Source organism: Balaenoptera musculus, chromosome 8 (genome assembly GCF_009873245.2).
Source record: "Balaenoptera musculus isolate JJ_BM4_2016_0621 chromosome 8, mBalMus1.pri.v3, whole genome shotgun sequence".
NCBI lineage: Eukaryota > Metazoa > Chordata > Mammalia > Artiodactyla > Balaenopteridae > Balaenoptera > Balaenoptera musculus.
In genome coordinates, this window is record NC_045792.1 from 102,769,764 (window position 1) to 102,877,129 (window position 107,366).

General features: G+C 50.6%; 8 protein-coding genes across 15 annotated transcripts; 4 read left to right on the plus strand and 4 right to left on the minus strand.

Annotated features, from left to right (window-relative positions):
• The first annotated feature begins 619 nt into the window (after positions 1 to 619).
• PPP2R5B (protein phosphatase 2 regulatory subunit B'beta) lies at positions 620 to 9,421 on the plus strand. 4 transcript variants are annotated; one of them, XM_036861924.1, is made up of 15 exons: positions 620 to 1,021; positions 1,480 to 1,936; positions 2,704 to 2,900; positions 3,516 to 3,617; positions 3,778 to 3,870; positions 3,997 to 4,127; positions 5,595 to 5,654; positions 5,755 to 5,863; positions 6,412 to 6,465; positions 6,540 to 6,590; positions 6,715 to 6,834; positions 7,720 to 7,847; positions 8,115 to 8,216; positions 8,360 to 8,425; positions 8,625 to 9,409. In XM_036861924.1, exons 2-15 carry the CDS (start codon positions 1,738 to 1,740, stop codon positions 8,770 to 8,772), a joined length of 1,560 nt encoding a protein of 519 aa, XP_036717819.1. In that variant the 5' UTR covers positions 620 to 1,021; positions 1,480 to 1,737; the 3' UTR covers positions 8,773 to 9,409. The 4 variants fall into 4 exon arrangements, with proteins under 4 accessions (XP_036717819.1, XP_036717818.1, XP_036717821.1 ...); XM_036861923.1 differs by having other exon boundaries at positions 1,521 to 1,936; XM_036861926.1 differs by having other exon boundaries at positions 1,851 to 1,936.
• Positions 9,422 to 9,555: 134 nt separating this feature from the next.
• Positions 9,556 to 10,286, minus strand: GPHA2 (glycoprotein hormone subunit alpha 2). Its single transcript, XM_036862579.1, has 3 exons — positions 10,184 to 10,286; positions 9,839 to 10,023; positions 9,556 to 9,727 (listed from the first exon to the last, which is right to left on the minus strand). The coding sequence occupies exons 1-3, from the start codon at positions 10,284 to 10,286 to the stop codon at positions 9,626 to 9,628; spliced, it is 390 nt and encodes a 129-aa protein (XP_036718474.1). The 3' UTR covers positions 9,556 to 9,625.
• Positions 10,287 to 12,984: 2,698 nt separating this feature from the next.
• MAJIN (membrane anchored junction protein) lies at positions 12,985 to 37,873 on the minus strand. The gene is made up of 11 exons (XM_036861836.1): positions 37,712 to 37,873; positions 28,371 to 28,488; positions 25,855 to 25,900; positions 22,587 to 22,662; positions 22,282 to 22,407; positions 21,405 to 21,436; positions 21,015 to 21,106; positions 19,587 to 19,650; positions 15,500 to 15,572; positions 13,860 to 13,977; positions 12,985 to 13,242 (listed from the first exon to the last, which is right to left on the minus strand). Exons 2-11 carry the CDS (start codon positions 28,469 to 28,471, stop codon positions 13,197 to 13,199), a joined length of 774 nt encoding a protein of 257 aa, XP_036717731.1. The 5' UTR covers positions 28,472 to 28,488; positions 37,712 to 37,873; the 3' UTR covers positions 12,985 to 13,196.
• A 6,798-nt stretch (positions 37,874 to 44,671) lies between these two features.
• BATF2 (basic leucine zipper ATF-like transcription factor 2) lies at positions 44,672 to 50,982 on the minus strand. The gene is given in 5 exon segments (XM_036860943.1): positions 44,672 to 45,731; positions 45,734 to 45,773; positions 45,775 to 46,353; positions 49,392 to 49,496; positions 50,840 to 50,982. Coding segments are annotated over 5 exon segments (807 nt in total). The 5' UTR covers positions 50,879 to 50,982; the 3' UTR covers positions 44,672 to 45,687.
• An 11,659-nt stretch (positions 50,983 to 62,641) lies between these two features.
• On the plus strand, positions 62,642 to 69,267 carry ARL2 (ADP ribosylation factor like GTPase 2). Its single transcript, XM_036862049.1, has 5 exons — positions 62,642 to 63,002; positions 66,035 to 66,145; positions 66,242 to 66,404; positions 67,876 to 67,956; positions 68,816 to 69,267. Exons 1-5 carry the CDS (start codon positions 62,938 to 62,940, stop codon positions 68,948 to 68,950), a joined length of 555 nt encoding a protein of 184 aa, XP_036717944.1. The 5' UTR covers positions 62,642 to 62,937; the 3' UTR covers positions 68,951 to 69,267.
• Positions 69,268 to 69,823: 556 nt separating this feature from the next.
• On the plus strand, positions 69,824 to 81,497 carry SNX15 (sorting nexin 15). 5 transcript variants are annotated; one of them, XM_036862491.1, is made up of 9 exons: positions 69,825 to 69,945; positions 73,277 to 73,363; positions 75,619 to 75,654; positions 75,874 to 75,994; positions 77,317 to 77,432; positions 77,535 to 77,703; positions 78,021 to 78,164; positions 80,384 to 80,641; positions 80,932 to 81,169. In XM_036862491.1, exons 1-9 carry the CDS (start codon positions 69,892 to 69,894, stop codon positions 81,036 to 81,038), a joined length of 1,092 nt encoding a protein of 363 aa, XP_036718386.1. In that variant the 5' UTR covers positions 69,825 to 69,891; the 3' UTR covers positions 81,039 to 81,169. The 5 variants fall into 5 exon arrangements, with proteins under 5 accessions (XP_036718387.1, XP_036718386.1, XP_036718390.1 ...); XM_036862492.1 differs by lacking the exon at positions 78,021 to 78,164 and having other exon boundaries at positions 69,824 to 69,945; XM_036862493.1 differs by lacking the exon at positions 69,825 to 69,945 and having other exon boundaries at positions 73,154 to 73,363; positions 80,932 to 81,497.
• Positions 81,498 to 81,899: 402 nt separating this feature from the next.
• SAC3D1 (SAC3 domain containing 1) lies at positions 81,900 to 84,592 on the plus strand. The gene is made up of 2 exons (XM_036859144.1): positions 81,900 to 82,792; positions 83,863 to 84,592. The coding sequence occupies exons 1-2, from the start codon at positions 82,060 to 82,062 to the stop codon at positions 84,363 to 84,365; spliced, it is 1,236 nt and encodes a 411-aa protein (XP_036715039.1). The 5' UTR covers positions 81,900 to 82,059; the 3' UTR covers positions 84,366 to 84,592.
• Positions 84,593 to 84,847: 255 nt separating this feature from the next.
• NAALADL1 (N-acetylated alpha-linked acidic dipeptidase like 1) lies at positions 84,848 to 95,723 on the minus strand. The gene is made up of 18 exons (XM_036859125.1): positions 95,524 to 95,723; positions 95,265 to 95,437; positions 95,061 to 95,182; positions 94,552 to 94,674; positions 92,427 to 92,710; positions 92,221 to 92,325; positions 91,432 to 91,517; positions 91,169 to 91,288; positions 88,092 to 88,177; positions 87,945 to 88,008; positions 87,792 to 87,859; positions 87,446 to 87,537; positions 87,274 to 87,364; positions 86,450 to 86,531; positions 86,192 to 86,365; positions 86,030 to 86,117; positions 85,827 to 85,919; positions 84,848 to 85,512 (listed from the first exon to the last, which is right to left on the minus strand). Exons 1-18 carry the CDS (start codon positions 95,721 to 95,723, stop codon positions 85,326 to 85,328), a joined length of 2,238 nt encoding a protein of 745 aa, XP_036715020.1. The 3' UTR covers positions 84,848 to 85,325.
• Positions 95,724 to 107,366: the final 11,643 nt, after the last annotated feature.

The following is a 107,366-nucleotide window of genomic DNA, read 5'->3' on the forward strand; positions in this document are numbered from 1 at the left end:
GGGGCTGGGAGTTCCATCCAGGGAGGCTAGCTTGCCTGGGGTGGGGTGGCAGCACCAGGGAGAACCCCCTGCTCTGATGCTTTGCCACTCCTAGGCTGGCCCTTTAAACCCAGATCATGATGTCACCTTAGACAGCAAGGGACGGGAGGGGGACTGCAGGCCTGAGGAAGGACTGCATTTCCCAGCAGCCTTGGGTGCACCACACCCCTCCCAGCAGGCACTGGCTCACTGCAGACTATTAACCAGTCCAGTGCCAGTTTCTACTGGGGTTTTGAAGCGTCCAGCCATTCTGGAGTGAGGGTGGGATTCCCTTGGGGGTGGAATGCCTGGGGCACAGATGGAGCAGGCCAAATCTTTGGGCCTGACATAGGATTGGGCCTCTTTCCTGCCGGAGTCTTGGCATCGCCCCCAGCTTCCTGGTGCAGACTCCTGAGTCTTCCTCTCTCCCTATGCAGTCTCCCTTGCAGAAAGCAGGAACCCAGCGCCAGCTGGACCCCTTCCCGCTCAGCTTCAGTCTTGTCCCTGGGTGCCCGCAGGGATTACCCCTTTGGTCAGGCAGCCGCTTTAATTGGTGAGGGGACTACATCTCCCAGCTGCCCCGGGCGGGAACTTCCTGACGCAGCACCCCCCCCCCGCCCCCGCCCCCGGCCCCCAAACCCGCGGGGATGTGCGGGCCGACTGGGGGAGGTGACTTGATGTCATCGTGAGCAGCTGGGCGGCGGGTGCCGGTGCTCACAGAGCCGGGGCTCCTGTGGTGCTACGCGGGTCGGGTCCCACGACTTGAGGAGAGGTCTGCGCGCTGCCCCGGGCAGCCCAGAGCCCGTCGGGCGCCCGCGCCCCGACCCGGGGCTGAGTTGGGTGCACGCTCCGGCCCCCCCGGAGCCAGAGAGAGAACCCAGGAGCGCCGCCTCCCAGCGCCAGCGCCCTGAACCGGACCGCGGCTCGGGAGCCCTGAACAGCTGCTCCCCTCCCCACCGGCAGCCCCTGGAGGGTCGGCGACCAAAGTCTGGGCATCTGAGAAGTGAGTGGCCCCCCCTTCGAGAAGCAGATGAGATCTGGGGGCGAGGAAGGAGAAACTGAGGTGGGGGAGGCTGCGGGTCGTGGGGGGGCAGGGGGATGGGACCCTCATTCTTGGGGAAGTCCCTGGTGACCGGATTAGTGGAGCAGAAACGGGGGCCCCGTTCTTTTAGGGGCCAGGGATGAGGAACGAGGTCCCCGTTCCAGGTAGGGGCTGGCTGGCGGGAGAGGCCCTGTTTCGAGAGGGGTTGTTTTGGAGTCTGGGGCCTTTCAGCCCGGGAGAAGGGAGGGCCCTGTCTCCTGTGGGAGAGGGCTGCGCCTCTCTTTAGGGTCTGGGCCAGGGTAGGAGGGAAAGAAGACTTGGGCGCTCCGCCGCAGCCCCACACGCTGTCCTGAAAGAACTGACAGGCTCTCTCTGTCTGTTTCTTGCTGACCTCTCTGCCCTGACTTCTTTTTTAAAAGAGCCAGGGTGGGAACCCTAACTGGACTCTTCCGACCCTCAGGAAGGACCTGAGACCTGAGCCATCCTCCTCTCTACCGTGCTTGCCCCCCAGGACTGGGCAGTTGCCAGAGGCCCTGGGGGGGGGGCCAGGACTGTGGCTGTGCGCCTCCCCACCGCACAGGATGGGCCCGAGTTAGTCAGCCCAGCCTCACGCAGCGTCCTGCAGGCCCAGAGGGAAGCTCAGGGGCTCTGAAGGCTTGGCCCACCGCCTGACCGCCATGGAGACAAAGCTGCCCCCCGCGAGCACCCCCGGCAGCCCCTCGTCCCCAGGGCTGTCCCCGGTGCCCCCACCCGACAAGGTGGACGGCTTCTCCCGCCGTTCCCTCCGCAGGGCCCGGCCCCGGCGGTCCCACAGCTCCTCTCAGTTCCGCTATCAGAGCAACCAGCAGGAACTCATCCCACTGCCCCTGCTCAAAGGTGAGCCCGGCTCTTGGCTCCGGGGCTACCTGAGTCCTGGAGTGGGCAAGTGAGGTTTGGGGGTGGGGTGGTGGGAAGCAGCTGGCAGCTCCCATCGGAGGGAGTCTGGACGGCCCCTTCCAGGCCAGGGACTCCACCACCTGACCGCCACCCCCCAGCCCTCTACCCTCTCTGCTGACGCATGGCCTGACTGGCCTGTCATCCTTGGAGGTGGGGCATCTGGAGGTGGCGCCACCCTGGGGGGCAGACCAGGGCCAAGGGTGGGGCCTACAGCTTGGGTTCCAGCAGCCCAGCTGCTGCCGGGGTCCTGGGGCAGGTGCTTAGCATGCCTCCCTGCAGTCACCATGAAGTCCCCCCAACTCTGGGCTACAGGGCCCAACTGGCTGAGGCAGAGGGCACCCGAGAGGTCCTCGGTGCTGGCTCTTCTCCCCACTTCTGGCTCTTAGAACAGAGTGCCGCCTATGAGAGGGAGGCAGTGGCTGTTTGGGCACCTGTGGAAAGCCCAGGCAGCCAGGGTCTGTTACCACGCTTGAAAATCAGGCTATCATGTTCACTGAGCCTAGGTTAGGATGAAGAGATGAAGCTCCTTTACTTCTCAAGAATGGAGGATGGGACAGAAGTTGTTTGCTTTCTGCAAGGAGTGGGAGATGGCACAAAAGCATGGGGTCTGGGGGGCAGAGGAGCCTGCCTTAGGGATTAGGAGGGCCCGCCCCTGCCCAGAGCTGTGGCAGCTGGGGCCCAGGCTCAGCCCCCTCCTTCCTCCCCAGATGTGCCAGCCTCTGAGCTGCATGAGCTGCTGAGCCGGAAGCTGGCCCAGTGTGGGGTGATGTTTGACTTCTTGGACTGTGTGGCCGACCTGAAGGGGAAGGAGGTGAAGCGGGCGGCGCTCAATGAGCTGGTGGAGTGTGTGGGGAGCACTCGGGGGGTCCTCATTGAGCCTGTCTACCCAGACATCATCCGCATGGTGAGCACCTGGCACCTGGCCTCTGGGGGAGGGCTTGGTGCCCATGGGAACCCTAAGCCTGCCTGCGGAGCCCCCGTGCGGAGAATAAACCCACACTCTTTGGCTTGGCCTCAAGGCCCACATCTTCCTCCCGCGCAACCCCTGTCCCAGCCCCACTGCTGCCCAGCACCCAGCCAGTGTAGGTCACTCAGTGCCTCCTGGGCTTGTCCCACCCTGCGCTTTTGCTTATGCTCTCCTGAGGCCTGGCGTGCACTCCCACCACGTTCCTTATCGCCATGGCCTGTCTCAGGTGCTGCCTCTTCCATGAAGCCTCTCTCAATGCCCAAGCTAGAAATCTCCCTTTTGCTGCTTAGAATGTCCTTAGACCTTACCACTTGCCATCTCGTCTTCCCTGCTGGACTGCACCTGATAGAGGGCAGAGATGTATCTCATCCACCCCTGGGTCCCCAACCCTGGGCCCAGGTCTTCCATGAACTAGATGTTCAGGTGATGATTGCCAAGGAGTGAACTGGTTGCTTGGGCAGGTGCTGAGGCCCATTAAACTTTGGATGAGGGATGTCCTGGCTTCCGCCTTCAAGGGTTCTTCCGTAAAGAACCCTGACTCTGTCCCCTCAGATCTCAGTGAATATCTTCCGGACGCTGCCACCCAGTGAGAACCCTGAATTTGACCCTGAAGAGGATGAGCCCAACCTTGAGCCTTCATGGCCACATCTTCAGGTATGAGGGCTGGAGAAGACAGGGATCTGAGTTTCAGAAGAGATCCGAGGAGAGGGTAGAGGGTCTCCTTAGGCCCCGGACTGTTGGATGAGGGCCACAGGGCAGGATGAGGGGGGAGGCTGCTCCTGAACTCACCTTTCCGTCTGTTCCCCTCCTCCAGCTGGTATATGAGTTTTTCCTGCGTTTCTTGGAGAGCCCAGACTTCCAGCCCTCCGTGGCCAAGAGATATGTGGATCAAAAGTTTGTCCTGATGGTGAAGTGGGGAGCCCAGGCCGGGTGGTGTCATGGGGCAGGGGCAGGCTCTCTGCGTGGCGTGGGGATAGGATGGAAGCAACCTGGCTTGGCCTCTTTTCCTAACCCCTGATCCTGTGTCCCACAGCTCCTGGAGCTATTTGATAGTGAGGACCCTCGGGAGCGTGAGTACCTCAAGACCATCTTGCACAGGGTCTACGGCAAGTTCCTGGGGCTCCGGGCCTACATCCGCAAACAGTGCAGCCATATCTTCCTCCGGTGGGTGCCTGCGGCCTGCCCCGCTGAGACCTGGGGAGGGAGGGAGAGAGCTATGGGGAGAAGACAGAGGCAAAAGCTTCTGGGCTGGGGGGCCCAGTTTTTTCTTGGCAACGTATTGTATAATTTTTGCTTATACAAATCCTGTGAGATCAGTAGAGAAAGGGTATTTATTTCCATTTTACAGATGAGGAAATTGAGGCTGAGAGATGAAGTGGTTTGCAGGGACTAGGTCAGTTCAGGGGGCCTAGGATCTAAATCTTTTGATCCTTGTCATACCAGGCCTTAAGGACCCAAAGAAAGAGATTCTTTCTGCAAATATGTATTGAGCACCAATGCCCACTGGGCATCAGGTACCCACATTGCCTTGTAGTTGAGACTGGCTCTTGAGCTAGATGGCTTGTATTTGAGATTGGTTCAAATATTTGGGTGAACTTGGGCAAATTATTTAAGCTCTCTCCTAGTTTGCTCATCTCTAGAATGGGAATGATAACTATACTACACAGAGATAATCATCAAGATGAAATGAGGCAGTGCCTTCAAAACACTCAGTATAGCTCCTGGACCAAGAACGGAACTCTGAAACATTAGCTTTTATCGTTATTAGCTACAAAATAGGTGAGGCATGATCCCTCTCCTCCAGGAGCTCAGTGGTGTATTAGGTCCCTTGCTTATTAACTTTGCGGCAAGTTTCATTGAACTGCTGAGCCTTGATTTCTTCATCTGTATAATGGATCTAATAAGGTCTACCTCCTGGGATAATTTTGAGAAAAGTACGTAGCACAGAATAGACACTGTGAGTGTTTGTCATTCTTTTGGTTGATTGGCATGAAGAGCGAAGGACTCAGGCTAGGTGCCTGTGGACTGGATGGGGACCAGGTAATGAGGGTTAGGGTCTCGGGGAGGAAGAGACGAGTTGGAATGCTTCATAGAAGAGAGGTTTGAATACCAGAGGGGAAAGGGTGGGTGGGATGAATTGGGAGATTGGGATTGACATATATACACTATTGATACTATGTATAAAGTGGATAGCTAATGAGAACTTACTGTATAGCACAGGGAACTCTACTCAGTGCTCTGTGGTGACCTAAATGGGACGGAAATCCAAAAAAGAGGGGATATATGTATACGTATAGCTGATTCACTTTGCTGTACAGTAGAAACTAACACAACATTATAAAGCAACCATACTCCAATAAAAATTAAAAAAAAAAAAAAAAGAAGAAGAAGAAAGGTTTGAGCTGGGACCCAGAGTGGCACTGGTGGCTGGGCTGAGAAGGGTAATAAAGAGGTGGGTGTGGATCTCAGTGGGGCCCGGTTTGGGGTTTTGGGAAGGGAGCACAGCCTCTGGGTGGGGAGAGAGTTGGATTGATGTGCAGGCTGGGGGTGGGCAGGCAGGATGACAGAGAGGAGGGCTGGGCCTGCTCCAACTGCCTTGAGCCCTTCTGCATCCTTCTCTTCCTCTCAAAGGTTCATCTATGAACTCGAGCACTTCAATGGCGTGGCTGAGCTGCTGGAGATCTTAGGAAGGTGACTCTCTCTGGGCATCAGCTGGGGCATCAGGATTCTGGGAGGAGGGACTGAGGCCCAGTCATCCCAACCCTCCTCATCTCTCCTGCCCCCTCCTCAGCATCATCAACGGCTTTGCGCTGCCCCTGAAGACCGAGCACAAGCAGTTTCTGGTTCGAGTCCTGATTCCCCTGCACTCTGTCAAGTCGCTGTCTGTCTTTCACGCCCAGGTAAGGGCCAGGCCTGGTCCTGCCACGGCAGAGAGGTCCTGACAGAGTCAGGGCAGCCACGTGGGCCTGCAGAGCCAGCCTGACACTCTGATTTCAGCCACACTAAAGCGTGAACTCACGGGATCCTCTCTCACCTTTTTCTTGACTAATTCTGTTCCGTCTACGTTAGAGAATCCCCATGACCGTTTAAGGCCGATCTCAGACATTGGCCTCCGAAGACTTCCCAGCCCCCTCCCGCTCGACCTGCCTGGGCAGGATTGAGCTCTCCTACTTCTGTATTCCCATAGATCATGATACAGATTCCGGTTAAGGAAACTTTTGTAAAATTTGTAAGGACTAGTTTGCTGAATGTTTCCCCTGTGAGGTCGTTATTGTGTCCCCGCACACCAAGCATGGTGCCTGGTGTATCCTAGGTGGTCAGTAAATGATTGGTGAGTAAGAGGATAGACATAGGAAATGAGCAAATGTCTAGCGTCCTGTCCTGGTCCCCTCCTGACCCCTGTCCTCCTTCTCTCTGCCTACTCCTCCCCCGCCGCGCCCCGCTGCAGCTGGCATACTGTGTGGTACAGTTCCTGGAGAAGGATGCCACTTTGACAGAGCATGTGAGTACCTCTGGGGGGGAAGGGCAAGCCCCCACCCCCGCAGGTCTGACTCTTTTCTGCCTCAACTCCCACAGGTGATCCGGGGGCTGCTCAAATACTGGCCAAAAACCTGTACCCAGAAGGAGGTATGAAGAAGGGCTTTGACGTCCACCACAGGGAGGTTGGGAGGGCTCAGCTTCCAGAGGGCAGTCCGGTGTGTGTCAGGGGAGATGGGAACTGCTGCTCCCTGTGTCCCTACCCCCACCCCAGGTGATGTTTCTGGGGGAGATGGAAGAGATTCTGGATGTCATTGAGCCCTCCCAGTTCGTGAAGATCCAGGAGCCCCTCTTCAAGCAGGTGGCTCGCTGTGTGTCCAGCCCCCATTTCCAGGTATGGGGCCGGAATGGGTGGGGGTGAGAGCCAGGGTATGGACTGGTAAGGTTGGCAAGTTGACCTAACACAGCTTCCTCTGCCCTCAGTTTCTCCTCTGGACCTTCCTGGGTCTAATAATGGGGAGATGCTGGACTTAGGGTCAGGAGACCTAGGGTCAAGCCTCAGATCCACCTCCCACTGGCTGAGGAGCCTTGAGCAAATCACTTCGCCACTCTGAGTCAGATTAGGCTTCCTTATCTGTAGAATGGGCCAACAGGTGGTGATGAGAACCGAAGAGATGGTAGCATAAACACGTTTTGTAAACTGAAATGATGTTTAGCAAACGTCCATGAATGGGGTGGATGGTTGTCATGACTTTTCCACTTTCTTAGTGGCCTTAGATTTCATTAGCCCCACTTCAGAGCCCAGCGAGGCTTCTCCACACCATCCAGCCTGGCTGTAACCGGTGTTCTCCTACACGTGTGTGCAGACTTTCTCTCATTTTTATGAGCCATACCTGGTGGTTGTCAATTTTTCCTCACAGTGACTCTGGCACTTCAGTTTACTGAATACCTCATTTGATTCTTACAACAGCCATATGGAGGTAGCTATTATTAGCCCCACTTTACAGATTTGAAAACAGAGGCTGAGGGGTTAAATACCCTGTCCAAAGTCACGTGGCCAGCGTGTAGTGGAGCCAGGATTCACCTCTGAGCGTTGGACTCCTAATCCAGTGTTCTTTTCACCTCACCATGTTGCTTCCTCCCGTGGGTCAGATGAGCCCTGAAGACGGGGTGTGTGGAGGGGAGGGTGCCCTGGGTTTTGGGTTGGGGATGGATACCAGGCCTTGCATGTGCAGGGAAGCCACTGCCAGGCGCTTACTCTGCCATCTCGCTGCCCCAGGTTGCAGAGCGGGCTCTGTATTTCTGGAACAATGAGTATATCCTGAGCCTCATTGAGGACAACTGCCATACTGTGCTGCCTGCTGTGTTTGGGACCCTCTACCAGGTCTCCAAGGAGCACTGGAATCAGTGAGTACCCAGGCCTTGACCTAACCCACAGAACCTGGGGCAGGGCCAGCCGGTCCAGAACTGGGGTTCCTGCTAGCTGGAGAGGATCAGGGAAGGCATCCGAAGATGGCAGAGGGGTGGTGAAAGGGGCAGGCAGAGGGCAGTGCTTGTGGTGTTCAGGGCTGCATGCTGTATTTGGGACACAGGGACAGGCAGAATGCCAGACAGGGAGGTGGGACCCAACTGAAATTGCTCTCATCTCTCACCCCCTCCCTTGACCCTGCCAAGAACCATTGTGTCTCTGATCTACAATGTGCTCAAGACCTTCATGGAGATGAATGGGAAGCTGTTTGATGAGCTCACAGCCTCCTACAAGCTGGAAAAGCAGCAGTGAGTGCTGGGAGGCTGGACATGGAGGGAGAGGGGAGAAAAGCAGAAAAGAACCAGTTCCTAATGGTTGGAGGGAACCGAAGAGGACAACCCACATCCCATCTGATCAGATGTTTAAAGTCTCTCCCTATGTTTTTGCCAAGTGCTGGGGCATCCAAGCCCAGTTGTCCCCTGCATCCTCCAATTATCCTCCCAAGTACTTCTTCCAGGTACGGAGCACCCTGTACTTCAGCTGGGGCCTCTCAGGGCCAGGCTGATCCATTTACTCCACGAGCACAGGCTGGGACCAGTCTCTCCTCAGTGCCTTCTCCCCTAAGTGGAGTCTCTTTGCAGGTGGGGTGGCGGTGAGGGAGGCTGGATTGCAGGTGGGGCCCCAGGTAAGGGAACTGCCTCCCCCTCTCTCCCCAGGGAACAGCAGAAGGCCCAGGAACGTCAGGAGCTGTGGCAAGGCCTGGAGGAGCTACGGCTACGCCGGCTACAGGGGACCCAGGGGGCCAAAGAGGCCCCGCTCCAGCGGCTTACACCCCAGGTGGCCACCGGTGGAGGTCAGAGCTAAAGATCCCCAGAAGGGGAGGAGCTAAACCCAGAGCTGTCAGTCCCTCCATCCTCCCTCCTGCCCAGGGGTCCAGAGAGATACACACCTACTCCTGGCCTTGCCAGAGGGGGCTCGGAGGGCTTCCTGCCTGGCCCAGCATGGGCAGTTTCCACTGGGGGGGAGAGGAGGAGAGATGGGGGTCCTGGCAACAGAACTCTCAGGCCCTCCTGGCAGGACTTGACCAGGGCAAGCTTGACCAGGAAGCTGCCATGGGGGATCTGCCTCTGCCCCACAAAGCTGGGCTACAGACTGCAGGCAGGTTCCCACCCCCTGCTCCCAGCCTAGGGCAAGGGGACTCGGCCCCTCACCTGCCCCACCTTGTGCCAGCGGGAGGTCCTTCCTCACCCCACCATGGGATCCATGGTCTATTTATTCTCCCCCAGCTCACCTGAAACACAGACATTATCCTGGGCCTGGGGCACCCTCCTTCCTTCCCTCCCCTCCCTTGCCCTGTACATCCTTGTCCCCTTTTTATTTATTGGGCAGGGGGAGGGGTGAGGGCACAGGCAGAAGATTCCCTGTGTCCTGGGGCAAGGGGGGGTGGTCACAGTAACCATGGTCTGTTCCCCTTTCCTTGGCTGGGGGTAGATTTAATAAAGAGAGAAACTCATGATCTGCTTGCTTTATTTAGGACAAAGAGGGAGATGAAATGATGAAGGACTGGTTAGGAAGCCAGGCAGAGGTGGGGAAGAGGCAGAAACGCCCCTCTTCTCACAGGGTTGGAGCTGTTGTCCTTGCTGAGGTTCAGGATATGTAGGATATACTCCAACATTAAACCCTCTGACCAAGGGGAGGGTGGCGGGAGAAGGATGGGCTAGTAGCGCGAGAGGCGACACATGTCACACTGGCAGGCCCTGGCCGTGAAGATCTCCAGCTCCTCCCTCCGGTCCCCCCCACAATGCAGCTGCACCTTCACCTGTGGGAGAGGTGGGTGTCTGTTCCAGTCCCCTTCCTCAGGCCATCTTAGGTCCCCGTCTCCTCCGTCTCCCCTACCCGCAACGAGCACCACCGAGCTGGGCCCCCTCACCTTCCTCAGGCTGCTGATGGTGCAGCACTGAGAGATGGAGGTGATGTTATGTCGATAGCCACTGGCCACCAGCACCGAGTAACGGGAAGGGAAGGCGCTGGACTCGCAGTGGCCCACGCAGGCCTGTGCCACGTGGGAGCCCTGGCAGGTGCCTTGGCGGTCACTTCGCACTGTCACATTGAAGGCTGGAAGAAGACAGGCGAGCGGTAGATGGTGCCTTGGCGGAGGCTCGCCCAGCTCCTGCTGCCTGAGCCTCACTGGGTCCCTCGAGGGTGCTGCCTGCCCCTCTGTCCAGTCCATCAGCTCTTTGCTCCCGCCCAGCGCTCTGCTCCCAGGGTTACTTACGGTGCAAGTAGCAGCCTGGGATGGCTGCCTGTTGACCCTGGCCTTCAGTGACCGCCAGGATCAGCAGGCAGAGGAGCAGGGTTTGGGGGGACGCCATGGGCATCTGAAACACAGTGGGTAGAAAGATGTCTCTAGATGGGTGTGCAGGTGGGAGGGGGTGTTCTTTCAATACTGCATGCCTCCAGGTGAATGAGGCGGGGCTAGGTTGGTCTGTCTGACTGGGGTGAGGCCTGCCTGTGAGGGGCTGTCTTTTCCTTGTATCTGCCTTTGGGTGCGTGTGCATGTGGATGTGCGTGTCTGCCCGTGTCTCTCTGGATGCGTGTGAGTGTGCGCAGCTGTCCCAGTGTGACTTGTGTGTCAGCCCACTGCCGTGATTCTCCCCCAGAACCTCCTCCACCATCTGGACCACAAACCTCTGCCTCCCTCCATCTGCCCCATCTATCTGCCCGTAGGACCCTTATCTGCAGTCCCCAGGCCCTCCCAGGGCTCTTCCTGCCTCAGTGAGCTCACCACTTCCAAGGCCCAGGAGCTGAGTGGCTTGTTGAGTGGCTCCTCTGGCCTCCTGCTGGTCTCCAGGCGGTGCTGGCTCTCCGGGTTTTTATTTGCCATCATTCTGGAGCCACGCCTTCTTGGAGGTCGGCTTTCAGGCCTGCCTTCTCTGCCTGAAGCCTCACAGCAAAACCACCTGGGAGATCCTGCTCTTCTCTGAGGTGTGGTCCTCTAGGGTGGTTTCTGCTTCCCCTATGTCCAAAAGCTGCTGGTGGCCCAGGGCTGGGAAGTAAGGTGTAGAGAAAAGCCCAGGAGCTGGTGGAGTAGGCAGCGTGTGTGCAGCTGGGGAGAGAGGGCTCTCACTGGGCTGAGTTGTGGCCACCTGGGTTCTCTTCTTTGCTGTGTGACCTTGGGCAGGACACTTCTGTTTAGGGCCTTGCCAGCCCATCCTTAAAACTATTAAACTCAGCCCTGCCTGTCTCTTTTACCCACTGCAAAGGAAAGGGTGGAGAGGAGATTCTTATGGACAACGGAAATGCTATCAGTGGGGGGTCTCCTGAGAGACGCTTGGTGGCAGAGCCAGGGAGAGTCAGGGGGCTGGTTCTAAGTCTGTTTCAGAGCTTCACTTTCACTGTCAAGTGGATGACTTCTCATTCCGGGGGTCAGCTACAGAGTGGGGCTTCCCCTAGTTTCTGGACTAACAGGGACCTGACTCCTGGAAGTGCCTGAAGCTATCAACCCCTGCAAATCGATCATTTAGTCCAGCCCTGGCTCTGGTTTTACAGGTGAGGCAACTAAGGCTCAAGAGAAGGAAAGTTACTAAAGGTCACACAGCTAGTTCATGTCAGGGCTGTTTTGGAACCCAGATCTCCTGCTGTTCATGCCTGGTGCTAAATTACACTTGGGGCAAGAATGTGGCAAGTTAGAAAAAGACCTCTAGTCAGCAGGAGCCACAGGGGCCGGGGCAGGGTAGCGACCAGAAGGAAGCCTGTGGTGGTTCTGTCCCCACACACCCCAGGGCTACTGGCTCAGTGACCTGCTCCGAGAGGCAGAGCCAGCCACAGACTGCCAGAGCTGGAAGGCACTGAGAGCTCATCAGATCCTACCCTTTCATTTTCCAGATGAGAAAAACAAGAACCAGAAAGGAAAGTGACTTTGCCAAGCCTTCATTATAAGCTTGTAAGTCAGAATGGCGCGCAGATCTCCAGATTCTGGAGCTGTGCCTTTGAAGAGCTTTGTAAAGCGGGCTGCGTTGGGGACGGCAGGGCAATGGCTGTACACACAACCTGTGCCTAGTCCTCCAGTCCTCACACATGACGACCTCCCCTCTGGCCCTCCTCCCTCCAGTCCTCACACATGACGACCTCCCCTCTGGCCCTCCTCCCTCCAGTCCTCACACATGACGACCTCCCCTCTGGCCCTCCTCCCTCCAGTCCTCACACATGACGACCTCCCCTCTGGCCCTCCTCCCTCCAGTCCTCACACATGACGGCCTCCCCTCTGGCCCTCCTCCCTCCAGTCCTCACACATGACGACCTCCCCTCTGGCCCTCCTCCCTCCAGTCCTCACACATGACGACCTCCCCTCTGGCCCTCCTCCCTCCAGTCCTCACACATGACGACCTCCCCTCTGGCCCCCGGCCCTTCAGCAACCCACCTCTTCTCTCCTCCCCAGCCAAGGGAAAGGCGTCAGAACAAGGGGTCTCTGAGGGACTTCAGCAGTCCAGCCCCAGCGTTCCCATCCACCGAGAGTAGCGTCTGACAGATAATCAGCTCTGTTTAGAGACTAGGGTTGACAAAGGCGTGTTACCTTACGAGGTGGCCCATTCTAATATTGGACAGCTCTACGGTTACAAAATGATTCCTTTGGCCCTAACCTACACTGACTTCCAGTTGATCCAATAAACTAATCTGCATTACTGTCAAAAGCCAAAGGGGTAGCTAGGTGAGAAGCATTTACCTACTAAGAGACTGCACTTTGGGGCCAAACTGGGTGAACTGAGGAGACATGATTTCTTGAGGGTCAGCAGGGCTCAGGACATTGAGTCTTGCAAAACCCCATTCTCTAACCCGGCCAGGGGAGTTTAAGGTTTGAGGTCAGGTACAGACCCCACCTACCCAAACTGTTCTGTCAACAACAACCAGGGAGACCCAGGGGAGGTTTCAGGCATTGGTTCCCTATATCTTGAGGAAAGAGTTTGCTCTCTCGCGCTCTCTCTCTCTACTCCACTAAAATTCAGTCAATAACTCTTCATAAATAATTTATTTTCATTAGAAATCTAAGTGCTGCAGATGAAAGACCTAACTGGCATTTTAGAAAGTTACATTCTCAGTGTTTTAAATTGGGGAAGGACATTCCATTGTAAAGAGGCAAATGGACATGCCATTGTAAAGGACAAACCCACAAGAGGACTCAGGGAGTTTGGGGCTCTCATTCCCCATGACTGGAATGTCATAAGCAGAGAGTGGAGTGGGAGGAGTCGCTGCAGGAGATAATGCTCTTCCCACCGCTGCATTTAGGAGGCTCACTGGCTGCTCTTTCTGAAGAAATACCGAAACGGGAAGAGGGAGCTGCAGGAAGAAGAGCAGAGCAGGTTGAGACTCTAGAGGTCCACTTCCCTTCTCCCAGGTCCCATTAGGGCTCCATTATTAGCTAGGGCAGTTTTGCTCTGAGACCACTGAATGGAAATTCAAGTCTGAAACAGCATTTGAAAAGGTACCCAAGTCAGAGTATACTCAGGAGGTGGAAATAAAGAAGAACAATTGCAATGGTATGGCTGAGCTCTAGATAAAGGGATTTGCTAACTGTACTCTGCAAAAAGGACTCTGAAGACAGCCTAGATTCAGAGGGGAGAATGGAAACATTTTGGTAACGAAATCATCTGAATAACCCAAGCACGATCAGAATAGATTCTGTCCAAGCAGCATTTGTGGAATCAGGTCCAATGCTGGGCACATCGGGGTGGGGTAGATTGTGTAAAAATGAACAAGACACAGTCTTTGTTAAATTCACAGTTAGGGCCCTCATGCTCACTTCATTTCCATCATTTATCCCGCACAAAATAGAGATTATGCAGGTAATCTGCTTTCTTTTGTATTCTAATTTCCCTGAGAGACTCAGTGGGGCAGGCTCTGGAGCTGGACTGCCCTGGGTCTCAGTTTGATGGCAGGAGAGAAGTCTATCCTACCTTAGAAACCCAAAGAAGCCACTGGTTCCCAGCTCCGTGCGTCCTTCAGGTGGAGGTGGATCGTTTTGCTGCAATGGTGGGGTAATCTTCTCTGCTCGGCTGTCCCCCGACTTAGAATCTGCAAGGAAAACACTCAGGCAGGGAAAAGGTGTCAGTCCTCAGGCTACTTTTATGTGAGCAGGAGAAGGCAGGACACCGAGCATGAGCCCAGGGCAGCCTCAAACCAGGATTATTCGAAGCCAGGTGAATTGCTTGTTCTGACATCCCAATTTCATCTCAGCTCAGTAAGGTGCTATTCTGACCTTGGAGTATTTTCAAAGTCAGGCCCCTGAGATTTGTTTTTTTTAAATAAATTTATTTATTTTATTTATTTATTTTTGGCTGCGTTGGGTCTTCGTTGCTGCGTGGGCTTTTCTCCAGTTGCGGGGAGCAGGGGCTACTCTTCGTTGCGGTGTGCAGGCTTCTCTTGTTGCAGAGCATGGGCTCTAGGCGCGTGGGCTTCAGTAGTTGTGGCTCATGGGCTCTAGAGCACAGGCTTAGCAGTTGTGGTGCACGGGCTTAGGTGCTCCGCGGCATGTGGGATCTTCCTGGACCAGGGCTTGAACCCGTGTCCCCTGCACTGGCAGGCGGATTATTAACCACTGCGCCACCAGGGAAGCCCTGCCCCTGAGATTTTTACACTGCTCAAATCCTAGACACCTACCATGGCTGGTGTGTCTACACATGGAATGACAACTTACTGAAGAACTCACTTGCTCACAGGACTGCATCTGTGATAACTGCATCCATACCGAATCCTCATGCTGAGTGAAAGATCAGCAAGTTGAAAGAGCGATACCTCAACATGCATTCCCAGCCCTTGCCAAGCATCCACCTGCACCTTCAATATTAATACTAGTGCCCCAAAGGGGAGAGGAGGAGAGACAGCTTCCCAGAGATTGTTCTCCAGGATAGAAAAGTGAAACATATCCCTCCCAACTCTTCTGTAAAACTTACCACACAATATGGAAATGTTCTGAAACTGTGGGAGCATCAGTTTCGCTATCAGAAGCACAAGAAGGACATGCATTGCCTCCTTCACTCCTTCTGGGAACTGCGGGGGCTTCTATTACTCAAGAGCCTGCCCCCAGACTGGAGGATGGCCAACAAGCACCTCCACGGGAGCGAGGTACATCACCCACTGAGCGTGTCCAGACAGAGCTCTGTGCTGCTCTGCTCATCAGATGACTAAAGAGGACAGGGGGGCTTCCCTGGTGGCGCAGTGGTTGAGAATCTGCCTGCCAATGCAGGGGACACGGGTTCGAGCCCTGGTCTGGGAAGATCCCACATGCCGCGGAGCGACTAAGCCCGTGAGCCACAACTACTGAGCCTGCGCGTCTGGAGCCTGTGCTCCGCAACGGGAGAGGCCGTGACAGTGAGAGGCCCGCGCACCGCGATGAAGAGTGGCCCCCGCTCGCCGCAACTGGAGAAAGCCCTCGCACAGAAACGAAGACCCAACACAGCCAAAAATAAATATAAATAAATTTAAATAAATAAATTTGTTAAAAATAAATAAATAAATAAATAAATTTGTTAAAAAAAAAAAAAAGAGGACAGGATGATTATTAGAGGAGAATACATATTAATTTCCCAGAACCTACCCTGGTCCTGAACGTCAGTGATATCAAATGCTGAGGTCTCCTGCCATTCCTGCTGGGTTTTTCTTTCTCTCTTCTGATAAAAAGACCAAGAAAAGTCTTAAATTTTACTCCTTTACAGCTTGGTGGTCTGAATGCTATTTGCTGGTAAGGTGATGTCACATCAGTGCTGGGGACTGTCTTCTGACTGTCCAGGCAGGTTCTATTTTTCCTTCTATAGGACTGTCCTTTTTCCATATCAGCTTCCCAAACACTGTCTCTCTAAAATCATAATATTTAACAGCCAAGAACAAACCAAGCTGGGTATACCTTATCATTCCATGTTTCTGAGTGCCAACTATTGCCAAGGACAGAATATTGAGGTTTCAGATATCAGGAGGACCTTTACTTTACCTTGGAGAAAAGTATAATCTATGTGGTAAAACTGATGTATAAACTAAGTATTATAAGTCAGTGTGATAAGACTACTCCATCAGTCTACATAGAGTGCCCTGGTTACTGAGGAGGACATGAATAGAGTGGGTAGTGGTTAATCAAGGAAGACTTCACAGGGAAAGTGTTATTTAAATGGGGCCTTGGTGGATGGCATCAAGGGGTCAGAGAGAGCAGGGCATTCCAGAAAGGGACATGACATACAAGGGCACATCGCCGTTAATATGTAAATATGATCAACGTGGCTAGAGCCAGGGCAGCAGAAACATGACTATGGCATAAGCAATCTTATTATTTCTGTCTACTGCTCTATAGACCTTCCTTTGTACTTTGAAGGGGACATCCTACAACCTGGTTCCAAGCCTATAATATTCTAGGAGACACCCTGGTAGCCAGAAACATGGTTGATATAGTTCCTTTGAGAATCTGCCAACTGGCCACTTCCCTCACCCAGGCACAACCTGAGGGCTTGACTGCCCAGCAGTGCTGGGGAGTTCCTTGAGCCATTTTGCTGGTGAAGAATTCTCTCTCTTTTTTCTTTTGCCACGCCGCGCGGTATGCGGGATCTTAGTTCCCCAACAAGGGATTGAACCCATGCCCGCTGAAGTGGAAGCACAGGTTCTCAACCACTAGACCGCCAGGGAAGTCCCGCTGGTGAAGAATTCTATAGCAAGGGTGTATCTAGGAGGCAGAGGCACAGCAATCCCAGGAAAATTAGGACAGATCCCCCATCCTAAGCATAAGCTGATATTTCTGTTAAGCTTTTCCACAAACCCCTCAAATCCCAGACCACATGGGCAGCCACCTAAGTCATACTCCTATAAAAGTGAAAGGGAACTCTGGGGAGAAGGAGACTCTCTCTTCCAGACAGGGTGGAGATGAAATTTAGAGGGCCCAGATCTGATTTCTAGCTTGAGGGAATGATTCTCACAAACTTACTATGGTAAGGTATGGAAACTATGGTTTGGGGTTTAAATACTGCTTCATTGGCCCTAATGGAAGCATCTACTAAGGTTGGTAGTGGGGACCAGAAGGGCAAAGGCCCTGGGGCAGAGGTATAGCCTACCTCTGAACCAGGGGAAATTTCCCTCATAAGGCAGCCTTTGTGCTCTCCTGAAATCTTGATAGAGGTTTCCTCAGGCAAACGTTGTTAAGAGAGGAAAACCATTATAGCCTGACTAAGACTGAGGGTACCATCTAGGACATCCAACAACACATAATACCCTGAAAACCTGATGCAAGGTTGTCCCCTGTATGTTCAGGGTCAGATCTGCTTAGAAGTGCAGTTCAAGCAAAGGCTTGAAAAAAAAGCTACGTGCATGGCAGTCTGTTTCACTTCTGGTCCATTCATCTGCTCTCTCCCATTTTTTATCTTTTTAAAGTCTGGATCTCTAGATCTGGGAGCTAAAGTAACAAAGGGAATGAGTCTGTCCTTCCGTCCCATTCTCCTCAAAACACCTCTTATGAAACAGAGACCTTATTCAGGTATATGTTGTATTCTTCTAAGCTTTCCCTGCACAGCCTCCCTATGTGTACAGATGTGCACAATCCACACTGTGTTTCTACACCTTAACTTCCCCCAAAGGGAAGAGAAGATATTAGGCATTGGACCATAGGAGTAAATTCAATTCTTCCGGCTCAAGTGACTTACACTAAGAGTCCCTGTGATCACTTTAATTTAGGAGAAGTCTGCTCTCTGGGAACAGGGTCTACAATGGAGACCGCTTGGGCTTTGAGTCAAAATCAATAAACATGTTCCTTTTTTTTTTTTTTTTTTTTTTGCTCAGAGTTTTTTCTAAACCCAGTATCAGGTTGAAAAGGTAATTATGTTGAGTAAGAAACTGTGGGTTCTTAAGGGAGATGATGTGTCAAACTAAGAATAGGAAGATACATAGGGTAGAGAGTGAGGGAAATGTTCCTTTAATAGTAATTATCTTGGTTGTATAAAGTGTCTTTGTTCTCCAGAGCTTCATGTACTCTTCTTGTACTTTCTAATTTCTTCTTCTTCCCTCTCTGAAGGATGAGAGTATAGAAGAGGGAAACCATCTGCTTTAAATCACTCCATGGGCCAGCTGGCCATGGGCACAACAGGGCTCTGTACAGTGCCCCCGCCCACAGAGGCAGAGGTCTTCATCTTTAAGGGTTCACTCTACTCCCAACTAAATGCTAATAAGCTCCTGGAAAAAAACTAGGTTTTATATGTTTGGGTGCACCCCAGCACCTAACACAATGCCTTGCTAACAGGAGACAGAATTGTTTAGAAATGAAAATCACTTCACTTTTCTACTTTAAAATGTTTTAGGGAATTCCTATGATCTTGAAGGTGGCTTTAAAGCCTTTTAGGATCCAGCCCGTGCTGACCTCTCCAGTGACATTTCTCAGCACTGTCCTCTAAGCGCCAGGTGCACTGGCTTCCAGCCACCAAAAGCACTGTACTCTTTCCTCTTAGCCTTAGTTCTTTGAGCTACTCTGAGCTACTCTGGGAACTCTCTTTCACATCCACTTGGTCTGAATGAGGTTCTCCTTTGTGGTCCCTTTGTACCCTGTGCTTTCTTCATTCCTGCACGTAGCACATTTATCAGTAATGTCTGCCCAGCTTTACACTTTTGGCATTTTTCGGGGAGAGTGTGTGTGATAGCTCTAGTACTTGGCACATAGGAGTCACTCAGTAAATGTTTGTGGAATGAATGCATATGTAAATGTTTGTTCAATAACTGATCATGTTATAGATCCTGGGAAGGTGAGGGAGGTGAGTTGGGAATGTTTGGATACCTAAGGTCAGAGCTGCTTTGGAGCGATGGCAGAGAAGTAAGAAAAGTCACAAATAACAGCTATTTCAAGAAAAAGGGCACTATTTTAGAGACTACTATGGAAAAGGAGTCCTGAAATGGAGGAGTAGCAGTTGTATGAATATCTAAATGGAGAGCAGACCTCACAAAATGAAATCATATATTATTAGGGCCGGACCATCACTGCTCTAAATGAAGTTTTCTCTTACCAGTATCCTGTGCTGATATATACCTATTTTGTCTGTAAAAACTAGATGTTCCCATACAGATTAACTGGTTTGCTGGGCAGAAATAGAGACACAGATGTAGAGAACAAACGTATGGACACCAAGGGGGGAAAGTGGTGGTGGGGGGTTGGTGGGATGAACTGGGAGATTGGGATTGGCATATATACACTAATATGTATAAAATAGATAACTAATAAGAACCTGTTGTATAAAAAATAAATAAAATAAAATTCAAAATTTCAAAAAAAAAAAACAAAACCAAAAAACTAGATGTTCCCAGACTCAGAGTCCAGTGCAGATGAAGGCAAAAAGTTTTCTAAAAAAAATTCTAAGCTGGATCCCACCTCAATTCAACAGATCTATTTTCTTTTTCAACTGCAGAGTATAAGAAAGCAGCTTTTTAAGCTAAGAGAAGACCTTTTAACAAAAGGATTCATCAATGTGTGTATTATGCAGCTACATTTAGGACAGGTTGTGGCGAGGGTGGAATGGTTGAAAGTTGTTCTGCAGATGGTGAAACGTGAGAATGAGTCCAGTGAATTCAGTCTGTACTAAGGATCAAGATGTGCTGGTAACAGGAATCCTGACTTGTAATTGAGCAGAAATAGCCAAGAGTCTCGAAGTCTCCATTTTGGTGCTTACCCTCCTGGTTTCCATAGGGGCCTTCTTTTTGCTGAGCTCTTGGCTGGAAGTCCCCTTCTTGGGCCTGAGGTGGGAGAAAAAAGCCCAGGAAGTGTTACTGGCAGCAGCAACATCACCACATTCAAGCAAATGTGGCCCAAATGAATATTTCAGCAGGTTGGCTATTTTTATGCCACTCCTGGCCTGCAGAATAAATTGTGTGGCCAAACTCTCTTTGGGTGCTGCTTTAATTCACAGTAGAATCACAATTTGAGACATTTTGGGATCTAGGGGTTGAGAAAGGGAAAATGTGATTGACAGCAGGTATCAGATTTTGAAATACTTGGTTGTGCATCAAAACACAGAGAAAGGGAAGATGTGAGGCCTCATCTCCATGGATAATTCAGTCAAATGGAACTGACCAAAGCTTCATACCTCCAAGTACCCTCACATCCCACCTGGCTGGGAAAGGAATTTCCTAACTCTTCACCGATGTGTGCATTTGGAGGGTGTAGGGGTCAGCTCCTTCATGGTCTACCCTCACTGCTCCTGTATGTCTTGGGGCCCATACAGTACCAGGAAAAGAACAGCTGCTTTCTGTGAACCTGGGCTGAAAGCACTTTGGGCTGGGAGCAAACCACACCTTGGATTATTCCATCATCCCTCTCTGGGTGCTAACATGAACAACTGAATTGTCTTACTGACTCATTCTGTCCCTGACAGAGAATCAAAAGAAGAAAATAAGTAGCCTCTACAACAGCAACTTCAATATGTTAAGGGTTGTGCTTAACACTCCCCCTAATTCGCAGCACCTCACCCAGTAATTGATGCATATCCTGTTGCAGACATTTATGTTTCAGTCTGTACTACCTCTTAAGGTAGAGTTCCAAAAGTTTACTGCTAACTGGATAAAATAAGATTATATTTTATTCATTCTCACTCTTTTGAGGGTTTCTCTATGTTCTTGGATAATATTTTGGGACTTCATATCTTGTGCCTTCTGTGTTTTGCTACAGTATGACCATAGTAAGTACTCACTGAATATTTGTTGGATTCAATTGTACAGATATGTTTACATTTCCTCTCAGTCTTCATCTTTTTTTTCTGGCCGTGCCATGCGGCTTGTGGGATCTTAGTTCCCCAACCAGGGATCGAACCCGTGCCCCCTGCAGTGGAAGCGCAGTCTTAATCACTGGACTGCTAGGGAATTCCCTCAGTCTTCATCTTGATGAACAGAAGAATTCTACTTTGCTGAGGAAGGGACCGTGTTCCAATTACACTGCAAACATCAACTTGCTTCCTTCTCTTAGTCCACCCACTAGAATAGGCAGGTATGAATGAAGCCCTGAGACAGAGAGTGACACGCCCAAGGACAAGATCAACCAGCAGCAACAGCTGGCAAAGCCTAACTAGGATGCAGGATTTAGCCCCTCTGCCAAAACCACTGACCTGTCCAGCCCTGGCCTGGTTGGGGAGCCGGGCGCTTCTGCGTGTTTTCGTTTCCTCATCGTGGCTCCTGCTGCTTTCCTCTCTGCCAGGACCTTTAGAAAGGAACCACACTTCCTGTGACTCTTCCTTTTCCAGAGTTGCTCACATGAGGGCACAGTGACGAGAACTCCCCATCTTTAAATTGCCAAAGGCAACTTTTAACACCAGCTTTGCAAGTAAGGATAGACATAGTCTCAGAAATCTAGCCAAGGGGAAAAAGAATGTCTCACGTATACAATTCTGATTGGACTCAGGCAACAACCAAGGGGCATAAAAGACAAGAGCAGGACTTTTGGGACAACAGAAGGCAATAAAGGCAATTTTCATTTCTCACAGAAAAGGTAAACTTACCAACCCAAGAGGACTGCTGTTTACTGGTTTTCCTGCAACAGAAAATTTGAATGTCATAATGGATCGAGACTTTCTGGCTATCATTGACGTCTTAGACCTGGTCCTAGACAAAACTTTGGTGTGTGCCCTTTTCCCTACCGCCCGGTACCACTTTTCCTACAAATACTGTGTCCTCAAACTTTCTTCCTCCCTTATTTTAGAACTACTGTCATCTACAAGCTAAAAATAGTTCGATTCCTACTATATTCTAACTATATGTCACTTAAAAGGGGATGATCCCTATTACGAAAGAAAAAAAGTGGAACTTTCAGCGGAGTGACAAATGAATTGAGGAGATATTTTGAGGTAAGGCCTTTGTACCTTTTTTCAAATCAAACTGGCAGGTGTCTCCTTATCCCTCTATTTGTAAAAATAGCGGTGGCCCCCAGAGATTAAAAATTGGGAGATATCTTTAAGATACTACTAAGGTGAAAGTCATTAAATACTCTAAAATGGAGGAATTATTTATATAATAAGTATCTTTCATTGAATGATTATTCTAAGTCACACTGTACTTTCCATCTTCCAGTATTTATACATTTAATCTTTTTAACAACTTAATGAGATAGGTACTATTATTATTTTTCATCATTTCACAAAGGTGGCATAGAAAGACTGAGTAATTTATCTAAGGTCACAGAGCTATTAAGTGGCAAAGCCACCAAGACTTGAAGCGGGCAGTCTAGTTTGGAGCACATGCTCCTGACTTCCGCACTGCCAGTGTTGGCGCCCAATCTGGCCGACTGCTTCACCATATTCAGCTTGCACTGCTAACCCATGGATGTTCAACCTTCCCTTTTTTCTTCTCCACCACCTACACTTCTATCATTCTACTTACCAGTTGACAGGTTTTCATGAAACCATTTCATCTCCACGTACAGAGTGAAAACAAATGGATAAGGGACCAAGACAATCTCTCCGTGTTTGAATTTCAGGTGGGACACTCTCTCCCATTTGCTTTTATCTGGGAAATGTGCTAAGGAGTGAGGAAAGAAGCCAGTACGAATCCCTGAGTACTATTTTAGGGAAAAGACTCCCTCTGGTTTCCCTGACCTACCCTCCAAACTGCCTATGTGTTTGTTGCTTCCATTTGAATCTATAGTGTGAATTGTAGTTCATTTCCACCCAGTAAAGAAAGGATACAGGGAAATACAATGAAGTGTTCTGTAGCAAACGGCTGCAGATTATCCAGGTTTCCCAAGACCACACGAATAGAATCCTGAAAAAAAAAATTTGAAATGACGTTAATACTGTCTAATCTCAGCCAATCTATCAATTTATCCTTATCACTGCTCTTCACATACTCTATATGCTTTTAAAGTTGAACTACTTGCTGTTCCCTGAATATGCCTTCTGCTTCTCTATTTCTATGCTCTTGCCTGAAATACCCTTTCAACCCATCAGTATATGACCAAATTCAACCTATCCTTTTATGATACAGCTCAAAAGCCATCTCCTCCAGAAAGTTTTCCCTGATTTCCCGAGTTTTATTAACTATTAGTCTCAAATTTCACAGTAGTTAGCCTTGGGCCTTTACTATATTCCATGTACTTTTTTTTTTTTTTTTCTGTCATGCCCCGTGGCTTGCAGGACCTTAGTTCCCTGATTAGGGAGTGAACCCTGGCCCCGGCAGTGAAAGGGCTGAGTCCTAACCACTGGACTGCCAGGGAATTCCCTACATTTTTTTTTTTTAATTTTATTTATTTATTTATTTATTTATTTATTTATTTATGGCTGTGTTGGGTCTTCGTTTCTGTCCGAGGGCTTTCTCTAGTTGCAGCAAGTGGGGGCCACTCTTCATCGCGGTGCGCGGGCCTCTCACTATCGCGGCCTCTCTTGTTGTGGAGCACAGGCCCCAGACGCGCAGGCTCAGCAATTGTGGCTCACGGGCCTAGTCGCTCCGCGGCATGTGGGATCTTCCCAGACCAGGGCTCGAACCCGTGTCTCCTGCATTGGCAGGCAGATTCTCAACCACTGCGCCACCAGGGAAGCCCATCCCTACATATTTTTATGTAGGGAATATTTTTATTGTACATATTTTTATTTTGTACATACTTTTATTTTCCTTACTGAGAAATCTTCTTGAAGTAGAATATACACCTGATTTATCTTAGCATCCCTTCTATGGTGTCTACCATTAGTGGATGAAGCATAACAGGTCCTCAACAAATATATACTGGATTAGTGAATAATACTGGTATTTATCTACATGTACTTATTTTGCTTTTGCTTAAGTCAAATCTTTTCTTCTACTCTCTTTAAATCTGAATTGATTAGTCTCTAATTAACCTATGCTTATTAGTATATACTAATTAAACAATTGGTATCATGAAAAGACTACTAAATTTCTATGGGAAAAAAATCTGAATTTCAGTCTCAGTTTTGTCATTTCATCTCTCTAAGCCTCATTTTCCTCATATTTGGGCTCAGAGAAAACGGAAACTGTCATGTTCATCTTGTGTGATCTCTATTAGAATAGTATCTAGCTTATAATTTTAATAGCTAGTATTTATTGAGTAATCACTATGGCAAATATTTTTGTTTTTATACATATTAATGAATTTAACACTCATAAAACTCTATAACATAAACACTTCTATTATCCCCATTTTACCCATGAGGAAACTAAGACAAAGAGGTAAAATGACTCATGGAAGGCTACACAGGTAGTAATGATGGAGTTAAGATATTAACCCAGGCAGTGGGGCTTCGGAGCTTACACTCCTAACCATTAGACTAAACTGCCTATCAATAAATGTTTTCGGGCTTCCCTGGTGGCGCAGTGGTTAAGAATCCACCTGCCAATGCAGGGGACACGGGTTTGAGCCCTGGTCCGGGAAGATCCCACATGCCGCGGAGCAACTAATCCTGTGCACCACAACTACTGAGCCTGCGCTCTAGAGCCCGTGCTCCACTACAAGAGAAGCCTCAGCAATGAGAAGCCCATGCACCACAATGAAGACAACAGCAACTAGAGAAAAGTCCACGCGCAGCAAAGAAGACCCAACGCAGCCAAAAATAAATTTAAAAATAAATAAATAAATGTTTTCAAAATGAGTGGAAAAGGATAACATCTGCCTCAAAACTAATGAGAGTAAGAAAAAGAACATATAAAAAGCATTTCAAAAACTTTAAATATGATTATAAATGGATATAAGTGCTCTCTAGCTACTCTTAGTTGAACTACTGTGTGGCAGGCATTGCATACATCTATTTCTAATCCTCACCACAACCTTGAAAACTGATATTATTTATCAATCTCACTGACAGGTAAGGAAACAGACTCAGAGAAGGCAGACAAATTTCCCAAAGTCACACTGTAAAGGCAAAACTAGAGTTCAAATACAGGTTTCACTGGCTCTAAAGTCTAAGCTCTCTCCACTCTACTATGCTGCCTTGAGCTTTTCTCTGCCCATATTAAGTGAAGCAAAGTGAAATAAATTCTGCGCTACTCATAAATAAAATAAGCAGAAAATTGTCATGGTCCTATATTAAAATAATTGTTATTTATAATGATGCCTCTGAAGTCCTCAAAGATCTTAATGTATCTTACAACACACAGCTGAAGAGCCACAGGTACCTTTAAGACTTTGGTTTCACAGAGTTTTGTTTGTGTATGTAATTATATTCAAATTCTTTGTAATGTGGCAACATATGTCTTCATAAGTCACAACAGTCATAGATCACTCAGTTGTGAAGTTAGAAGAGAATACGCTAGTTTAAAGCTCTCATTTTATGAATGAGGCAATTAAGACCCAGAGAGATAAATGATTTGCCAAGGCTCACACAGCTAATTAGTGGTTCAGCCAGGACTGGAATCCAGGGCCATCCCCCAGAACTCTAATTTCTTTTCCAATGCTTTCACCAATCTGCGAATTTGCCCACCTTCTCTGTCTTCTTCCTGTGGGAGGATCTAAAGCTAGAGGAGCTGGGTAGCAAAGGAATGAAAATGAAGTGGGAATAAAGCAATTGCAAATGTTTCCAATTAAAATGAACACACAGCAGCCTTGTCTGTGTATTTACAGTTGAGTTTCCTGAACGTCAAGTACAAGACAGTGGTTGGGATGGTGAGGTTTCCCAGAGCCCTGGAAGGCTGCAGTCCTCCGGAAACTTTCTCTACGCCAGCTGCCACAAAAGAGAGCTGCCCATGGCTGGGAACTCTAGTGGAAACAAAATAACTCTTAGCCTCAAAGGTGCTGACACTTCAACTAGGAGAACTGAGAAAGAGTATAGGATTTAATTTCCCTGGAAAAACAGTAAAGTTTCTTTGCAGAGGAAATGTGGCAGGGAGAAGCCAAGTAATCAAGTGGAGGTTGTGACTCAGTTTGCTGGAAATAACTAAAATCTGAATATGGACGCATCCTCAGCTCAAAGAATAACATTCCCAGAAGTTGTCTGCTTCTTTCCCTACCTCTAGCTCCTGGACGATGACTTCCTTGTTTTCTACCTCTTCTCCTCTAGAAGGTAAACAGACAAGAGATAAGTAAGCCAAGAAGGAAAGCTCTGGAGACAACAGACTCTAGTAGAGCAAAAAATGAAACTTCCATTGAGCTAAGGAAACACAGCTAAATAACAATTGTGTGTGCTGACCCAGTGCTCAAGGGAAGAAGTGATCACCTAGGTGGTGTGGTCTGAGAATTGGTACAAGGCTGTACCAAAATATCTTCTCCATTAACCCGCCAAGACCTGAAATTTCCACTGTGAAAGTTAATAATTTGTTAGACCAGTTGTACAAGTGCAGTCTGTGGACCTTTAGGGGTCCTCAAGACCCTTTCAAGGAGTCTCCAAGGGCAAAACTAGTTTCATAATAATATTAAGATGTTATTTGCCTTTCTCACTATGTTAACATTTGTAATCTGTAGTGCAAAATCAATGGTGGGCAAAATTGCTGGTGCCTTAGCACAAATCTAGCCAGTTGCACTAAACTGTACTAGCAGTTGTAGTCATCTTTACCACCACACAGGAAAAAAAATCCAGTTTCATTTAATATCCTAGAGGAAGCAGTGAAAAATTAATAATTCTATAAATCTCAACCCTTGAATACATGTCTTTTTAATATTATGTGATAAAACAGGAAGTATGCATAAAGCATTTCTGCTGCATACCAGAAGATGATGGTTGTCTTGAGAAAAAGCACCTGTACAACTATTTAAGTTGCAAACTGAACCACTTGCTTTTTCATGATATTTTACTTGAATGATCAGCTGACAGATAAACTATGATTGTTATTCAGACTTGGGAATGTGACAGACCTTTTCTCAAAAATGAACAGTGAGCTTATCAATTTAAGGAAAACAATTGACAGTATTTGTTGTTAAGGATAAATTTTGGGATTTCAAGCAAAATTTTGAATTTTGGAAAACTTCTATCCACCACTGTGGGGTTGACAGCTTCCAAATACTTAGACATTTTTCTGACAAGTTTAGTAGTGATATTAGCAAATGTGATTTTTTGATATTATATAATGAAATGTGTTGACATTTGAACAATCTGCATAAGCCAGTGAACCAATATTTTTCAAATGACCAATGAAATACTTCAGGTTACAAAATCAAGTGGCCTCGCTGTGCAGCTTGTGGGATCTTAGTTCCCTGACCAGGGATTAGACCCGGCCCCGGCAGGAAACTGCTGAGTCCTATCCACTCAGGGAATTCCCACAGATACATTTCTATTTAGGTCTCCTTTAATTTCACTCAGAAATATATTTTTTTTGTAGTTTTCAGTGTGCAAGTCTTACACCTCATTGGTTAAATTTATTGCTAAGTACTTTTTCTTTTTGATATTATTGTAAACAAAATTGTTTTCTTAATTTTCTTTGCAGAGTGTTTGTTGCTAGTATATATAAATCAACTGATGTTGATTTAGTATCCCGTAACTTTGCTGAATTCGTTGATAAGGTCTAACAGTTTTTTGTTAGTTTGTGTGGATTCTTTAGGTTTTTCCACATATAAGATCATGTCGGGAATTCCCTGGTGGTCCAGTGGTTAGGATTCTGTGCTTTCACTGCTGAGGGCGTGGGTTCAATCTCTAGTCACAGAACTAAGATCCCGCAAAGCCACATAGCACAGCCAAAAAAGAAAAAAAAAAAAAGACCATGTCATCTGCAAACATAGAAGTTTCACTTCTTCCTTTCCAATTTGTATGCATTTTATTTCTTTTTCTTGACTAATTGCTCTGGCTAGAACTCCAGTCCTATGTTCAATAGAAGTGACGAAAGTGAGCACCCTTATCTTGTTCCTGATCTTAAGGAAAAAGTTTAAGTTTTTCACCACTGAGTATGATGTTAGCTGTGGGTTTTTCATATATGGCCTTTATGTTGGGGAAGTTCCCTTCTATTCCTAGTTTGAGTATTTTTATCATGAAAGGGTGCTGGATTTGGTCAAATGCCTTTTCTGCGTCAATTGAGATGATCATGTGGTTTTTTTTCTCTTTTTTCTAATAATGTGGTATATTATGTTAATTGATTTTTGTATGTTGAACTATCCTTGCATTCCTGGGGTAAGTCCTGGGAATATAAACAATGTCAATCCTCTCATTAATTTTTCAAAAATATAGTTACTTTAATAAAATGTTATATTATTTTAAAATTAATAAGTAATTATTTTAGTTTTTCTGTTTCAATTTTATATGATGAATATTGACAGGTATAACCCTCTTAATCAAAAACTCTTTGGGATCCTCAATCTTAAGAGTGCAAAGGGGTCCTGAGATAAAAAAGTTTGAGAACCACCACCCCAAAGGTATGCCATTGCTAATTTAAAAACTTATATGAATAATAAATATATAGAACACAAAATACCTGGGAAAGAGTCCTACAAGGTGCTGCTTCAGCCAGTCTCCTGGACTGGGTGAAGGCAGAGAAGGAATGACCTGTGGGAAGGTACTAATCTGTGTTTGCAAAGACTACCCTCCTGGTTTTAAAATTACCTCATGTTGTTCCCATATCTAATTTTGAATTTATACACATTGGGTCCTGCATGAAGAAACCTCGTCTCCGGAAATGGGTAGGTGAAAGGTTTTAAACTCATTGCTTCCAAACGATAACCTAAATAAAATAGAAATATTAGAGAATTATTAAAAAGCTAAATATGGTTCCTTATGTACAGGAAAGAAAGCCTGCCTAATCTGTAGCATCTCTTCATCAGTATAATGTCCAGTTCTCAGTGTCACTGCCTATGTTCCAGGCTCAGTTCTGATATTAATTACCTGGACCATTTCCCCACCTGCATGGGGAGGATACATGATATTCTGGGACAATCTCTATACTTGAAGTCAAAAGACCTGAGTTGAAGTTTTGCTGTTTACCTTATGACCTTGTGCAAATTACTTCTCTTCCATGAGACTAATGATACTAACATCTGATGACTAACAGGGTTTTTGTTAGGATTAAATCTATCTCCCAAATATCTCTTGAATCTGTTCTTGTCCCTTGCCCCCACTTTCCCTGGAACCTATGTCAAGGTGAAGAGGGCTCAAATCAAATAATGAAACAAAGGATGCACCAATAAGAGGCACAATTGGGAACACCTCTGCTATTAATTTAAGATGAAGTTTAGGAATTAGCACACCTCCCTGCTACAGCCAATGCAGTAAATAAGGATGTATACTAATGTTTTCCAGTGTTGCCAAGGAATGCCTTATCTTCCCTACCTCTCAACTACTCTTCTTCCTCACCACTTATGAGAGTGCCCTGTGCCATAAGAGTGTCCACTCTTCTCCTAGCACTTACTAGTTTTACTTTTCCTATTCCAGAATCTCTGCTCACTTAAGGTCCTCTCTGCTGGAAACTCAGGAGAGGAAGAAATGGAAAAAGAAGTATGGCATGTCTCTTCTACTCCAAGAGAGCATTTGATATGCACTCAGAAGTAAGAATCAAGCACACTGTGATTTTCTAAGTCACTAGGACTTTTCTACGCCTCTTTTTATTTGTAGAGATAATAAACCCTGTACTTTCTGTCTCTTCATATGGAAGTTTAAATAATAAACAATGAGAGTAAAATGTCCAGAGTTCCTAGGATCAAATCTACCTATATACAATGCAAGGTATTGATTTCAGAGGCGGCTGAGATGGGGTAGATAGAACAGGCACAAAGTAAGAATAATTTGTGTTTTAATCTCAGCTCCATTGTCCCTACCTAGTTTCTCTGGGCCTTGGTTTTCTTGTTGATATTTATACAATAATAACAACTTATTTACACAACAACTAACAACAACAACTTTTTGTAATACCCTATTCTAAGTGCCTTATAAATATATCTCACTTAATCCTCACAAAAAGCCTATGAAATAAGTAGTCTAAATTTGATAGATTAGGAAATTGAGGCACTGAGAGATTGAAGTTAGTTTCCCATGGCTATGAATGTTGGAATTGGGATTCAAACTGAGGCAGTGTAAGTCCAGACTTGATGGTCTTAATCACTTTTCCTGGGATTATTAGGAAGAAAAAAATGAGATAACGAATATAAAATCATTTTGTAAGTACTAAAATATTATACACACATAAAGGATTATTTTCATTATTCTTTCCTTCATATTACCCTGATTCCATGTCTACTCAGCAGGGAGAACTCTAGTATGGTAGAATCAGAAGATCTATGCGCCAAAGAATGAAATTTCCCACAATTTCCAAAGCTTAAGTCTGGGGCTGCCAGTAAAGAGATATCCCAGTGTCTGATCTTGGCTGCTCGGGATTAGAATCACAGGAGGCTGGAGCCAGAACCCGAGACTATTTAGACTAGAACTGCAGTCAAAAGTGAAAAGAAATAGTTGGTGCCAACTGCAAAGTTACCAGAGAGGAAATACCGTTCACATCCTGAGAAAAACTTGCAGATCCCCCATGCCCTAGGCATGGCAGGAACCTACGCCAGATTTGATGGTGTTTTTGGTCCTAGATGACTTTACTAAGTAAGCGGGGAGTCCACTTGGTAAAACTTAGGGTGCTGTCACAAAAATTGAGCTCTTAATTATTCAGAGGGTTCTTCAAAAATGCAGTCACCTTCCCCCACAGACTGAGGACTGGGGGCATCAGAGCAAAGGAAATGAAGAACATTTGCTGGAAATGACGGTCCAGAGAGGAAACTTCATGTGCTGTGCCACAGCTGGATGGCTGAAAGAAGTAAAAACAACCCTCTTCTAGCTGGGGCCTGTTCCTGTTAATTGCTGGCTGCCTGCTTCAGAAACAAACACCCCACACTAATTACCCTATTTGAAAATAAAGATTAGACAGCACAATCCCAAACAACCACATAGTAGTAGTGGTTCAAAGATTTCACAAGGTTATTTTCCAACATGAGTACTGCAGTCATGGTGACACTGTCCCAGGGACTATCATTAAGTTGATGAGATCTTGCAGATGAAGGGTTAGACTCTCAACCAATTTTAGGTGATCATAAAACATGATGCCTTTAAAACAAAAGAAGAGAAGTTATAAGCAATATGGTATAGTGGGAAAGACACAGGATTTGGAATTGGAGGACCAAGGCTTGAGTCTTAGCTCTGCATCTTATCAGTCATTAGACCCTGATCAAGTCACTTAGCCTTTTCATTTCTCAGTTTCTACATCTATAAATGGGGATTACACCTACCCCTGGAATTGTTGTGAGGATTAAACGAGATAAAGCTGTAAAAAGCACTTCGTAAACTCTGGATTATTATATTAACATTAGCCGTTTTGATAGATTTGAAGTGTTTCTTAATGCTTTACTAGAAAAGCAAATTCAAGAGAAGAAAACTGATTAGCTTTAATAGCAGTACAAATCTGACAAATCTCAATTAAGAATCTTTCCTTGAAAATCCCCAGTAACAGAGTTAAATGACACATAGGCACTGATGTTAGAAAGGGAAAGATTTTTTAAGGTTTTAGTAATTTGTCTCACATAAAGAAACATCTGGGTCAATGCATAGCACCTGAAGCAAAGCTGAATGTGATATGAGGATAATGATATTGACTATTGAAGCTGAAGGAGAAGATACAGAAGTACTGTCACTAAATATATCTGGTGATATTTGATGGGAAAACCCTCCACAGTGTTAAAGAATAAAAGAGCTTTCATAAGCATTTAATAAAAATACATTTACTGAGCAGATCTAACATGTCAGGCTCTCTGACCACTAATAAGTGTGGGGAACAAAATAGGGAAATCCCACTGATGCTATGAATCCAACACCCAAGTTTTAGAACTGAGTTTGAGGACAGATGCTCAGCTTCTCCTTCTACCTTCAAAAGTCCCTGGCTAGTTTCAGAGGTCTGTCTGCCTTTGCTGAAGTAGATCCAGACTCTCTGAAAATCTATATTCCTAACGAGATTCACGCTTGCCTATGGCTGGAAGTGCCTTTCACTTTAGAGGGGACGAAAAGGAAGTGAATTCATCAAAGAAGGAAATGACTCCTATAGGTCACATAACTCAGTATGGAACCAGGATTAGCACCCCTGAGATTGCTGACTCCTTTGGCCCATACATTTTCCATTATAACACATCAACTGGACATTTTATTAAACTGTATCCCTGGTCACTCTCATAACTCTGGATGACTCAAGGCAAACTCAATTTAGGTACAAAGGCATCAAGCCAAAATGGAAGATTTCCTGATTAAAGCTTCTTAGGGTTATATTTTGGGGTGCAGGGGTTACAGTCACATGTTTGTCTTCAAACTCTATTTTCAAAAGGAACTATTCTCAGTTTCCTCACTTGCAGGGTGATTAGGATGATTAATGAAATAATGCATGTATAATTGCTTATTGTAGTGCTCTATGCATAGGTTACTCAATAAAGAATAGCCTTTTTGGACTTCCCTGGTGGCGCAGTGGTTAAGAATCCGCCTGCCAACGCAGGGGACGCAGGTTCGAGCCCTGCTCCTGGAAGATCCCACATGCTGCGGAGCAACTAAGCCCGTGCGCCACAACTACTGAGCCTGCGCTCTAGAGCCCGCAAGCCACAACTACTGAGCCCATGTGCCACAACTACTGAAGCCCGCGCGCCTAGAGCCCACGCTCCGCAACAAGAGATGCCACCGCAATGAGAAACCCACGCACAACAAAAAGTAGCCCCCGCTCGCCACAACTAGAGAAAGCCCACGCACAGCAACGAAGACCCAATGCAACCAAAAATAAATAAAATAAAATATTTTTTAAAAATAGCTTTTTTTAAAAAACATCTTTATTGGAGTATAATTGTTTTACAGTGTTGTGTTAGCTTCTGCTGTATAACAAAGTGAATCAGGTATATGCATACGTATATCCCCATATCCCCTCCTTCTTGCGTCTCCCTCCCACCCTCATCCCACAAGAATAGCATTTTTTTTAATGTGTCAATATTTTCTCACATTGATAAGCAACTACTATTTTCTATTACTTTTTTTAAAAATTTTTAATTTATTTTTGGCTGTGTTGGGTCTTCGTTGCTACGCGCAGGCTTTCTCTAGTTGCGGCGAGCGGGGGCTACTCTTTGTTGCAGTGCGCGGGCTTCTCATTGAAGAGGCTTCTCTTGTTGCGGAGCATGGGCTCTACGCGTGCAGGCTTCAGTAGTTGTGGTGCACGGGCTCAGTAGTTGTGGCTCGCGGGCTCTAGAGCATAGGCTCGGTAGTTGTGGCGCACGGGCTTAGTTGTTCCACAGCGTGTGGGATCTTCTCAGACCAGGGCTCGAACCCGTGTCCCCTGCATTGGCAGGCAGATTCTTAACCACTGCACCACCAGGGAAGTCCCAAGAATAGCGTTTTTAAAAGCAAAACAAATCCAAGTGTTAAGATACAGGACAAGAAGAGGCTGATCTAAGACTACCCAAGATACTCCCATGCTTATTGATATCATTCTCTTTCTCATTAGATTTCTACCTACTCTTTCTGGTAAGATACAATCTTTAAAACACCACTGGCATTTATTCAGAAATGTATTTGCAATTGGAACTGTGTCAGATTTTGTTTTGTTTTGTTTGGGAGGGGAGGAATAACTAAATCTTCTAACAGAGGGGTAGGAAGATGCCCTGAAATGAAATCAAAAGGCCTTAGTGAACAACTCAACAGGCCAGAAAGGAGATTACACCTAAATGGCTTTACACATAAATGGCTCTTCCACTTCCATTTTAACCATCCTAAAAGTTAATAGCTAAACTATCTTTGGTCAGTAGGTCCAGGACTGTACTCCTTATTCTAGAAAAGCAACAGAATGGTATCTCATCTCACCACCTGCCCATTAGTTGTGGCTTGTTACATGATGATCAACCTATTAGCATTCACATCACACTGAATTCACTGCAGCACTCTAAAAATCCTACTAATCCCAGGAACCCTAAAAGCATTTGGATGTAAAATTGCAGGCAATGAGGGACATTTTATTTTTTGGTTACACCACTGGATGAATTGCCCTGAAGCAGTAAATGTAAGGAAGAAGATTAAAAATGATGAAAAAGCATCAGTAGTTTCAGAAGGGCAAATGGTGGAGAGAATATCCTTAGCTAGAGAGAAAGGAACATCTTTTACAATTTTGAGCTATAAACTCTGAGTCCTTGATGTACATATCTCAAGGGTCTTAGTGACAGAAGACAGATATAGGAAAGTGTGAAAAGAAAGCTTCTAAAATATAGCTTTGTTCTCGGCATGAAACAATGGCAGATTCTGAAGAAACTGAGTTAATAAAAAACTATATTACTTTTTATATAAAGAGAGCAAATTTCACACAGGAAATATGCAACATTTTACTGACTTTAATCTAACTCTGGTGAGATATTGGGGAGATAAGAATTGTATTCACTAGGTTTACAAAGATTAAACGTGACTTGAGGATATCATCTAATTTGACCAAGGTCACACATCAAGGGCAAGACTAAAACTCAGACGTATTGCTAAAGCAAGATAGTCCAGCTGAATTAAGGATGTCAAGAATATAGTTACCTTATGAATTAGCCTAGACTCAATATTAGCCTCAATTCTTTATATTTTACCACCTAAGCATAGCTCTAAAATAACAGAATCAGGCATTATTGTTAAGAAACATAAAGCTTTGTACTTTGAAAGACCATCAGACCATAGGGATCTGATGAAAAAAAATCTTATATTTATAAAAGCACTCTCAGTTTATACAATGCTTTCCTATCCCTACCTCACAAGATTCAAAAACATCTACTGAAGTAGGCAGGGCAGATTCAGCTAACTTACACTCCAGGCTAACTGCTCTCCTAATTTCTACCTGATTTGATCCTCTCAATCTTATGTTCACTCAATATTCATTCATTCAGTTCACAAATATCTGCATGCCTCCTATGTTCCAGAAACTTAAGTGCTGGAGATAAAGGGCAGAAGAATAAGAACTTGGTCACTGCCTATAAAGAGCTTACAAATAATTTTAAGTGTGATGACTGCTACAAAAAAGGATAGGATGATATAGGAACATGACAGAGAATCCTAACCTAGAATGGAGGTCAGGGAACTCTAAGTAAGTGACTCATATCTGAAGGATGAGTATGAGTTGGGGAGACACAAATGGAGAGTGGGTGTGGGGTCTGATGTGGGTACAGGAGATAGCAGATACAAGAGTCCTCAGTTGAAAGAGAGCGTGGTAATTTCAAGAGAGAGAAGTATAGTACTTCAGAACACAGTCGGCAAGAAGGACAGTGCTACGAACTAAGACTACAAAGATAAGCAGTGAGTCAGCACACATTTGAGAGCCTACTATGTATCAGGCATTGTTCTGAGTACTGATAAGAGTGGGTAACAAGAAAGACATGTTTCCTTGTCTTTAAGAGCTTAGATTTCAGGAGGTTTGGGGAGCAGTAATAAACATATAAATAAATAAATGTAATTTGAAGTACTGTAAGTATTATGAAGAAAATAAAACAGGGTTTTGTAGTAGAAAGTGACTGGGAGGCTGCTTTAGCTAGCGTGGCCAGCGAAGGCCTTTCAGAAGATATCACAACTGAGTTAAGGTCTTAATGGAAAGTGAAACAACAAAGTCGAGGGGAAAAGCATTCCAAGCAGGAAAAAACAGCAGGCACAGACGTCCTGTGATGATGGGTAGTTTAACGCAGCAGTCTCAAACCTTTTTGGCACCAGGGACCGGTTTCGTGGAAGACAATTTTTCTTTGGGGGTGGGGGAGAATGGTTTCAGGGTGATTCAAGCACATCAAATTTATTGTGCACTTTATTTCTATTATCATTACATTGTAATATATAATGAAATAATTATATAACTCACCATCATGCTGATAGGAGGCGGAGCTCAGGCAGTAATGTGAGCGATCGGGAGCGGCTGTAAATACAGATGAAGCTTCGCTCACACGCCTGCTGCTCACCTCCTACTGTGCGGCCCGGTTCCTAACAGGCCACGGACCACACTACCAGTCCGCGGCCTGGGGGTTGGGGACCCCCGGTTGAATGGACAGAAAGGTCAGTGTGACTGGATCACAGAGAAGGAAGACAGAGTAGAAGGAAATGAAGTCACAGAGATAGGCAGGAGCCAGATCATATAAGGCCTGTAGGTCATTGTAAAGAGTTCAGATTTTATGCTAAGGGTTTTATAAAAAGAAGTGAAATTTTTTTGATTTATGCTTTAGAAATAGCACTCTGACTGACAAGAAGATGAACTGTAATTAAGAGTACAAGAGTAGAAGCAGGGAGACTAGTTAGGACGATTTGTGGTAGTCCAGCAGAAAGATGCTTCTGATTTGGACTTTAAGGTCTTAGTAGTTAGTGACTAGTTAGATTTGGGGTATATTTTAGACTGATGGACTAGATGTGGGGATCAAGGATGGCTCTTGATTTTGGCCTCTGCTATTAGAAGGGAATGGTACACACCCTTTGCTGAGATGGAGAAGGATTCTGGAGAAAAAAGATTTGCCATTCTCTTTCTGTTCTGTTTTGGTTAAGCGTGAGAGGCCTATTAGACATCCTAATGGATGTTTCCAGGGGGTGGTCTCCTACTATGCAAGGAATGGAAATCAGGATAGAAATATAAATGAGTCATCAGTGTTTAGATAGTTATTTGAAGCTATTGGAATGGATGAGATCATCCAGGGAGAAAATACAGATAGAGAAGGGATGAGGGCCTTCCTTATAGGCCAGGTTACGGACTGCGAAGTCTATCCTAAGAGAAACAGGACTGCACTGAAGGGCATAATAGAGAGATGACATGACCACATGTCTTTGAGTTTTAAAAAACGAACAAAACAAAAAACCAAAACAAACCCTCTGACTGTAATGTGGGAAATAACCCAGAACCAGAACAAATGAAAGAGGATCAGCCAGGAGACTCCTGTGGTTCCAGGCAGAAGCTGATAACAGCATGGTCTACAGTGATGAGTGGAGATGAAGACAAGTGGACTGGTTTGGAAGACGTCTAGTCATGATTTGGTGACTTTATGGGGTAAGGGAGAAGGACGGATAAGGATAATTGTGAGTTGCTTGAACAAATAATTGAAAAAGTACAAGTGCCACTTCCCAAAAAAAGGAGCCTTAGAAAGTAAGTTTTTGAGGGGAAGATGTTGAGTCTGTTTTCGGACATGCTCAATTTTAAGGCACCCACGAGATATCCAAAGAGAGATTCTAGGTAGACTGCTGGCTATTGTGGTAGATTTACTATCTGCAGATGAAGGAACTAAAGTTCAGAAAAGTCCAGGATGTACGGCCGAGTATACCTTTCCCAGATGCCAACATTCAAGGACCTGAGTAGCTGAACAGAGAGAGATCTGAGTGCCCTGACTCAGATTCAGTCAGGCATCTGAAAGCCAGAAACTCATTCAAACCATTAAGACATGATGTGACAAGATGTGTTGCGATGGAAGACTTGTTTTCAGGACAACTGCTAAGCCTGGGTTACAGGACGGTAGGGACAGAATGATCATTTTTGTGGGTGGTTTTTTTTAAGTCGCTTTTTTCTTTTTTCAAGAGGGTGCGGTGAGCGGAGCTGGGGGCCTAAGAAGACTGGATCTCTGCCAGAGGCAGCTTTCCGTGCTGGGTGCGGTGTGGCGGCAAGAACAGCCCCCGGACAGGGATCTTCGCCTCGGCGCTGCTCACTCGCCCGTGGAAGGGGATGTGGACGCAGCTCGCGGCGCCCGCCCGGCTCCCCTCCCTGCCCGCCCGGCTCCCCCCTCGCACCTCCACAGCCTGCGACCTGTGCGCCAGGCCTACAGCCCAGGCGTCGTGTGCACTGGGCTTCCAAAAGGGCCCGGAGCTGCGAAGGCTGCCTCAGGGGGCGGCTGTGGAGTGGGGCTGGGGCCTGAAATCTCCCTCAGAGTAAGGCGCCAACCCTACCAGAGCACCAGGCCGGTGCCGGCCGTTACCTCAGACCCAAGGACCTCCCAGGCTCGGCCAGGCTCTTTCTCATAAGGGTTCTTCGCGCCTCATCAAAGTGGCCTCGGCCGGGGTACCCACTAAGAACTTCTCTCTGAAAAAGGCAGGCGCCGACCTCTCACGAAGCCTGGCTGGCTGACTCAACGACTCGCCCGGCCGCCTGCCCGCGCCTCAGTTCGAGCCGCGCTCCGCACAGGCCCTTGGCGCACGCGCAGCTGCGCTCCAGGGTCGCCTGGTGGGCGGGCGCTCCGAGGCCTGGCCGCGGTCTGCGCGTGTGCGCCTCTGCGACCGCGTCCAGGGGTCGCGCGAGGCCGAGACCCAGAGCGGCCCGCGGCCCCACGCGCCCCACCCGCTGGAGCACGGAAGTTCAGCGCCTTTCCGTGGTTCCCGGGCTTGTCCGACCATTGGTCTTTTCGCGGCCACTGCGCGCCTGGCGTGGGCGGGTCCGGTGCAGTGGACCGCGGAGCCCCTACTGTGTGTGGAGCGTCGTGGGAGCACTTTTCGTACACGCTCTCCTTTAATCCTCACCCCGGTGCTGTACAGCAGTTACTAATATCCCAATTCTAAAGAGGCTCCAAAACGGGAGCGACTTGTGGACATTCAAAAACACTGGGCTTCCCTGGTGGCGCAGTGGTTAAGAATCTGCCTGCCAATGCAGGGGATACGGGTTCCAGCCCTGGTCCCGGAAGATCCCACATAACGCGGAGCAACTAAGCCCGTGCACCACAACTACTGAGCCTGCGCTCTAGAGCCCCCCAGCCACAATTACTGAAGCCCGCGCGCCTAGAGCCTGTGCTCCGCAACAAGAGAAGCCACTGCAACGAGAAGCCCACGCACCGCAACAAAGAGTACCCCCGCTTGCCACAGCTAGAGAAAGCCCGCGCGCAGCAACGAAGACCCAACGCAGCCAAAAATAAATAAATAAATTTATATATATATATAAAAGAACTGGAACACTCAGATGGGTATGGGTCTTTGTGATTCCAAAGCCCAGCACATTCCCATCCACTTCCTGCTGATCAAATTCTGATGGTGTTGTGAATTATTAAGGCATTTCGTTGCAGGAAAGTGGACCCCTTCCAGGGCCCGAGAGTGGGCTCTTGTCTAACACTCAGAAATGAATTGTCTGAGGAGACACACGTGCTGACAAAGCAAGAGACTTTATTAGGAAGGGGTGCCTGGGTGAAGAACAAGAGGGTAAGAGAACCCAGGAGGACTGCTCTGTGCCACGTGGCTCGCAGTCTGGGGTGTTATGGTGATGGGATTAGTTTTGCCACCACTAATCTGTTCTCCATCTCCATAATGTTGTCATTTTGAGAATGTTACATAGTGGAATCTTACAGTAGGTGGCCTTTTGAAATTGTCTTTTTCCACTCAGCATAATGCCCTTGAGATCCATCCAAGTTGGTACGCGTCTCTGTAATTCACTCCTTTTTATTGCTGAGTAGTATTCAATGTTATAGATAATTTTCCCCTGGCTTTTCAAATTTCCTACTGAGCATGAAATATTTTAAGTCTTAGGGAAAAGGAAACATACTTGTGAGAGGAGCAGTGCAGAGAGAAGCAGTTCATGTGTTCAAGGAAATTTTGTGTTGAATTAAATAATAGAATTTTAGTCTTGGCATGCCCTCAGCATTCACCTGGGTAAGTTCTTCATGTTGTAGGAGTCCCCCTTGCAGTATCCTGGCAGGTTTTTGTGCAGCCTCTGTGTGGATGCTCCCAGTAACAGGGAAATCACTACCAGATGAAGCAGCTCATTAAATTGATACAAAATATGCCTTCCTTCCTGAAGCCTGCGCTTGACTGAGAAATCTTCTGTCATAGGTTATTTTTACCCTGCCTGGGGTCCTTCCCTCTCCCCACTAACTAGATAAACACAAGCCCAAGATTGTGAGCAAAGCCTGCAAGAACCTGAGCAAGATGGGGATGTCCTGGATCCAGGATTGGCCTCTCTAGGGAGATTTCAGCATTCACTGGCTTAGAAAAACAAGGGGCTGCAGACCTTTTAAAATGGAATGAAATTCTGCATGAACACACACACGGATACCCATGGTCCCCTAGGAATGTTCTCCTTTCTGCATGATAGGAGTGCCCCTCAGAAGGAACTGAACTGCTAATCTCAGAGGAAAGGTCTTAGATTCTCTCCTGCCTCGAGTCCCCTGTATCAGACCAGAGATCTCTTCCTCTTCCTCCAGCCATCCTTGAATGCAGATTCTGATCTGTCCATGGTTCTGATTGTTAAGGGCTTCACTTGGGGCCAAGGCATGTGTTCTTTCATTCATTCCTTTGCAGTAGCTTATATTTATTGCTCACTTGCTATATGCCAGGGTCTGTGATGTACTCCTTACATCCACCCTCTTTCTACTGAAGTATATAAGACATAACAGGAAAGAGCACATATCATAAACATACAGCTCTGTGAATTTTCGTACAGTGAATATATTCATGTAACCACCACAAAGATCAAGAAACAGAACATTATCAGCACCCCAGAAGGCCCCTCCTGTCCCCTCCGAGGTTCTATCCTCCAACTGTAACCATAACCCTGACTTTTAACAGCATAGATTAGCTTTTTTCTACTTTTAAACTTTATATAAGTGGATCATACAAATTGTCTCCACTTTTGTGTCTGGCTTCTATGGCCCGACATTTTGTTTGTGAAGTTTATTCACACTATTCCATATAGTTGCAGTTTGTTCATTCTTGTTACTGTGTAGCATTACCTAGTGTAAAATATTCCACAAGTTATTCGTTATACTTTTTTAAAATAAATTTATTTATTTAATTTATTTATTTTTGGCTGCATTGGGTCTTCATTGCAGCTTTCTCTAGTTGTGGCGAGCGAGGGCTACTCTTCATTGCAGTGCACGGGCTTCTCGTTGCGGTGGCTTCTCTTGTTGAGGAGCACCAGCTGTAGGTGCGCAGGCTTCAGTAGTTGTGGCTCGCGGGCTCTAGAGTGCAGGCTCAGTAGTTGTGGTGCACGGGCTTAGTTGCTCCACAGCATGTGGGATCTTCCTGGACCAAGGCTCGAACTCATGTCCCCTGCATTGGCAGGTGGATTCTTAACCACTGCGCCACCAGGGAAGTTCCTATTCCTTATACTCTTGATGGGGCATTTGGGTTGTTTCCAATTTTCTACCCTTATCCATATTCCTGATATAAAAATTCTGTTCATGTCTTTTGGTGAACATATGCTTTTCTATTATATATATAATATATATTATATTTACATGTATATATGGATATGTATACACATACACACATATACATAGGGTAAATTGTGGGTGGGTACATTTTTCAGTTCCCATTTTTCAGATAAGAAATCTGAGGCTTGAAGAAGTTGAGCCAGGAAGTAGTGGAGCTGGGACATGAACCCAATCCTATCTGGCCCTGGAGCTCAAGCTCTCTCACCATCATGCTTTCCTGCCTCCCAATGAATGAGCTGTTTAAAAGTACTCATGGAGCACTTGACTGGTTGCTGCCATTGAGGGAGATGGAAAGATAAAAGCCACAGTCACACAAGAAGGAAAATGATAGATGCTGGGGAAAGGCACATGGGTGTGATGAGGAGCCTGAGGGGGTCATTTTTATCTTGGAGGGTCATAGGAGGCTTCCTGGAGGAAGAAGCATTTGATGAGAAAGGATGGGGGCAGATTCTGGGCATGCAGGAGGGAAGGAGTGCCAGGCTGAGAGAGCTCTGGGGCACAAGAAGAGGAGGCCCACATGGAGACACAGCTGCAAGGACCTTCACAGATCATTTTATCTGGTCCCCAGTGTCCACCCACCCATCTGTACACTGCTGGCTTCCAAATTTATATACCCAGTCTTGACCATTCCCCTAATTGCCAAACTCTTTTCTATTCAGTTAGATGGCAAATAGGCATCTCAAACTTGACATGGCCAAAACAGGCCTCCTGATCTCCCCTCCCCCACACACACCCACTCCAAGCTGCTCCTCTCCCAATCTTTCTTGGTCTTTGGCACTACCAACCACCAGTTGCTCAGGCCCCAAGTTGCAACATCATCCTTCCTTCCTCCCTTTCCCCACGTCCAATCCGTGAGCTCATCCCATCAGCTCTATCTATAAAGCACACCCTGAATCGGACCTCATCTTACCACCTCCCTGCCACCCCCTGGTCATGGCCACCACCATTACTCACCTGGATGAGTGCAACGGCTTCCTCACGGCTCTCCCTGCTCCTTCTGAAGTTCCATAGGGGAGAAGCCTTCCTTGCCTCTTCCAGCTTCTGGTGGCTCCAGATGTTCTTTGGTTTGAGACTGCCTAACTCCAATCTCCGCTTCTGTCTTCACATGACCTTCTTCTTTGTGTCTTCTCTTCCCATTACTAGCGATTTCCTCTTATTGGTCATTGGACTTAGGGCCCACCTGGACAATCCAGCATGATTTCATCTTGAGATTCTTAACTTTGTTACATCGGCAAGACCCTTTTTCCAAATAAGAGCACATTCACAGGCTATGGGTGGACTTATCTTTTAGGGAGCTACCATTTAACCCACTATAGAGGTGAATACCAGAAAAGAAAATAACAGCTCAAAGAGTTTAAATTGAATTTAAACTTTAGTCCTCCAGTGAGTGATTACTTTTCAAAGCATAGAAGACTCTTGGCCTACACCTACCTGCTATTTCAGCACTGACTGTTCATGCATCACTTCAAAGGTCATTCATTCTGAGGAGTGAGCGTCTGCATTGTGCTTACTGCAAGGCTGACTTGAGGCTGTGGATCTCTAGCCTTGCTGCAGCCTCAAACCTCCCAGATCCTCTCTGACCACTGTAGGGGCATTGCCACTGCTGCCAAAGGGTCAAAATTGTTTCCTTCTAAAGAAATGGTCTCCCCAGAGAAAGCCAGCTGCTAGTGCTGATGATAAAAGGGAAAAGAAGGGATCCAAGAAAGTGCTGGTTCTCACCCAGTGTGATGGGCAGCCTCCAAGATGTCCCCCAGTGATCCTGCCTCCTGGGTTTTATGCCCTTGTGTAATCTTTTCTTCTTGAGCATGGGCTGGATCTAGTGAGTTGCCTCTACTCAACAGAATACAGTAAAAGTGACAGGATGTCATGTCTGAAATTAGGTTACAAAAAGACTGTGGCTTCTGTATCGCTCACCTTTTTTCACTCTCTAGCTTACTTGCTCTGAGAGAAGCAGCTGCCATGTTGAGCGGCCCTGTGGAGAGGCCCAAGTGGCAAGGAAATAATATCTCCAGCCAACAGCCTATAAGAACCTGAGGGGGACTTCCCTGGTGGTCCAGCAGTTAAGACTCTGTGCTCCCAATGCTGGGGGCCCAGGTTTGATCCCTGGTTAGGGAACTAGATCCCGCGTGCCGCAACTAAAGACCCTGCACAGCCAAATAAATAAATAAATACTAAAAATAAAAGAAAAAGAACCTGAGGTCCTCAGTCCAACAGCCCTCCAGGAACCCAATCCTGCCAACAACCTTGTGAATAAGCTTGGGGGTGGACCTTCCGAGGCCCGCAGACAGCCACACAAGTGAGCTTGGAGGTGGATCCTCCCAGTCGAGCCTTCAGATGATTGCAGCCCTGGCCAACACTTAGATTGGAGCCCGTGAGACACCCTGAGCCAGGGGTACCTGCTAAGCTGTGCCCAGATTCCCACTCCACAGGGACTGAGATGATAAATGTTTGTTGATTAAGCCACTGAGGTTTGGAATAATTTGTTATGCAGCAATAGATACATCCAGATACAGATTTTCTAGGATATATTCAACCATGTGGAAGGCTTCTGCTACAGTGGTAATTGTGTTTACAGTTTGGGGATTCACAGATATTAGCTCATCTCCCTCAAGAATCTACAACACCTCCTTGCACTCCTTTGATTCTGTCTATATTTTTAAACAAACATAATATCACACTATAGTGACAGTTGCACATTCTATTTTTTCTGCTTCATATGTCATAAGCATTTTCTCACCTCATTAAATATTCTTCAAAGCATTCTTTGTTCTTACCATCTCTTCAGGGTATGAGTGTACCAACGTTAATTAAGTCACTCCCTTCTCTTACTTGTTTTGAGCTTAAAGTAGGGTTTTACCTTGTTGGGTCACATCTATGGGCATGTTTCGGCCCCTCCATTCAGGGCCTACAGGGAAAGTTCCGGGAAGGTAGAAGGCAGGATCACCTGTGGTTAAGTGCTCCTAAAGTTACATTGACCCTATACCATTTCCTAGCTATGTGACCTTAACACCTCTGGGCTTCACTTTCCCCTTCCAAACAGAGGGGTAATAACTATATCTACCTTGCAGAGTTATTAGAGGCATCATTGAGTTAACCCGAGTTAAACACAGAGTGCCTGACAAATTTTAGGGTATATAGACATAAGCCAGGCCACAGTATCCTCATCTCCCTGTGAGTCCTGGAGCACTGTACATCATATCGACTCTTGTCCCAGACCTCCAACCAACAGCATCTTGGCTTCCCTCCCACCAATCTGTTCTCCCTGAACCTACTGGTGACCCCAGCTCTGCAGCCAGCCACAATCCTGTGGCCATGACACCTCCTCTTACTGCATGAGTCCAAGCACGTCCATCCCATCTCGAGGCCTCAGTTTCCTCATCTGCAATATGGGGGGGGGGGGGGTTGGATTAGGAGGTCTATGAGGGATCACCCGCCTCTGAGATTCTAGACTATTCCCTCTTCTTGCAAAGGCCCTTTGGTTTCAATAGTACAAAATACAGCCAGAGCTTTAAACAACTAACCAAAGCAAAAAGAATTGGACAACATTTTATTTACCATAAAGTCTAGGTACCAAGACTTGTGCTCAGCATCCTGGAGTGTGTGAAATACTAGCATAGTGTCTGTTTACATGTGTGTGAAAATCTGGGTGAAGAGCTGGAGTTTCTCATCTCAGGCCCCTTACAGTGTTTGTCCTGAGTCTGAATGAGAACCCGCCACCCCCCACCCCACCCCCATCCCCGAGCAGGCGCTACAGCTGAGCTCCCACCTAGCCCCAAGCCCCTTCAGCTGCTGTCAGGCCAAAGAGCAATGAGGGGCACTGCTCAGAGGGGCCTGAGGGTAATGAGGGTCTGAGGGCTGCACAGGGATGAGGGTGATACCGGAGAAGACACAGTTCTCACCGCGGCCAGGTTCAAGTCCAGCACTTGCTTAAACATAACTTTGCACCTGGTCCTTCCCTCATTCTTTCCACCTGCCTTTTGTGCATCACATGAATGCTCTCAGAAGTCCACCCACCATGGCCCTGGGAGAAGGGGGGAGGCAGGGGGTTATTGGGGAATAGCCTGACCCTTCGCAATCTCCCCAAGGTCACGGTATGGCTATGGGTACTCAGCATGTAGAAATCCCAGGGGGGACCGCTCCAGGCTTGTCCCCAACTCCAACCCACAGGTTCAGTTCTTTGGCACTGAAAAGAACAGAAAGAATTCACTTCTGGGCTCCTGCCTGGCCCCTCCCCACCCAGGCTTGGACTCTGGACCAGCCCCAGCGAGGGCAAGGTTTCAGAGACTGCAGGGCTCTGTGGCCCTGGGAATCACAAAGCAGAAGGGAGAGCCCCTCCCCACTCCCAGCACTTAAACCTCTCACACCAGTTCTCAGTTTCTAGGACTTCAGCCCCTAGGGTGCCTGGGCCATGATTCCACTAGGAGAAGGAGGATTAGATCGTGGTGTTTCAGGTCCCAAGAAAGGCTGTGTGACCTTAGACAAGTCATTTGGCTTCTCTGAGCCTGTCCCCTTCCCACTCCTGAAAAATAGACTGACAATCTGGATTCTGCAGGATGACCGTGAGGTTGAAATAAGAAAGGAGCGGTGACAGGACCTGGCAGAGTGGTGGGCACACAGTGACGGCTTCCTTTCCCTGGTGAAATCCTGGTTCAGCTGGTCAGCCAATAAAGGCAGCTTCCAGTGGCAACAGAGGAGATGCCCATGTGCTGAGGCTGCTTCCTGAGTCCAAGGAAGGGGCCAGCCCAGCTCTGGGGGCCGGGTTAGAAGTGGACTTGAGCAGAGGAGAGCAGGGGGAAGGCCAGAGGGGGTGGGGCCCTTGCCGATCTGTTGCTGAGGAAGCAGGCTTTATTCTCCCTGCCCTGCAGAAAGCCCAGCCCCAGAGCAGCTGAGGGGCTGTGGGTTGAGGACGCCAGCTTCCCCCTGGTGGGGTGCTCCAGCCCGAGGGACTGTAGAGGGGGAGGTTGGGCTGGGGGGCTGGGCAGGAGGGTGCTGAGCTTGGAGGAAGACCTCAGCAGGCCGGAGCCAGTGGGCGAGGCAGATTGGACAGGGCTAGGGGACGGCTGGCTAGAGGATGCAGTGACAGGGGCGGGACCAAGGGACAGTGAGGGCAGAGGGGACAAGAGGAGGCCAAGGGAACCATGAGGCTGTGGATCTGGAGAGAGCTGCAGAGCCATCGGAGAGGAGACCGGGGTCCAGAACGGGCCTGGCTGTTCCTGGCAGCCATGTGGTCCAGGGCGCACGGGGCCTGGGGGCCACTCAGCCTGGCCCCAGCGGCCAGGGGGCACTGGAGCCAAGCAGGAGGCACAGTCCATGGGGCACAGGCGCTCGTGCATGTGCAGGGTCCGGCTCCACCACGCCAGCTCAGCCTGAAGGGCCTGGATCTCCTTCCGCAGGGTGTGGTTGCGTTTCTCCAGTGACTCATGCTGCTGGGGGGAGAAGCAGATGGGTGGGGAGGGTTATGTCAGCCAGAATCAGGGGCCCAGCAAGAGCCCTATTTCCCAATCCCCCAGGGTCCTCGATATAGGAGGAAGGATACCACCGCCGTCTGAATGCCCTTTGGCTACTCTCTGGCCAGCCTTCCGTAACACCAGCAAGTCTCCCCAACTCAACCTCCTGCTAGGGCTCAGACCTGGCTGCTCTCCGTCCCTGCTGCCAGGCCCCTGAGCTAGTCAGCCTGGGATCGCCACTCACCTGGGAGCTCCACCAGCCTCCTAACTGGTGTGCCCCCCAAACCACCCAGATCTCTTGGCCCAGAGGAGACATTCAGTGATTGTGTCGTTAATCGAACATTAAAGCCCTTTAAAGTCTCTAATGACTCCCTGTGCATGGTGGCCCCAGTTCACACCTCCAGTTTTATCTCTCCGACTTCTCTTGATTCTCCTACTTCCTGTTCCCCATATGGACTCTGCTTCCTTGCCACATTTCCGTTCTCCCCTGCCTGGACACTTCCAGCACCCCCATCCTCCGGCTAATCCTGACATGGCCTTCTTGTGACAACTTAGATGTCCTCTGTCCTGGACACCTCTAGGCGGCTTAGTGCCACTGCCAGACCTCCCCAGTGCCCAGAACTTTCCCACTGAGGCACCGTGGCTGGAGTCCAGGGTCATGTTTTACAGGTTGGCAGCACAGGTGTGTTCTGTTCCGCGTTTAGGTTCTGTTCTGCTGAACCCTGGGTTCTGAGAACCCAGTGGGACAGTAATCGACGTGCAGTTCTAAACAACCATTTATGATGACAACAATGGTGGAAAACGCAGAAGGAACTTTACTTCCACAGCTCATCAGGCTCAGTGACTTCCTTTGGCCCTCTCCCCGACCTACCCCCCTTTATGATCACTTTTTAAAAGAAGAAGCTGCAAGGGTGTTTTGCGTTAAAATGTTGCTTAAGCCATAGACTCAAAGTTCTAACAGGCCTCAAAGCCACCTGCAGCCCCACTCCCAAGCTGGTTTCTGCCATGGAATGTGGAAAGACATTTAAAAAACATGTCATTAGGTCACCCTTCACCTAAATTCTGCAAAGGCTTCAATTCACCTCCAGAAATTGAGTCACTGGCTCCTCACTCATTCGTTCACTCATTCATTCATTCGCCACCTTCAGGCTGCTCAAATGTCACCTCCTCCGGGACGGCTTCCCTAGTTAGGTTTCTATCACCCCACATGCCCCAGTCCCTTCCCTCTTCCCTGCTTTAATTTTTCCCAGAGCACGTATCAGCATCTGATATCCCAAATACCTCATGGGTCATTTATTTGTCCGGCTCCCCCATGAAAATATGAGCCCTGGGGAGGGTGAGCTGGGCATTTGTCTGCTGAAGTCACAGCTGTATCTCCAATGCTTAGAATTGTGCTTGCCACACAGGAGATACTTAATAGGCATTTCTGGAAGGAAGGAATAAACGAATGCATGAAGTCTCTACCGCTGCCAGGGAGGCGCCATCCTGGGCATCAGTCCTCATTCTCGTGCATTCTACAGGGTGCTACTCTCTTATGGCCATGCCAGCCCTATTTTACTTGCCTGAAATGCCTTTTCTTACCTTCATCCATTTGGAAAACTCCTATTCATCCTTGAAAACCAGTTCAGGCTTCATCTCTAAATAACCTTGACCCAACTACCTGTGTGTTGCTCCCACCTATGTGTTCCCAAAGCACTTTATCCTGACTCTATCATTCACTCCACAGGGAATTATTGAGTCCCTTCTATTTGTCAGGCACTGGTCCAGGTGATGGGGAAACAGCAGGGAACAGAACAATTCCCTGCCCTCAGAGTGCTTACAGTCTGGTGAGGAAGACAAGCAATGATCAACATCTAAATATGTGATAGAAGGTCAGTACTAACCAGAAAAATAAAGCAGAGTAATAGGAGAGGTCTCTTTAGATCAGATGTTTAGAAAGACCACCTCCTTCTGAGGAGGTGACATTTGAACCAACAGCCAGAAAGAAGTGAGGATCTAGCTAGGCTGCTGTCTGAAGGTACACGGAGAAGCCAGGGGGCACCCCTGAGGCTGGATGTGCTTGGCCAGTGAAGGAACAGAGAGAACAGGGTGTAGGATGTTAGGAGAGGACGGTGGACAGGTGGGGGCGGGGTTACAGAGAGTGTAGGGCCTTTGGGTGTGGAGGGCTCTGAATTTGACTCATTGCTCTAAGGACTAACATGTATACAGCCCTCCCAAAAGCCAGGTCCTGAACCCAGCCTAATCATCCCCCTGGGATGGAACTGGTGGTGTCCTTTCTCTCTGCACAGAGGTAGAAGGGAAGCTCCAAGGTCAGGTTACCATCCAAGGTCAGGTTACCATCCAAGGTCAGGTTACCATCCAAGGTCAGGTTACCATGCAAGGTGAAGAGGCAAGTGTGAGTGGAGCCCTCCCCCTTCCCACCGGGCTCCTTTGTCTTCTTTAGTCTCCACAAGGGTCCTGCCAGTGCACAGCGATTATTGTCCCCGTTTTCGGATGAGGACAGTGAAGCTCAGTGAGGGAAGTGACTTGCAGCTAATGAGTGCCACAGCTGGGACTCTAAAGCCAGCCCATCTTAACCCTGAACCGGTTTCTCACAGTGTCGTCTTGGCCACCCCCATCAGAACCTGTCCACCAGAGCGCAGCACCTCCTGAGGTGGGTCCTGGGTGGGGAGGGGCCAGGAGCTGCATTTTAACCGGTGCCTCGGCTGGTCACTGAGCCAGGTTTTCCCTGTTTGCCTCCCTCCTTGTCTCCTCCCCCTAAATTGGGGGTGCCTTGAGGGTAGGCCCGGGCTGAGGATGCACCGTCATGTCCCTGCAGCCCAGCGTGTGTCTGGCACACGGTTTCCACTCAACACCCAGGAATTTCCAAATCTCAGTTGCAAAGCCCTTCCCTCCTCCCAAACTCAGGCCCCCTGGCACATACGGCAGTGCAGGGGGAACTGCTCATAGGCGGGACAGAGAAGAGGTGGCCGGGCCAGGTAAGTGACATCAGGAATGGGAAGGGAGGCATCCCCCACCTGGTGCAGGGCATCCGCCTTGTTCGTGTGCTTCTGCCGGCTTCTCTGGGCGGCTGCACGGTTATTCTGTTTCTTCTTCAGCTGCCTCTGATGTTCCTCAGGGTCCTGTAGGGAGAGAGGCCAAAGGCTCAGGAGTCCTGGCAGGGGCTGGCTAGCTGTAAAGCCATACCCTTCTTAAATCAAGTCCCCGAGGGTCCCCTTTCTCCTCGAAGCCCTCTCTGGCTCCCTCGGTGTCCACACACCCCATCGCAGACACAGCACTCCTCGGTGGATTGCCAGCCTCACCCACGTGTCCTGCTCACAGCTCACGATGGGGCAGCACAAGCGAGGATTCAAACCCAGACAGGACCGACTTCACACCCACCGTCTCCTTATCAGCCGTGTTGCTCTGGGCAGATCACTCACTTCTGTGTGCCCAGCTACCTGAGCCGTACAGTGGAGGCACCAGCGCCTTCCTCACAGGACATAAAGCAGGCAGGGGTTAATAAAAGTCAGCCGCTGTTGTTCTGATCGCTATTACTTCCACGGTCAAGGTGTTGATTTCTCTAGCCATGAGCTCTGTCTGTAAGGGCAGGGCGGGGGTTCTGACTTCACTCCATATTCCCATGCCCAGCTCGGGCCCAAAGCTGATATTCACTTACACAACAAATATTTTTTGTGCACCTACTATGTGCCACACACTGAGCTATGGGGACACAGCAGCAAACAAAAGAGGTGAAACTTCCTGCCCTCAAGTTGCTCGCATTCTAGAGGGACAGCAGCCTAGAATGGGTGAATCGAGTCCCTTCTAATAGAAGAGTGGACCCAAAGGTTGACAGCTGTGACCCTCCTCCTACACTGGGGTTCATGAAACTTAGATGAAATGTTTAACCCAAATGCCCAGGGCTCTGGAAGGTCAGACAAGAGGGGACATTGGAGACTCCACAGCCCAACCCGCCCTCCCACAGGTCACTCTGGGAGGTGTGTTCTGAGTGTAGGGACCTCAGGCAAGACCCTGGCCTCCCTGGTGGAGGACTCTGTGCTCCTAGGTTCATGGCCATAGCAGGCCCCTTCCCGGTGATGTGGGGACTGAGAGACTGGAGCCTGGGGGAAAGACCTGCAGAGAGAGAAGTGGGTGGACCTCTGGTACCTGGGTCCTGGGAGAGAGGCAAGGTTCCAAGGGAACCATGGCCAGAGAACTTGGGGGAGGAAAGAGAAGGCTCCTGTAATGGCAGTGAGCGAACAGGTAGGTTAGGAGAGAGCAGTAGTCAGAGGCTAAGTTCTAAACTGGAGGCTGGATCTCCAATGTGAGAGCAGGAAAGCCCTTGATCCAATCCCCTGAAGAAACTGAGGCCCAGAGAGAGGGTGTGTGAGCCCTCGGCCACACAGCCCATGTGAACAGAGCTGGCACCGGGCACCCTGGGGCGTATTCCCCTTCTCATCCCCTGAACCTGGCCCCCTGTACTCACCATCCTGGTCAGCGGCCCATCGTCCCCGCAGAGGTGCATGGTGGGGCAGGAGAAGAGAGGCTCACACCCGGTTCAGGGCGTCCCTCCGCCGCTGTGACCTCCCAGTACCCTCTGGGAACCCAAGGAAGTGGCAGCTCTTTAAATTCCCCGTGACCACTCCACCCACAGCAAGCCAAGTTTCAGTTTCTCCTAAAGCCACCGGCTGCTCAGAATCCCAGGCCTGGGTTGGCTCACGTGGCTGGAATTTCCTAACACGAACTGGCCTTCCGGTTGGGCTCCTTCTCTGAAAGGAGGACGGTGGAGGGTGGCGAGAGGAGGTAGCCTGGATGCCAGGTGTGGGGAGGGGTGTTCTGGGAGAGGGAGGGCAGGCTGCCATGGACAGAGCCAAGAGGAAGCCAGTGGGGGACCGAGGGCTCACATGGGATACGGGAGAACCCCTGGGCTCTACAGTTGCAGGAGCCCAGGTTCACGGTCCACCTCTGGTTTGCTGGAGCTGTGCAGCTTTGAGAAGGTGATTTACCCTCTCTGAGCCTTAGTTTCCTCATCTGTAAAGGGAGATGATACAGACATCCACTCACAGGCTTGATGTAGGAACTAAACAAGATAATACAACCGCCCCCAAACCCTGTGAGACTAAAGTTGAGGCGTGTCGGCAAAAATAAGCAACGGCCCTTAAATAGGAGAACAGATGGCTACTGACTGTGTTTTCAGACAACAGACCACGCAGCAGTAGAGAGAGTGACGTCTAGCAATTAAGAGCACAGCTTCCAAGCTATGTGACTCGGGTACATAATTTCACCTTTCTGTGCCTCTGTTTCTAAATCTGTAAAGTGGGGATAAAAATAATTTTATCGGGAAGGTTAAATGAGTTAAGGCAGGTAAGGCACCTAAAAGCATGCCTGGTGTAGAATGAGGGCTCAACAAATATTCACAATTATGATACGGTGGAAGATCAAAGCTGCACTTATCATCATGCCTAAAAGTTCATAACATCCAACTGTATGAAAATGACAAGTGGCAACAAGATCTGAACAAAAATAATTTCTGTAATGTTGAATAATATGGATATGTAATTATGTGAGAAAAGTATAAAAATATGTATGAGAATGAGAAACACAAAATTCAGAGAGTGGTGGCCTGGCGGGGGTGGAGGTAGAGATGGACTGAAGGGGACACACAGCGATTTCGGTTGTGTCAGGGATGTTCTGTTGCTTCAACTGTGGGAACACAAGTGTCTGTGATAATATTATTAACTACACTTTGGGGTATACCTGAATGTTTCATAATAAAAACTTCTGTTAAAGACCTAACAAAACCTGAAGCCCCAAGCAAACCTGTATGGTTGTTGTGTCTCTAAGAGAGACCATGCGTAGAAGGGACAACAGTTCAGGGGATGGTGGAGCCATTAATCCCTCTCCAAGAACAACACAGCAACTGATGTACAGTGAAGAGTCCTGTGCCCTGCTGACTAGAGCATCTAGGGGTTGTGCCTGAGTCCTGAGGACTCAAGGCTGATGGTGTGGGCTCACCGGAATGGCAAATACTGTGGATTTGATCTTCTGATAGGAAATGGTGTCCTGGAGTACTGCGTTTAGGAGTTCACAGCTGCCTCTGAGCTTATTAGAAAAGAACACTGCAATTGATTAGCAATGTCTGCCATGCCATGATTGATTAGTGATGTCTGTCATGAGCAGGGCATTAAGAGTAATAGTCTCCTGCTATGCTATGAAGTGGGTATGAAACCAGTTTGGGCTTTAGAGTCAGACTTGACTCTGACACCTGGCACTCTACTCACCAGGTCTATCACCTGGAGCCTCAGTGTCCTCGTATGTATGCTGTGGATGACCAAGAAATTATACCTATTTATAAAGTTGATTTGAAGACGGAAAAGAATGAGATGAGGGCTTCCCTGGTGGCGCAATGGTTGAGAGTCTGCCTGCCAATGCAGGACACACGGGTTCGAGCCCTGGTCTGGGCTCCCGCATACCGCGGAGCGGCTGGGCCCGTGAGCCACAATTGCTGAGCCTGCGCGTCTGGAGCCTGTGCTCCGCAACAAGAGAGGCCGCGATGGTGAGAGGCCCGCACACCGCGATGAAAAGTGGCCCCCGCTCGCCGCAACTCGAGAAAGCCGTCGCACAGAAACGAAGACCCAACACAGCCAAAAATAAAATAAATTAATTAATTAATTTAAAAAAAAAAGAATGAGATGAGAAGAGAGCTCTTTGCATATTGGCTAGGATCCATTGCCACTCCTGTGATTTATGGGTACACAGGATTAATTATGCAGCCTCATAATTTAAAACGCCTGGGTGGGTGGGGCTGGGCATGACAGCTGGGCCTGGCCCTCCTTGCTTGTGAGGGGCATGGGAGAGGAGCCTCTCTGAGTTATTTTTGTTTCCCAGAAACCAGGAGGGCTGAGGCATCTTGCCTGAGGAGGGCACCTGAGGGGCTCATTAAGCCATGAGCTCCTCAGGGAAGGATCCGGGGGAGCCGTGCATGATGTAACCGAGAAAAAAACATCTGGAGGCAGGTGGGGTGGGGGAGGCTAGGGCCCAAGTATCCCCACTCTAAGCCCCCAGCCCCAGACCTGGACCACCAGTCTTCCCCTCTCAAGACCCTGGCTTCAGGTGGAGAGGAGACAGTCAGCAAGTATGCCTGTGGCCCCTCTCAGAGGCCCACAGCCCTGGAGGAAGATGGAAGAAGGCAGCGTTTATGGCTTGATCTCCCTGAGGAGTGGCAGGGAGGGAGGGACAGAGAGTGGGTAGTGTTTAACCATGAATGGCCACGCAAGGCTGGCAGAGCAGGCTTCAGGGCCAACCAGTCCAACCTCTCACTTAGAAGGTGAGGAGCTAATGCCCAGAGAGGCAAGGTCACCTGGCAGAAGGGGGCAGAGCTGGTGGGAGGACACACTTCTCTCCTCCAAGCCCTCAGTCTTCCTCCACACCCAGCATGGAAGGGCCTGGTCCATTAGTCCCAAGCCTGCTGCCCCCCGTGGGTGGAGGCTCAGAGGCCTCCCCAAACCAGAGCTGCAGCGTGAGCTCCTGGGCAGCCGGATCGTTGCCCATCTTACTCCCTGAAGCACTCCCAGTGCCTCAGACACTGCCACCACATAATAGGCGTTCCATTAATGAATACATGAGTGAAAGTCCAGCAGGCAGCTTGCCATCCGGGAACCCCAGAAGCTTCCTGGATGAGTAAAAAAACTTCTGCTTTACTCATTCCCACAGGAACTTTCCTAGGTTCCTGGGGCACTCTCCCTAACCATCCTCCTCATTTTACCAGTGGGGAAACTGAGGCACCGGGAGGTGACAGTCACACAGCTGGTTTGGGAGAGGCCAGGATGCATTGATACCCTGTCCCAATTCCTTCCCACGCCTCCTGGGGTTGGAGAGATGCCTGCGGCTTCAGCTGCCCAGGGATGAGGACCCCTCTCTCTAGGTCCCCCACCATGAGCACCCCTCATTTGAGGCCTGGCCTCCTCAGGGCACCTCGAGGGAGCTTCGGATGATGGAGAGCAGAGAAAGAGGCCAGGTGACTGCTGGTGGGGCTGAGGCTGGCTGTCGACTTCCTGCCCACAACCATGGATGGGCCTGTGTGGAAGCTAAGCCTCAGCTGGGAGGGGTTCACAACCAGATGGGGTGTAGGACGCATGCCCAGCACATTGACTTGCAGGGCAGGGCAGGAGGGTGACAGCCTGCCTCTGTGAGGGCATCTGTGGCAGCCAGGGGCCACTTCCTGTTGGGGAGATCAGAAAAGGCTTTGCAGAGAAAGAGCTCTTTGGGAAGGACATTGAAGAATGGGTGGAGGGGCTTGATCCCAGGGCCTGGAACTTGATCTTGAGCAAGTCATTTAACTAACCTCTTTATGTCTCACTGTAATAATATAAGTATTTAATGAAGTAATATATGTAAAGGGCTTAGAACAGTGCTTGGCACACAGTAAGTCCCATAAACATCTGTTAAACTTTTAACAAATGCACTTAATAAATGACTGATGAAGTTTTTGCTCACATACAGCAGGCTTGTATTTTATTATTATTATTCTAAGAAAAAACGGCAGAGTGCAAGAACAGGGATGAGATTTTTTTTCTAATGAAATACATTTAATGAAAAGAGGGTTAATGATTGTGTCCATATGTAAGAAGCAGCACTTAATATTTGACAAAATCTGCTAAAAATTTCTCATGCTTTCAAAGGAGTCTCAATAAGAGATGGGAAATTAGTTATCTCTGGATCCTTAGCTTCATAAATGATCTAACTAAGCTTAAGTTACTGACAAGTCTCGAGTATAACAGCTTCAGGTACAGCTAGATCATGATGCCCAAGCAATGTCATCAGGAGTCATTGTCTCACCCTATCTGCTCTCCCCCCGCTGGATACATTCTCAGGCAGGTCCGGCTCAAGGTGGTAAGCTGGCCACCTGAAACACCAGCTTAGCTGCCCCAGGAGGGTGCATCCCTCCATCCCCTGCCACGTTCCCAATACTTCCAACAAAGGTCCCAGACCTGGCTCTGCTTGGTCTGGCTTGAGTCCTGTGGCTATTCCTGACATCACTCACTGTGGCCAGGAGATAAGGTGAAATAGTTAAAGCTGGGGTCCCATAGGGACTAGGGGTGAGGGAGGGGAAACTTCCAGAGGGTACTGGGGTGCTGTTGGCAGGAGAAGGGGGAATTAATGCTGGGCTGACACCACCACCTTGGTTCAGATTCAGATATGAGGAAGCTGCCGCTCAGCGGTACATCCCCTGGCCAGGTCACATCCCCAGGTGGGATGGACTCAATCCCCACGTGTCTCTGACACCAAGCCCAGCCCTCTCTCTTTTTATTGTTTCACAGAGACCCATAAGTGGGAAAGGAAAGGCTTGCTAAGGGGACGACTCCAGATGAACTGAATGCTGAGCAAGGACTGGGGCAGCGACATCGTGGGGACAACCCAGGGCATAGAGAGGAAAGGACTGACTCTCACTTCAGCACAGCACCTTGACCTTGGGGGCTCTCATTAAAGCTGGAATCTGCCAATAGCTGGACCTCCCAGGAACTGGGTGACTTCACGGGGGCTCTATGATGCCATCACCGCCCAGTCCTAGGTGGAAGCTGGTGCACGTTCCCACCCCCGCAGTCCTGCTGGGCCCCCTGCTGCCTCCAAAACCTTGTGCTTCTGATTCTCTGCTACTCCGTGAACGTACACATCTTTCTGGGAAGCTGACTTAAACTTCTGGAAGAGGGCAGGGACTATAAATTATAAACAACTGAGCACTGAAGAGTCAGCGAGCCTCCCAGGATTTCACAGGATGTGGCAGTAGTGACCACAGCACGTGGATTTTCCCCGGTTGTCCAAGTCCCAAACAGGCTTGAGTTCAAATCCCTGCTCTGCCTCTTTTTTTTTAAGAAATAGGTCATTTCAAATTTCCTTTTTATTTATTTATTTATTTATTATTTTTGGCTGTGCTGGGTCTTCGTTTCTGTGCGAGGGCCTCCCTCAGTTGCGGCAAGGGGGGGCCACTCTTCATCGTGGTGCGCGGGCCTCTCACTATCGCGGCCTCTCTTGTTGCGGAGCACAGGCTCCAGACGCGCAGGCTCAGTAGTTGTGGCTCACGGGCCCAGCTGCTCTGCGGCACGTGGGATCCTCCCGGACCAGGGCTCGAACCCATGTCCCCTGCATTGGCAGGCAGATTCTTAACCACTGCGCCACCAGGGAAGTCTCTTGCTCTGCCTCTTTTAACCATGTGACCTTGGACAGGGCCCTTGGTTTCTCTGGGCCTCAGTTTCCTTGTCTGTATAATAGGCTGTCATGATAACTGAAACCATGCATGGAAAGCAGTCACCAGGGAGCTCCTTCTTGTCCCAGTGTCCCTGGCTGTACCTCCCTTGTGATGTCACATTCCCACTGTCCACTTCGGATGGTGGAGAAGGCCACGCTGGGCACCCTGCTGAGATCCTGGACACTGGAGAGAAAGGACAACCACCCCGGCCCTGGAGGGAGCCTTTCCACTCCTCAAACAGCTCTCTCCCTTCTTAGCTTCTGTGTCGGTTCCCACAAGAGCTCTGAGAGACAGGAAGGCCTCACTCAGAGGCTGGTTTGGGGAAGTGGCCAGCCAGGGTCACGAGCAAGGGCCTGGAGGGCTGGGGTGGGATGGGGGATAAAGCCCAAGCCTGTGTGGCCAGTGACCCACAAGCACAGACAAGAGAGGGCTTGCCTTGGCTGACCCAGCCCAGGACTTGTACCAAGGGTGCTAAGAGCTTTGGCAAGGTGGATTGGCAGTCGGTCTGGTGAGAAGATTCTAGAGATTGTCGTCCAGTGTCCTCGCTTTATAGCTGGGGAAACAGGCTCAGTGAGAGGAGGGTACTTGGCCCAGGGCGGGGAGGAGGCAGAGCCAGGCAGACGGGGTTCTGCTGCAGCTCGCGTATGCTCTTCCCATCTTACTCCTCGCCGATGCAGCTAACGTCTCCCAGCTCTGGAGTGGAAATAACAGGGACACAGGGCACCCTCAGAAGAGCAGGGAGCATTCGCACCTGTGGCAGAAACCTGCCATGGGTCAGAGGGGGCAGGACTGCTGAACTTCACTGAAGCACCATTGAGGAAGGGGCCTCCCACGGGTCCTGGGCCAGGGTTCCTGAAGCCGGGAGGGGGCCCCAGCCAGAAGGCGGCTAGGAAGTTGTCCCAGGAGAACTGGGTTCACCTGCAGCTCAGGTGCTACCAAGTGCAAGGCCTCAGGCAGCCTTGTGTCCTCTCTGGGGCCCAGTTTCCTCTATGGAAAATGATGGAATGTGACAACTGACCTTGGAAGGCCCCTTTCCTGTGGCTGGAGGTTGGGATTAGCCTGAGGCCTCTTGGGAGGTGGACACCTACAAGGCTGAGGGGGGGTTGTGCCATTTGAGAGAACAGAGTGGGCATTTTACCGAACCAGGGGCTGAGCATTGAACTGAGGGTGGACACGTGGGCACAGGAGACCTGGCACTTCCCTGCCTTCCACTCCAGGCCCCAGCTCCCACTCCGGACACCTGCAGGAGGGCTGCCTATGAGATGCCCGCCTCGGTTTGGGCCTGGTCTAGAAGTTACCCTCTGTGGGATCTCACAGGAGACGGTGGGGGCCAGGCCTGCCTTGGTCTGGGGACTGAGAAGCCTGGTGGTTAGGAACAAGGCTGATGAGGTCCTGCTGCTTTCTGGCTGGGTGAGTAGCTGGAAAGCAGTTAACGAACCCTCTGCCCCGTTCCTTTTACTCAACAGATATTTATTGAGCATCTACTATGTGGCGGGCCTTGTTCTAGGTGCTGCGAGACAGCTTAAAAAAAAAAAAAAGATCCAACTCTCTGCCCTCATGGTGCTTCCATTTTAGAGGGGATGGAGGGATGGGGGAGAATAAATGTAATAAATTAAGGGAATTATATAGGCTGGTAGAAGACCTTAACTGTCACAGGGGAATATAGAGCAAAATAAAGGATTTGGGGAATTTGGGTAGGGGATTGAGCAGTTTCAGACTTAAATAGGGCAGTCAGGCTGGGCCTTATTGTGACATTTGAACAAAAAATTTTTTTGAGACATTGGACATTTGAGCAAAAAATTGAAAAGAGGGAGGTGACAGGGAGGTGTGGGTTAGGGGTGCTGGCCCCTAAGGCACTGGCCAGCTGGAGAATTGGTAAGCAGGAGAGGAACAGGTGATGGGGGCACAGAGCCATGGGGACCACTCACGCAGGGCCTGGTAGGTCACTGAAGCCCTTGGGCTCTAACACGTAAAGATACGGGGAGCACCCAGCAGACAGTGGAGGGCTTCTTTTTTTTTTAAATATTTATTTATTTAGGCTGCACCCGGTCTTAGTTGCAGCATGTAGACTCAGTTGCGGCATGCAGACTCTTAGTTGCGGCGTGCATGCGGCATCTAGTTCCCCGACCAGGGATCGAACCCAGGCCCTCTGCATTGCGAGCGTGGAGTCTTACCCACTGGACCACCAGGGAAGTCCCCAGTGGAGGGCTTTGAGCAGAGGCCAGACATGATGTGACCAGAGGTTAAAAGGTCCCTCTGACTTGGGGAGGAAGAACAGGGAAACGGATGGAGAGGCTGCGGCAGCAATCTGGGTGAGTGGAGCCCCTGGCTCACCTGTGGAGTGGAGATAAGTGTGGTACCTGCCTCTCAGGTTGCTGAGTGAAGGCACAGCAACTACTCCCTCCCCCCAGCCCCATTCACCAGGCCAGGCCCTGCAGAGACAAGAAGCTGCTGGCACAGCCTTACTCTTGGGGATGCCAAAGCACAGGTCAGGTGGACGTGGATGTAGTTGTTGGAATAGCTCAGATTTTCATATCGTTAATCACTCCTAAGGTTCTGGAAAGGCCTGAGGATGTCATGTGCCCTGAGGAGGATGACAGGGGTATAACAGCTCATTGCGTCATCTGGAAGTTGAAGAGGATACCTCCTCTGTCCCCCACAAGAGGCAGCTGGGCTGAGACCTAGAACGAGGGTGCTCAAACACTGACTCGCCATTTGAGGCATTCTGCCGTGGCCTGCACGTTGTACACATGCACTGGGGACAGGGTGGCCCTTGGATACTTAAGGCTTATAGGGAGATAAGGGGTGGGAGTACAGGAGCAGGCCAGGGTAGAACTGTGCTCTGTAGGCAGTTGCTGGTTCAGTGATTAGGATGTACATTCAACCCTCCAGTTGTTTACTCATTAGTAGGACGAAAGCTACACTTGGGTATGCTGCCATCAAGTGCTGGTTGGTGACTCTGTCATATGCATATGGTCCCCAAAATAAAACTTGCATCACAGATGTGTTTCAACAGAGAGGAAAACAGGATTCCTCTTATCAAAACTGTAACTTGATTTTAAACAACCTCATATGAACATTACAGTTTAAAAGAATCAAATAGGAAATTCATCTAGAGCAAGCTTATTTATATATATAAATAAATAAATAAAATACTTATACTTTTTTTAAAAGTAATTCTTTATTTTATTTATTTATTTTTGGCTGTGTTGGGTCTTCGTTTCTGTGCAAGGGCTTTCTCCAGTTGCCGCGAGCGGGGGCCACTCTTCATTACGGTGCGCGGGCCTCTCACCATCGCGGCCTCTTTTGTTGCGGAGCACAGGCTCCAGATGCGCAGGCTCAGTAGTTGTGGCTCACGGGCCTAGTTGCTCCGTGGCATGTGGGATCTTCCCAGACCAGGGCTCGAACCCGTGTCCCCTGCATTGACAGGCGGATTCTTAACCACCGCGCCACCAGGGAAGCCCCTAGATATACTTCTTGCTAATGCTTAATGATCAACAATTATACTTAAGCAGGGTCTTTTCCCCTGGCTTTTTGTTGTTCTTGCTGTTTCTGAGTAACAAATAAAGTTTCCTTTATGATTATAAAGGTGATACATTGACTGTCTGGATCAAAAAGGCTACACCTCTTAAAATTAAAACCATAATGCCAAATTTTCCTCCCCAGACATTGGGTAAATTTGCACTTTCAAAAGGCATCTAGAACTCTTCCCTCAAGTTATAATGCACTTACTTAGCCCCAAGAAACCCTCCCTTCAAACGCCTGTTTCACAGCTGTCAGGATTTGGGTATTTTAATCTCATGATTCTCTCCTGTGAATATATATATATATATATATATTCACAGTTATATATAACTACAACTCTAGAGATCTTCTTTCCCAGTTTTCTTCCAAAGGTATTCCCCAAAGATTTTATTTCCTCAGGAGCACCCTTTCCCCCTTTCCATGAGGCAAATGAAAATACTGTCACGAGGCCCCTACATTGGTCCTTAAAAGCCCCTCCACCCTCACTCCCCTACCCTTGACTTCTAGCTACTAGCAATCATTATTCAAAAGTTCAATACAGTTGCCCCTGGTCTCCTAATGTTTCACCAAGCTATGAGGCTGTTTTTCAAATTGGTGTCCACTGGAATCCTACTCTAGCCCCTGGGAAGCTACAACAGCTTGGACAGGACAGGGCTTTAAAGCCTGACATTTAAGCAAGGATTTCAATGCCAGTAGTAGTAGTGAAGTAAAACAATCCAGAAGTGCTTATGGTAATAATTTTCAGTTTCCCTCAAAACTGCTCCAGAGTCAACAGTTGAATTGCAGCAATTTTAAAACTTTTGTGACTGTGACTCAGTGTGTACATATATCCATGTAAGTATCTGAAACAAATGTTTCAACAAACACCACTTACCTTCTCTTCACGGGCACCGGCAGCAATGTTTTCTGCTCTGTTCATTCTATTTAATTTTTGCTAATGCTACTAGTTTGAGCTATATGAAAATGATATCTTTGTCGTCAAAACGGTCAAATATGGGCAATTTCATACATTTCAACTTGTGACACTAAAATAATTTCACAATATACTTAATGGGTTGTATCCCATAGTGTGAAAAAACATTGTTTAGGGGGTTATTGTTATTTTAAATGTTAAAATGGGTTTGAAATTCGGGGTTTTTTTCCACTTATTATGGCATGGACAGCTTTCCACACAGGTACTTCACCTTTCTCAAAGGCTTCATGGAACCCACCACACAGGGATACCCTGGCTTAGGTAACTGATCCCCGGTGAAGGCACTTAGATTTTTTCCAATTTCTTGCTGTTCCGAACCATGCCAAAGTGAACTTCCCTGTCATAAAGGTCCACGTGCTGGTGCTAGAAATTCTGTAGCATAGACTCATGGAGGCAGGATGGCAACACATTGTGATCTTAGTTGTGTCTCAAAGGCTTTGAAGAGGAGTTACGCTCACTTTCTTCCCTCGTGTGCACTTGGTGGAGAGCAGATGGTGCTGACGGAGGGGGGCCCAGCCAGGCACCCGCTTCTGTCCAGCCCTCATCTGTCTGCAACCTTCTTCTGCAAGATGGGAGCTCCAGCTCACTCCAGACCTCTCCCTCTCTAGACAAACACCATGGAGGGACCCAGAAAAAGAGTGCACTTTCCTGTTGACCAGACCTGAGTTTAAATTGCTGCCCAAGCTCCTTAAATTCTGGGGACTTCACTATCACATCTACAAAAGGGAAATAAACCTCTCAGGGTTGCGGGGAGGATAAAGCAGAAAACGTGAATGCTTTATAAAATGACACAGAAGTTAGCCATTATCTTTATCTGGTGCCTCACTGTTCTTTCCCAAGCATTAGACAGAGCCCACTCTGCTGCCTACTCACATTTACCCTGGGGTGGCCTGGGGGAAGGGCTCAAGAAAAGACAATAAGGCTCACCCTTCTGCGTTTACAATCTGCCTAGTCCCCGGCCTCGGCTTCCTCACTTTTTCTGGACTTGAGCGCTAAGGTTAAGAACCAAACTCTTGCACAGTCATTCGTTCAACCACAAATATTTACTGAGTACCTACTGTATGTCAGTCACTATGTCAATCACGCTAAGCACCATGTGAGCTTCAATCTTCTTATCGGCAAAATGAAAATTGTGCTTCTCAATAAAGAAACAATGAGCATCTTGGGCGGGACAATTCTTTATGCAAGTCTTTCCCCTGACCTCTAAACGACAGGGACTCTACCTTGTAATTGGTACAATCCAATGACGCCTCCACACATTTCCAAAGGGGCCCTAAAGGCCATTTCCATCCTGGATGGAGAATCCCCGGCCTACCCTCTACGATTTCAGGAGCCAGGAAAAGTAGGGAAGCCCTGTAACTGGCAGATTTGGGATGATGCCGAGTCCCAAGATGAGCAGGATATGGACCATGCTTCCGGGGAACTGAGCCTCACAGTGGCCCCAAGGTGACGTCAACATCCTTCGGGCTCTTGGTTCTGGCTTCTAAGTCAGAACTCCTACTCCCTATACGCAGCCAAGATACAACCCAGGAATTTCAAGTTTCCGCTCCCAGCCGAGCCTGGGGTCCTGGAAAGGAAAGAATGGCGGTGCTCTAGTCACCCAAGCCCTCGGCATGCTAAGGGTTAACGCAGGCGGCCGCGCACAAGCCGCCAGCGCCGCTAGGGGGACCGTCCGTCGCAGCACCGCCAGGCAGCTTCACAGTCACGTGGGAGCGAGGGCGGGACCAAGCGCGGAGCCCGCCAATAGGCTGTGCTGTCTGTGGGCGTGATAGCCAATAGGAGCAGGGAAAGGGGTCCCGGGACTACGGAGAAACGGCGGCCGGGAAGGGGCTACCGGGACATGGGGCTTCTGACTATTCTGAAGAAGATGAAGCAGAAAGAGCGGGAGTTGCGACTGCTCATGCTGTATCCTCCCCGATGCCGGAGCCGCGAGGGTAGCAGGGGGCCCCCGCCGGGTGGGCGGTGCCAGGCGCCCCCTACCGGGTGCGGGATGTGCGGCCGGCCGGCCCATACCAACTGCCCTTTGTGCGTCACGCACGTGGGCCCTACCAAAGCTTTTGGCGGGTGGCCGGGAGGAGGCCGTACCACCGGCTCGGGCGGGAGGGGCGGGGGGTTTCGTTCCTAAGGCCAAAGGTGTGGGCGTAAAGGAGCAGCGGCCGGACCAGATGTCCCAGTGTAGGCGAAGGTGGGGTCCGGAGGTGACTCGAACGTTACCACCCGTCGGTCTGGCCCGAGCGTGGGGCCGCTGTCCTCTTCGGCCCTGGGCACCTCCTCTCCCTGTCGGAGGGTGCCTGGCCTCGGCCCCGCCCTCAAGGTCGGAATCCCGGGGGCGTGTGGGCCCCGCCCTTCACTCCCGGGAGATGGGGGTGTGGAGTCCGCGGGTTGTTCAGCCCATGGGTCCAACCGTGCGTCTCTTTCCTGCCTCACGGCCAGTCGGTGTCCCCGCGGCTGACGGCTTGCAGGCCCGAGGGCCCCGCTGACCTTCTGAGTCCCATTAGCAGGCATCTGCACTCGTTCGCCCTCCTCTGTGCCAGGCCCGGGGGCACCCCTAGCAGAGAGAAGACATTTCTGTGCGCAGATACCTTAAAAATAATATTTACATCATGTCTGTTTTTGAAGAACTCTGAGAAAGGCACAGAGAATTCACTCATGCAGTAAGCATTTATTGAGCGCCTACTGTGTGCTAGGCACTGTCCTGGGGGCTGGGGTAAAACAGCAAAACAAAAAAACCCGACCTTCACGGACATTCTATGTAATGCTGAGGGGAGAAAGACCTTAACAAAATGAGTAAAATGCATAGCATGTACGGAGAATAATGCAGCTTAAATAAGGTGGTCAAAGAAGGCCACACTGAGAAAATAACAGTTGAATGAAGACAGGGAGGTGAGGGATGAACCATGTAGATATCTGGGAAAAATTGTTTAAACAAAGGGAACAACAAGTGTAAGGGTCTCCAAGGAGGAACTCAGCTGGTGTGTTCGAAGGACTGTCCAGGAGGTCAGATGGAAGAGCCACCTCACGTGGGACCTTTTGGTTCTGGACTTTTCCTTTTTTTTCTTTTCTTTTTTTTAATTTAATTTTCATTTTATATTGGAGTATAGTTGATTTACAATATTGTGTTTGTTGCAGGTGTACAGCAGAGTGACTCAGTTATACGTTTACATATGTCCATTCTTTTTCAGATTCTTTTCCCATAAAGGTTATTACAGAATACTGAGTAGTGTTCCCTGTGCCATACAGTAGGGGACTTTTCCGTAGAAGTGCAGAGAGGAGGTGAGATCTGAGACTAGTTAGGCCACTGCAGTAACACAGGTGAGATACTATGGGAGCTTGGATCACGATGGAAGCAGTGAGGTGATGGAAGTTGAGGGACGTCTTGATGGTAGGCCAGTAGGAATTGCTGCTGGATTAGACATGAGTGTGAGAAGGAGTGTAAAGTCAAGTGTGACTCCTAGGTTTCTGGCCTGAGCAATTAGAAAAATGAGGAGCCACTTGCTGAGAGGTAGAAGGGCGTGGGGAACACATTCGGGGGGGAGGGTGAGAGCTCAGATTGCGCCATGCGAGATGCCTCTGAGACGTCCTAGAAATGTCAGCTAGGCGGCTGGATATAGGGACCAACGTCCAGGGGAGCAGCCGGGTGGGACGTGTGAATTTGGGAGTCATCAGCATAAAGATGGTGTTTGAGGCCGTGATCCTGGATGAGATCACTGAGGCAGTGAGTGTGGACAGGGAAGAGAACCTAGGCTGCTCAGATCAAGAGGTCAGGGAGATGAGGAGGAATGACCAGGGAGGTCAGAGGAGAGCCAGGCAAGGGCGTGTCCCGGAGTGGAGGAGGGGGCTGGACTCTGTCAGCGCTGCTGATTGAGCAGGAGGAAAAGGGCTGAGGACTGCCCAGCCAGTGGAGAACAACATGGCGTCTCTAAGGACTGACCTTGGCCAGAGCAGTTTCGGGGAAGCAGTGGGAGCAAAAGTCTAACGGGTTCAAGAAAGAGAAGGAGGACAGAAATTGGAGAGGGTGAGTATGGACAACAGTTCTGAGATTTGCTATAAAGGGAAGGAAATAAAGGAAAAAGGGGGAGAGGGATCAAGAGAGGGTGTTGTTTGCTTCTTGTAGGTGGGAGAGACACCCGCTTGTCAGCTGACGGGCATTATCCAGTGGAGAAGGAAGCATGGCTGATGGAGCTGGGGCGGGTGAGGGGGATGATCAGCCGCCAGTTATCAGGGACTACGGCTGGGTCTCTGGAGAGGTCCTCTCACCCCCCTCCCAGCTGCAAGCCCCCTTAAGTGTTCGAAGGAAAGAGGAGGGTGGTTCTCTCCTGCTGGTGAACTTACCCATTTGTGTGCACGCTCAGCAGCAAAGGGTTTGGAATATTCGAAAAACAGGAAAGGCAAGGGGGGCTGCCTCCAGATACTTTTTTTTGTTATTCCCTCTGCCTAGAATGCTCTTCCCCCAGTCCTTCAAAAAGCTGGCTTCTTGCAGTCTGGGCCTCAGCTCGAGACCCGGTCAGAGAGGCCTTCCCTGGTGCTGAGCTAAAGGGGCCCCTCGATGGCGCTCTCCGAAAGCCTCTCCACTGTGCTGACACTCACCGGGCTCTGACAGTGCCTTCCTTCTCACTTGTGGGCACCGTGCCAACTGTCCCGCACTAGGGTGTGCGCTGCACGAGGTGGGGACTGTGCCTCCAGGCCGCCCCCAGCACCAGAGGTATTCTGGCACAGAGTAGGCCTTCAGTATATGTCGTGGGATGAATGAAGGAGCCTCTGGTCAGAAGATGATAAGGTCTTTCTTGATACTTTCACATTTATCGTGTGGGTCTGGCATGTATTCAACTTATTTTGATACGTGGTGGGAAATGATTTGTCCCCCAAGAGAGGGGCACTGTGATGATGTCACCAGGCTGCAGAGCATGGGGACTCCTCCTTAACCTGGCACACCCCAGTGGCCTGGACAATGCTGGCAAAACAACCATCCTCAAGAAGTTCAATGGGGAAGACATCGACACCATCTCCCCGACGCTGGGCTTCAACATCAAGACCCTGGAGCACCGAGGGTGAGCGGGGTCCCCGAGGGGGGGCCCGCCCAGAGCAGGGCAGGGAGGGCAGGCGAGGGGCCAGGCTGACCCTCCAGCCACCCCCTCCCTGTCCAGATTCAAGCTGAACATCTGGGATGTGGGCGGCCAGAAGTCCCTGCGGTCCTACTGGCGGAACTACTTTGAGAGCACCGACGGCCTCATCTGGGTGGTGGACAGCGCCGACCGCCAGCGCATGCAGGACTGCCAGCGGGAGCTCCAGAACCTGTTGGTGGAGGAGGTGGGCAGGGGGCCTGGCTGAGCAGGGGAAGCGGGGCTTTCCCCAGTGTCCGGGCCCCAGTACTTTGTGCGCATATGTGGATGTGTGCACACCTTCCTCAGCAGATTCCCTGAGGGGGCCGTGAACCCAGAGGGACACCTCAGGTGGGGTCTGTTCCTTCACTGAGCCCTCACCACGTGTCCAGCACCCTTGTGGAGGCAGAGACAACCTGTACACCTGGTCTAGGGAGGCCCACAGTGCCTTGAGCAAGACACTCTGTGGATGGAGACATTAGTTGACGTCCCTGCGATGTCACTGCTTCCCCACCCTGAGCTTCAGTTTCTGCACCTTGAATTGGGCTTCAGGGAGGATGACTTGAGGCCAGTGTGTGAAGCTTTGGGAGGCAGTGGAACCTGGCTCAGCAGTCGGACTCTTCGCTGTGTGACCTCAGGCAAGGCACTTAACTTCTCTGAATCTCCACCGCCTCATCTCTCAGATGGGCATTATAATTATGGCGACCTTAAAATTTATTGTCTGGGCCAAAATGCTCTTCTTTAAATAAAATTTTAGATTTACAGAAAAGTTACAATGATAGTAAAAACATACCCCATATAGCTTTCACTTAGCTTCTCTTAATGTTAACATCTTACAGAACTGCCATACAAATGTCAAAACTAAGAAATTAACATTGGTAAGTTACTGTTAACTGAACTACAGGTTTTGTTTGGATTTCACCAGTTTTTCCACTAATGTCCTTTCTCTGTTCCAGGGTTTGAGCCAGGTTACTACACTTCATTTAGTTGAAAACCAGGACACTTTTGAGAGTAAAAGAGAGCTGTTAATAATTATGGAGGGACAACTGGCATAAACAGGGGGGTCGAGCAGGTCCAGTGAGACCCTGGCTGTTGAATGCTCAGTGCTGGCCTGGCCTGTCAAGGCCCTTTTTAAGGGCCAGATCCGCCATCCACATGGAGGAGCTCCCAGTCACAAACACATGTATGGAAATAACTGGAATCACAGGCAGAGAGTGCGGCCTGTCAGGGTAGTGGGACAGTTAGAGGGCTACGTGAACTTGGAAGAGGGAAAGGTCATTTCCAATAGACCCCATAGCCTCTGGGACAGTCGCATTCCTTGCTCATGTCAGGTCATCAGATCGGAGCAGTCTAGAACTGGGGAGCATCTTACCCATCACCCCCTCCCCATTTATGGAAGAGGAATGTGAGGCACGGAGGAGAGAAGTGCCCACTGGGCTGGTGATTGGGCTGGAGCCAGGGTCCCAGCCCAGCCCAGGGCTCCCTCCACCCCGTAAATGGCTGGACACAAAGGCCGTCTCCACACTACCCACTCCGCTTGTGCCTTTGCAACTACCACGGGACCTTCCCCTGAGCTTCCAGGTTGATCTCTGACCCCAGGTGCTCTGGGTGATTAGTGCAGGGGCCAGGCTGCCCTCTGAGCCTCCACCCCCTTGACCCCCTCTGTTTCTCTTCCCCAGCGCCTGGCTGGAGCGACCCTCCTCATCTTTGCCAACAAGCAGGACCTGCCTGGAGCGCTGTCCTCTAATGCTATCCGTGAGGTGAGTCCAGGCCTTGACGCAGGCTCACGGAGGAAAAGGGGCACGTATTTCTTTGTTAGTTTATTCTAAAAACATTTATTAGCCCCTCTTGCATGGCTGGACCTATTTGGGATACTGGAGATTCAGTGATTAATAGGATATAGTTGTGTCCCACAGCCTGGGGGAAGGCAGACCTGCAAATAGATTATTCCACAGGATAACAGTAGCCAACAAGCAGTGGGTGCTTTCTATGTGCCAGGCTCTTTGCATGGATTAACTCATTCAATTCTCAAAGCAACCTCATGAGGTAGGAACTTTTATAATCATTCTACAGATGGTGAAGCAGGCTTAGAGAGGTTAGGTAACTCACCCAAGGTCACACAGCCAGTAAGCAGAGAAGCCAGGATTTAAACACAGGCCTGTGTAACCCCAGGTTGCATCTTAACTCCTATTCTAGAGCTTGAACACCAGAATGAGAAAGAGTGGGGTTAGAATCTAGGTTCTGCCACTTACTAGCTGTGTGACCTTACGCACTTTGCTTAACCTCTCTGAGGTTTCCTCCTCAGTAAAATGGCCAACACAGTCCCTGGCTTATGGGGCTTTTGGGGAGAATGGATGAGAGGACATTTGTAGGGCCCATAGCACAATGTCAGAAGCCCTTGTTGCCATCTTATTACTAAGGGGTAGTACTGGCGTGGCGGTGTACAGAGAGCCTGGGTGCCCTGGGGCCCTGACAGATCTTCACCAGGGGTCAAGGAAGGCTTCCCAAAGCAGGCCCTTGAGGGAGGCATGCATTTCCCCTGGGCCAGCAGAGGGCAGGGGCTGAGGGTGGGCAGGGCCTGTGGTTGCTGGGGCCCACCATCACCTTCTGCCCTCCCAGGCCCTGGAGCTGGACTCCATCCGCAGCCATCACTGGTGCATCCAGGGCTGCAGCGCTGTCACTGGGGAGAACCTGCTGCCCGGCATCGACTGGCTCCTGGATGACATCTCTAGCCGCATCTTCATGGCCGACTGAGCCGCTCAGATGCTCCCCAGCTCACGGTCCAGGCGCCCCCAGCAGGCCCTCACCAAGCACCATCCATGGGGGGGCGGGAGTCAGCCAGCCCACCTAACACCCCCTGCCCACCCCGTAACCTGCTGCTGCTACTGCTGCTCTGTGGCCAGCCGGCTCCCGTGGCGGGAGGGCTGTCACCCTGGCTCCTGAGCCGGCCTGCTTGCAGCTGCCGTACCAAGAGGAGAGGGCTGGGGCTGGGAGGGCCTGCCTCTGCTGCTACCGAGGCTGTGAGCCTCGCCATTCGCTCAGCTGTGAGAATAAATTGTTCCTCGCTCCCATTCCTGGCTGAGTCATTTGTTGATTCAACAGCTCTAGAGACTGCCTAGAACCCACAGCCCAGTGGGGGGCAGAAAGGGACAGATGATTTCAGTCAGAGGGTTAACTGTCGCTGTGTCAAAGGGATGGCAAAGAATTATAGAAGCACAGGACAGCGCTGTGTAATTGCATTTGGAAGAGTCCAGGTGGGCTTCCCAGAGGAGGTGACATGAAAGCTGAGAGTTGGGACTTCCCTGGGTGGCGCAGTGGTTAAGACTCCGCGCTCCCAATGCAGGGGGCCCGAGTTCTATCCCTGGTCCAGGAACTAGATCCCACATGCATGCCGCAACTAAGGAGCCAGTGAACCGCAACTAAGGAGCCCGCCTGCTGCAACTAAAGAGCCCCCCGGCTGCAACTAAGACCCGACACAACCAAATTAATTAATTAATTTAAAAAAAAAGCTGAGAGTGAAGGATGAGTAGAAGTTTTCTGGCTAGAGGATGGGAGGAAAGTTTACTAGAGCAACTGCTACCATCAGAGGGTATGAATTAGAAAAAGGAACGCACTGCCACATCAGGGCTCACAGCTTATTGAATGGAACATGGACTGAATTTCAGCTCCCAGCTTCCCACTGCAGCCAGGAACCCATGTGCAGTGGACAACCTGCACAGCCCTGTGAGGCAGCATTGGTTCAAGTAGAGGTAATTACAGGAAGAATAAAGGAAAGCAGAGCAAGGGCTCTTGGGAAGCACGGAGGGGTAAGGTCTCTGGTGAAGGATGTGGACATCAAGCCAGGTTAGCTCGCCAAGAGCAGAGCTGGGAAGGGGCCTTCCCTGAAGGCTAAAGGGCGCACTCTGAAGCTGGGAAAGAATGGGAACTGGTGGGGGGGATGCCAGGGCCCCCATCCAGGTGGCAAGATAGACGGATGTTTTCACAGGGCCCCCTGTTGTGGTCCTACGGGGGGGGGGCTTACTCTGTAGGGTTCGGTTTGAAGCACTCTCACTTATCGTCACATTGAAGAACAGCCCCAAGCAGGACAGACTCTTAGTGTCCCCATCTGTGTAAGAACGGAGCCTCCAGAAGTTTACGTGACTTATTCAAAGCTACCCAACTAGGAAGCAGGGGGGCTGGGATTTGGACCCAGCATGCTTAGCCACTACACCCTACTAACCTGTTTTCTTTTTTTTTTTTTAATTTGGATATAGTTGCTTTTCAGTGTTGTGTTAGTTTTTGCTGTACAGCAAAGTGAATCAGCTATATGTATACATCTATCCCCTCCTTTTTGGATCTCCTTCCCATTTAGGTTACCACAGAGCGTTGAGTAGAGTTCTCTGTGCTATACAGCAGGTTCTCAGTAGTTAATCTATTTTATACATATTAGTGTATATATGTCAGTCCCAATCTTCCAATTCATCCCCACCCTTTCCCCCCTTGTGTCCATACGTTTGTTCTCTACGTCTGGGTCTCTATTTCTGCCTTGCAAACTGGTTCATCTGTACCATTTTTCTAGATTCCACATATATGCGTTAATATATGATACTTGTTTTTCTGACTTATTTCACTCTGTATGACAGTCTCCAGGTCCATCCACGTCTCTACAAATGACCCAATTTCATTCCTTTTTATGACTGAGTAATATTCAATTGTATTCTGGTTTTGTTTCTCTGATTGAAATTCAAGTGCCAGATAGAGGGAGCCTAATGTGTTTATGAGGGAAGGTCAGTTTTCCCAAGGGAAAGGCGAGGAAGAGATACTGATTTACTCGTAGACTGCCACTAGGATCCCTCGCGGAAGAAGGGAAATGGATGTTGGGTGGACAACCTTAGAACATAAACTGTCCTTTAGTGTAGAAATTTAGAACCGCTTGCCCTGTCCTCTGTGCAAGACTGGCACTGTGGTCCCCAAGGTTCCATCCCCGCGGTGAGCGGACACCCAGTCTCCAGAGCCAAACCCTGGCTCTGCCACTCACTGACTGACGCTGAGCAAGTTGCTTAACCTGTCTGTACCTCAGTTTCCCCATCTGGGTTAAAGATAGTGTCACCTACCTCCTAGGGTTGGAAGGAGGACCAAATGGGTGGGTTCCTTGTGTGTCATAAGTGCTGTATGTCAGCTATAATTATCATTATTTGAACCAGTAGGAGTTCAAGCAGATCCAATCAATGTGAACTCAGCCATCCACTGATCTGGGTTGACTCACTCATCTGGGCAAGGGAGGGGAGGGAATGATGGGCAAGAAGGGAACTTGGAGCCACAGCCTTGCTGAGAGAACTCTGAAGACCAGGAGCGCATGTCTAAAGGGGTCTTCAGAGGTGCCCTGGTGTGGGCTGTGGGAGGGGACACCACTCCATCCCAACCTTCTCCCAAACACCTCCTGGATGTACTCCCCTCTTTCCCTGCTCCCAGGAGTCTGATTTGGGAGTTTGCTTTGTGTTTCTTTCTGGAGTTACAGCGCCCACTCATCTGAGTTCCAGTAACAAGAGTAACCATGAGCACTTCACGCATGCTACTGCATTCAAGCTTCGAACCCTGGTGGTGGTGGTGTTACCGAAAGCTCGGCCTCTCTGTACACCGGCGCCGAATCAAATCCCGGAGACAGGGTTTTGGGTGAAGTAGAAAAGGATAGCTTTATTGCTTTGCCAGGCAAAGGGGAACACACCGGGCTTCTGTCTCGAAAAACTATGTGCCCCGACCCCAGAGGATTTGATGGAGGGTTTTATAACGGTGGTTCAAAGGTGGGGTCTCTGACAAGGGCGTGAGCAGGCTAATCTCAGGTGGTCATCTCAATCTTGATGGGCTTCTCTGGTCCCTTTAATTTCGCCTCAGGGGGTTTCTTGGCTGCTCCTCCCTTGATTAGCAACTGTTCAAATCTGCCCTTTGGAACTCAGGGAAGGTCATGGAGGCTGGAGTCTTGCCTCTAAGAAATGGTGGACAAAAGGAGGCCTCTGTGCCCAGGCCCCACTCGGTTTCAGCGGTATCAGTCAGGGTCCTGGGTGGTTTGCCCGGACACAGATTACAGCCTTTAGCAGAAAAAGCCTCTCTTGGAAGGATACTGGGAACTCATGGCATCTCGATGGAGGTCGGACATCCAGGCTTAGAAAACAGAGTGTTCCAAAGGCTGGGCGACCAAACCCGCAGCCAGCACTGTACTCAAGGAACAACTTAGTCCCCTTGCCAGGCACTGTGCCCTCTGTCCCTCACTCAAGATTCAAGGCTTCAGGAGGGAGTCCCCCGCCCCCACTTGGGACCTGGGGCAAGGAAAGGGGCTGGCACCTTTGGATTCTGGACTAAGAGGCTGGAGGGCTGCACATACTAGCGAACTACCTCTAAAGATCTGGTGCTATGGTGCTAACAGAAAGAGGCAGGGGTGAACGCTGGACAGATCAACAAAGGAAAAAGAAATATCCACTGCAGTAGATTCTATTATAAACATCCCCATTCTAGAGATGACAAACTGAGGCTCGAGTAGTTAAGGGAATCTCTTGCAGCTAGTAAGACATGTGACTTCAGAACCTATGACACCATTGTGCTTCTCTGGAGTTCTTTTTGCTCCCCCCACCTTTCCAGAAAACGTGAATTTAGAGAATCCTCGGGAAGGAGACAGGGAAATAACTTGGCAATGTCTGGCACATACTGAACACAATAAAAGTTGGGTGGATGGATCAAAGAAGGGAATTGGGAAGCAAAGGAGAAGTCATTTAGAGATATGTGATGAGGGTTTACGATCGCATGGGGTGGGCTTATCTCTAAGCAGACCTGAGTTGATCCAACCTCCCCAATCCTTATTCTCAAATCACTTAGTTCCTGCTTTACCAACAACCGAGGACTTTTTAGACGCTCCCTTGGCCAAGCGCCCTGGCCGAGAATTGCACTGTCACTTGCGACCAGCTCCCTGGGCCCGAGGACGAAAGGCGCAGGCCCGGGAGAGGCTGTGGCCGGCGGAGACTGACCTGGAGGGGCAGGGGCGGGGGCGGCGTGGAGGAGGCGGAAGCCGGCGGTCAGCTCTGCTCCAGCTCGATTGCCATGTCCCGCCAGGCGAAGGACGACTTCCTGCGGCACTACACAGTCTCCGAACCCCGGACCCACCCAAAGGGCTACACAGAGTACAAAGTGACGGCGCAGGTGAGGTGGGGCCCAGCGGGGACTTTGCCCTTTTAACAAGAGGGGGGCCGTGTTTTACGTTAAGGCAAGACGCTGCTGGAAGCTCCCATTTTAGACGACAGAAATGGATTTCCCCTTTAAGGGGAGGTGCCGGTAGCGCCTTAGTTTACTTCTTTAGCCATCAAGGGGCGGGGCCATAGGAGGGCGCTGCCCTTTTAAAAGGGCGTGACGGCAGTGCCCAGACTGTGAGTTGTGGGTGACCACGCGCAGCGCGTGGTATCTATCCGTCAGGCTGTGAATTTAAGTTAACATGAATACTCTGGCTCAACTCAAATACTGGTTAGTTCTCCAATCTCTTGGAGTAAGTTTTGTCTATTGGTTTGTTTGATATTTACATAAAAGCCCTTTAAGGAGTTGAATTACTTTTAATTTTAAAATAAATAATGCTTGTGGATGACTAAAAATTCATACAGGTCAAAAGAAATTAAGGAGTAAGTCTCTTCACACAGCAGGAAGTCAATAGATAAAGACTAAAGTTGATGTATGAAGCAGTAACAACGTTATAAGCATATATAAAGATGGAAGAAATCGTGAAAAGAATTAAAAACAAACAGTATAACAGAGTATCTGTAGAATGATATACAAGAACTGCCTGGGGAAGATTTTTCACTGTAAAATTTTTGTACTTTTACAATTTTGAAGTAGGCAAATATTAAACTGGTGCATTAATGACTATTAAAGTGAAGCAAAAATGTAGAGACTTCCAAAGTGATTTAGAAATTTATTTATTTGTTTTTATTTTTGGCTGCATTGAGTCTTTGTTGCTGTGCGCGGGCTTTCTCCAGTTGTGGTGAGCGGGGGCTACTCTTCGTTGCAGTGCGCAGGCTTCTCACTGTGGTGGCTTCTCTCATTGCAGAGCACGGGCTCTAGGTGCACAGGCTTCAGTAGTCGTGGCGCGCGGGCTTAGTTGCTCCGTGGCATGTGGGATCTATCCGGGCCAGGGATCAAACCCGTGTCCCCTGCGTTGGCAGGCGGATTCTTAACCACTGTGCCACCAGGGAAGTCCTCCTGAATGGTTTTTAAATATAGTTTCTTTTATCCAAAATATTTTAGGTAAGTCTGTTGTGAAAAGCAAAGTCCAGGGTTTCAGTGCTAGCAGTCCCTCCACAGGTCATGTCCCCTCTCTGAGCCTCTACTTCCTCATCTTTTAAATGGGCATGTGAATCATGTCTGCCTCCCTGGGGTCTAGGATAATGAACAGATGTTTTGAAAACTGTCAAAGTTACTTCAAGCTGTAGGATTTTTTTTTTTTAATTATTATGAACGTAACATAATGCAAATGGAGTCTTTTTTTCCACCTCAGACACCAGTCTGCTCTTCTTGGGTCACAACCCCAGTGAGGGTTTCTTCTATGTCCGGGAGTGTTCACACACACAGGCTTCCTCCTTTAAGGGAGAAATGGCTCCTGGGACAGAACCTCATTCTTTAGAGAACTTGGGGTTCTTTGGTTTCAGAAGGAGATGCAGGGACTTGGCCCTTTGAAGGAACTGAGATAAAAGTTGGGCTGAGGCTGGAGTCCTCTAGACGGGCCTTTAGGGATGGAGCCTCCCATTTTGAGACAGGCTGGGACCTGGGACCCTTTACTGGAGTGCTTGCACTTGCACCTAGACAAACAGAAAACAAAGAAACTATAAGGGGCTAAAAATAACTGCGTGCCTGCAAAGTCTAGGCAATTATGAACAATAAGATACAAAAAGACCACAAACCAGTTGCCGCTTCTGAGGTGCCTGGAGCAGAAGCAGGGTACCGCGCATGCTCCCTGCACACAGCACCACCAAGGGGGTGGGCAGACCACCTAAGCCGCCCCTCCAGCCCAACCCACTGATCCGCCCCTGCCCTCACCCCATTTAAGGAAACAGTCAGCCCTCCTCGGAGACAGCGGATAAGGGCACATGTTACTTGTTTTCCATCCCAAACCAGTAAAGCCTTAGGTCCCAATGAAGCCTTGCCTGAATTTCTCAGCTGGCCTCATCAATTTCTGTTGATTAAAGAGTCCAAGGACCGGTAACAATTTGACAGATGAAGAAACCAAGGTGCATGGTAGAAAAACTGCTAAAAGTTACACTCAGAGCCTTAAAGCCAGGACACCTTGATACCACTGGCCAAAGCGCTCTGCCCCTCTGAAGGTGGCTAGGAGGTGGCTCCGATTTTACAGGGTGATGGGGTGTCTGCGATGTCGATCTCTGGTCTCACTGGTTCTTAACTTTCTTCCTCAGTTCATCTCAAAGAGGGACCCGGAGGATGTCAAAGAGGTGAGCCTCCTGGGAGGAAGGGACCATTTCGCAATTCCAGATCTGGAAACAGTAAAGGGATGGGGGTAACTCTGCCAGGAGACCAGCCCCCCTTCCTCGCTGGCCCTGGGAGGAGGGGGTGCTGTGCCCTAATGCACACACAGTGTGGGGCCAGGCTGGGGGTGGGGAAGGCCGCTTCCTACCGTTGTTCAGCCCTGTCAAGTCACGTGTCCCTCTTAGGTGGTGGTCTGGAAGCGGTACAGTGACTTTCGAAAGCTGCATGGAGACCTGGCCTATACCCACCGCAACCTCTTCCGCCGCCTGGAGGAGTTCCCTGCCTTCCCCCGCGCCCAGGTGTTTGGTGAGTCTTGATCCCAGCTTTCAGGCCAAAGATGGAGAGGGCATTGAGCAAAGGGGACCCCTGCTGGTGAGGGCTGGATAGAGGGACCCTGAAACTCCTGGGAAAGACGTGTTTCAGACAGCTAGAAGGGCCCTTAGAGATAGATGGCCTCATTTGACAGATGGGGAAACTGCTCTGCCCTTATTGTGTGTCGAGCCCTTTAACATTCCTGTTCTCATTAGCCCCATTTTCAAGATGAGGAAACTGAGGCTCAGGGAGATGAAGGGGCTTGACCTGTAAGTGGCAGAACCTGAACTCCAAGCCACAAGCCAGTGTTTCCTCTAGACCTGCGCTTGTCCAGAAATAGCAGCCACGGACCACCTGTGGTTGAGGAGCACCAGAGATGTGGCTAGTCTGAACTGAGATGTGCTGTCTGGTCGAATACACACTGAAAAAAGAATGTAAACTATCTCAGTAATTTACATATTGATTACATGTTCAAATGTGAATATTTTGGATATACTGGGTTAAATAGAATGTATAATTAAAATTAACCTGTTTCTTTTTACTTTTGTAAAATGTGGCTTCTCGGGAATTCCCTGGTGGTCCAGTGGTTAGGACTTGGCACTTTCACTGCTGTGGTCCCGGGTTCGAGCCCTGGTCGGGGAACTAAGATCCCACAAGCTGGTGCAGCACGGCCAAAAAAAAGAAAATAGGTGGCTTCTAGAAAATTGTAAATTATATGTGAGGCTCATATTCCTTGTTACGTGTATCTCTAGACTCACAGGAGATGTTCTTTTGTAGGAAGGTGAAAGCTCGTTCCTGGCAGATTATGCCAGGTAATGGGAAGTACAGCAGGCTACCCACCCTGACAGCATGATAACTAGCCCAGAGTTAAATAACTCTGCATGATACCTAGACCAGAACAGTGAAACTGTAAAAATGGGGCTACTTGCTGTGTGACCTTGGGTGAGTCACCTCCCCTTTCTAAGTCTTACTTTCCTCCCTAATACATCAAAACCACCTGTAATTATTTGTTTCCTGTTGGTTGCCCGCTTCCCCCTGTCTAGGATGTGATATGCATGAGGGCAGAGACCTTGCTTCTCTCTCATTTACCTTCTGAACCTAGCACATAGTAGGTGCTCAACAAACATCTGGTAAACGGATGAATAGGGAGATTGGTCACTCCTTGCAAGACCCTCACCCCAGGCTGAGCCAAGGAAGATTCCTAGGAGAATGGGAAGGGGGGCAGTGGGCTCCTCAGAACCAGGAAAAGTGGCCTGGGGGCCAGAAGCCCTTGTGGGTCACTGTTCTCTCCCTGCCCCTTGTCCTGGCGGGTGCAGGCCGGTTTGAAGCCTCGGTGATCGAGGAGCGGCGAAAGGGGGCCGAGGACTTGCTTCGCTTTACTGTGCACATCCCCGCACTCAACAACAGCCCCCAACTCAAGGAGTTCTTCCGGGTATGTGTACCTGCTCTTCGCCCGTCCCCCGCACCTGGGAAGCTTACCTGCCCACCAGGCTGCACCCTGTGACTCCCCCTGGCTGGTCTTTCTCTCCTGAAGGGTGGGGAGGTGACACGGCCCTCCGAGATGTCCAGAGACGTGCATATCCTGCCACCCCCTCTGATCCCCACACCGCCCCCTGATGAACCCCGGGTGCAGCCTCATGAGCCCTGGTTGCCCCAGCCGCTCCCCGCAGAGAGGAGGGGCCTCGAGGAGTTGGAGGTGCCAGGTACATGGGGTGGGAGAAGGAGCCAGGGCTGGAGGGCCCAGAGCATGTGTATATGGGGGGTGGGGACCACTCCCTCCTCAGTGAAAAGCCTGGGGTGTTTCCCAGCTCCTCTACCACCATCCTGCTGAGGAACTCTGCACAGGTCATTTTCCTTCTCTGGGCTTTAGCTTCTTAATCTGTAAAATGGGCACAAACCCTAAGAACGGGCTTATCTATGCCTGTGGTTGCTGGAAGGATACAGTGAGAGGGTAATTACATTTTGAAAGCTGGGAAATAATAAAAGTAGGCATGAATGTCCCCAATGATCTGTTCCTCAGTGGACCCCCTGCCATCCAGCCCTGCCCAGGAGGCCCTGGATCTCCTCTTTAACTGTGGGAGCACCGAGGAGGCGTCCAGTTCCCCCGGCCGAGGCCCCCTCACCGAGGCTGAGCTTGCCCTCTTTGACCCCTTCTCCAAGGAAGGTAACAAGTTGGGACAAGTGAGGGGGTGGGCGAGGTGGGGAGCTGGGCAGGAGGTCCTTAGGGGCAGGGAGGCAGAGGCAGGCACAGCCACTGGCTGGCCTGCGCCTTGCCCGTGTAAATCTGAGAAAGGCGGCCCCTGTGGGCGAAAGGCAGCCTTGGTGAGAATTAGAAGCAGTGCGCTTTCCCCCGCGCTGGCAAGCTGGACGGTCCTGTACAGTGAGCAACCACGGAGGAAGTGAGCCACTTCCCACCATGGCATCTTCTCCCCGAGAAAGCTGTGGAACCAGCAGGGTGTCACCGTGCCCCGGGAGGGTTTCAGTTCCTTTGCCGGAAGCCCGAGGTGGGGATTCCTGGCTAGCTCGGGGTCTGGCTGTAGATCTTCTGCCAAGAGGCCCTGTTGGTCAAGGGAGGGGAGGTCTGGGCTCAGAGGACAGCAGAGGAGCCCCCTGGAGCAGCCACTGACATGTGAGGGCACCAGAGATGGAAGGCCCCTCATGGAGGCCCTGGTCCTGAGCTCCTTGTCAGATCAGGGACTTGACCATGCCAGGCTCTGAGACACGGGGTCTTTCCGTTTTAAAATTCTCCAAGTTTATGCTGTTACTACGACTGGGGTATTGAAGTGACTGATTGCACTTCCGGATCATCATGCAGCAGTTTCATTTTGGATTCCGCAGCAGTCTTTTTAAGCCCATTTTGTTGGCTTCCCTTGGTGACCTCTTGGGCAGGCCCTTAGCTTTCTGGGGTCCAATCCAAATCAGGACCTCAGTCTCCCATCCACGTTCCCACCAGCTCAGGCCTGACGGCCCTTGGCCATGGTGACAAGGGTGTGAGGACTGTCCTTTTACTCTTCTTGTTCTTCTTCCCCCCCCAGCCCCGCTCCCAGGGCTGGGGAAGGGAAAGAAGGGACTGGAGGGGAAAGGCAAGAGTGGTGTCACCATGGCTGATGAACCGGCCACAGGTAAGCGGGCATCCAGATACTCTGCCTTGCCCCAGCCAAGCCCCCTGGGGTACCCAGTGCCCAGATGCTTGGGCAGGAGCCTGTCAAGACTCCTCAAAGGCAGCTCCCATAAGACATTCCCTTGGCCCACGGACAAACTCCTAAATCCTTGCCCACACCAGGCCTGGAAGTGCACTTCACTCAGATGCTGCCTCCTACCCTTGCCCCACTTTGTGGGCACCTCCAGCCAGCCTTTCACCATCGGAATTCTCCAGGCGAGGAGCCGGCGCTCGTCTCTCTCTCTCAGCACGTACACCAGGCTCTTGAGCTCAAGTACTAGGGCGTCCCAAGAACTCTTCCGTCTTCTGCTCCATTAGCAACACAGGGAGGGCTGTAGTCCAGCTGGGAAGTGAGATGTCACCTCCCCTTCCTGTAAGAGGCCCCTGGTCTCCACATGGAGTCCCTTGGATAGGGTTGGAGAGAGGCCCACCCTTCCCTCTCCAGGCCAGTGGTGTGCAGTGGTGGTTCCTAGTCCTGCACCTTCCCTTCAAAGGCCCTTTCATCAAAGATTTACCAAATCTCTAGCCTTCTTTTGTGTAAGCTATGGAGGGCATCTTTAACCATCTCTTTGCCAGTCCTAGAGGATATAAGAGCCCTTCTCTCTGGAATGTGCGAATACCTACCACCCACTGTCTTCACATTTGGGGGCCTCAGCTGAAATTGTAAGACCTTAAAAAAGCCTTGAGAGTTTCTGGATCCATTATTCTAAGATTACAAGGCTTGGAGCATTTCTACCCTTGACCTGGCATAGTTGGTCTAGCATCCTTCAGTTAAACTTTATGGAGGAAATTCTTGGATTTATAGGTCAAGCGTAGTCAGGATGGAAGTAGAACCAGTGACCCAGAGCTTGCAAACTAATGTTAATGTGTACCTAAAGAAAGAATTAGGCTACATTGTACATCTGAAACTTATATAATATTGTAAATCAATTATACCTTGAAAGAAAGAAAGAAAGGAGGAAAGAAAGAAAGGAGGAAAGAAAGAAAAAGAAAGAAGGAAAGGGAAACAATGAATTAGGGAGGTATGGCTGTTTTTACCAAAGTACACGAACTCCACCAATCAAATAGATCATGGCTAGTGTGCTATGTACAAGTGGCTTTTGGATTGCTCAGGCACTGAAGAACCCAGGACAGGTTGGTGGGCAAGAGAGGTCTGGGGATGGGCAGCAGGCCCTGGGAATAGGAGGTCCAGTCTGGCTTGAGTCCTCCATATCTGATTGCAGAAGGCGTAGGCCCCAGTCCTACCCACATGGGTGAGCTGGCAGCATTGGAGGCAGAATCTGAAAGACTGGACCAGGAACCCTGGGAGCCAGGAGGGCAGGCGGAGGAAGAGGACGAGGAAGGAGGACCCACCCCTGCCTATCTGAGCGAAGCCACAGAGCTCATCACCCAGGCCCTACGGGATGAGAAGGCAGGCGCCTACCCTGCAGCTTTGCAGGGCTACCGGGATGGTGTGCACATCCTGCTTCAGGGAGTTCCTGGTGAGCGGGACTGGAGGGTGGAGGGTCAGGCCTGGGGTACTGGATGGTGCAGTGAAGGGAGAGGAAAGTAAACAAGCAAGTCAAGGATCAGAATTGCTCCTCACTGACCAATTGTATAACCTTGGGCTGTTTCTTTACCTCTTGTGGCCTCAGTTTTATTTGTAAAATGGGGAGAATATATCTGCCTCCCAGGGAGCAGGGAAAGACACATGGTGATGCTTTGAACTGTAAGGGGCTAGACCAGGGGTTCTGAACCCAGGTGCCTCCGCTGAGCCATTCTGTCTTCACAGGTGACCCGTCACCTGCCCGCCGGGAGGGTGTGAAGAAGAAGGCGGCTGAGTACCTGAAGCGGGCAGAGGAAATCCTGCACCTGCATGTGTCCCAGCTCCCACCCTGAGACGGGAGAGGACCCTTTCCCAGGACTCTAGCTCCAGCACTGCCGGCCACCCTCTTCTCCTCTCCCTGGTGCCTGGCCTGATCTCCTGGTCTTGTAACTCCAGAGGCCATTTCTGTGTGTAACTGGACCAAGAATGAGACAAATAATGAATTCTCAGCTCCCTGACCACACCTGCCACCTTGGAATCAGGGACTCACACGTCTGATCCTGCCTGTCTCTATCTTGATATGTGAGCAGCAGCTCTGGTCCCTAGGCTCTTTGTTTGTCCATCTAGAACCGGGGTCTGCAAACTACGCCCCGCAGCCAAATATGGCCCACTGCCTTTTTTTTGTAAGGCCCACAAGCTAGAAGAGGTTTTACTTTTTTTTAATAGTTGAAAAAATTCAAAAGAATAATATTCTGTGGCAGGTGAAAATTACATGAAATGTAAGTAACTAAAAAATAAAAGTTTATTGGAACACAACCAGGCTCGTTTGTTTACGTGTTGTCTATGGTTGCTTTTTCACTACACCAGCAGAGTTGAATAGTTGCAGAGTTGACAGGTTACGACCTGTAAATCCCAGAACATTTACTGCTCTGGCCCTTTGCAGAAAAAGTTTGCTGACCCCTGATCTAGAAAATAGGGAGAAGAGTCTCCAGGGAAAGAGAAGAGAATGACAGCAAGGCCCCTTGAGCCCGGTTATTGGGTGAAGAGGAACCAAAGCGGGTGCACGCACTTCAAGCCCCGTGTCAAAGCCAAACCGTGATGATTCAGAGAGCTGGAGCCTGGGAAGGCGTGGCCCCACTCCTGCCCCGCCTCTCCTACAAAGCGATTGGTTGCGGAAGGGACTACAAACCGGTGCATCATGGGAGTGCCCCAGACCGCAGAGTTGCACGACGTGCGGGCTTTAGCTGGGCCTGAGCGTGAGGAACAGTGTTGACCCTGAACTACAACGCAGAGCATCTCGGGAGGCCTGCTCGAAGATCTGTGGGAAGCGACAGGACTCGGTGAGAGAACGGCGGTGCCAAACGGGCGACGGGGATGCTTAGACCAGGGCGGGGAGGCGGGCCCGTCGGGGTCGGCCCCGCCCCGCCTCCCCTGAGCCTCCGCCGGCCTTGGCGTGCTCTCCCGCAGGATGGGGCGAGTGGCCGCACCTGTCCACCGGATGCTGAGCGCCCATCCTTCCCCCCGAGCCCACCCATGCCCGGCTACGAGCTGCCCGTGGGCACGTGCGTGGACATGTGTCCGGCCGCTGAGCGCGCCCAGCGCGAAAAAGAGCGCCGCCTGCACCGCTTCGAGGTGGCGCCGGGGTGTCGCGGGCACAGGCCCCGAGCCGACCCGCAGCGCACAGTGAAGGAGTACAGCCGGCCGGCCGCCGGGAAGATCCGGCCCCCACCGAGTCTGCTGCGTCCGCCGTCCGTGCTGCTGGCCACCGTGCGCTACCTGGCCAGCGAGGTGGTGGAGCGCACCGACGCGTCCCGCGCGGAGGTAGCCAGCTTCGTGGCGGACCGCTTGCGCGCCGTGCGGCTGGACCTGGCCCTGCAGGGCGCGGGCGACGTCGAGGCGGCGTTGGTGCTGGAAGCGGCGCTGGCAGTGCTGCTGGCAGTGGTGGCGCGGCTCGGACCCAGCACAGCGCACGGGCCGGCGGACCCGATGTTGCTGCAGGCCCAGGTGCAGGAGGGCTTTGGTTCTCTGCGGCGCTGCTATGCGCTGGGCGCCGGGCCCCACCCCCGCCAGGCCACCTTCCAGAGCCTCTTTCTGCTCTATAACCTAGGTGAGTCGGGGTCCCCGCGATAGAACAAGGGGCAGGCGGCCCTCTGTGAGGACAGTGGAGGCCGGGAAAGGAAGGAGAAGCTTTAAAACCTCACCAGTAGCTCCCTTTCCATCCCTGCCTCCTAAATGTGTATCTCAGCCAATGCACAAGATGCACGGAGCCCCTACTTGGACCTTCTGGCCTGTCTCTTCCCATTTTTGGGTCTCAGTTTTCTCGTTACAAAAGTGGAGGGGATGGGGTTAGAATGGGACAGTTGACCTAGATAGTGGTTTTCAAGCTTTTTTTTAAACCTCCAGTTCAGTCAGTGTTACAAAGCAGCCAAGAACACATATGCTAACAAACGTATCTGAAACAAAAGGTTCAAGACTAGATCTTTTCTATGGATGGATGGTTCATTTTAATAAATTCTATTTAACTGTAATAAAATGCTGTTGACTTCACAACCCACTAATGGGTCAGAAGCCTCAGTTACAAAAAGTGACCCAAGTTTCCAGTGTCGTGATTCTCCTTGGAAGAGGAGCAGAGGCAGAATTTGAAAAAATAATCGCCTTACCAGGCGGACAGAGGAAGGTGTGGCAGAAGCAACTCCCAAACCTTGGGGCAGCTAGGGCAGTGGAGAAAGGACTGGGCTGGAAGTCAGAAAACTCAGATTTGGTTGGGTCAAGTTCTACTACATACAAACTCTAAGGCAGTCTGAGGCAAGTCATTAAATTATCTGGGCCTGTTTCCTTGGTAGACACTGCCTCACTTTATCATGAGGACCCAGACTATTTGAAGGGGTTCTGGAACCTCTGGCAACAAATTCTGATATGGCTTAGGAAGGGGCCAAGGGGGAAAGGGGGAGGGAGGGTGGGCTTGGCCTGGGGGAGGGGCGTGGCCAGACTGGGAGGTGGGGGTGGGGTGGGGAGTGAGGTAGGGTGATGAGCTCAGTGGAGGGCCCGAGGACGTGGCGTGGCTGAAGACCCGAGCAGGTGGGAGGGGAGATAGGGGGAGACCTAAGGGGATGGCACGGAAGGTGGGCCTGCTCCAGAAGGAATCAGCGTCCTCATTCAGGCTTCCCGCCCTCACAGGCTCGGTGGAGGCCCTTCACGAGATTCTGCAGCTGCCCACTGCCCTGCGTTCGTGCCCGGCCCTGCGCACTGCCCTGGCAGTCGACTCTGCCTTCCGCGAAGGCAACGCTGCACGCCTGTTTCGCCTGCTCCGGACCCTGCCCTACCTGCAGAGCTGCGCCGTGCAGTGCCATGTGGGCCGTGCCCGCCGGGGAGCCCTGGCCCGCCTCGCTCGTGCCCTGAGCACCCCCAAAGGCCAGACCTTGCCCCTGGGCTTCATGGTCCACCTGCTGGCCCTGGATGGGCCCAAGGAGGCACGGGACCTGTGCCAGGCCCATGGACTGCCCTTAGATGGACAGGAGAGAGTTGTGTTCCTGAGGGGTCGCTACACTGAGGAGGGGCTGCCACCTGCCGGGACCTGCCAAGTACTGGTGGGGAACAAGCTTGGAGGGCGTACCCTGGAAGAGGTGGTCACGGCAGAGGAGGAAGATGAGGCTGTGGACAGACCCAAGTCTGCGGCATGAGGAGGGCTGTGCAGTCTCCCACAGCCCCAGGACTGGGGCTGAAGCGCTCAGGTTTCTTTTTTCATGATTCCCACACAGTAAAAGGAACTCGTTGGGCATCCCTAGTGGCGCAGAGGTTAAGAATCCACCTGCCAACGCAGGGGACACGGGTTTGAGCCCTGGTCAGGGAAGATCCCACGTGCTACGGAACAACTAATCCCGTGCGCCACAACTACTGAGCCTGTGCTCTAGAGCCCGCGAGCCACAACTACTGAGCCCGAGCGCCACAACTACTGAAGCCTGTGCGCCTAGAGCCCATGCTCTGCAACAAGAGAAGCCACCGCAATGAGAAGCCCGCGCACCACCACGAAGAGTAGCCCCCGCTCGCCGCAACTAGAGAAAGCCTGCGCACAGCAACAAAGACCCAACGTGGCCAAAAATAAATAAATAAAATAAGTCTAAAAATAAATAAATAAATGAAAGGAACTTGTCTTGCAGGGACAACAGCTAGGCTCAATTTATTCGGGGAGGGCAGGGAGGAGTTGAGACATGCTAGGGGCGTGGGGGGAGAGGAACCCAAATTGGGCAATGCCCTATCCACCCTGGCCTCAGTTTCCCCACTGGTCGCTGAGGAGTAGCTCTGGTGGTCTCTGAGTTGACATCTAAGGTTGGCATTATGCGTCCCATCCTCACCCACCCACCACCAAGAGCAGTTGGTGGTTTTGCCATCCCCACCATCCCTATCTCCTGTTCACCCTCTGCCAACCAAGAGCCAGGAAGAGGGAAAGTTTCATCTGGGGCTTGTCACTCCCTTCAAGTGTCTGCACTGGTGGGGCCCTGAACTGTTGCCTCAGAAGTTTGAGAGGGTCCTGTGGTCGTGCCCTTTCCTAGCATCAGGAGAGACGGGGACACACTCAAAACTGGAGTGGGAGAGGGTTAGGATAAAGGGTGGGGGTGGGAGCTGAAGAATGAGGGCTAGGGTCAGAGGTCAGCCACAGGCCTCAGGGTGGCTGCTGCGCCCTCCAGGGCCACCACCAGGATGCTGAGCTGCCTCTTCACCTCAGCCCAGGCTGCAGAGCCGGGGCCTGTGTTCATGGCCTTGGAGCAGGCATTGGACAGGCCCGGGAACGTGGCTGCAGAGCCGGTGCGGGGTGCCCAGAGCACATGGCTAATGGGAGAAATGGGGGAGGATCAGGACCATTCAGGGACCAGGAGAGAGGGGAGCTTCAGCCTGGAAGAGCTCCTGTATACAGCTAGGCACAAAAGCCCCTCTCCACTGGGGGTGCGAAGAGATGTAGGTTCTAGTCCCAGGGTGACCTTCACCGATTTGCCTCCCATCCTTTGAGCCTGACTCTCCAACTGTCTCAAGGGACGGGGTTGTGCTCTAAAGGCCAGCAAAACTGACATTTTCCTCCCTCCGGCGGGTGCCCATTACCCAGCCTCATCTCACTGCACCTCCCAAGAGCTTCAGGAGAGGCTCACCTGTAGTAGCGTTCCTCTGGGAAGGCTCGCGAATTCAGGAAAGCCCGTTCCAAGAGCATCAGCTGGTCATTGAGCATCCGCACCTGCAGGGGGCTGGAGGTGACAGGGCCCTCTGGTCACCCTACAGCCAGCAGCCCAGCTGCCAGCCTGCATCCTGCCCTGGATGCCGCCCTCCCAGACACCTGCTTGCAGCCCTTGCTCACTCGGGGGTGCCCTTCTGCAGTGCTGATATGTGTTGGCCCAACACCGTGGCTGCCTCCTCAAACTTCTCCACTGCGGTCACCAGAGGTCCTGTGGGGAACAGCCAGCATCTTAGCCCTGGGGGTGCAGGGCTCCCCATGCCTCAGTGCTGGGGGGCTCCGTACCCAGGCTGATGTTGTGCTGCTCCAACAGGCCACCAAGGTCCTGCTGGGCAGCCTGCAGAAAGCTGCGGAGGGTCTCGCTGTAGTCACTGACATTAAGAGGCAGGAAGAGGCTGTCACTGAGCCGGAGAAGCACACTACCCGCGGTCTGGGCCACGGCCTGATGGCTGCTGAAACCTTGCAGGAAGGGCGACAAGGCCAGGGCTCAGTCTTCAGCCCATCCTCCTCCAGCCTCAGGATGCCCCTTGCCCTCGTCCTCACCAGGGTCCACAAACTTGTCCACGTAATCAAACGTGTCAAAGGCTGTGTGGTAGGTAGGGTAGATCCGGGCTGAGGTCTTGCTCTGGGGGAACAAGACCCAGAGGTGACAAGCTTGGGATGGGAAGTGGAAGGAAGTGTACAATGTAGAGACATTATTTCAATTCAATTGTCACCACATCTGTGAGGAAGGTTCTAGGATTCCTACTTTACAGAGGTGGAAGCAGGCTCAGAGAGGTTAAGTAACCTTCCTGACATCACACAGCTAATAAGTGGCAAAGCTGGGTCAGGTGCCAGTTTCCCGTTTCACATGAAGGAGAAGAACCTGGGGTTTGCAGTCAGACAAGAGGATTCAAATCCCAACTCCACCACTCAAGAGTGGTGTAGCCATGGAGGGGAGAAAGGGCCTTTTGGAGCATCAAACAGGGAGACAGGCTGGGCACTCTGCATCCCTTATCTCATTTTACCCTCAGACCACCCCTGTTTTATACTGTTATTTAATCTATTCTGAGATAAACATTTTAAGATCTCTGGAATCAGGATGCTTCTTACAGTCAGTGTCATCCTGCAACTAATTGACAGTGCATTTTTTCCCTCCTGAACAGTGCATATCATAACAGTGCATCTTATACTCAGTTGTATCTTAAATTTGATAAAATAACATAGATGAGGGTGAACATGCTCAAGAGAGGTAAAGAAACTTGGCTGAGGTAGCACAGCTACTGAGTGATGGAGCCGGATGCAGTTTGCACTGGAGCAGCCCAAAGGAGAGGAGGGGGCTGGTGGAGCAAGGAACCGGGCTGGGGGATGGAGGGGTGTCCGCTTACCCGGTCATAGGTGTAGGCGATGTCCATGGAGGAGATGCCCAGGAAGTGAATGAAGGGTGCGTAGTCGCTGCCCGCACCCAGAGTGCCCAGGCTGCGGGAAGGAAGATGGTCAGGCTGCAGGGCGCTGGGCCCGCTCACCAGCCCGGAGTCCCCATCCCGGCCCTGGGCTCACCTGGGGACCAGGCCGTACACCGGGCTGCTACGGTTGGAATATCGGATCCAGTTGTCATAGATGCTGAGGCTGCTGGGGCCTGGTGCGGGGATCTGAGCGGAGGGGGATCCAGTCTCGGGGCTGGCCCCTCCGCAGGCCCAACGACCAGGCTGGTCCTCCGCTCTGCCCACCCGAGTTTCCAGCCCACGCACAGTCCTGCGTGTCCTACAAGGCCCACCCCGCAGCCTCAGTCCCACCCCCAGCCCCTCTAATAAGTTACCAGCTCCAGCTCCGCCTACCCCGTGTAGCCCCGCCCCGCCCCGACCGTCCTCCTCCCGGCCCAGCTCCCAGCCCCTCCCATTTCCACCTGTTTGGTTGCAGAGAAGATGACGCTTTGGACCGGGGGCGTCCCCTGCGCCCTCAGGGTGGCATTGGCTGTGAGGGGATCCAAGAAAGACTCTATTCGGGCCCCGCCCTTTCGTTTCCCTCCTCCCCGAGTAAGCCCAGCCACCCCTCATACCAAACACCGAGATGTCCACGTTGATGTAGGCTACGGCGCGCTCCTGCAGCTTGCTGAAGAGCTCCTGCAGGTGGATGGGACCCCGTCAGCTCCGCGCTGCCCTGCCCCGGAAATCCCCTCGAGCGGCGAGCTGCGGGGCTCGCTCACCTCCGTGAACTCTGTGGAGCCGATGAGCCCAAACTCCTCTGCCCCCCAGCTCGCAAACACGATTGATCTTCGGGGACGCCAGGTGCCTGGGGAGGGGGATAAAGGGCTGGAGGGCAAGATCCCTCGGATCCTGGGGTGGCTTAGGGGGAAGGTTGGGGATGTGGAGGGGAGGGAGGGCTGGAATGGGCGGGGCACAGGAGACTGGAGGTAGGTCCTGGCACCTCCCTGGCCAAGCCTTCCCTGAGGCTCCATCCTCCTTTTACCAGCGCCCCTCCTCTGCTGTGAAACACCCCCCCAACATTGTCGCCAACACCGATCTGCCTCCGTCAGGTGGTCCCTTCTGCCAGAATGCCCTATCCCCCTCTTCTCTCTGGCTATGCTGATTAGAGGTCCCCCAACTCTCTCCTCCATGCATCCTATGCAAAACTCTCCCCTAATCGTCTTCACTTGGTGATGATACATTCACATTCTCCTTAGAGCGTTATCCATATTGAGCCAAATCCTTACAACACGTCGTGAGGGACAGACTATGACTGTCTCCATTGAGGAAACTGAGCCATAGAGAAGTTTAATGATTTGCCAGGATTACACAGCTGGTAGGCAGCAGAGCCAGGGTTCAAATCCAAGGCCTGGCTCCAGAGTCCAGGGGCTTAACCAATGCCCCACATTGCTTCTCATAGCCTCGCGCAGCCTGGCTTCCATCTCCAGTCTCTGTGCCCTCGCTGCTCTTGCCACAGGCCTCAGCCACCTCCCGGAAGCCTCCGAGGTCCTTGCTTGCCCCCTCACCTCCTTCAGACTCCCCCTCCCCCTCCATGGCACTATGGGCTCCTGGCTGTGCTCCCATCTCTGGATGCAACTCAGTCCCCTTTGATCATTCCTCATCTTTTTGTTTTAAACCAAAAATTTTTAAGTATAGGGACTTCCCTGGTGGCCCAGTGGTTAAGACTCCGTGCTTCTAATGCAGGGGGCCTGGGTTCGATACCTGGTCAGGGAACTAGATCCCGCATGCCGCAACTAAAAGATACTGCGTGCCACAACTAAGACCCGGTGCAGCCAAGTAAATAAAATTTAAAAAAAAATTTTTTTTAATTTTATTTATTTATTTTTGGCTGTGCTGTGTCTTCATTGCTGCGCACAGTCTTTCTCTAGTTGCAGCGAGCAGGGGCTACTCTTCGTTGCAGTGTGCAGGCTTCTCATTGAAGTGACTTCTCTTGCTGCAGAGCACGGGCTCTAGGTGCGCGGGCTCTAGAGCGCAGGCTCGATAGTTGTGGCGCACGGGCTTAGTTGCTCCGTGGCCTGTGGGATCCTCCCGGACCAGGGCTCCAACCTGTGTCCCCTGCATTGGCAGGCAGATTCTTAACCACTGTGCCACCAAGGAAGCCCTAAAAAATTCTTTTAAGTATAAAATGATACATGCTTGCAATGAAAAATTCCCATTTTTTTCTGCCAAAAATGCATAAGATGAATCTAATCAGACAAACCCAAATTGAGGGACAGTCAACAAATTAAATATCAGGATCATGAAAGAAAGAACAGCTAAGAAACTATTACAAACGACCCATGCAACTACTACATGTGCAACGTGTGATCCTGGATTGGTTCTTGGACCAGAAATTTCTTTTGCTCTAAAAGTTATTGGAACAGGGGCTTCCCTGGTGGTGCAGTGGTTAAGAATCCGCCTGCCGGGTTTCCCTGGTGGCGCAGTGGTTAAGAATCCGCCTGCCAATGCAGGGGTTCGAGCCCTGGTCCGGGAAGATCCCACATGCTGCAGAGCAACTAAGCCCGTGTGCCACAACTACTGAGCCTGCGCTCTAGAGCCCGCGAGCCACAACTACTGAGCCCACGTGCCACAATTACTGAAGCCCGTACACCTAGAGCCCTTGCTCCCCAACAAGAGAAGCCACCGCAATGAGAAGCCCGTGCACCGCAACGAAGAGTAGCCCCCGCTTGCCTCAACTAGACAAAGCCCGCGTGCAGCAACGAAGACCCAACGCAGCCAAAAGTAAATAAAATAAATTTATAAAAAAAAAAAAAAGAATCCTCCTGCCAATGCAGGGGACACAGGTTGGAGCCCTGGTCCGGGAGGATCCCACATGCTGCGGAGCAACTAAGCCTATGCGCCACGACTACTGATCCTGCGCTCTAGAGCCCGCGAGCCACAACTACTGAGCCCATGCACCACAACTACTGAAGCCCGCACGCGTAGAGCCCGTGCTCCGCAACAAGAGAAGCCACCGCAATGAGCAGCCCGCGCACCGCAACAAAGAGTAGCCCCCACTCACCGCAACTAGAGAAAGCCCACGCGCAGCAACGAAGACCCAGTGCAGCCAAAAAAGTAAAATTAAATAAATAAAGTACTTTGCCCATTTAAAAACAAATAAAACAAAAGTTTTCAGAACAATTGGCAAAACTGTTAACTTCCTGATTCTGAGCATTGCACTGTGGTTAGGAAAGAAAATGTCCTTATTTTTAGGAAATATACAGCTCTGCCACCTGGTCCAGCTGCTCCTTCCCACATGCTGTGCCCTCCACCTGGATCTCCACCCCTACCGCTCCCAGAACTGCCGCCTCCCTGAGCTCTGGCTTGCATCTGGAAAGCCTGGTAGATATTTTTCCTTATAGCACGTTTCACAGTTGTCATTGCAGCATGAACCCTGGTGTTCACTGGGGGATGTCCAGTGCCTAGAACTGGCCTGGCACATAGTAGCCATGGGGGACATATGTGTTGAGTTGACGGTTGTCCGTCAGCCCTGCCTCAACTGGGCTGAGACTCCCTGAGGGCAGAGCCTGGGCACTGCCTCGCTCGAGGCCACATCTGGCCTCGATTCATTGGAGGGGCCCAGGAAACCCTCAGAAGGTATTGCACAAGTTCCCTGTACCACACTGGGCTACTCGAGCGAGGCCAGGGCTGTTGTCCATGCATGTCTGCCCCCAGGGCCCTCAAGCTTCACCCAAGTGGGCACTGGAGAATGAGAGAGAGGAGGGGGGACAGGACGCCCAAAAGCTCAGGGAGGACTGGGCTGGAGGCGACCTCCTGGGGAGAGAGTCCCTGGACCAGGGGAGCAGGATCCGCTCACCCTTCTTCAGCAGAGTCCCCAGGACGCGGGAGAGCTCCAGGAGGACAGCAGTGCCACTGCTGGGGTCCACGGCCCCGTGAACCCAGCTGTCCCGGTGGTTTCCATACAGCACGTAGCGGTCTGGCGGGAGGAGCAGAGTCAGACACCCAAGAGGAGGAGCCAGGCTGGGCGGGGCAGCCAGGCTGGGCAGAGGGGGTGTGGTCAGGGGCGCTCAGAGCAGGGCCGGGTCCTGGGGGCGCAGGCAGCAGTGAGGAGGCGCTCACCAGGCTCCACGGCCCCGCGGATGATCCCCAGGACGTTGGAGGAGTTCCGCAGCTCCAGGCGGTTGTAGACACTCACGTTCACCTGGCTGGGGGAGTGTAGGGATGTTAGGAGTCTTCCCCTCCACCAATGTGGGAGAAACTGAGGCCCAGAGCAGGAAAGGGACCTGGCAAGGTCACTTGCCCAGAAATACTGGGAGAGACAGCGAGGCTAGAGCCCAGCTCTGCTGATTCCAATTCTCCTTTGTAGTCACTCACTTATTGGATACCTAGTGTATGCCAGTAGCGTACCAGGCTCTGGGCGATGACTGAGACAGACATGGACCCCACCCTCGTGGGGCCTCCCTCTCCTGAGGAGGCAGACCCCAAGGAAGTGAACAACTGCAGGCAGTGAAGGGGCTCGGGAGGATACTGACAGGTACCTGGTGGCAGGTGGGGAGGTTAGTGCGGGCCAGGAATGACAGAGCGTGGGGAAGGATGTTCCCATCAGCAGGAACAGCAAGTGCAGAGGCCCTGATGTGGGAAGGAGCTTGGTGTGTTCAAGAGAGGGGGCGGCTGGAGAATGGAGGTCCAAGATGAGGTGGGGGGGACCCCACAGGGCCTTGTGGGGCACGCAGCTGTTTCACAGGCTTCCCCAAAGACAAGACAGATATTCTGGAATCAGGGAGGGGTTGGGAGACAGGAGAAAGGGAAAGGCCAGGCCTTGAAGTGAGCAGAGAGGAAACCAGGGGCAAGGAAGCATAACAAGGGAAGAGAAGGGGAGCGTTGGGGGAGGAGGGGGCCCCATCTCACCTGCCTGCTGGGAAGATACCATCAGAACGGAAGCCGGGCCCCAGCTTGTAGTCACAGCCCAGGGCTCCCTGCCAGGCAGCCGGGGCTGAGGTTCCCTGGAGGTTGCTGGGGAGGAGGGGGAGGCCCATCAGAGCAAATATGGGTGCGGGGGTTGAAGTTTGGGGGCCACTGGAGAGTGGGCAGGAGACCCCAGGGCAAAAGCTCACCAGAGAAGGACTTCTGCATCCTTGAAGCCAATGGGCTGAGTGGGAATTGGGGGAAATCCTGAGGCATTGTCAGAGTCCAGGCGGAAGGAGGAGGGGTTGGCTGGAAGGTAAGGAGTCAGGGGGTCCCCAAAATACTCAAAGTAGGAGCCTCGCTCCACCCCCGAGGGAGGAAGTCCCCAGGAGTGCGGGAAGGTCTCGTTCGGCAAGCTTTTCCCGTCGTTGATATCTGCAGGGTCCGTGTACACCAGCACCCCAGCCACCCCATACTTGGCAGCATTCACAGCCTGCAGAAGGCAGAGGAGACTGTGTTTAGGGGAGGGGCGAGAAGGGGGCACATCTTGTTCCTCTTCCTCCCTCCCTCACTGTGGAAGCCAGGACAGATCTGTCTTCCCACCGGCAAGATGATACTTACACAAGTCATTTGTTGCCGTGCTGCTTGAGACAGCAAAAGACTGTTGAGCCTAGGCAATGGCTCATCAATCGGGTCATTAAATAAACTGAGGTACCCTACAGTGGAGTACTATGCAGCTGTATAAAAGAAGGAGGATGTGCTCCTAAACCCATGTTCATATGAGCCCTGTTCATAGTAGTCAAAAGGTGGAAACAACCCAACTGTCCATCACTGATGAATGGATAAGAAAAACCTAGTATATAATGTGCAAAGGAATATTACTCAGTCTTAAAAAGGAGTGAAGTTCTGATACATCAATGAACTTTGAAAACATTATGCTAAGTGAAATAAGCCAGACACAAAAGGACAAATATCACATGATTCCTCTTATGTGAGGTACCTAGATGAGGCAAATTCATAGAGACAGAAAGTCAAATAGAGGTTACCAGGGGCTGCAGAGGGAGAATAAGGGAGTTAGTGTTTAATGGGTACAGAGTTTCATTTGGAACCATGAAAGCATTCTGGAAATGGATAGTAGTGATGGTTGCACAATATTGTGAATATCCTTAATGCCATTGCATTGTACATTTTAAAAATGGTTAACCTGGTAAACTGGTAAAATATATGTTATATATATTTTAGGACAGTAAAAACAAAACAGTACATTAAAAAGAAAAAAAATCAAGGACAGAGTTTATGTACCAATTGAGAATGATCTCCAGGATGTATTAAGGTGAAAAAAGCATAGCTCAGAGCAGTATTGTATGCTACTTTTATATAAAAGGAGAAGTAAGTAAGAATATATCTTCATATGTTCTTCTTCCCAAAGAAACTCTGGATACATATCCCATAAACAAACAAACAAGCTACCTTTTGGGAGGATGGCATTATGAGAAAACTTTTTCACTCTGTACTTTTTTTTTTTTAAACTGGAAGTTTCATAATCTGTATAATTCCACCACGCCTGTTCCCCTTTCTTTTCTTCTCTTTTCTTTCCATTTTTTTACCTCCAGCTCTTATCATGGGCACATCTTTTATTTATGTATTTATTTTACTTCTTTTTAAATTGTGATAAAGTATGCATAACATGAAATTTACTATCTTAACCATTTTAAAGCATACAGTTCAGTGGCATTAAGTATATTCCTACTATTGTGCTACCATCACCTCCATTCACCTCCAGAACTCTCTTCATTTTGCAGATTTGAAACTCTGGACCCACTAAAGACTAACTCCCTAGTCCCTGCTCCCACTCTATACCTCTTTATATTTAAAATAAGTAAGTAAGTAAACATTTAAAAAAACACAGACATGTAACCCTCAGTCAAAATTTTGTGTTGAAAAGAAGCAAGTTGTTGAGGAGGGGACAGCAGGAGGGATTTAAGTCGAATGTTCAGAAGAACTACTTCACAGGAGGACTTAGACTTCCAGAATATCAAAGCTGAAAAATTTGCCCAATTCCTTTATTTCCCAAGGCTCAGGGAGGTTAGGGGAGATATCCAAGGTCACACAGCACCTAAGTGTTCTTTGGGCCAATCAATGGGCTAGAGCCTGGCTGGGCAGAGTGCCAAAGCAGGCCACCGGTGGGTGGAAGGAGTCCTTCACCCTCTCCTGCCCCGAGCCCAGGGCTGGCCTACCCCTCAGCCCTGCTCCATCCCCTTCCCCTGCACATCCTCCTGCCCACTGCCAGCCCCCCTCCCCACCCAGCCCCTTGCACTGGGGGCTGCTGCTTACCTTAGCCCTGCGCCCTACACCCCCATAGCGGGTCAGGACGATGCTATCTTGGAGTTTGATGCCCTGATGGTATAGCTCCATGAAGTCTTCTTCCGAGCCCCGGTTGGCATAGACGAGGAGGCCCTGTTCCCCAGAGAAGGTGACCCTTAGAGCCAGGCCCAGGAAAGAAGGGGAAAGGCTGAGTGGCAGGAGGAAGGATTTAGATTCTGTCCCCCAACCTCGCCTAGAGCTTATAAGCTCCCCAAGACAAAGTCACACCTGGTTTGCTCTGTGTCCAGGTACCCTGTATCAGGTCTGGCTTTGAGCAGGGCCCATTAGTGTTTGTTGAATGACTAAGTGATGGGCAAAAGGAGTCGTAGTGGAGTGTGGAAGCAAGTAAATTCTGGGTGGGGCTGAGCCCCAGTTGAGGCGCTTTTCTTCAACTGCCCCTGGGTCAGGATGGGAGCAGCTGGGGTAGGAGCCAGCGGGAGCTGGGCCATGGCAGCGGGGAGGGGGTGTCCCAGGCCCACCTGCGGGGTCCCGGGGGGAGCATAGGCAGCATACGGTGGCACCACATTGGGGTCCCCCTGCTCCCCAGTCAGGTTCTCTTCACTTCGTTGGGAGGAGAAGAGGATGTCCCCAGCAGGACCCACTGTGGAGAGAGGGCAGTGTCCGTGCTGGGCCCGGCAGCTCCCGCGGCCCACAGGCCTCCCCAGGCCAGAGCAGGACCTCACCAACATCCACACGGTTGGGCTGCTCCTGGCTGGGGAAGGACAGCAGCACTTCGTACTCAGAGGTCCCGGCTGAGTCCAGGCCCGACTCCGGGTCCTGCCAGCGCCGCAGTAGCAGCTGCACCAGCGCCTCATCCCGGGGGCTGGTGGCCAGGTGCGGCTCCTTGGAGAGTTCCCTGCAGGGTGGGCAGAGGGAGGGGTGGGCCCAGGGTCAGGGAGGAGCCTCTGGCAAACAGGAGGGGCACACGGGCAGGCCTCTCACCTAAGGTTCTCCCGGATCCTGTTGGCATCGAGCTGTCCCATGACAGCCTCAAGGATCTCCAGGTCCAGGTCCTGGGAGGCTGAGGCACTGGGAGCTGGCAGGTCAGTCCCCTTGGGGATGGCAAAGTGGCCCAGGATGATCCCCAGCCCCAAGAGGGCAGCGGCCCCCAGCACCCCTCCTAGCACCTTCACGCACTGCATCCTGCGGAGTCTTGGCCAGCTGCTGTGGCTCCTTATAGATGGGGTGTCAGGTCCAGTTAACCATTACCTAATAGGTGGCCCTGCCCTTTGGCCACTAGCTGGCAGGGAAAGTAAGGGAGTGTCCTGCAGGAAGGGCCAAGAGCGCTTCACATCCAGCTCGATTTCTGCAACATTCACTTGGAAGAGACCTCCAAGGGGCATCAAATCCATACGTGGACGCTGAGGCTTGGAGAGGGACAAAGTTTCACCCACGGTCTCCCAGTAGGAGAGGCCAAGGTAGGACTAGAACTCAGCCCCTGTCTCCAGAGCGGGGCTGGGCCTGCTGCCCACCATCCCTGCCCCTGTTTCCCTGGTGTCATTCCATCTCCAGCACATCCAGCCCTGGCTACTTGACTGGGTTTTAAGTTCAAATCCCATCCTTTGCTAGACGTAAGTTGTGTGACCTTAGGCAATTCACTTAACTTCTCTGAGCCTGTTTTCTTAGCTGTAAAATGGGATAATAGAACCTATTTCACAAAACTGTGGTGCTGTTTTCATTAAACAAGGCCACATCTGTAAAAATGTCTAGCGTGGTGTTGGGCCCGTAGTAGGAACTCAGTACATTTTAGCCACTCCTGCCTCATCTGACCCCTTAAAATGCTAAGCCTAGAGCTAAGGGAAGAAGAGGGACTCAGAAGAATTCTCTGTAACTATCCTGCAGGGGTTCCAGTTTATGGGAGGAAGTGGGACTCTTAGAAAAGGAGACTGGGGACTTCCCTGGTGGTGCAGTGGTTAAGAGTCCGCCTGCCAACACAGGGGACACGGGTTCTAGCCCTGGTCCAGGAAGGTCCCATATGCCACAGAGCAACTAAGCTTGCGAGCCCCCACTACTGAAGCCCGTGTGCCTAGAGCCCGTGCTCCGCAACAAGAGAAGCCACCGCAATGAGAAGCCCACGCACTGCAACAAAGAGTAGCCGCCACTCACTGCAACTAGAGAAAGCCCGCGTGCAGCCACAAAGACACAACGCAGCCAGAAAGTAAATTAAATTAAAAAAAAAAGAAAGGAAGACTGTTCTAGAGGACAGAGCCGGAGAAGCACACTTTCTTGACAAGCTGACCTCCATCCCCTGACCCTACCAGGAATCCATCCATCTATTCATCCATCCATCTATTCATTCATCCATCCATTCATTCATCCATCCATTCATTTATTCACTCCTTCACTCATACCTGAAAGCATCTTTCATTTATTCAGCCCTATGCCACATCCATGCCAGGCCCTGGGGAAGCCAAGGTGCCCAGGAACTCAAGTCTAGCAGGGGAGTCAGATAGGCTTTGGGTTCAACCATGTGGTAAGTGCCCCTATAGAGGGAGGACCGACATGCTCCCAGTGGAGAGAATGACAAATTCTGTCCAGAAGGGAACACTTGAGGGGAATCTTCCAAGGATGAGAAGGCATTCAGCACGCAGAGAAGGCAAGGGGCAGGCCATCCTTACAGATGGCCTAGCATGTATAAGGGCTGAGAGGGAGAGAGAGCCACCAAGTACTCGGTATAAGCCTCTTTCAGACTTCAGAGACAGCCAGGCCGGGCTGGGAAGGTCTCTGGGGCTCAAGTGTGACTCCTTCCACCTGCCGTGGCCTATCCTGCCTTGGGATTCTGCCCAGCCAGGCTGCAACCCGTTGGGGTTTTTTTGTTTGTTTGTTGTTTAAATATTTATTTATTTATTTATTTGGCTACATTGGGTCCTAGTTGCGGCGTATGGGCTTCTCCAGTTGTGGCACGCCGGCTTCTCTCTAGTTGTGGCACGCGGGCTCTCTAGTTGTGGCGCGTGGGCTCCAGAGTGCGCAGGCTCAGTAGTTGCGGCGTGCGGGCTTAGTTGCCCCTCAGAATGTGGGCTCTTAGTTCCCCAACCAGGGATAGAACCCGCATCCCCTGCATTAGAAAGCGGATTCTTAACCACTGGACCACCAGGGACGTCCCCAGGCTGCAAACCATTGTTTGGCCCAAAGATGCCTGGAAATCTGGGGGAGCTGGGCATGGTAGACTTTGTGTGTGCACGTGTGTGTGTGTGTGATTTCACAGCACCCTCTCAGAGCAGCCCCCTTCCTACTGCTTGCAGCCCCATTCACCTGCACCACCGTACCCACGTCCCCTTGTGCTGGTTGGGAGGGTTAGCATGTTAGCGTGGCAGGACTAGGGGTAGGGTATAGTGTGATCAGGGACTTCAGGAAGGTGCACCAGAAAGCCACAGTACTTGCAGAGCTGATTATCAGCACCCAGGGTATAATCTTATCAGAAGGCCATCGGTGTGGGGAGCACACACATTCCTTACGAGGGCACAGGAGGACATCCACCACGAGGCAGCCAGCCAGACACCAAGCTCAGCTGATAAGCTGAGGAACAGACATGGTGATGACACCATGAGGCAGCAGCTCCATCGTCCTGCCCCACCCTCTCCTGGAAGGAACATGTGAAGCCACAGACATGACATTTGGACAAGAGCATGTGACATCTGAGTGGGTGACACCGGAGAACTCCGGCTCAGGCTGTTGGAATCAGCTGATGTCTATGCTGCTGTAGGCACCAGCCAATAACTCAATCAATCTTTTGTCCCCTTCTTGGCTGGGAAGATCGTTCGGCCCCTCCCTGAACATTTGGGACTGTGAGTGTTGATGGAAATCCCTTCAGGGAGCTAACGCATTTGATTTCCTTTTTGTCTTCCCACCTCGCTCCCTCCATCACTCGGACTTGGAGAGTTCTTCCACCCCTCCAGACAGCCGGTCCTTTGGTGCTAGCTCCTTTCCACTCTCCCTCACCTCCCACATGTGCTTTCCTCCCTCCTCGCCCAGCCTGAGTCCCTTGCAAACCCTCTCCACCCCCTTGATCCTCTCTGTTTTGGTCACATTCACTGCAAAACCCCCGACCTGGTTACATCTGCCCCTCCACCTACTCTGCACCTGCACCCTTGACCCTGAATATGCCTGTGGAGTCAGATGACCTCACTCATCTCGCTTTAAGTTTACAATCCTAGACCTCGAACAGGCCCTCAGTACTGCCTGACAGTCCTACCGTCCTTCCCCGGTCCACGCTCCCTCCCGCACTTCTAGATGGCGGTTGCACATCCCCTCCTCTCTTCTCAAGCCTCCAACACATTCTCCTCCACCCTCACGCTCCGCTGATGACCGTGCTTCCTACTTCACTGAGAAAATCAGAGGGAACGTCACCGTGATGTGTGATCCACACGCCTGTCCGAGGCAGCCTCTCCCCTGTGCAGAGCCCACACCCTCGCTGCTCAAGGATGTGGCCCCACAAGTCTCCCTGCCTTTAGTGGATCACTTCCATCCACCTAAAGCACCTGTTTATGGTGTTTAATACCATCTTTTAAAAAAATCTCTCAATTCCACTCGCTCCTCTAGGAACCGTCCCATTTTTCTGTCCCCTTTTATGATAAAACTCCTCGGAAGAGTGGACCATGCTGGTCTCCAGATCCTCTCCTCCTGTTCTTTTTTTTTTTTTAATTTATTTATTAATTTATTTATTTTTGGCTGCGTTGGGTCTTCATTGCTGCGCGCGGGCTTTCTCTAGTTGTGGCGAGCGCGGGCTACTCTTTGTTGTGGTGCACGGGCTTCTCACTGCGGTGGCTTCTCTTGTTGCGGAGCACGGGCTCTAGATGCACAGGCTTCAGTAGTTGTGGCTCGCGGGCTCTAGAGCGCAGGCTCAGTAGTTGTGACGCACGGGCTTAGTTGCTCCGTGGCATGTGGGATCTTCCCGGACCAGGGCTCGAACCCGTGTCCCCTGCATTGGCAGGCGGATTCTTAACCACTGTGCCACCAGGGAAGCCCTCCCGTTCTTTCTTGAGGCTGCTCCATTCAGGCTTTACTCCACTAAAATTACTCTTGAAAACGTCCACTTTGCTCCATGTTGCTGGATCCAGTGGTCATTTCTGTCCTCTCTTCTTACTTGATCTGGCAGCAGTGCTGGTCACAGCTGATCAAGCGTCCTTGGATCGCTTCTCTAGCTACACCCATTTCCCAAGCGATCTCCTGACTGTAAATTCCACTGTGGCCCCTCCCTCAGGTCCTCCATATCTCTGCTCAAATGTCACTTCTGCACGAGTGCCACTTTCTCTAAATTGTGTTCCTTCACCTCCCTCAGGCTTCCTCTCCGTCTCCCGCTTCATTTTTCTCCATTGCATCTATCACTATCTGACATTAATTATTCCTCATCTCCCCTCCTAGAATGTAAGTTCTACTGGGGCCTGGATCTTTGTTTTATTCATCGCTGAATCTCCAGAGCCAAGAGCAGTGCCTGGCACGTAGGAGGCACTCAACAAGTACTTGTAGAATGGATGAAAAACTGACCCAAACGAGCTCAGTTCCTCCACCCTGGGCATTCGTACAGCTGTCTGATATTTAAGGAGTGTCCAGGGCAACCACAAGGGATACAAAAGGTGGGCACAGAACTCCTGGGAAACAGACCCCATCAGAACAAGCCTCAACAGGATTGCTGAGCCAGCCATGGGTGGGAGCCTGCATAGCACAGGGGCTGTGGGATTTAACAGACCTCTAGGGCAGGATCTTTCTGAAGGATGATTCCCCGGGACGGAGGGTGACGCTGCCAGGCTGCAGGACAGGGGCCACCTTCTCGAGCAGGAATAGCTGGACCTTTAGGCTGGGCAGGAGTGGGGAGCCTGCTGGGAGCCTCTAGAGGTACCCCAACCCACTTCCACTGGGCCTCCGAAGCCAGTCGGAGGTTTGGGTAGATCCACTGGAGGTTGGCTTCAGAAGAGAGATGGGACCATGCGGACACAAGAGGCTGATTTGCCAACCTGGCCCCAGCACCTTGATGGCATAGAGGCTGGAAGATCTGGCACAGCTTGTGACGGACACAGTAGCCAGCTTTGACTAGTAGTTCTGGGGGAAATGTGTGTCTGAGTAATGCCCTGAGGCCCACACAGCTTTGCCTTGGGACTTCCCCTTGAGAAGGGCTTCCTGACTGGGCTGCAGAATTTCAGGGACGTGGCATCAACAAGAGTGGTTGTAGGGACTGAGCTCGGGGCAATGCTGGGGCCCTGGGCTGCTGGGCTGTGGCCAGGATGCATTTGGGACATCTGTCAGCACTTCTGTGGTTTAGACATAACTGGGGAGGGGGCTCTGTAACCGTCTCCATTTCCTGCAGCCAAGCAGCGTGGATGTCGCCACATGTGCCTGCCTTCCCAGGCTGAGATGCTGGAGGCTTTCAGAAAAAACTCTTTTTTAAAAAAAAAATAAATCGTGGATTATTTATACAGCAATAAAAGAACAAACTACATTTACATACTCTCACCTGTAGCAACATGGATGAATCTCACAAACGTAAAGATGAGCAAATGAAGCCCGACACAAAAGATAATATATTGTAGAATTCCATTTATATGAAGATTCAACTCATATGAATTTATATGAAGTATATTAGTTATAGACTGTTGGAGGAGGTCATTGAGAGGACGTGACCGCCAGTTGACCCGTGAGCTGGACCGGGGCAATTGGGGGCTCCTCGCCCCTCCCCTGTCTCAGAATGTCAGCTCTGTCCCACAGTTCCCACACTAGGAGCTGTTTTAAGGACGCAGCCTTGAGAGAGTAAGGTGATGTTGAGACCATCTGGACTGAATACCTGACCAAACCCAGTTAAAGCCTCTATATAAATTTTCAGGATTCTGGCAGGTGGATGCAGGGATCTACTCGTCTTTTGGAGTCCAAGACAAGCCTTGTATATAAGTTCCTTTGCTTATCAAAACTGCCATCTATCTTGCCAAGGGTTGGGGGGCAGGTGGAGAAGGGATGGACTGGGAGTATGGGATTAGCAGATGCAAATTATTATTATATATAGAATGGATAAACAACAAGGTCCTACTCTATAGCACAGGAACTATATTCAATATCCTGTGATAAAACCAGCCTAAGGCAGACACTCCCCACTGTCCAGGTTATAACCTGGTGCCAGTAGAGACTTCACAGGGAAGACAGAACTGTTTCAATTATGTATGTCTTCTGTAGAGGGGATTACTGAGACAGGGAAGAAAAGTGCAAGAATTGGTCGCTGGTGCTACATGGTGGCAGCTTTGACATTTCTCTGGCCTCTACTTTATTTTTTAAATATTTACGATTCTCACCTGCCCTAATCCAATATTTATAAAAGAGGCAGTCTAGAGAAAAAAAAAATGTATATATATATATATATCTCCTGTAATAAACCATATGGAAAAGAATATGAAAAAGAATATATATATGTATAACTGAATCACTTTGTTGTATAGAAATTAACACAACATTGTAAAACAACTATACTTCAATAAAATAAAATTTAAAAAACCTGCCACCTATCAAATGGGACCATGCTGATGACTGTATCTTGGTGATAGAAGCCCTTAAGTGCTTAAATTGATTTAATCATTTAGCTGTTGGTCCAGCTATCGCCCTCAATCTCAGTATCAGATGATTCCCTTCAGGAGAATAGCAAGATGGCTGTACAGCTGGGTCACTGGTTGGCTAGGCCACTGGTCAAGAACCAATCAGGGAGAGGCCTGGGAGCCCTGGAGCCATCCAGGGGAGGAGGGTAGGGTCTTGGGAGAGGAGGAGAGCTCAGCTCAGCCTAAAGCTGTGACCAACTCAAACCTTCACTAATAAAGTGTGTCATCAGTTTTTGGCCTGGGCAAGGTCCCACGGGTCTCGTGTAAGTCAAACCAGGTCTGACAAGGGGCCACACACCTGGATTTCCATCCTCTTGGCTAGTGTCCCCCCTGTGGTGGGTATAAGGCAGAAAGATGGTCACAGTTCTTTCCATGTCATATTAGAGGATTCTGCCCAGTAAATAATACCACCCTGAGGGTTAATGGGGCTTTGCAAAAAATTGCCCTACAGCATATTGACTGATTTTGTATCTGATTTAGCAATCTTATTTCAGGTTTCCTTCCCTTTTTCCCCCTTGAATATATATATATATATATATATATATATATATATATATATATATATATATATATATATATAAAAATATGTGTGTGCCACTTTCTTGTATCCTCCTTTAAAGTGGCTTTGTCATCTTGCTGGCTCTGTCATCTCCCTCATTAGGGAGTTAAAAAAAAATCTAAAGCACATTCTTTGTCTAGTTGTATGGGAATTATTTCTAAGTTTTTGAATAGTCTACCTATACATTCTCTGTGTGTCTCTGTCTCTCTTTCTCTCTCTCTCTCTCTCTCTCGTTACATCAGTAATCAGGGGATGCTTAGAAAGGCTCCCTGGGGCTGGACAGAGTCTGAGAGCAGCAAGGCTGATGGGCGCAAGCCTTGAGGGCCTGTCGGTGGCCAGGGCACAGTGACTACAGCTGGATACTCAGGCCTATGGATGGGGTGGGGGTGGGATCTATGACCCAGGACAGGGAGAGCCCCATTGGTGAAGGGAAGCAGGTCTCAAGGGAGGCCCCAGGAGGCCCTAGCTGCAGGTGGGAGCGGGAATTCAAATTCCAGAAGCACCTCCAGGCCTGAAGCATGTTGCGTGTTGGGCCCTTGGGAAGCTCTCACTACCCCCTCCCCCATGACGTGACTGACAAGGAGGAAGAGACTTATCCAAGGCCACAGTGTGGAAAGTGGCTCTTCCCACCCCTCCCTAGTCTTCTGCCCTTTGGAGTTAGACCTGGGGCTTCTGTCCTCCCCAGGAGAGGGTGTGGCCCCCTTCCAGTCCCACCCCAGGGCTTATCACAGGGGCATTGATCTTGAGGCTGATAAGAGCCAGACCTGGAGCCTCCTGGGGGCGGGGGGGGGGGGGGGGGGGGGGGGGCGGGGGGGCAGCTCAGGGCTGAGGGAGGTGGTGGATGTCAGAGGACCGCCTAGGGCCCAAGCTGGGAGCTGGTGGCCTCCTGCTCCACCTGATTCCCAGGGCCCACAGACTGGCAGGGGAGCCATGGATCAGCTGCGGAAACGTTTACTGCTGGGACTTGGAGAGGAGCGGCCAGAATGGTTTCCCAAGGAGATGTCCTATCTCAAGCCTTGGGCCTGGTTGGGGCTGACCATTGGTTTCCATTGTCACGGGCAGGGTCAGGCTGCAGGATGACCAGTTCTGCCTTCTGGGAGCCGGCTTGCTGCAGGCAAGGGGAGCCGGGTGAGCAATGCTGGGCAAATGTGTCCTCTCTCCCCACCCACGAGTGGGTGGAGGCCTGGGTACCTGGAACAGTGCCCCGTCTTGGGCGGCCTGGGCTCCCTCCTGGACGGCCTTCCCTTCCTCCAGGATGGCCTTCTCTCCCTTCAGGATGGTCTTTGCTTCCTCCTTCAGGCTCTCATACAAGGAGCTGGGCTGGAACGGAGGGTTGCGGGGGCCAGAGGTGGGTAGCTGACCCCAGGCAGGACTGCCTGCCACGTGCCCGCACGGGAGCTGGGCTGGGAGGCAGGGAGGAGGCACAGCCAAGGAAGGGGGTCCCGGGCTGAGGTCTCACCAGGTCTTGCAGCTTCTCCCCCAGCGCCAGGTTGTCTGCCTGGATAGTGCTCAGAGACTCCCGAAGCCTAGGGTTGGAAGCGAGACCCCCGTCAGGCCCCAGACTCTTGTCCTACGCAATGCTCCACACCCACAAAACACAGCTCTTGCATGAGCTGCGTGATCTGGCACAGCCAGGAGCCCAGGGTTTCACCAGGAGCCCCGTCTCACTCTGGCAAAGCTACAGGCAGGCAGGGAGGGAATTGTTCTCCCCATGTGACTTGCAGCAGGGGACTCAGACAAAGACGAATTGTGCTTTTCCTCTTCTTTAGCGAGGGAAAACCAGGCTGCTTCATCGCGTTTGCTAGGCTGCAAATCCTCTAAGGCAGCGTCGGGCTAGCCGCCCATCCCTCTGGGCTGCAGTGGGGGCAGTGGCAGGGCTCTGTGTGGAACTAGCCCTGCCTGAGCGCCCGGGTCAGCTGCGTACGAATAAAAGCGCTGACCACTCAGATCCATGGCTCTGGGAGCCACATGCAGCCCTGGGGAAAGGACTGTCACACTCCCCCCACTCCAAGACCTCTGTCTCCAGGTGGAGATCGGACCCCGGCATTGCCACTGACAGGCATCGGCCATGGGACTCTACAGACCTAAGCTCCAGAGCCAGACATCCAGAGAACACACCCCCCCACCCCCCTTCTCCACAGACCAAACTACCCCTCAAGTCCTTGGACAATTAAAGATGGTGGTCCTGGGACTTCCCTGGTGGTCCAGTGGTTAAGAACCCACCTGCCAATGCAGGGGACATGGGTTCGATCCCTGGTCCGGGAAGATCCCACATGCTGTGGAGCAACTAAGCCCGTGCGCCACAACTACTGAGCCTGCGCTCTAGAGCCCACGAGCCACAACTACTGAGCCCATGTGCTGCAACTACTGAAGCCCACGCGCCTAGAGCCTCTGCTCTGCAACGAAGAGTAGCCCCCGCTCGCCGCAACTAGAGAAAGCCCGCGTGCAGCAACGAAGACCCAACACAGCCATAAATAAATAAATTAATTTTAAAAAAAACAACCAATACCTATTAAAACAAAAAAGAGAGATGGCCGTCCCTTATAGGTAGCTTCATAGACTGCCCACTAACCAGGCATGTAGGCACATTGATGGGAAAGACCTGTGGCCCCCACTCCCGTGGGGCAGGTCCTGCTCACATACAAGGACACTGATGCTTGGGAGGGAAGGGACCTATTGGCCAGCAAGGGGGTCACCCAGAGTAGAACAGAGAGAAGGCAAGGGAAGGAAGAGGGCCAAGTGAAGGTGCCAACCCACAGCTGTCAAGCTCCAGGCCCTGACCTCCATCGGGGAAGACCCTGTCACCCTCCTGTCCCCACCTGCCTCTGCCCGGCTCACCTCATGCAAACATTCTGCAAACAGCTCATTTCCTTGGAGGTCCGCTGGGGGCCCCAGTCTTCCTTATCCAGGAACTGGCACTCCTGGATCTCCAAGTCCCTGGGTGGGTGCATAATGAGGGTTGGACCAGAATCTGGAGGCTGGGGAGAGTGGGGTGGGCAGAGAGGGGAACCAAGCCCGAGGCCCAGGCTTCTTCAGTCCTGTCTGGGCCACACCCCCTGAACCCCGCCCCGGGCTGAGTCCCAGCCCAGGTCTGAATGCTGATGGCGGGGGAGCAGTACACTTTGCCCGCCTCCCCTCCGCAGCCTCACGCACGTTCACACGGCCTCACTCTGCAGGGTCTTTGGTGGGCTCTGTTGTGCTCAGGAGCGTAAACAGGAACGTGACGGTGGCTTCCTGTTGCAGGCCCAGCTTCTGCTCTGAAGAATCTGAAGAAGGTGGCTTTGGCAGAGAGGGTGCCCTGGTGACTGAAGTGGCATGAGGCTGGCAGCCCAAGAACCGGGGTCCTCCCACACCCAACAGCAAGACGGTGGAGTGCGATGGCTGGGTGTTCAGATCTCCATCCAGGCAGGAGGAGAATTTCTCTAGCCCTCCTGCCACCCCTGCCCTCTGCCTTGGGAGGTCCTGTCACCTCTGGGCCCTGCTCCCTGGAGACCTGAGGGTCTTCTGGCTTCTGCTCCCCAGCAGGCTGCGGCAGCGGCTTCTCCTCGGGCTTGGAGTGGGCTCTTTGTCCACCCCCGGGAGACTGAGGGAGACGGAAACTTGGTTGGTGAGCCATGTCCACCATCCCACTGGCCTCCCCTTTCCAGCCTCCCCTGGTTTTCTTGGGGCGGCCTCCAGCCTCGAGGACCTCCACCACCAGCTCTGTCCAGTAAACCAGATCCTTCAAAGTTTGGGTTGCCAGATTTAGCAAGTAAAAATAGGACACCCAGTGAAATGTGAATTTCAGAATAAATAGTGAGTCATATTTTTTAAGCATAAGTATATCCCAAACATTGCACAGACCATACTTATACTTTAGAAAGTTTGTTTTCCATCTGAAATTAAAATTTCACTGGGGTGTCCTGTGTTGTGTTTTCTTTTTTTTTTTTTTTTTTTTTTGTCACACCGTGTAGCTTGTGGGATCTTATTTCCCTGACCAGGGACTGAACCCAGGCCCTTGGCAGTGAAAGCGTCCGGTCCTAACCACTGGACCACCAGCGAATTCCCTGGGGTGTCCTGTGTCTTATCTGGCAACCTTACTAAAGCTACATGTTAACAGTATTTTGTAAAATGAATTTCTGCAAATGCAAGGTGTCAGGGTAGGGGGTGGGGGATAGAATGGCACTATTTAAAGGGATCCTATAGAAGCTTATAGGAAAGTGGGGACTCCCTCCCATTTTTGCTGCAGAAATCATCTACCAGTTGGGCATTGAGAAGCAAATAGTGTGGCATTCAAGACCCTAAACTATGGACACCCTTGTTTGTAACCCACCTACTATTCCACCGTCCTTGAACAAGCCTCTGCTCAGACGTGGCCAGGAGCTTCCCTTCCCAACACCACCCCAAATGTCCCCACCACCGTGCTCTCACCCACACTGTTCCCCCCCTCCCATTCCCTCCTGCCTTGGCAATCTGAACCTGGTCCACTCTTTTCTCTGCTGAGCAAAGATGGCACCTCCCCCGGGACCCCCTTAGATCCGTGGTGGAGCCGGAGCTGGGCTGAGCCTGAGGATGCTTCTGTCTCCACGAGGTGGTGTAAGATGTCCCACCAAGCAGGCTTGAAATAGCAGCTTCTCCCCAAGTCACAGAAAGCCGTAAGTCAACAAATGGAATCG

What these genes read in the sequence shown, in the direction of transcription:
- SNX15 (XM_036862491.1), top strand. Translation starts at nt 69,892, where the DNA reads ATGTGCAGTGGACAACCTGCACAGCCCTGTGAGGCAGCATTGGTTCAA. An exon ending in CCCCCGCGCCCAGGTGTTTG is followed by an intron (nt 75,995 to 77,316) that starts GTGAGTCTTGAT and finishes TGGCGGGTGCAG; the next exon opens with GCCGGTTTGAAGCCTCGGTG. An exon ending in CGAGGAGTTGGAGGTGCCAG is followed by an intron (nt 77,704 to 78,020) that starts GTACATGGGGTG and finishes TCTGTTCCTCAG; the next exon opens with TGGACCCCCTGCCATCCAGC.
- PPP2R5B (XM_036861924.1), top strand. Translation starts at nt 1,738, where the DNA reads ATGGAGACAAAGCTGCCCCCCGCGAGCACCCCCGGCAGCCCCTCGTCC. An exon ending in CCCACTGCCCCTGCTCAAAG is followed by an intron (nt 1,937 to 2,703) that starts GTGAGCCCGGCT and finishes CTTCCTCCCCAG; the next exon opens with ATGTGCCAGCCTCTGAGCTG. An exon ending in TGCAGCCATATCTTCCTCCG is followed by an intron (nt 4,128 to 5,594) that starts GTGGGTGCCTGC and finishes TTCCTCTCAAAG; the next exon opens with GTTCATCTATGAACTCGAGC.
- MAJIN (XM_036861836.1), bottom strand. Translation starts at nt 28,471, where the DNA reads ATGAGTTTAAAACCTTTCACCTACCCATTTCCGGAGACGAGGTTTCTT. An exon ending in ACAGCAGTCCTCTTGGGTTG is followed by an intron (nt 21,107 to 21,404) that starts GTAAGTTTACCT and finishes TCCTTTCTAAAG; the next exon opens with GTCCTGGCAGAGAGGAAAGC. An exon ending in CACTGACGTTCAGGACCAGG is followed by an intron (nt 13,978 to 15,499) that starts GTAGGTTCTGGG and finishes TTTTCCTTGCAG; the next exon opens with ATTCTAAGTCGGGGGACAGC.
- SAC3D1 (XM_036859144.1), top strand. Translation starts at nt 82,060, where the DNA reads ATGCTTAGACCAGGGCGGGGAGGCGGGCCCGTCGGGGTCGGCCCCGCC. An exon ending in CTTTCTGCTCTATAACCTAG is followed by an intron (nt 82,793 to 83,862) that starts GTGAGTCGGGGT and finishes CCGCCCTCACAG; the next exon opens with GCTCGGTGGAGGCCCTTCAC.
- ARL2 (XM_036862049.1), top strand. Translation starts at nt 62,938, where the DNA reads ATGGGGCTTCTGACTATTCTGAAGAAGATGAAGCAGAAAGAGCGGGAG. An exon ending in GAGTTGCGACTGCTCATGCT is followed by an intron (nt 63,003 to 66,034) that starts GTATCCTCCCCG and finishes GGCACACCCCAG; the next exon opens with TGGCCTGGACAATGCTGGCA. An exon ending in AAGACCCTGGAGCACCGAGG is followed by an intron (nt 66,146 to 66,241) that starts GTGAGCGGGGTC and finishes CTCCCTGTCCAG; the next exon opens with ATTCAAGCTGAACATCTGGG.
- NAALADL1 (XM_036859125.1), bottom strand. Translation starts at nt 95,723, where the DNA reads ATGCAGTGCGTGAAGGTGCTAGGAGGGGTGCTGGGGGCCGCTGCCCTC. An exon ending in GCCCAACCGTGTGGATGTTG is followed by an intron (nt 95,183 to 95,264) that starts GTGAGGTCCTGC and finishes CTCTCTCCACAG; the next exon opens with TGGGTCCTGCTGGGGACATC. An exon ending in CTGCAGAAGGGCACCCCCGA is followed by an intron (nt 85,920 to 86,029) that starts GTGAGCAAGGGC and finishes TGTCACCTCCAG; the next exon opens with CCCCCTGCAGGTGCGGATGC.
- GPHA2 (XM_036862579.1), bottom strand. Translation starts at nt 10,286, where the DNA reads ATGCCCATGGCGTCCCCCCAAACCCTGCTCCTCTGCCTGCTGATCCTG. An exon ending in CCCAGGCTGCTACTTGCACC is followed by an intron (nt 10,024 to 10,183) that starts GTAAGTAACCCT and finishes GTCTTCTTCCAG; the next exon opens with CCTTCAATGTGACAGTGCGA. An exon ending in CCATCAGCAGCCTGAGGAAG is followed by an intron (nt 9,728 to 9,838) that starts GTGAGGGGGCCC and finishes CCTCTCCCACAG; the next exon opens with GTGAAGGTGCAGCTGCATTG.